Source organism: Eretmochelys imbricata, chromosome 1 (assembly GCF_965152235.1).
Source record: "Eretmochelys imbricata isolate rEreImb1 chromosome 1, rEreImb1.hap1, whole genome shotgun sequence".
In the NCBI taxonomy this organism is placed as follows: Eukaryota; Metazoa; Chordata; order Testudines; family Cheloniidae; genus Eretmochelys; species Eretmochelys imbricata.
Window position 1 is genome coordinate 297,619,275 of NC_135572.1, and position 144,179 is coordinate 297,763,453.

Sequence of the window (144,179 nt, forward strand, 5' to 3'; positions counted from 1 at the left end):
GTGGTCAAAAAATTCTTATTTGTTAGCATCCTAGATAACAGATTTAGAGCTTACACAAAGGTAACCTGGAAAGCCCTTGAAGGCACAATAGGGGGTTGCAAGTTGATGTACAAACATGCAGAATTCCTTACTTATGGGTGCAAGACACTAAGTGCCCTGATTTATGGGTCTAAATGTATAGAAAAGTACAGGTAACCCTCGCTTCACAAACCAGTCTTCTGAATAAAGAAAACTACTCTTTGCTGCTGTTCTGTACGGTTGGGTTTGGCATGCTCCAGGGCATTTTTCCTGAGTGTTCTTTGGCCCCACTTTAACCTGGTTTCCACACTCCATCAAGGGCTTCTTCAAGTTTGTCTTTGTAGGCTGCGTAACGCCTCTTTAAGATCTGTAGTTGCTCATCTTCCTCTTTGTCCAGTATACGCAAGAAGTTCTGCAGTTCAGGAAGGCTAAAGGCTTCCCACTGGGGGAAAAAAAATGGGAAAGCCTGATGTAGTGAACAGGAAATACACAAGTTACTCATATTGTATTTTTAAAGGGACACTGTCAACTCAGAATCTATTCTGCATCAAGAAAAGAGCGAAAAATAGTTTCATACTAGGCTGGAAGTCCTCCTGCTAATTTCTGTGGTTTTTGCAAACATTTTTTCTTTTTGAAACGTTTCTCTTCTCTCTTCTGTGAGAAACAATGGGGCATCTAACTACACATGAAGTGTTTGCGAATCCACAAAATAAACACAATGGGGGAAAAAAACAGAAAAACATTTCTCTACACTCTTTTACAGCATTACTAGACATTACCTGTAACAATTAGTACATTAATACAATACATTTCCAGACACAAGACTGAGTTTTAATTTGATGGTAGCCACTTAATCCTAACAAAGTCAATGAATGAAAATTGGAACTAAGTAATTTCATCTACATTCTAATAATAGTGTTACTATTTGGCAGGGGTAATCAATAGGCAGACCATGGGCCAAATCCAGATCGCCGGAGACTTCTGAATTAATCCCAGAATCTTTTTATTTACTTATTATTGTTATTTTTTTTTAATTATGTTTTCTGGAGTCTGGACCCAGACTACACCCTGCCAAGAAACGTGGACCTTGACAAAAAAATAATTGACTACTCCTACTATATGGTGTACAAAAGCCAAGTTAGCACAATTTCCACAGTTAAGGAAATATAAAGTTAAGTTTCCTACAGAAACATCAATTTGGCCACATTACACGGATGTATAAACTTCGATCCCTGTTTTTCTTGTAGCATACCATTTTGACAAATGGTAATATATTATAAACTATACAGAATGTGCAGAGTAGCAGTTAATGTTGCTGTATTTACATTAAATTTCATGGTTATTGACTATTTTAATTTACAACTTGCAACTTTAAAAATGTTGCACTGACATAGTTTTTGCACTTCATTTTCTTCTCTTTTTTTAAATGGTCTGATGCTTAATAATATTTGTATTGACATGGTCCCAAGTAGGCTTTGAACTTCACACCTGACTAAGGTAAAAGGATTGGGAGGGAAGAATTCCAACCTTTGCTGTTGCTGGAGCTGTCTGGTTAACAAGGCAGCAGCACATTGGTTTGCACTGTGGTGATTTCAGCTTGACAATGGAAAAAAAAAAGAACCATAGGGCCCAGTCCTCTGTAACTACACTCATTTGTGCAGCTCCACTAACTTCACTGGGTCTATTCATGTGATGAGAGATACACTCAACCCTAATCATTTCCAAGTATTGATTCCCAGTGGGATCTGCTTTGGGGGTGAGGGTGGAGGAGATTTTGTTCCAGTGAAATATTTACAAATCACTGTACTGCAAACTATTCCAGTAGCAGCTTAAGAGCACCAGCCAACCCCCTGGCCAGGTTAGGCAGGGAAAATGTACATTGTGATGTCACAAAGGGGGGGGAGTTGATTAAATGCTGCTAAAAATGTGAGATATCCAAATATGCTCACAAGTGATTTTTAGTGATTTACACACTAACTTCAATACTCAATCATCATAATTATATACTTTTATTATCCAACCAGTTATTTTAAAACTTGGTTGGTTCGGGATGTACTTTGAGTACTATTTAATTTCAAATTTCAGTAACTTTTTAGTATTGGGGGAGCGGGAGTGTGTGTTTTAAAAATGGGAAGTTTCTCTCACCATTGTGGAACTCAAAACATTAAGAGATGTTGCTTAACCTTCCCCCGTGTTCCCTCCAAAAGTATGTATTCAGCTTTGAACAGAGCCCAAGAATGGAAAAATTCAGCGCAAGGGAAATTGTTCAGAAAGGTGTACCCCATGTGAAAGAGGGGAGCTGGGGGGTGTGTGTGTTAAAATTAACACCTGTTTCTAGCTGCACAGCAGAACTCACTGCTTTAATATTCCATGTGTGAAATAACCTGCATAGCGACTTTTGGTCAGTATTTCACAATTTTGTGTATAGTTACATAGACACTCAAATGAATCATCATGAAAAGACACTTGGGAGACAGAGAATGAGTGTATTTAACATATCAGTGAAGCTAAACAAAAAAAACATTGATGTAACTTACCATAACCTCTCCAGTTTCATGTTCACGCAGAACAAAACTGAGTGTTTCTGTGCTGGGGCCTGCCACCAAACGCATATAGAGGGGATGTTCTCTGTCTGAGAGCTTGCATGTATAAACTGCAAAAGGAGAACGTTACAATTATTATTCACTTTTACAAATAAAAGATTTCAACTATTAATAGAAAGCGTGCTAGGGAGCAAAATCTTTAAAAAGCAAACAATCCAATCTCTACCCCAAAACATACACTTGTTGCTACAAAACCTTTGCGCTGCTGGGGTTATTTTTGTACAAACAGCCGTTGCTGGGAAGGCTGAGCAGAATGTGTTGTGCATAATAGAGTGCAATAACTGAGACTCCAAACTGAATGAGCTGGCTCTTAGCCAACGTTCATATTTATTTTAATGCATAGTCAAAAGAAACAAGAAAACAGCAAAAAAGCAGCAGCATAATGGCACATAACAAGAACTGAAACAAAAGTTTTAAACCTGGGAAATTAGCTGGTAATTTGCTGACTTCCTTCCACATCACTATTCTATGTATGGTGTCCAAGGGCACAATGTGGCTACAGGTATTTCCCACCCCCACCCATTCAGTGACAGGAGGAGAAACACAGGGCTTCAATCTTGTGAAGGGAAGCAAAGGCCTTCCCTCCACTTCCATGTCTGTATGACATGGGGGCCCTATTTACAAGCAGTAGAATTGAGCGTCTGGCATTTTGTATTTTAGGTCCCGTCCTTGCTGGGGCAAGCCACTGCCATTAGAACTTCTAAAGAAAAGGCTTCAGTGAAGGTTCCACACACACCCCTTGAGACATGCACACTGTCTACAAGACAACACTGCCTGTCTAGATGGAATGCCTGCTGGTCAGAAGTGTCATATTTCAGCTGGCTGCTGTCATTGTCAGTTCAAGCAGCTGGATTCCAAGTGTGAGAGCAAGAAGCTGACAAAATGAAAATGCTCCTTGAGTATCTATTTTTTATTTTTATTTGGCACTTCCTGATGTACATACACTCTTAGCTTTTAACAGCATTTAGTGCAAGGAGAGATTCCTCTGCGTACAGATTAACTAACCCAGGAGAAAGAAAAGGAGGACTTGTGGCACCTTAGAGACTAACCAATTTATTTGAGCATAAGCTTTCGTGAGCTACAGCTCACTTCATAAATTGGTTAGTCTCTAAGGTGCCACAAGTACTCCTTTTCTTTTTGCGAATACAGACTAACACGGCTGTTACTCTGTAACCCAGGAGAGAATCACATCAAGCACATTAACAGATTAAAAAAACACCTGTTACATTCTAGGGGAATGTTACCTTTGAAACTCTACTGCTACCTGTTTTCCAATATCACTAAGCATAAGTCAAAAAACATAAGAAATTAATATTTTCTATCTTGACATTGAGCCACATTGTAGACTGTAGGTGACAGTATATAGATGCCTATTCATTTTTGGAGCATTAGCTATTCAGCTAAAACAGTATTTTAAAAGAATAAGTTCATATAACTATCCAATTCTTCCGCTTGCTTCCTCCAATTCATTAAACATTATCTCAGTCTTGTCATAAATCTCAGCCAGCTACCAAGTACATCTTATCCAAGTCCCAATTTCTAGAAGATATTGAGTCAATCCATTCCACTCCACCACCGGGATCCATCATGATGGAAATCTACAACTGCCCGTACATTGCAGCCACCATTAACTCATGTCTCTACTACCCACCTTAGCAACCTCACGTTCGCAATGAAAAGCATCTTTGAGGAGATTAGTGGTCACCCAAAATCACTCTCTGGATCCTCCTAGATAGGAGTGAAACCACCTCAGAGTGGTTCCCAACTCCCTTCTATGAGACAAACTGCAAAGTCCTATTCCCACACATCACCTACCCAAGAGACTTACACTCCCACCATATTATCATCCGTTCCAGCAAATCCTCATTCCCCATAAGTATAATTATAAAACAACAAATACCGTTCCCTTTATATATTCTTATCCCCTTATGTCCTTATTCCCAAAACATCTTACCATCCATTGCCTAAACCAAGATGGCTCTACAAAGGAACAAACTCCAGGGCCTCACTCATCAGATAATAATGCTTTCTCATCTTACTCTCCAAATACCTGAAAAATAGCCAATCTGATCACAAGGCACTCCTGCTCCCACAACCAGAAAAGACATCGCCCACACACACTATCTCTCACAGAGTACAAAATAAGAACCTGTAACCTGCATTTATAAAATGAGATCATTACCATCACCTCTGCTGTATCTGCTCCCTCCCATCCTGCTTATCTCAGACATAGCTATAGTACACGCCTCCCAACCCTTTCCCCATTCCAACATCAAAAGACAACAAATCTAAATTATACCTTGATCTTCTTTGTGACAGCGTTTATAAAGTGCAAACTTGGCAGGGTTGTCAAACACTACAAATTTTTTGAGCAAGGCCTCAATAACTTCACGAACAGTGTTAATGCTGCTTATATGAAGCTTATTCACATAGCCTGGGGGCAAGTAAAATGAAGTCTCGTTGTTATTGTGAGCATGCTCTCCTGGATTCACAGCAGTCTGTATAGTAATAGGTCTGCATAGTTCCATCTGAACTTTGATGAAGCCAGTGTAAGTCCCATTTGAGTTCTGCAGCAGGAAGACAAGCACAACATTTTATAAAATTAATAAATAGTGACCTATTTATTATGACAGCATCAATAGCAATAAAGTACAGATTGCAGTGCACTCTTTAAAATGTGCTGTCATAATACATGAGGCAAATAATTTTTATAAGAGCCAGACACATTCCCTTATTCCTCCATGGCTGCCACAAAATTTACTTTAGTTTTTGGAATTACAGTTGAATTCTAAGAGATCTAGATAGGCATCAAGCAAATAATCGTATGAAAGCTAATGGTAAATTTTCAGTTTTGGTAGAAAAATTAAGCAGCTGCATCACCAGGCTACCAACTAATGGTGGAAATGGGGAAACACTGCCAAGAGAGAACTGGTATTCCCAACAAGCTGCCAGAGCTCTGCTTTAGCAGGTTACAAAGTGGAGATCCCACTACTGTATAAAAACAATTAATCCATGTTTTGAGCTCACACTGTGGTTAGCTGGGGAAAAAATTGAGATAAATTTGCAAGATACTGGCTTGTTATTTTATATTATAAATTTATTATTCATATTAGTCAGGAAGCATGTGAGATCTTGTAATTCAAACTGTGACTTCACAAATTAACCTTTACAGTTCATAACACAGATGTTAGAAAATTTATAAAAATTTTAAAAATAAAAACTTGTTCAATGGTTTCATTAAATTTTAAATATAAACTTTTTTTTTAAAAAGCACAAAGGAAAAAACTTAACAGTTTTGAGAAAAAATGCCACTGAAAGACTTTGTATGAAAGGAGAATAAAACCGAAGCATCTCCTTTTTACCTATCCCTCTTCCACCTATTTGACTTGTTCTATGGTATACTTCCATAAGAAACAAAATCTAAACTAGAGAGAATAAATCTTGAGATTATCAAACTAGTATAGTCATGAACTCCCCCCCAAACATATTCACACACTTTTTAAAATTTAAAATAGGCAGAGTTGGTAGCAATACCTAATATTAAGGTTACCCAACATTTCCCATTACAAGACCCTGTTTTCAGTAGCTTATAACTTGCCGAACCCACTGGGAAAGCACATCCATCTGTTCTCCCTTCCCCCCTGCTCTGCATGCTGGTCCACAGAGGATGACATCCTACTACTGCTAGCAGTTACTCCATTATCTCAAGTAGCAGGGGTGGGTGCGTGGGTGTGTGTATCTAAACGTTCCAACCATGCTAATGACCCATGTCAACATGGTGGAATTTGTTTTTTCTGTTTGCTTTTTTAAAAAAACCTAGGAACACACACACTTAATGTTGTAGTTACGTTCCTGAAAAATGCAACTTTAAGTGAAACAACGTTAAACTAATCCAATTTCTGCATAAGATTTAATGTAAGTGTGGGAAGTTAGGTTCCAAGGAAATTTTTTTGGGGCAGACAAATGGCTTTATATACTGTACAGTACTGTACTGTGGTTGGGAAGTGTCCCTGGCTTACCTCACACAGGCACAGCCCGCTGCAGGCAAGGACGCTAGGAAGCACCATTGCAGCAGCAGCGGCAGCTTCCCTGGAGAAGAACAGGCGCTGACTTTGCCGGGGGATACTCAAGACCCGCCTCTTCCCGTCCCTGCTCCACTCCAGGCCCACCTCTTCCCACGCCACCTCCTCTCCGGAGCACGCCGCATCCCCACTCCTGCCCCCACCCTGGAAAGTCCTAAGCACCGCCAAACAGCTGTTTGGCAGTGGTGGAAGCACTGGGAGGTAGCGGGAGGAGGCAGAGCAGATGAACTTGTGCAATGCTCCCTTGTAAAGTCGGTGCTCTTCCACAGAATCCTACAAGCAGTGGACAGAGCAGGCAGCCAAACAACATTATAAGGGAGCATTGCACAATTTTAAACAGGCACGTTCCCTAATTGAGTAGCGACGTAACTTTGAAACAACGTTAAGCAGGAGGACGTTAAGTGAGGAGTTACTGTATTAAGGTAGCAAAGTCAAGCACTCAAAAATTAGGAAATGCCAGAAGTAGCTGTACATCCTTAAATCAGCCCCCTTGTGCATATGCATTATGTTACAGTCTTTAATTACCTAATCATATACTGTTTTTTCCACAGGACCCCTGAAGGACTGGCTGTGGGAATAAATGTAGTAAATGAAGCAAGGGTTAAGGTAGTTGAATGCTGCCCTGGAGCATTGGATTCTCTTCCTGCTTCTGCTGCAGAGTTCCTATGGGATGCTAGCCATGTCATGTAAGCCAAAAACTTTTCACTAATTGTGTGTTCTTTATTTTCTAGGGGTCTGACTTGAGACCCTGGGGTCAGATTTGCAGAAGTGCTAAGCTCTCACAGTTGCAATGGAAGCCAGTGGAAGCTGTGCTTTGAATATGTGAAGTGCTAAATAATACTAAGTATTCTGAAAAGTCGAGTTCAAGGTGTCTCAAATGGGGCACCCAAAATTAGTAGGTACTTGTGATCTCTCTGTGCCTCAGTTCCTCATCTATAAAATGGGGTAATACTAGTCCCTCACCTCATGGGGGAGTTGTGAAAAATACCTTCATTAATATTAGTGAAACATAATACTATACTGATAAGTGCCACAGAAAAGCCTGTGAGGAAATTAATAATTCTGTTCAAACCCTGCTCTGAATATACTGTGCAGTAAATAAGGCTTGGGGGGCCAAACACTGACAAATGAGACAACAAAATATTGAATACCTGCTCATTCAAGACTGCATAATGCATATGCACAAGAGAGCTGAAATTCTGGCATTTCCTAGCTTCTGGGCGCTAGACTTTGCAACCTGAATAATGTTTTAACAGAGTTTCTGTTTGTAATATTATATATGTCAGATACATTTGCATACACTTTATATTAAAAGCACGCTCTACAATATAATTTTGCACACACACATAACACAAGGTCACACACAGCTGTGCAATGCTTAAAGCTGTGATTGTCAAAGGGGGTTAGGTGCCCAAATTCTATTGCAATTCAGTGGGAATTGGGTGCCTAACAGACTTAGTCCTTTGAATATCTCAGGCTAAATGAAAAGGAGTACTTGTGGCACCTTAGAGACTAACCTAACCTAACCAACATGGAAAGTTTCTTACTATAATTAGTTCTGAAAACAAATGATTAGTCAAATATTACTGTGTTACAGGACTTTCGGCAACATGATTTTACAAGTATTAATTCCAAACCATATGAAAATACATAACAAAAATCAGTTTAGTAGATAACGCTTGCATATCTAAAGTAATTTAGAATGTAACAGAACTTCTAAGTTTGGATGTACAGTACATCTAATGGAACATAAAAGGATCTGACAGTTTATATATAGATTGAGTTATAACATTTTAGCCAGGTAAATGTCGATTTTATTAATAGACAATCCTAGAACTACTATAGAAGATCAGTGTGCATCTTAACTTCATTATGTAAAAATTTTATTTATATTCTTATCACATTGAAAACCTACTTCTTAAAACCATCCCCAGAAATCAAACTTTCTGAAATGTAAAAAGTAATGTAAAAAGTGTCATAACTAAAAGTTATTTTTGCTTGATTTAACATATTTGGGTGCCATGGTAATGTAGTTTTATAGGAGACATACTTATAGACAGTCTGATAAAAATAAACAGCCATATTCTCCCTGTGCTGGTTGTACTGGTATAATTGAGGGTTTCTGACGGAAGGAATCCATTTATTTATTGACAGTTGAGAGTATTTTAAACCTGTTAACTTTTCACAATACCATGTATAGGTTTGTGGTTTCTACCCTTATTATCCCTTAACCCCAAACATCTGAGGGGTGAAAGTGGCTTACATACATTTCAGGGCTAAAAAACGGCCCGTCTCCTGTAGTACACTACAAAGTCATTATGCCATAGTTTCACACGAAAAATGCTAAAGACAAAGTGACAAATAATGCACTATATGAGTTACACTCAGCTATTCAATTATAAACTACAGCAGTTCTACGTGACTCTTACCAAAGTCATCTTTAATTTGTCAGTAACAGATGAATTATAGTTTTGAATCTTCTCTTTAATTTCTTCTTTACTGAGATACGTGTGGGTCTCTCTCTCTTTCTGAACATCCTAGAACAAAACAAATGCAGAAAAAACAACAACAGTTCATTTACGTTCTAGGCTATGAGCAAACAGTGCAATCAATCATTACCTTATACAGGCTCCATATACAGCAGTTATCCATGTAGTAATACAAAGTTCTAGCAATGAGGTATGTCAAAAAAGCTGCTGTGCGGATCATAAACAGTTAAACTGACACACCCAAAAACACGTGTGTCATTTTTTGCCAACTATTTTTGTTCAAATATTTATGAGTAGTATGCAAAACAGCTCAACTCATTTCATGCTTAGATTTTTTCATTTCAATGCTAGTAATATTTTCCAATCACAACATTTGTACAGTATTACATTTAAGGCATATGTAATTAAAAGAAACTCTCTGCACAAAGCAGAAAAATATATAAGAAATCCAGTACCTGATAAATAAGTAAAAGCAAGAATTTATAAGTATTAGAATATGGGCATCTCAGCATTCCAAAGGTGAAAGCATTTATCAACTTATAATAGTCTATCATCCTGCTTATATGACACATCACAAGTATGCTTCTAGGCATATATTGTTTCTCCAAATTCAAGTGGTTTTTTGTTTTTGTTTTTTTAAGAAGCCCCTATCACTTTTTCAACAGTTGTCTTTTACAAGCTATATACTGATTTTACAGGGGCATGTAAAATCAATCTTAAGCACTGGCTATTATCCAAAAAAGCATTTGTTCCCAGTCCACATTACTGCGGCAAACCAGTGTTATAAATACACTCAGATTTCTATCACTTGCACAAACACCATATATAGTATGAAACTGATTCAGCTCTCAACTTTAAAGATTTTAGACCTCTCTTAGGAGAGGAGTACATTGACTTGGAAACATCTGGGTACCTCTGAACACAGGAATACTCATGCACCATGTGCACAATGGTCCAGGGTCAGTATTTTAGACTACCCATCCAAATGGACCCTGGAGGAGTTTGGCCTAAGAAAAGGATTTTCCTGACCTCAAAAGCCACTCCTAGAACATAATCTCTTTGAGACTTCCCAGCACAGCTGGCAGGCATTTCAGTTTGCCAGAACTGAACCCTGTGACAACATTGTGTGATGCAGAGCTATACATTTTTGCCTGCCAGAAAGCTTATACAAAGCTGAGAGTTTTAGATTCTTTGATTTTTTACTATATACATGAATAAAGAGACATGCCTCCGCCATCCTCCCTACAGCTAAAAAAGAGATGTGGTCTGAGCAAAGGATTGGAAACAAGGAACTCCCAAACTCTGATCCTGGCTCAAACACTAACTTCCTTTGGGGTCTTGGATAAGACACTTTCTGCCCTAGTTTCCCCCTTTGTAAAATAAGGATACCACCTACCTTAGATATGAACATTACAGCTTTTATGAGAAGAATGCCATTAGTTCCTTAATTACAGCATTTTTATCCTGAAGTTACAATATTCTGGCACAGTGATTAACTCCACTACAAGCAGGACCAAACCACCTGGGAAGTTTTCAGAATCAAGACTCCCCCCTCTCACTAGAGAAATTAAGAATCTTGATCATCATTTTTTCCCCTCCTGTAACCTGTTCCCAGAGAGCGGTAAGTACAGTAATACTTAGCACTCTAATATAATGCTTTTTATTCCCTTACTCCTTTAGGGGCTTCTCTAGTTTTGCGAAGGGTTAAAACTTTGTGCTAAAACTAAAAAATAAGTAATTTTTTCTTTAAAATCAGAACAAATTTGTTGGAGCAATTTTAATGTTTAGAAATTATTAAATATAAAAGATTGTAGAGATATCACATGTGTAGCAAATAATAAGAATCTGAAAACACCAGCATTCCAAACATTATGTTTTTTGTTTTAAATTTAAAAACAATATTTTGAGGCAACTACTGCACCCTCAATTTTAATCCCATTACAAAAGATATGTTATAAGTAGGGAACAGTGTATTCTGTAATTATTTGGCCACAGAATTTATGGAGCAAGCACCTGCCACAGAATTGTGCTCAAGAATCTAAACTTAAATTTTAGAAGTTTTTAGCCTTTATAGTTGTGAACATGTTCTTCCAAATGGGCACTGATTCCGATCCATATTCCTGAGGGGCAGACAGCCTGAAACATTAGCTTTGAGAGGTCTGAACCGCCCCATTCATCTCGATAGTGGAAATTCTGAACCCTAATAATGCCATTTGAAAATCAAAATGTATAATTATTTTACTGCTGATTGTTTAGCAGATACTTCTACTCAGGGGTGGGCAAACTATGGCCCGGGGCCTGCATCCGGCCCTCCAGACATTTTACTCCTGCCATTGAGCTCCCCCTGGGGAGCAGGGTCTGGGGCTTGCCCCGCTCCAGCCAGGGAGCCGAGTCTGGGGCTTGCCCCGCTCTGCATGGCTCCCGGATGCAGCAGCATGTCCCCTCTCCAACTTCTACACACAGGGGCAGTCAGGGGGCTCTGGACGCTAACCCTGCCCCAAGTGCCACCCCCGCAACTCCCATTGGCCAGGAACCCCACAGCCAATGGGAGCTGCAGAGGTGGCACCTGTGGATGGAACAGCACGGAGAGCCGCCTGGCTGCGCCTCCGTTTAGGAGCTGGAGAGAGGACATGCTGCTTCTTCTAGGAATTGCTTGAGGTAAGCGCCCCCCAGAACCTGCACCTCTGACCCCCCCCCCCGCTGTCCCACCCCAATCCCTCTCCCGCCCTCCAAACTCCTCAGTCCCAGCCCGGAGCACCCTCCTGCACCCCCAACCCCTCAGTCCCACCCCAGAGCCCACGCCCACAGCTGGAGCCCTCCCCCTCCCACCCCAACCTCCTGTCCCAGCTCGGAGTCTCCTCCCACACCCTGAACTCCTCATTTCTGGCCCCATTCCAGAGCCTACACCCCCAACTGGAGCCCTCACCCACTCCCACACCCCAACCCCCAATTTTGTGTGCATTCATAGCCTGCCATACAATTTCCATATCCAGATGTGGCCCTCGGGCCAAAAAGTTTGCCCACCCCTGTTCTAGCTAATGTGTTTGCCCATTTTTGTTGCATGCAGTCATGGATGGGGAAGGAGGGAGCTGACCAGTGTCAAGGATTGCTGTGGTGGGGAAGCTTGTATCACCATCCACAACTACTGTCCGGAGGAGAAAACAACAGGGAACAGGAGGGAAAGAAAAGATTAATCTGCCTTTTCCCAGTGTCAAAAGCCTCAACCCATTTATCTGGTTCCAAAACCAGTTTCCTGTTTCCATGACAGGGCTACACAGATCATGGAGAGCATAATTTGGCCTGCAGAACGGCTATTAGTGGAGATAATGAAAAGAACCCAACCTGCCTTTAACAGCAAAGGGTAAGTCTGCAGGGCTGACAGCTGAAAAAAAATTGTCTACCTGCAATCTGAGCAAATTTGGTATGGAAATCAATGAGACAATGAATAGGAAAGCCCATTAAGCCATTTTAGATTGTGTGTTTTATTTAGAGAAGAACAAGACTTTCATATGAAAATAGCAATGAATATTGTAGTGGTGAAATTACTCACTCATATATTTAATTCAATAAGACCCTCTATTTTGAACATGCCTCAGAAATTCCAGTTTCTTTCACCAAAGTACCACAGAAAACCAGGGAGTCTTGCGCAGATTTTAGTCCAGCTTGCTGGAGAGTACGCAGGGCCTTATGGAAAGGCATAAGATGCATCATTACATAACAGTGAGAAATATAAAGTAATCATTGAGTTTGCCACCATGTGCATCTGAACTGTTAATGGAGCATATAAATAGTATGCAGATTAATCCCAAACTGCAAATTATATACAAAAAAAGTGGTGTCGGGGAAAAAACAGCAAAGCAATAAGGATCTGAACTTTGAGGTCTCTATGAGCATGATCCAACTCCCCTTAAATTCAATGGAAAGACTCCCAATTTACTTCAATCAGTGTTCTGCAGCCTATGTTAGTTTCAGGTCAGTTAACAGCAAAGAAAGTGATGAAACTGTGGAAAATATTTTATTTTCAGCCAAAAAAAGTTATGTCTCCACTTCAAGTCCATTATCCCAGGAAACCCAGGTCTGGGAACTTGAAGCATAAAAAGCATTAGATTCAAATGATAACAAATTACATAACCAGAGCTCAAACACTGCAACTGTTTGTATAGTGAGGGATGCACTTCAAACCAACAAAAAAATTCCTTTACAAGCAACCTAACACCACAAATTGTCTAATCAGCAAAGGTTATACAAGAGAGGGGGAAAATCCTGCACAACTGCAACTGAGAGGCAACAAATGAAGAAATACCACATGAAAGTTGTAAGGAATGCTAGTGCAATCAAGTCTACTGTGATCAAGGAGTCAGTCATTCTGATTAGGAATCTCCAGCTAAGTGTTAACACATCTATCTACTCCTGGATATCTGTCGCACCCGTGGATTTTGATCTTTAGTTATATTTAATTCAAACATCCAACATCTGCTGGTAAGATACCATGTCATTTCTTCCCAATACCCACAGAGCCAAATCACCTGCAGTACATAATTAATCTTTATCATGGTCTCTGATCCAAAGTTTGGCTAGACAAAGCTACAGTAGCAGAAGTCATCTTCTTTTGGCCAGTGTGCCCAGGCTAAGATCAAGGAAAAGAAGTATTTGGTGAGAGCTGCTAAACATTTTCTTCAGCTTCCCACAATCCTCTCCTTGCCTTCTGTATTCTTTACTTCAGGGGTTCTCAGCTGACCCATCTGTAAACCCTGATGGCCTGTTGCAATCCAGAGACTTCCTGAGATTGCCCCAGAGCCGATGCTCCCCCACAGGTGCTGCTCAGCTGCAAAGCGGGGGATACATCAGGGGCCAGTACTTACTGGAGAAAATGACACCCCCTCCTGGCTGCTGTCCCACGGGCTAGCTGGGCTTGGCTCCCTGATCTGGGCACTGCAACCTCTGGGATCGCAATACTGGTCCCTGAAATTTGGCCCAGATGCACCCCCCCCATCATCATGACAGAGCAGCAGTGAGGCCAAACCTGGAGCAGTGCTGTGACCCCATGCACCAGGTCATGAAGCCCAGAGCAAGGAGCTGAGTCCAGCCAGCCCCGTAACCTTTCGATGCAATTTTGGGTCACAACCCACAGGCTGAGAATCCTGCTTTACCTTACAGAAAGGGTCCTCTGCCTATTATACTTTGATTCAACGTAAGTCCGTTTTCAGTTACATCAGTACAACTCCACTGACATATAAGGAAATAAATATCCATTACAGTTTGGAAACCTGGTATGCATCCAACATAGCATGTACAGAAAATTAACAATGGAAGCAACTAAGTACCATGCTGTTCACATGGATTATGGGGGACATGATCAAGAGGCCAGTAAACTCTTCTCTGCAATGACTATGTGGCTGATACTATGACAAACATTCTTTCTGAGACTGGGAGTGCTGGCAAGGAACTCATTCCTCCTCTATTGCTTTAGCTACACTAACTGGAGGGAAAAAACTATTGCAGATTATGTGTTGCAGCTAAGCAAGTCTCACTCCATTTGTTCCTGCAACAGTTCTCGCTGGCCAGTGAGAGGACAGACCGGTTTGCGTAAACCGGTTCAGTTAATCCCCAAATAGATAAGAGTACTACTCCCAACTGTTGCTTTGTCTGTGACCTGAGCACCTGTTCTGTAAGTTCTGGCACAGCTCCTTGGAGCAGGTGCATTACAAGTGTACAAATAGTATCAGACGCATACCTCACAATACATTTCATGTATTACACAGGTACAAGTGATATATGCATACTGTGCATCTAACACAGCATACATCATGGGAACAGATCTATATAAATTTCATATTTTCATCAGTTAATACAGATTTTGCAAATAGTTGCTTCAGTAGTTAGTCCCAGTGATTGCGTCCAATGGTCTGTCCCACTCACAGTATGTGTCATGAGCGCAGAAGTGAAACACAACCATGTCAAGCCATCCTGGCAGAGGCCATAAGCTCTTCTTCACCCAATGCTAGACAGGGCCATTATGCTGAGCGGGTTAGTCTTACAGTATTTTTGTATAATTGTATTTTGACCAAAACACGGGAACTATATGAGGTGTGGCATCATACTGTCACCAACTGCATGCCAGAACATGGGAATGAAGTTCTCATTAACAGCTGCAGGCCATGTCATCATCATCTGCTGCTCCCAGGTCAACTGAGAAAATGTGTTTTGCTGCTCAGTGTTCTGGGCCTGTTTCCATTCCTGTGCCTCACATTTGTTGTTTTCTCGTCTTGAGGGCAATTATGAATGGTGATAAAAACAATATCCAGTGCAATTCTAGGGAGCCTATGTATAATTTCTTCAGATACACACCACCAGCCTCTCAGCCCAGGGCAAGCTGTTAATTTGCTATGAAATTCAAGAAATATTTTCAGTAGTCTATGAAATAAGCACACATCTCTGGTGCCCAGAACTTCCATTAAATTTGGCAACAAACCTTCAAACTAAGTATAAGAACTCCTTTGAGTCTCAAACACAAGTTTCTAAGCAATAGTAGCAGGCAGGAGATGGGGGACGAGTGTGCATTTGTTTCCATCAGGGAGAACAGCTGGGCTGTGATTAAGATACCGGAGAACTGGGTTCAGTTCCCAGCTCTCTCACAGACTTCCTGCATGACCTTTCACAAGTCACCACCTCTCCATGCTTCAGTTCCCTATCTACAAAACGGGGAAAATAACACTTCCTTTTTCCCTCTTTTATGGACACCCAGCCAGCCAGTTAGCTGTAAAGTACCTCTTGGTGGCTGCTTGCTTTACCTGCAAAGGGTTAAAAAGTCCCAAGGTAAAGAAAAACCTGACCAAAAGAGCACCTGACCAAAAGAGCCAATGGGAAGGCTAAAACTTTTTAAAATGGGAAAAAAGCTTTCTCTTTGTCTCTCCGTTGTTCTCTCTGGGCTGCAGGGACACAAAGCAGCAATGCTATAAACAGGAATGCTGTGCAAGGTTTGAACCAGTTATGAAAAATTATCTTTCATACCTAGAAGGAATCACTGGGACAGGGAATGTTTAGACAGACGCGATCAGGTTTATTTCTTTATTTTGGCTTGCGGATCTCCTCTGTGCTAACCCCAGATCCTTTTGTTTGATTGTAACCTTTAAGCTGAACCCCCCCAAAAAGCTATTTTGGGTGCTTAATTTTTGGAATTGCTCCTTTAAAAACCTAGAAAAAGCCTCAGTTCCAGATGAATTTTCTTCCTTCTTGTTTTTAATAAAAGGTACTTTTTTAAGAACAGAATTGGATTTTTGGTGTCTTAAGAGGTTTGTGCATATGTTGTTTAATTAGTTGGTGGCAACTGCTATTTTCCTTTGTTTTCTTTCTTAGCTCTTCCATGGAGGAGGGTGAAAGGGCTCAAGGGTACCCCACAGGGAGGAATTCCCAAGTGTTCCTTCCTGAGTTCAAGGGGGTCTTTGGCATTTGGGTGGTGGCAGTGTTTACCAAGCCAAGGTCAGAGAAAAACTGTAACCTTGGGAGTGCAATACAAGCCTGAAGTGGCAAGTATTAATTTTTAAAATCTTTGCAGGCCCCCACCTTCTGCACTCAAAGTGCCAGAGTGGGGATTCAGCCTCTAGATGCTAACGTGATACAAGTGCACATGAATAGTATTAACATCATGCAAGTAACTGTTCAAGTGAGCTGCAGAACAAAATGTGATTCCAACCCCCTCCCCATCTGTGTCACATGAAGTCCAAGCTTTGGTCTTAGGTGAGCATCTTGTTGCTATACCCAAACAGCTAGACACCCTCACACTAAATTTGAAAAAAAACCCAACAATTCAGGACTTGATCTAATGAGTTCTAGATCACATTCTAAACAGAATTCTACTTTTCTACTTGCATCCACAAGGGAAACCAACTTTTCCAGTGAAGCAGTGACCTTAAGTGATAGCTCTAATATAGGAAAAGCAAGCTCCACTAAACAGAACACATCACAAAGGCTTGATAGAAGAAGGGAGACATAATGGAGGGAAACTGTACTTGAGCCAAAAAGGGAATAAAGTATTTTCTTAAGAAATTCAAAGAACCAAATAGCCTTGGGAGCTAAAGCCAACTTTTAAACAATGCCAGCACTCTACCCCCTCCTGTCCTCAGACCCACGCTCACCCCAAACACAAAGCAACACTTGATCCTGTCATATCATGAAGACTCCATGATCTTGGATTACGCTATAACTGGTGACCTTGAACACGTGGTTCAAGATAGAGGGGTTAAAGTTTAACCTATGAGTATAAAATCCATCCACTCTTCCACACCAGAGACCAAGACATGTATACCTGTGAAGAATACAATGAAAAATAAACAAACTTAATACCTACTAACTACAGCACGTCTCCATTAGAAAAGGGACTTCATTAGTACCAGGTTTCAGAGTAACAGCCGTGTTAGTCTGTATTCGCAAAAAGAAAAGGAGTACTTGTGGCACCTTAGAGACTAACCAATTTATTTGAGCATAAGCTTTCGTGAGCTACAACTCACTTCATCGGATGCATACTGTGGAAAGTACAGAAGATGTTTTTATACACACAAACCATGAAAAAATGGGTATTTACCACTACAAAAGGTTTTCTTTCCCAAGGAGAGTGATCACTTTAGATAAGCTATTACCAGCAGGAGAGTTTGGGGGGGGGGGGGGAAGAAAACCTTTTGTAGTGGTAAACGCCTATTTTTTCATGGTTTGTGTGCATAAAAAGATCTTCTGTACTTTCCACAGTATGCATCCGATGAAGTGAGCTGTAGCTCACGAAAGCTTATGTTCAAATAAATTGGTTAGTCTTTAAGGTGCCAAAAGTACTCCTTTTCTTTTTATTAGTACCAGGATGAACATGGAAAAGTCAGTGTTTGTTGGGGGCTTTTTTTCTGGGGAAGGGGAAGAGGAACGAGGGGTAAAAACATATCCTGATTTCTTATGAACGGACCTCAATAAAATGAACGGCCAGCTTAAATAAAATGAATGCACATTCTACCACCACCAGAGAGATGTATAAAATTTAAAAATCACTGACTTGAATTACTTTTAAAGTAAATATGTTGTTTCCTCCATACACTAGTGTTCCTGGGAAACAAAGGAACTCAACACCACCTTTCCCCTACCCAAGAAATGCCACGCTGTCCTCAGAAAATGCCCTCAGACTTCATTTGGCAACCCATCTGTGGATCATCAGGTGGAGAGACCGGCTGTATCTATCTGTTAATTGACAGATACAACCTCCAAACCAGAGACAGGGAGGAGACAGAAGAGACTAGAGGTGTTAGCCGAAGAACTGTGAGCAAAGCAGTTCCAAGATCTACTCATGCCCAAGCCCATGATCTATCTATGATCCACAGAGGGCACTTTCTGGAGTTGGGAAGGAGACATTTCTTGGGAAGGAGAAAGATGATGGGGTGGAGGTAACTGACTCTACCGATTGAGTTTTCTTTTTGCAGTCAGTGCTGCTTGTGGTCTCTGCCTCCTATTCCATTGCCCTAGGAATAGAAAGCAGTTTATGTAAACCCATCATTTTGCTGGGCAGAGATGCCTCCTCTTATGCTGAATAGTAGTTTTAGAAGACCATATGATTTCAAAAGCATTCTACACCACAGCCTGTTAACACTGCAACACTTCAGGTGTTTGTGCTGTTTGGCCACTATGAAAGGGTTCTGAAAAAAGGTAAGAGACTCACATCATTAAATACTCAAATTCAGGATTTTGTGGGATTATATTGCTAAGCAGAGGTGTAACTTTTTTTTATTCTTTCAGAAATGCTTTAAAAAATGTACAGACATTCTAGAGAGTATTTGTTACTTTACATTATTTAAAAAGAGAAAAACCACCAGTTTGTGTGTTTACCGGCATATTGTCAAAGCCCTGTCATAGGGAAAACTAAGACATAACCTGAACTGTGACAACCTGCTAGCAGAACAAATTCCTAAAATGTTTAAATTAGTTGTATATTTTAAGAAGCACAGAACAAGCCAAAAAATCCTTACAGTTTACTCCTTTAAATATTCCTCTCCACAAACCAGAGGCAATATAAATACAGTATTCATTTCACCATATGAGTGTATTTGTTAGAAAGATTAATTGTATTTGCTAGTGACAGTACAGCAGCAGCTCAAGTTTCATTTAAGTTTATCATGACCTCACTCTGAAAACCCCTTAGCACAAATTCTGTCATACCCTATATGGCTGTACTTTAAAACTGGGTTGCGTGCCAATTGTTAAACAGCAGTTATTTGTTTAGAGTCCAAAACTAAACTGTATGAAGAATAGCATTTGAAGCCGTGGCCCTAGATTTTCTATCAAAATGCATAGCAGGTTACAGGCCATTCTGACACATTTTTAAAGTAATACATTGTATGGTTTTTGAATTAACATTTCACAGCTGTTTAGGTCTTGCACAGATTTTAATCAAACTAGATTTATAAACCTGCAAGAACAGAAAATAATCAGCCACTGTCAAATACCCTGCACAGGAAAAGTGTAAGTTAGACATTTGGCTATCCAAATACAAGTGGTTTAATGTAGTGAAATGGATTAGCACCCTCTCCTCACCCTACTCAATAGGTCTGGATTTTAACTGATAAGGTTATATGGTGTAACAGTACTTAACAAACAAGCTTATATGGGGGCTTGTCTATACTACACTACACTACTTTAAGTACCCACAAAAGACACAAGTTTTGGCGACAACTGTGCAGTGTAGACATACCCTGAGATACAGTGTAAAGCTAATCAGTGGATCTTGAAAGACGGTTAAGCACTGACAAAATTGAACTATTCAGTTATTAACAGCACTAAATAATGTCAGGGGCTCGGTTAATACCCATAAGCACAGCGGATTCAGAAGGAAAACTAAAAATCCATCCCAACACTCATAGTCTAGAATTCCCTAGGGGGTAAGGAGCCACTGGCTGAGCTGGAGTTTTACAATTTGCACCAACAGAGTATTAGGATGAGATCAAATTCCATTTCACCTGTAATCAAACCCAGAATCTGAACCTGGGTTGGAGTAGTTGAAAGATTAACTCATTAATTCTTTATTCCACCTAGATACAGACTATGTCTACAAGGACCAGGTTAAAAAAGAATTCCCTACACCTTGGCTCTAACACCAGATTTGGTATTAGAACCGGGAGAGTTAGAAGGTAGACCAGGTTCTGCCAGACAAAATGTTTTTTTTTAAAGTTACTGTTTTGATTAGACTTGTTTTAAAGCAAATTTAAAATCACACATTGAAAATGTTTCTGGTCTCTGAAGCCTTGTCTAACACTACAACTCCCATGAAATGGTATTGGACTCAGTAGGTAGTTTCCCCAGTGCAAGCAGGCCATAGCTTTAATATAAAACAGTAGCATTTAAAAGACAGAGTCCTCTGAAGCAATTACAATCCGCTAGGTAAATTCCTCAGGGGGGAAGCGTTAGCTCTCTGAATGCTTCTGAGAAATTATGGGATCTCTTTTGGTCAATGTGTGTGTGCAACTCATGTAGACCACATTCATGTGCTGAACATTTTTATGAAGTCATTGTGACGTTTCACTCCATATTTTTATGAAAATATGCTTATGATATAAATATGACATAACATATACTTTATGCAAGATACATCTTGTAAGATATCATTGGAAAGATTATAATTCACTGAATGTGATTATCCAATTTGTATGCCTGTATCATTTCTGTATCTCAAATTAAGAATATTGACTATGTATCTGTATTTCAACTATGCTACTTTGGAGTGACACCCACTGCTAACACTTCAGGTACAACAACTGAAAAGTCCGACAGAGCTGATGACCCATCAGTGAGGACAATGGACCGTGAAAAGGCTTGGCCTTCCTGCGGGTGCTCCATACTGCCGCTGACTCATGGACGCTGTGACACTACAGAGTCAGGTGGTCTTGTTACCGGATACTAAACATTACCTGAAACTTCTTGTAACTTTCCACTGGAAGGGAAAGGGAGTCAAGTTTGAGAAACAAAGGATTCCCGCCTTATGTAAATCCTATTTAAGGATGGGGAGGAAGGCAAACGGGACTCCTCCCCATGGCCTGGGTGCCCAAGAGAAAAGACTGCTAAAGCCACCTGCAGGGAAGGCAGTGGGGGGGAGGTAGGGAGTCCAGACTAAGACAAGGATCCAGTCTGAAAAGAGATATAACTGGAACTCTGAACCACAGAAACTTTGCAACCTGCCTAAAATAACATTTAGGGTAAGAAATTACATTTTGTAACCTGTTCCTTAAGTATATTGATCTTAGCTTGTGTATTTAGCTTTATTTGGTCAGTAATCTGCTTTGTTCTGTCTGTTACCTCTTATATTCATTTAAAATTCACCTTTTGTAGTTAATAAACTTATTGCTTGTTTATAATATAACCCAGTTTATGTAATTTCTAACGGGGGGGAGAAGGGGGCAAGAAGTTGTGCATATCTCCCTCCACATTGAGGGAGGGGGGTTGGATTTCATAAAACCTTTGGGTTTGTACCCCTTAAAGGGAGTGGGCACCAGAGTATTGGGGTGAGCCCCTAAGGCTCAATCTTTCTAGAGTGGATCTCTGTCTCTCTCTGCAGCTGGGTGTGGCCGTGCTTGGCTAGAAGAGGCTTGTGAGCCTAACCCAGCAAGGCCACGTAAAGGGGATCCAGGCTGACAGAATAGAATGACTTCGTGGCACCCCAGCACATCAGGTGACACCCGAAAGGGCCCAAACCCGTCACAGTCATAACTAAAAGAAAAAAGCCCCCATTCTTTTTGAACAAGTGCAGCCAGCTATCTATTTTCAAAAATAAAGTCTCAGCTTTATTTTGCCTTTTTTTTTAATAAAGGACAAGCAGTTTACATTATAAAATAATCACTCCTAAAGCATTAAACAATTTTTACAATGATGACCTCCTTAAAAAAGTATACATGTCTCTGTCCCCCCAAAACACAAAACTTTTCCTTCATATTTTTAATCTGACCACAGCAGACAGGCATGTCTAGCTTCAGTCTGGCATAAGTTTACAGCCAACTTACATACCTTCTGAGATGTCTTTTTAAGGCAGTAAAGTTAAGAACTAATCTGAACTTCAAGCTCCCTTCCTTTCTGAAGTTTTTTCTCTTTTGCAGCTATTTTTCATTAGAATAACTGTCTTTCAGAAAACAGTCTTCACAAAGTACTTTTACAGCAATGTTAATTGTCCCAATGTTAATTGTCCTGTAAAATAACTGATCTACTGAACTACTACAGAAATATTTAAAATCTTTGGACCCCGCAATGGCCACTCTCTTCAAAACAAGCACCCAAGCTTGATGCAGCAGAAACAAAAGAGAAGCCTTTGCAGTTGAGACTGTGTCTAGGAGTTACGTTTGTTTTTATGGTTTCAGAGTAGCAGCCGTGTTAGTCTGTATTCGCAAAAAGAAAGACTAACCAATTTATTTGAGCATAAGCTTTCATGAGCTACAGCTCCCTCCACTGAATGCATCCGATGAAGTGAGCTGTAGCTCACGAAAGCTTATGCTCAAATAAATTGGTTAGTCTCTAAGGTGCCACAAGTCCTCCTTTTCTATTTGTTTTTATGTTAGGTAATTCAAAGCACTTTACACCACCATTAGCTCAATGTTAGCAGTGTGCTGACTGTGTAAGAAAGCAATATAAATTCTTCACTCACTCTCTCATGAATAGTCTTAGACATCAGAACCTGTTTTATTAAGAAGATTGATATTTGTGCAATCATTAACACTGGAAAATTGACAAGACGTCCATAGGATCATTACCTTCACCTAGATAGCCCGAGATGAGCAGAAGAAAATTCAGTTTAATATTTCATGGCACCTAAACATTGCCGACTTTTTCCCCAAGTACTGCATTTTTCTCTTTAATGAAGGAAGGCCAAAAGACTGCTGCTAAAATTACAGAGGATGAAAAGAGTAGCTTACTCACAACCTGATTCAATGGCTAGAGTCCAAAAGCAATTTATTCTGCTGGGCTGGAGAAAGGCCACCAGGAAACAAAAGATTAGTTGCTTTGTTCTTAAACTGGCACATGGAAGAATGTGTTGATTTAATAACAAAGTTCAAAAAGTTATTCTCTCTTCATTCCAAACAGCAATTTCCCCATTTGTATGCACAGGAAACTAAAGTCACAAGGAAGTGTTGCTGCTACTCCACCTTTCCTTAAACCCAACTTATGTTTAAGGTAATTCAATTATGAAGCCCATCAAGACATGAGAAACCCATAATGGTTCCTACAGTTTGTATGTGAAGAGAAGCGAGTCTATGCAAAATGCAAACTTTCTCACATTTTGAAAGTGACTAGAACTAGACCGACCAATATTAAAGGGGTAAGGTAGTCCAATCTAGAATCAGATTCTAGCCTAGACTTATGATAGGCAATCGCAGAAGTTACAATACTAAAGGCTGTGTAGGCTTGGACTGTGACTAGCATGGGATAGCACCTTTAAAAAGCTTAAAGGCTGCAAATTAACAAAAAAGCAGAAACATAGTCAATTACTTTTAAAAGCCTCACAAATATTGTCTGACACTTTACTTTCTGCTATTTTGTCAGATATCCTAAGATCTATGCCCGTGTGAAGCAATTTCACAAAAGAAGCATTTTGATATTTAGCCAACATACTTAGAGAGAAAAGGAATGTGCTTGATACAAATAGCTACCTAATTTTAATACAAGAGCAATCATTTTACAGACACAATAAAACTGCATAGGTGCACACATGCACCCCAGTTTAACACCTAATTGAAAAACTTTGTTTACTTATTTAAAAACAGGGTAACTTCCTGAAAAAAAATCCCCCCAATGCTATATAAAGTCCTGAGTAAAAATAAAATAAAAAAAAAATAAAAAAAACCAACCCCACACAACCCACAACTACCATCATGATTTACAGAAAAAAAGAAAAATGGAGCCACATTAAAGAGTTAGAGAGAAGATGGAAGAGTTCAAATTTCTAAACCACTGAACTCCCGTAATTCAAGTTGTGTGTTTGGTTTTGTACACAAAACATTGTGACTGGTCTATCTACAGGGCTAGAATTAATTTATATGTAATGTTCTTGGTGGAAGAGGAGGAAGTTACTCACCTGTAACTGGAGGTTCTTCGAGATGTGTGGTCCCTCTCTGTATTCCACATGTGGGTACGCATGCGCACCTTGTACCTGAGTCCAGAGGTGTTTCCAGTCAGTATCTCTTGACCTGCACATGTGTAGTGCATCTCCTCGTTCTCCTGGCCGATGGTATAAAGGGCAGTCTGGGTTGACACCACTCCAGTTTCCCCTCTTACCACTGTAGAATAGAGTCTGAAGCAGCAGGGAAGGAGGGTGGGTAGTAGAACACTGAGAAAGACCATACATCTCCAAGAACCTCAAGTTACAGGTGAGTATCCTCCTCTTCTTCAAGTGATGGTCCCTATGTGTATTCCCCACAGGTGGGTGACTTACAAGTCATAACCAGTGAAGAGGTGGGTGGGAGGATGCTAATGACATAGCCGTCTAATACAGCGTGGCCCACATCCGTGTCCACTGCTGCTGTGTGTGTTATGGTGTAGTGCATCATAAACGCGTGGATAGAATGCCACATCACAGCCTTGCAGATGTCCTGCCATGGGACATCAGCTAGAGAGGCTGAGGAGGCAGCTTGCACTTCTGTAAAAAGTGCTGTCATAGCCCTGGGAGGGAGTAGATTGGAGCGTTTATGCCAGCATGCACCCTGAGACCCATTTAGAGATCTTTGGGAACAGATGGCTAGTCCCTTTAATCTCTCTGCAATGGTGACGAAGAGTCTCGGCGAACTCCTAAAGGGTCTAGTCCTGTACAAGTAGAACACCAGGGCACAGTGAATGTTGAGAGAGTACAGGGCTCTGTCAGTAGGGGAGGCATGTGGCTTCAGATGGAACACAGTAAGTGGATGGATTGATTGAGTTGGAATTCGGACACCACCTTAGGAATGAATTTGGGGTGTAGTCTTAAGGAGACCTTCTCCTTGTGAAATACCATGAAGGGAGGATCTGTCATCATGGCAGCGAGCTCACTGACTCATCTGGCCAAGGTGATGGCAACCAGGAATGTCCCTTCCAGAGGGAGGTGGGTCTAGATAATACTTAGTCCTGCCTTGGGTGCATGGGACTGGACTAGATGACCTCTTGAGATCCCTTTCAGTTCTGTTATTCTATGGAGCATGTTGTCATGAGTTCGAAGGGTGGTCTCGTGAGGGCAGAGACAATGAAGTTAAGGTCCCATGGAGATGTCGGCTTCACAACTGGTGGAAAAAAGTGTTGAGCAGGCCTTTCATGAAGCGCAGTCATGGGGTGCGTAAAGACAGGTGCCCTCCACTGGTGGGAGGAAGGCACTAAGTGCTGCCAAGTGTACCCAAATAGACTTGAGAGCTAAGTCCGATGTATTGAGAGTGAGGAGATAGTCCAGGACAAGTGAGATGCTCACTGTGTCCACAGAGTTGTGGTGGTGGGCCTGTTCTAAGAAGTGCTGTCAATTAGTGCGGTAGCACATTCTGGTGGACTCTTTCCTGCCCTGGGTGAGGATTTGCCGATCCAGGGTGGAGCATGCATGGTCTAGCATCCATACCATGTTTACTATAGTTTCTGTTTCATTACTCAGCATGTAATTACATTACAATTATAAAGATAAAAATCTCAGGTCTGTTCACAATAAGGAAGGCAAGTTTTGGTTTAAAACAAATAGCTGCTCTTAGAACAGTGGTTCTCAAACTTTTGTATTGGTGACCCCTTTCACACAGCAAACTTATGAGTGCGAGGCCCCCCCCCCCAAATATAAAAAATGTGTTTTTAATTTATAACACTATTATAAATGCTGGAGACAAAGCAGGGTTTAGGGTGGAAGCTGACAGCTTGCAACCCCCACGTAATAACCTTGTGACCCTCCAAAGGGTCATGACCCCCAGTTTGAGATCCCCTGTCTTAGAAGGTGGCAGAAATCGGGCCTTCACTTATGTTTAGTTAGTCCCCTTGAAATCAACAGAACTATTCATGTGGTAAAGCAGGGATCAGCAACCTTTGGCACACAGCCCGCCAGGGTAAGCTCCCTGGCGGGCCGGGCTGGTTTGTTTACCTGAGGCATCCGCAGGTTCAGCCAATCGCAGGTCCCACTGGCCACAGTTCACCATTCCAGGACAGTGGGGGCTGCGGGAAGCGGCGTGGGCCGAGGGATGTGCTGGCCGCCGCTTCCTGCGGCCCCCATTAGCCTGGAGCTGCAAACTGCAGCCCGTGGGAGCTGCTATTGGCCAAACCTGCGGACGCAGCAGGTAAACAAACTGGCCTGGCCCGCTAGGGGGCTTACCCTGGCGGGTAGTGTGCCAAAGGTTGGCGATCCCTGCGATAAAGGGACTACTCAATGTGAGTAAGGAGGCAGAATCTGGCCCACAGTCAGGTACAGGAAAAGGGTATAGCTTTTAGCCAAGAGAATGTACAAATACCACAGATGTGCAGATATAGGAGGATTTAAAGGAGTTCCTCACTAGTTACATGTTCTCAAATCAAATGTATGTTATGATGTGAAGCTGGGAACAAGCCAGCTGCAGCTGGCTGTGGTATCTAATTATTTTCAGAAGAACAAGGCTAGTCTAACCAAGCTAATTACACAGAGTAAGTCATTTTAAAAAGAGATAGTGCTGTAGGTAATATATTTTTAAGATGCAAACTATGCCAGCTTTTGCTTCAGTAAAATATTATATACATCTCTCACGCTCAAGCTATAAAGTGATTTACTAACAAATCACTAATTATATTTTACATTCGCAGTATAATTAACAAGTCTAAAGGCAACCAAACAGTACTTTTCTAGCCAAGCATACATACTACAGCATCAGCAGGACTGGAAAATATCACAGTACTACCAAACTGCAGCAAGATTCATCGTATCCAATCAGAACACATTAGTCAAAAAGGGCCACGTCTTGAGATTAATGGCAACATACTGAGAAGGTAAAGTAAGACTAATTTTTTCTTAAGTAGCTTCATACTATTTGCCTACCAGTTCTATTAGATATGAAGTGCATCAGCTATTTTTCCCACCACAGATGCAATCTTGTTAAGATAATGAACTAATCATAGTCACAACTGGATAATAATACTGTCACTTTTCTAATGCGGGAACTTGGGGATGATTAGTAATCACTATTTGTTCTTCTTTCCCAGTCCTGTCCATTCAAACCATCTGCATCTGATTTCATTTTAGAAGTCTGCTTGAAATATCTTCTCTAAAACTTCATCTTTGTACAAATAGATAGGTGCACCACTGTCCAAAGAATCATACTACAATTTTAATTCGTTCAGGTTTCCTAGGATAACTGTCACCGAGTTTGCTAACTACTGTGATGGTAAAAATGGAGAAAGAGCTGATTCAGCAACAGTGCAAAGTTTCACAGAGCAACTGTAACAGTAGTCATCTTGTGAGTATGGGATTACTTGTTCCACAAAGGCAGAGGCGTTTTAGGCATTTGTGGTGTCATGGGATTAGCCCATCTGCTCTGGTTATCAAATGCGCTTCTTTTAGCCAGTAGTTATTCATATACAGGGCTCCTATTCCTTCAGGAATTGGAAACATCCTTGCAAACTACTCCTGAAGATTACAGGGAATATTTTGAAAATCCACTGGCCCCTCTAAATTTAACGAGCTATTTTAAAATCAATCACACAACTTAGTTGCATTATCTCTAACCCATAAAGTCTCGAGAACTTGTTTTGTTTTATCACTACAAAAGTTCTTTTCTCCTGCTGATAGTAGCTCATCTTAACTAATTAGCCTCTCACAGTTTGTATGGTAACTTCCAACTTATCTGTATGTGTATCTCTCTCTCTCTTCTTACTATATGTTCCATTCTATGCATCTGATGAAGTGGGCTGTAGCTCACGAAAGCTTATGCTCAAATAAATTGGTTCGTCTCTAAGGTGCCACAAGTCTTCCTGTTCTTTCTGCGGATAGAGACTAACACGGCTGCTACTCTGAAACTTGTTTTGTTTTGCAATTTAAGACTGTGCTTAAGAGCTTACATTTGTCTGCTTAAGGGAATGTTACTGAACAAGATTATCCAAACCACAATAAGTAGCAGTGTAACTCACCTTTTTACATTGGTTTTCCTAGCACTAGTTAGGACCACTGATGTTTACCGCTTAACTAGATAGATCTGTCTTTGCCTCTGGAATACAAAAATGTCAGACAAATCCAGTCTAACAAGATTAAAAACTAGTAACTGATGGTAGTGAAGGGAGCCAGGAGGTGACAGCCTTCTTCATTTGGATTTAGGAGTAACATAGAACACAGAGCTACCTCTGAAACTAAGCAAACCTATAAAGTCTTAATACTAAGCCTCCTTTTTAGAAACAAGAACAATCTAATTGCTTAAGAGACCCTCCTCCATTTTTCTCTCTTCACAGCTGAATAAGGGGGACTCAACATTTGCATTTCCCCACTTTAACCAAGAACAAAAGCCCATTAGGATTTTACTCTGAGTATACTTGGGATCTTAAAGAATGATGATTTTAATCTAGCAATCATCAATTAAATCTTTTAAGGGGGAGAGAGATAATGTATGGGGTAGCATGTGTTATTGTAAGGCACAAGTTTCCACACTACTTAAACTACTGGCAATAGTTTTACTAGAAACGAGCATGTGGGGAGACGACTGTTGGTTAAGCATGTTTCTAGAGAAAAGTATAGCATACCCCAAAGTCTGAAGTTAACTTACAAAATTTTAAGGTAGAAACTGACACAGGAAATTGAAAACAGTCTATTTAAGAACAACATAAATTTAGCTGTCACTTTTTTCTCACTTTCCTCATTGTCAAATACATGTGCATGAAAATCCAATCTTTGTCTCTTAAGAACTCATCCACTTAAGAACTCATCCACGTTTATTGGCTTTGCTATGTGACAGCACAATGGAGTCTGTGTTATGTTCTCAACCAGGAACTGTGCCTACAAAGTTCACGTATGCATTTGATACCAGTATGGCTTACCCAAGGACTGTTCTTCCACCATCCCTGCCAAATTAAAAAATAGAATAGCTGTAATATCTAAAATAATTCAAAACTTTGACTTTGCACACAGTTGGTTTCTTTATTAACTACATAAAATACTGTTAAGTTCACTTGAATTCTGTACAAAACAAGGCTCAGTGAATACAAGCCAGACCTATGCAGCAGAAGATAGGAAGGGAGACTGGGACTGGCAGCCAGTGGGGACAGGGAAAACGGATGAGATGTTGTCCATAGGACCCTTGCCTCATTTGTGGCAGACGTTGGCTGGGGTGTAGTGGATGAGGCAGAGGATTACAGAAAGAGAAACACTGGTCTCCTGGTTAAGGCAGCTGAATTCTGCCCTTGAAAACTGGATTCTATCCCTGCCTCTTCCATAGAGTTTCTCTGTGATGCTGGGCAAGACACTTAAACCAGAGCTTTTCACCTGTGATCACTAATTGGGTGTTCCTCATTTTCTATGTGCCTAACTTGGGACACTACAGTCTGATTTGCTGAAGTTCTGAGCAACTCACAGCTACAACCAAAATCAATGGGAGCGGTGCTTTGAACAGATGAAATACTATATCATGCTAAGTACTCTGAAAATATCAGATTCTAGGTGTCTCAAACTGGGCACCATTAATTTTTGGATTCTTCTGACTTTTCTTCTCTCTGTACCTCAGTCTTCTATCTGTAAAATCAGGACAACGCCCTCTGTGACTGACATGGAGCTGCTATGTAATAATTTTAGAATATGGAGACGTAATAATTTTATACATGATGTATATGACCAGCAAGATGAAGCTGTTGTACAATGGGTTATAAGATTTTCCTGTACAAATATATTCATCTGGCTTAACAGAGAGCTCTTGGAAAAACATCGTAATAGCTACAGATAAGAAAATCTCCCAGCAAACATTGAGGGAGAGGGCAATTACAGGACAATGGTATACTTCCAGGCTCTAGCCTGAAGTGACACAGCTGTTTTGCCATGCTGGGAACAAGATCAAAGGGAACTAAACAGTTAAAAAGCCCTACTCAGAAGGAGGGGTGGGGGTAGGTTAATTATCAGGAGCTGTCCAGAGGGACAGTCTGAGGAGGGTTGCCAACTTTCTATTTGCAGAAAACTGAATATCCTTGCCCCACCTGAGGCCACACCCCACCCCTGCCCCTTCTCAAAGGCCCCGTCCCACGCTCACTCTATCCCCCTTCCCTCTGTTGCTCACTCTCCCCTCACCCTTGCTCATTTTCACTGGGCTGGGGGCAGGGGGCTGGGGTATGGGAGGAGGTGAGGGGTACGGGAGGAGGTGCAGGCTCTGGGATAGGGCTGAGGGACTTGAGGTGTGGGAGGGGGCTCCAGATGGGAGGTGGGGGTGAGGCCGGGGCTGGGGATTAGGGTACAGGCTCCAGGTGGCACTCACCTCAGGCAACTCCCAGAAGTGGCGACATGTCCCTCCGTCTCCTAGGCACAGGGGTGGCCAGGGAGGCTCCACGCGCTGCCCCCATCCACAGGCACCGCCCCCGCAGCTCCCATTGGTCATGGTTCCCCACCAATGGAAGGTACAGAACCAGTGCTCAAGGCAGGGATGCATGCGGCGCTTCCCTGGCCGCCCCTGCCCTAGGAGCTGGTGGGACATGTTGCCGATTCCAGGAGCTGCCTGAGGTGAGTGCCACCTGGAACCCACACCCCAACCCTCCCTACCACGCCCCAACCCCTGCCCCAGCTTGGCCGCCCAGAGCCTGCCCCCCGAACCCCTTCTTGCACCTCAGCCTGTCAGCCCCGCTGCGGCCAACCAGACTTTTAACGGCTTGGTAAGCGGTGCTGACCAGCATCGCCAGGGTCCCTTTTCAACCGGGCGTGCCAGCTGAAAACCGGATGCCTGGCATCCCTGAGTCTGACACAAAGGGTACATGTATACTGTAATAAAAAACCCATAGCAACAAATTTCAGAGCCCAGGTCAACTGACTCAGCCATATGGTCCTAAAAATTGAAGTGTAGATGTTTGGGCTAGAGCTGGAGCTGGGCTCTGCAACCCATCCCCCTCGTGATGTCTCAGAACCTGGGCTCCAGCCCTAGCCCAAACATTTACACTGCTGTTTTTAGCCCCGCAGCCGGTGTCCCATGAGCCCAAGTCTGCTGACCTAAGCTAGTCATGGGTCTTTTATTGACATGTACCCAAAGAGATGCTTGGTGGAGGGAGTCTGAAGCAAGATCCACACAATGGTAAGCCTATGGGAGAGGCAGATATGAGTATGGACTTTATTGGTTTTAAGATCTATTTTTTTAAAAATACATTTGTTCTAAATAAATACCACTGTGCTTTAAGAAGTCTCTTTGATCACTGGACACCACTGTCATAGTTCCCGGAAGGACACAAACAGCAGGTACTGAACCCAAGTCAGGCTTGCTGAGTTAAATCACAGTTGATAACAGGGGACTGAAGCCAAGGGTGCAGTCAGAGTGGGATAATTGCATAATTCCACCCCAAGAGAGAGATGAATGCTTGAGGCCCAAGAGCTGTTTGGGGTTGTGTTTGAAAAGACCAAGAGGGGTCAGAGGTGCAGTTGGCCTGGAAAACATGACACTTATCTCATGAGAGTGTTTCTTTGCTCTATTTCCACCACTGCAAGTGGATAATGAGTGCCTCCTTATCCATTCAATCAGAAAGAACAGAAACTAACAAAATCCTTCTAGATTTTAACATCTTCTGTTTAGCTAGGCTCTGTTCCCTTTTCTGCCTCTGCAAATTGAGTTTCTAGAGCAATACTTTAAATTCTGCACTCATCATTACAACTACAGTCTTACTTACAAAACAGGACTCTGAACTAAACAGAGGGTACCTGTGATGCTTTTCAGGGTGCCTAAGGTTGTGGGGCACCTCACCACCAACTGTCCTTAGTGTGAGGAAGTTATGTCTGTGCCTGCCATGGAACAGCTCCCTGAAACCATAAGCCTGTGGAAACACAAACCCAGCCTTCCAGGCCTTGCTCTCTCTGTGCAGGTTAACAATAGGCACACACCAACTCTTGAATCCTCCAACCCTCTGAAGTGCTCTGACTCTGTTCCACTGAACGCTCACAGATTAAGCAGGACCACTGTTCCCAAGTGGGGAGGGGAAAATGGTTATATATAAAACAAAATCATAACATGCTTTCTAGAGACTAAATTTAACTAACAAGTTATCTTCCTGGCTAAAGAACCTTCTCTCATTCAAAGTTCTTTCCAACGTTTTCAACTAAGCCTGGCTGAGATCCCTCTTTCGTGAAGCAAACTCACTGTCCGTTTACTTCCTAGGTGAAGGATGACAGGGTGTCTCCTTTGTTCCTTAACATATACTAGAACAAACCTTTGATGTGCACCTCAAGATAGGGTGTCCCTGCTCCCCGTTGTTTACTTCTTCCTGGTACTTCTCTCTCTCTGTGAAAACTTCAATCCTTCATTAGCATTTGGTTCAGACTGGTGAGTAGACACTCATTTTGAACCATAGATTCATAGATACTATGGCCAGAAGAGACCAAGAGATCATCTAATCTGACTTCCTGAATAACACAGGCCATAGAACTTCCCCAAAATAATTCTTACAGCATATTTTTTAGAAAAACAACCAATCTTGATTCAAAAATGGTCAGCAATGGAGAATCCACCACAAGCCTTGATAAATTATTCCAATCGTTAATTACTCTCACCATTAAAAATTTATACCCTATTTCCAGTCTGATTTGTCTAGCATCAACTTCCAGCCATTGGATCATGTTATACCTTTCTCTGCTAGACTGAAGAGCCAATGATTAAATATTTGTTCCCCTTATAGATACTTCTGTACTGTAATCAAGTCAGCCCTTAACCTTCTCTTTGATAAGCTAAATAGACTGTGCTCCTTGGGTTTATCATGGTAAGGCACGTTTTCTAATCCTTTAACAATTCTTGTGGCTCTTCTCGGAACGCTCTCTAAATGATCAAGATCCTTCTTGAATTGTGGGCACCAGAACTAGACACAGTCTTCCAGCAGTGGTCCCACCAGTGCCAAAATACAGAGGTAAAATAACTCTACTCCTACTCAAGATTTCCTGTTTATGCGTCCCTGGATCACATTACCTCTTTTGGCCATAGCATTGCATTGGGAGCTAATGTTCCGTTGATTATCCACGACGATCTTCAAATCTTTTTCAGAGTCACTGCTTCTCAGGATATAGTCTCCTTTTCTGTAAGTAGAGCCTAAATTCTTTGTTCATAGATGTACACATTTACATTTAGCCGTATTAAAACATATTGTTTGCTTGTGCCCAGTTTACCAAGCGATCTAGATCACTCTGAATCAGTGGCCTGTCCTCTTCATAAGGCCAAGATCCCTGTGAGACTGCACTGGAAATAGACAAGACAGTGACTGCTCATGTCCATTCAGCTTAGGTTTGTGCGCTTACCACATGCACCTGTGCCGAAAGTTTTTCCCTCAGCAATATCCGTAGGGGACCAGCTCCAGCTCCCCCTGCAGTGGCACGCATATGCCACAGTATATACAGCGCCACCAGTTCCCCCACCCTCAGTTCCTTCTTGCCGGAAACTCCAACAGTAGGGAAGGAAGGCGGGTTGTGGAATGGACATGAGCAACACATCTTGAGGAACACCAGTTACGTAAAAGGTAACTGTCTTTTCTTCTTCGAGTGATTGCTCATGTCCATTCAACTTAGGTGACTTAGGTCCATTCAACAGCAGTACCCCTTGGAGGTGGGTAGGAGTTTACGGATGTGTAAATTGCAACACAGCTCTGCTGAACCCAGCATCGTCCCTGGCCTGTTGACTGACGGCATAGTGAGCCATGAATGTGTGCACCGAGGACCACATTGCAGCTCGACAGATGTCCTGGATCAGGAAGGGTGCCAGGAAGGCCACCGAAGATGCCTGCGGTCTGGTCAAGTGGGCTCTGACAATTGGCGGTGGAGAGACTCCCACCAACTCGTAGCAGATCCGAAAGCAAGAGGTGATCCACTTAGAAATCCTCTGCATGGACACTGGGAGGCCCTTCATCCTATCAGCTGTAGAGATGAAAAGCTGAGTTGACTTACAGAAAGGCTTTGTCTAATATAGGTAGAAAGCCAGAGCCCTTCTTATGTCCAAAGCTTGAAGGCACCTCTCTTCACTAGTCTCATGGGGCTTAGGGCAGAAGACTGGAAGGAAGATGTCCTGGCTCATATGGAAAATGGCACCACTTTGGGAAGGAAGGCCGGGTGGGGCCAGAGCTGGACCATGTCCTCATAGAAGACCAAGTACGGTGGTTCTGAGGTCAGGACTTGCAGCTCAGAGATTCGCCTTGCCGATGTCACCTCCACCAGGAAAGCTACCTTCCATGATAAGTGAGACAGGGAGCACGAGGCCAAAGGCTTAAAGGGTGGGCCCATGAGCCTGGACAGAACCAAGTTGAGATCCCACTAAGGGGCCAGGCACGGGACTTGAGGAAAGAGTCTCTCGAGGCTTCTAAGGAACCTGAATATCGTGTCATGGGAGAACACCATCTTCCCCTGGATTGGTGAATGAAAGGCCAAAATGACTGCCAGATGCACCCTGATAGAGGAGTGCGCCAGGCCCTGGCTCCTTAAATGAAGCAGGTAGTCCAAGATCAATTGCACCAAAGAATGCAAAGGGAAGATGCCCCGTTTGGCCGCCTAGTGGGAGAACCTTGTCCACTTTGGCAGGTAGGTCTGCCTAGTCGAGGGCTTTCTACTCTTGAGGAGGACCTTCTGGACCCTTTCCGAACAGACCCATTCATCTGGGTTCAGCCACACAACATTAATGCGTCGGAGAGGGAGCCCTTACCCAGATCCCTTCTGGAGCAAAATCTGTGGCACCTCCTGTTCTGCCTGGTGGTGAACAAATCCACATGGAGAGTTCCCCACCTCTGGAAGATCATGCCGGCTACCTCCGGGTGGACCACCCACTCATGGTGAGAGAAGTCCCTGCTTAGGTGATCTGCTAATTTGTTCCTGAAAGTGACATGCTTCTAGATGGATTCTATGGTCGATGCAGAAGTCCCAAAGACGGAGTGCCTCTTGGCAGAGGGCTGAGGATCGTGCTCTGCCTGGCCTGATGATGTAGAACATCGAGGCTGTGCTGTCTGTGAGGACCCTGACCGCTCTGCCCAACAGGTGAGGTAGACTGTGCATGCTCTGCGCATCTCCCTGAGCTCTTTGACGTTTATGTGTAGCATCGATTCCCCTGGGAGCCACATACCTTGGGTCTGGAGGGTGCTGAGGCGTGCCCCCCAGCCAAGGTCCGAGGTGTCCAAAACCAACTCAACTGAGTGAGGAGTACTGACGAAGGGAACTCCTTCCAGGACTTTTCTGGGGTCGGTCCACCATCGCAGCGAGGTAAGTACCGTCGCGGGGATGGTGACAACATTATCCAGGTGGTCCCTGGACTGGGAGTAGACCGTTGCCAGCCGTTGCTGCATTTGGAGCCTGGTGTGGAGCACCCAATATGAACATGGTGCCATGTGACCGAGTAGGCGCAGACAAACCCTGGCTGTGGTCAGGGGAAATGTGGAGACTTCTGCAATGAGGTCCATCAATGCCCTGAATCTCTCCAGCGGCAAGAATGCCCTGGTGCTGGTCGAGTCAAGCACTGCTCCGATGAACTTGATCCTCTGTACCAGAATGAATGTGGATTTTTTGTCATTCACCAACAGGCCAAGGCGATGGCAGGTGGCTAACAGCATTGCGACATCCCTTTCGACCTGGGACTTGGCTCTGTCTTTGACTAGCCAGTCGTCGAGGTATGGATAGATCTCGACACCCCAATGTCTGAGGTAGGCAGCCACCACCACCATGTGCTTGGTAAATACCCGCAGTGCTGTCGCTAGGCCAAAAGGGAGGATTGCAAACTGATAGTGATTGGGAGCTACTGTAAACCGGAGGAAGTGTCTGTGTCCCTCAAAGCTAGAGACGTGCAAGTACGCATCTTTCAGATCGAGGGCAGCATACAAGTCTCCTGGATCCAGAGAGGGGATGATGGAGGCCAGGGAGACCATGCAGAACTTCAGCTTTGCTAGGATGCGGTTCAAGTCTCGCAGGTCCAGGATACATCATAGACTGCCCTTGGCCTTTGGGATTAAAAAGTAGTGGGAACAGAACCCCTTGTTCCTGAACTCTGGAGGAACAATCTCCACCATACCTAGCTGCAGTAACCCCTCTACCTCCTGTGCGAGGAGACTCTTGTGAAAGGGTCCCTGAAGAGGGACGGGGAGAGGAGGTGGGGAGGGGTAGAAAGCAACTGAAGGTTGTAACCCCGCGCCACCATTCTGAGGACCCATCGGTCCGATGTTATAGATGCCCACACAGGGAGGAAAGGAGAAAGGTGGTTGGCAAAAATAAGGGAGAGAGGGATCCTGGGAACAGTTTGGTATGTCGCCCTTGGGTGTACCCTCAAAACGGGTGCTTGCCTGCCTGCTTATTGAGGGTCAAGCTTGACTGAGAGGCCTGCAAAGGCTGTTGGCTAGGACGCCACTTGTAGCCTCTGGATTTCTTATGGGGAGGCTCCTGGCGAGGATGGCTCCCCTGCCTTGAGGCTACTGTGGCTTAAACCGCTTGCGGGCAGGGCCGGGAACATACAGGGCCAGCGTTTTAAGGGTCATGCGGGAGTCCTTTAGACCATGGAGCTTATTGTCCATCTGCTCCGCAAGCAGGGCTTGCCCATCGAAGGGAAGGTCTTGCATCAACTGCTGAGCCTCTGTGGAGAAGCCAGAGAGGAGCAGCCAGGACGCATGGCACATGGTGATAGCCAAGGCCATGGTTCAGGTGGCAGTGTCCACCGCATCTGACGACGTCTGGAGTGTTGCCCTGGCCACAGTCGTGCCCTCCTCCATGACAGCCTGGAACTCTTTCCTAGAAGCCTCAGGAAGAAAGCCCTCAAACTTGGCCCTGGCTTGCCACATGTTAAAATCATAGCGTCCTAGGAGGGCCTGATGATTGACCACCCTCAACTGGAGGCTAGAGGACGAACAAACCTTAAGCCCAAACAAGTCTAGTCTCTTGGAGTCTTTGTTCTCAGGGTTAGCCCTGGGCTGACTGTCACTCTCTGTGATTAACCACTTCCACCACTAGGGAGTTGGGAGCAGGGTGGGTGTACAGATATTCGTGACCTTTGGATGGCACAAAGTACTTGCGCTCAGCCCTTGGAGATGGGTGGCAGGGAGGAGAGGGCTTGCTATAGGGCATTAGTGATCTTAGAGACCCCATCATGAAAGGGCAGAGCCACCCTGGCCAGTGCTGTGGAACAGAGGACATCGAAGAAAGAGTCTGAGGGCTCCTCCACCTGAAGACCCAGGTTGGCAGCGACCCTCTTCAGTAGTTCCTGGTGCACATTAGCGTCATCTGAAGGAACCAGGGGAGGGGGCCCCGTGATTTCCTCGTTGTCACCAAACGAGGCTGATGCTGGTGCCATAGGGTCCTCCACAACCATTGATGGCCCAGTGGCTTGCTCCCCTGCTCCTTCTCGGACTTGTAGGGCCCTTGCGCCTGAGGCTTCGTGCGCTGGAGGAGGGCAGGAGAGAAAGGCAGCTAGTCTCTCCGAGGCTCCGGACACCGAGCAGGCAGCCTGGGAGGACTGGGTGAACTCCCATGGGTTCCATGGTACCACAGCGCCAGCCACCGTGCCCGAGGCCATGGGGCCGGCTTTGGTGCCGACAATGTAACCAGCACCGCCAATACCGGAGCTTGTCCTGCCATCAAGGAGCTTTGCTCCAAACCAGGGCTGGATCCCGAGCGGTCACTTCCAGGTGACCAGGACGGAGCGGAATGGTGGCTCTGTCCTGACCGGTGCCGGTCACTCTGCCTGGAGTCCGATCTGGAGCAGGGTCTTAGGGACTGGTGGCGCTCGATGGATCCATGACAGCTTGGGATTAAAAAGCAATACCAGGATGAGGAGTGGGACCGGGAGTCGGAGCGGGCTTAGTGCCAGGAAGCGCCTGCATGCGGTGATGCCTTCCTAGTGAATCAGTGACGGTCTGAGGAATGGTACAGTCGATCACTCAAAATGGGTCCCTGAAGCGGTACCACAGTCTTGGAGATACCAGGTGCCGGGACCGGTACTCCTGCAGGTGGGCGCATGCCTCCAAAGGTCTGCGCCCGGTGGCCGGTGAGCAGCGCCTCGAGCCTCTCTGCCTGTGCCCAAGGTCCGGGAACCAAATAGGGCTGTGCTGCATCTGCCTATTGCAGTCAGATGTGTGGCGGCTACAGGAGAGTGAGTGCTGGAGGGACATCCCCTGCGACGGGGAACGGTGCCACTGAGGTGGGAACCAAAGCGGTCTGAACGTGGGCTTACCCCGTGACCAGGGAACTGTGGGAGCCGGTGTGGGTGGCACCACGAGGGACATGATCTCCTGTGCTGCCTGCAGGGCCTCTGGCATGAACGGCACCCAGAGCTGATGCAGGCCTCTGCTGCTATCTGGGGTAGCTGGTGGGGAGTAGGTTGGGCTACATCGCTCCCCTGGAGCTTGGGCCCAAGATCCCGACGTGGGTGAAGAGTTGCCCGGCATGGGACCTTGCTCACACTCAGTCTTATCCTTTCCCTTGTGGGAGGCTGGAGACCAGCCTTGTCTCACCTTCTTGGGCGGAGCCACAGATGGGGACCGGTGGCGATCAGTGGACAGTCCCCATGGGTTGCTGCGCACAGAGGTCACGATACTCTGTGCCGAATCGGAGCATTGCTCCAGTGCCGAGGGCAGGGCTGATTCCATAAGGAGTGCTCTTAAACTAACATCAAGCTCCTTCTTCGTCTTTGGCCTGAAGGACTTGCAAATTTGCACTTCTCACTAATATGTCCTTCGCCCAAGCAACACAGACAACTGCCGTGTGGATCGCCTAATGGGCATGGGCCTCTTGCAGCAATCACAGGGCATGCCCCGTCCAGAGGCAAAGTCCTGTTCAGGACCTATGAAGTCTCTAACTATAGCTAAGGGATTTATAAACACTAATAAAAACTATATACACCGTATAATACAAAAGATAACTAGTTCATATGAACAAGCAGCTACAGCACTAACTGAAGCAGCAACAGTTCCAGCACCATCACTGGCGGCAAGAAGGAACTGAGGTGGGCAGAACTGGTGGCACCCTATATACTGCGGCATGTGTGTGCCACTCCAGGGGGCGCCAGAGGCGGTCCTCTACGGATACTGCTGAGGGAAAACTTCCAGCACCGGTGCATGTGGCGAGCACACACACCTAAATTAAATGGACATGAGCAATCACTCAAAGAAGAACCTCTTGATTCTTTTTGCTGTTTATGATTACATTTTGAGACTTATCAGCCAGTTTTTAATCCATTTAATGTGCACCATGTTAATTTTATATCATTCTAGTTTTTTTAATCAAAATATCCTGCAGCACCAAGTCAAATACCTTACAGAAGTCTAAATATATTACATCAACACTATTACTTTTATCAAACTTGTAATCTCACCAAAAAAATAAAATAAAATCACAGTTTGACACAATCTATTTTCCATAAACCCACGCTGATTTGCATTAATTACTGTACCCTCCTTTAGTTCTTTATTAATCAAGTCCTGTATCAGCGACTCCATTATCTTGCCCGGGATTAATGACAAACTGACAGGCCTGTAATTACCTGAGTCATCCTGTTTATCCTTTTTAAAAACTGGCACAACATTAACTAACTGCCAGCTTCTGGAACTTCCCCAGTGCTCTAAGACTTATTGAAAAATCAACATTAATGGTCCAGCAAGCTCCTCAGCCAGATCTTTTAAAATTCCTGGAAGCAAGTTATTTAGACCTGATAATTTAAAAATGTCTGTCTTTAGTAGCTTCTGTAAATCCTCCAGAAACATTGGTGGAACGGAAAGAGTGTTATCACCATATGATGAGATTGCATCGTCTGTTTTTTCCACCAAATACAGAACAGAAATATTTACTGAACACTTCTGCCTTTTCTGCATTATTACTGATAATTCTACCATTTCCATCAAGTAATAGACCAATACCAGTCTTAGAGTTCTTTTTGTTCCTAATATATGTTAAAAACTCCTCCCTATTGTCCTTACCTCTGCTGGTCATAGACTTCTCCTGGTGTCCTTTGGCTTCCCTTATCAATTTTAGAATTCTTAACTTCTGATTTATATTCATTACTATCAAATTCCACTTTCTTTCTTTATATATTATATATATATATATATATATATATACACACACATATACATACACACACACACACACACACACATACACACACACATTTTACAGTTGCCTTCACTTCCCTTTTAAACCAACACAATCTTCTGCCTTGATTGTGGCTTTTGGGGCATCTAATGAGGTGTTCTTAAGTGAGTCACAATCATCTTTCATATTTTTCTGATTAAGTTCTTCCTCCAGCTGATTTGGCTCATAATTGTTTTCAGCTTTTTCATATTGACCCTGTTAAAGTACTAAGTCTGGACTTTATTCTGCTTGCACATTATAAATGTGATCAAGTCATGATCACTTATACCTAAACTAGCTACCAACAACTTTTTTAGTAGTGATCAGTTCCTCTGATCTGTTAGAACAAGTTCTTAGACACAATTCTCATGTTTGCTGCAACACTTTTGGGAGTTAGGAAATTGTCACCTATAATGTTTAGAAGTTCCAAGGGAGTTTTAGTACTGGCAGCATGAGACCTTCAAAGTATCCTACTTTAAAAGAAGTCCCCCACAATCACACAGTTCTTTTTCCATACACATTGTACATAGGTGGGTAAAGATGTGGTCATCCCATTCCCCAGTGTGATTTGATAGTGTGTAGCAGATACCATCTTGTGCTTTATCTGTTAGGACACTGGCCAATGTGTATTCAAGATCACTTTCATCCTGGTTATCAGAGACTTGGAAACAGGTAATGCCACTTTTGACAGAGTGCCACTCCCCCTCCTCCCCTTTTGCACACTTGATCCTTCCTAAATAGATTATAACCATTAATTTTAACATGCCAGTTGTGCAGATCATCCCACCAGTTTTCGATAATACACAGAGATTGAATTTATGCTCATAAATAAGCAATTCCAGTCGGCACTAAGCAATTGCTAGGTCACAGTATCTGAATTAACAGAAATGGGGCACAGAAAGAAATTAGCATGTAAAAATTCTCCCCTTTTGCCACCACTGGAGACAGATGCGATCAGCATATTATAAATAGGGCCCTACCAAATTCACGGTCCATTTTGGTCAATTTCAGTGTCATAGGATTTTAAAAATCATAAATTTCTGATTTCAGCTATTTAAAGCTGAAATGTCACGGTGTTGTAATTTTAGGGGTCCTGGCCCGTAAAGGAGCTATGGGGGGGGGGATCACAAGGTTATTGTAGGGGAGGGGTTACGGTACTGCTACCCTTACTTCTGTGCTGCTGCTGGCAGGGGCGCTGCGTTCAGAGCCCAGCTCTGAAGGCAGAGCTGCCGCCAGCAGCATCACAGAACTCAGCGTGGCATGGTATGGTATTGCCACCTTACTTCTGCACTGCCTTCAGAGCTGGGTAGCTGGAGAGCGGCAGCTGTTGGCTGGGTACCGAGCTCTGAAGGCAGCACCCCGCCAGCAGCAGTGCAGAAGTAAGGATGGTAATACTGCAACCCCTCCTAAAATAACTGTGACCCCCGCAACCCACTTTTGGAGTCAGGACCCCAATTTAAGAAATGCTGGTCTCCTCCATGAAATCTGCATAGTATAGGGTAAAAGCACACAAGACTTGATTTCATGGGGAGAGACCAGATTTCATGGGCCAGGATGCTTTTATCATAGCCATGAATTTGGTAGGGCCCTAACTATATACATAAAAAAAAGAGGAAAGAGTCCAGGTTAACAGATTACTTTCAAGTGAAGATTCCCCTGCAAAATATGCAACATATTCAGTGGAAAGGGAGCCCACAGAAGGACAAAGATGCCACAAAACAACCAACATTAATGTTAGCATCTTCGTGGATAATTGCCAGGACAATTCAAAGAAGTTTCTGGGGAAGAGAGATTGTCAAGTTCTCAAAGAAAGCCTACATGTTCAAAATGACAGCCCAGCACACATCTTCACTTAAGGCATCTCCCCTTTCAATCTCAGAGCCAGATGTGAAAGTAATACATTTGGCTTTAATTATGACAGGGCAATAGAAATCTGAAATCCTGTAAGCCTCTGCAACATGAGAATGAATTTATTTCACCAGGACAAAATGAGAAGAAGCTTGTTTGCAGTCTTCAAAGAGCACAAAGATTCAAATTTCCTAAAATCTGCCATTAAAAACAGGCAAATGTCAGTAACTCTCCAATACAGACTAAATAGTCTCTCTTTCTACAGGAACATTGGAAAAGAAGCTAGGTAATGTTATCTTCTGATTTAAACAAAATGGGGAAATTCTGCACAAAAGTTAAGCCAGGGGCATAAAATGACCTTATCCCAATGGAAAAAAAAAAAAAAAAAAAATCAAAGAAGAGGAAATTTCAGAAAAGAAAAAAACCAAATGCTGTCACCTTCCTAGCTACAGCGATGGCTAAAAGAAAGGCCACTTTCAGGGGCGGGGGGGGGGGGGGGGGGAGAAGAGAGAGCGTGTATAGACAGGTCACCTAGTCAAGAGTTCAACACTGCAGTCAGGTCTCAGGGAGGCACTAGTGATCTATGTGGAAGCTTAACAACAGAGTAGGACACCATCCTAAACAAATGAAAAATTATTGCATGGAAACCAACAGGTAGTTCCCAATGGTGGTGTGATGACTGTACAACTTATGAATTCTGATTGATATAATGAAGTTGTTATGAAATTGCTGGATCATGGAATCTGACAGTGCTGATAAGGCTGTAAGCATGATCCTCCCAGAGGAAGTACAAAGGAGGGGTTCGCAGAACTCATCCATCACCTATTCACGTAGAAGCACCTGGGGATAATGGATTAACACATGCCTGGGAGAAGCTACTTCCTCCTATTTGTCTGCAGGGAGCTGCCTTTCAGACAGTTGAAAATTCTCAAAACACCACACAATGAAACCAAGCTGTTGATGCTAGCCTTTACAAATCACAGAGACCGGGTGCACTGAGGAGAAGCCTCAGAGTTTTGGGCAGGATGGAAAGAGCCAGGCATGCTTTCATAACTGGGGGTGGGGGAGAAGGAGTTTAGCTGCAGGACCAACCAAGATCAGAATAAGCAAGCTGCCCTAGGGAGAGAGGCTTCATTGTTCAGAAGTCAAGCTATTAGCAGCAGCAGGAGGTTCCTGACACACACAGAGAACCCTGACCCCAGTACAAGAATGTTCAAAGTGATGAGGAAACCAAAGCAGGGAAGTGTGTGTAGGGGGGTTTTTTATTTGTTTTTTTTTTTTTTTTTTTTAAACTAGATCTGTATATTTCTCATTTCATAAAAGGCAAGAAGTGGTTGTTTTTAGACTCCTATGTAAGGTCTCTCTGCATACATTTTATGTGTTTCACCTATCACACGCTCCTAAAGAGGTAAACTGTGGACCCACAGCCTGCACATGGCCAGTGTTTTGTGAGAGGGTGCGCTTAAGCTACAGGGAACTCTGGGATGTCAGTAGTTGTCTAGGGGTGGGACAGCTGGATCACAAGGTTTCAGCTCTCAGGAGACAGGGCTAGATTGAGGATCAGCACCCTGAGAGTGTGCCTGGTGTCCCTCAGAAAGGGACACTGCCTGCATTCTGTTCATATTGTGGAGTCTTAAAGCAGATGGTTCCCTCACCGCAGTCTGGTGAGTGCCCAAGAGGGGTCGGGCGTTTGATGAGATCCTTGAGAAATGTTCCTTATGGAAGTGAGGACCAAACCTGGCTTCTGAGGTAACTAGAGGCTAATCCCTCATTAGACACACATTGCAGGATGCGAAATGCTGATGGAGGTCAGGTTTTTTTTAGCGGCAATCCTTATAGTAACACCAGTGAGAGAAAATAGTCCAGATTCTATAATCAACTATTGCATTTTCTTCTTTTTTGGATAAAATAAATAGAACTTTGTCCAAAAACCCTTATTACACGTGTGCACAACAGCCAGAACAATAGATAAAGCTGTTCTGGATGTTGGTAGAGGCAAACAACTAACTTGTACAATGGACAAATTAATTTGATGGTGCTAAGACTTTTCCATTAGGCCTGCAAAAATAAAAATCAAGCCAACCTTCACTTGGTCCTTTTAACCTTTTTGCAATGCCTTCCCCAGTAGAGGGAGTAAGGGAGAAATCTGCTTGAAGTACCCTGGGAATGAGAATTCAGCTTGGGTGAAAGCCAGAGGGCCCCACCACCTGTTGCATCTTGCAGCAAAGATCTATTTTAAAACAGACTATTCCGGAGACAGAATAGGACACATCATTCCTCTGACAGTGCTCTCACGGAAGATACAGAGAATTCTGCTTTGAGTTGTAGGGAATACATTTCCTCATCCTCTTAGCCAGTGGATTGGACTGAGGTGGAAATGTGACTTACAGGTCTGGTAGCCAAAGGCAAACAAATCTGTAGAAATGAAAACTGCACATCTCTAACCTGCCTTGTTTGCTCTAACATTGAACTCTGTCCACACAGGCAGCAATGCAGCTGAGCTGCCATGAGTCAGCCTCACTCAAGGTGAGCCCTAGGAAAAAGGTTGGGGTATCTGGCACAGTTGTCAGCATGACCGAGAAATAGCGTATTTAGACTCAGGCACTACTGGAGTCGTACTAGCTAGAGCATGGGTTCTCAAACTGGGGGTTGTGACCCCTCAGAGGATCACGACCCCACTTTGCCTCCAGCATTTATAATAGTGTTAAATGTAAAAAATATGTGGTTTTTAATTTATGGGGAGGTGCGGGGTTGCACTCAGAGGCTTGGTGTGTGAAAGGGGTCACCAATACAAAAGTTTGAGAACCACTGAATTAGAGAGAACTGCAGTATCAGCAACCCCAAGACTTCAGAAACCAAGAGTCAGACACACACACCCCCAAAATCACAAAATTAGCCTAAAAATCATTATTCTTTAAAAAGTTAAATGATGATCTTTAGTCCGAGTTTTGAACTCCCCGGCCTACTCCAATCGTATGTGTGTGACAAGTACAGTATTGATAGCTCTTGCTTATTTATTGCAGGTCTAAGAAGATCTTGGCCCCTCTCAAAATAATGCAAAGAGCTCTGGCCTTTCCAAAACCTGCCTGCAGGTCCCACTCCCTAGTTCTCACTCTCCAAGGCTGTGGCAGCCACCTGTCCCCATAGCTGCCAAAGTCTGTGCAGCTCCACATATGACATTTCTTAACAGCGTGAAAAAGTCACTAATCTCACCACCACTGCTTGAGTGGGACATTAGAGACTCTCACGGATGAGGAAAATCATACATGGAGCTGCACAAAACTTCTCTGCCCTCAAAGTCAGTTGTTACTGCCACCTCCTTCCCCCCAAACACTCAATTAGTGCCCCCTAGATTTTTGTGGACCCTACTACTGCCCCAGATCTTGCTGCTTGTCTGCAGGAAGCCCTCAGTCAGGAGTGGAGGGATGCAGAGGAAAACAATGGAATACCAACTCCCACCCCCATCCCTTTGATGGACAGGGCCCTGGGAAAGCCTTTTTTTCGGTATCAGGGGATTCACACACACATATACAGGCTATCCCAGAGAGAATCCCCAGCCTTTAGAGCTCAGCTGGTTAAGTATGGAAACTGGCTGTGCCAGCCCAGCGAGAGAGAAGGGGTCCTTCCTCTGATGCTGATGACAGCAGAACCCCACTGGATGCGTGGACTGTGGGGGCAGGACAGTAATCTCCTTGGACCTGAGCCAGACACTCGCCCTCAGAAGCCTGCAGAGGGGAGAGGGGACTCAAGACCAGACCCCCATCACACAGACTTCCAAGGCAAGGTGGGGAGCAGAAGCAGGTTGGGAGATGGGGCAGTGTGGAGCTGATGGAATTGAGGGGCGGGGGAGGGGGGAGAGAAGCTCTAGCTGGTTGGGGAAGCAAGTGGCTGCAAAGGCTCAGGCTCAGGGCAGCAGGTTCCTGCCGGGGAGCCCAGACTGTGGGGGGAAAGAGCCAGGAAGCAGGTACCTGTCAGGGCCAAGGAGTGGCCAAGACTGACAGGAGGGATCAGGGAAGCAGAAACTCTGAAGCAGGGAGTAGGTATGGCTGAGGTGGCGGGAGGGGGTGGAATTAAGGATCTGAGTTGTAGGTACTTGCCCAGGCCAGGTCTGTGGAAGGAAAAGGAAAGGATCAGGGAAGCATAGCTCTAAGGGGAAGATAACAGAGTGGGATGGGGAAGGGACTTTGTAGTAAGTACCTGCTGGATAGTAGCGAGAGCTGCAACTAGGTGGGAAGGGGTGGGAAAAGTGGGTGGAGGAGCACGAGGAGTTCAAGAGATCTGAGACCAATCATAGGGGAGGTTAGGTGGCAGGGAATCAGATACCTGGTGGAGCCAGAGACAGGGACAGTAGGTGGCTGCTGGAACAGGAAGAGAGAAATCAGGTAGCTACTGTAAGTGGGAGGGAAGGGAGGGCAGCCACCTGCTGCCTTATCAAGTAAGGCCAGGAGCTCTTCAAGCCATCGCACAAGAGCGTGGGGAATCATGTGATGGCGATACATTTCTAAGAACTGACAATACTGCAATTATGTCAAACAAAACTGTTTTCAAGTAAAGTAACGCCATAAGAAAAGGGGGCCCCATGGACTCCAGATCCAGGCGAGGGAGCTTTCTGGAGGAGAGGAATCTTAAAAAGATTCCCATTGGACTGTGCTGTAAATTTGGATAATCCAAGATATTATCCCAGGAGCAAGTGTTTTTCTTTAGCCCAGCCTCTTGGTTTGCTGTGCAGAGTAGGAGAAGTCCTGGAAACCCACTTCACAACCTCCAGCTGTTTGGAATTCAAAAGATTTCTCAATAGAAGGCTCTGCCCTTGCTTGGAGGCTTTCCTAGTGTTGTGCAGTCTGGATTAGCTGAAGCTTGTCCTTTGATTTCCCACCAATAGCCATGCCTCTTTGGACAGGCCTGAGGCATTCTCAGATTGCACAGAAGGAGCTGGCTATAGTGGCTGCAAAACACTGCAACTTCTTTTCTTTGGGGTTCCTGCTTATGCTGTGAAAAGAGTACCAGCAGGGTGGGGAAAGAGACACATCTGACTAAACCTAGACAGATTACCAAAAGGGCAGAAGCTTCCTCTGCTGCTTTGCTCTAGCGAGAGGTAGGAAGAAAACTGGAGGCAGAAAAAGCAAGAGAGCTTTGTTTGATCAGGGGGAGCCAAGACTTGAAAGAATATTGGTTCTCACTTGGCCTGACTAATAAAGGAGGCGCTACCCATCTATCTGGATTGGTGGGCACCAGGGCACAGAAATTAAGCTCTTATTCATATATAGTTATCATAGAGTTAAGGGATCTGGAATTGCACATTAAAGGGGAAATGAAAAGTAGATCTCCTCCAATGTTTGCACACATTAACTGAATTCTAATGTTCTCTAAAACCTGCATCAGGGAGAAGCCATCACTCAGACATCACACCCAACCAAACAAACCATTTGGAATGCATATAGCCATTCATATTCTCCAACTGGAGGTTGCCAAGTGTCACCGACTTGAACTCTAGGTGTGTAAATTAAAGGTCAAAAGCAAGATTGCTCCTACTGTCATATTCAAGCAGCACTTCCATTATTAAACTTGTTTTGACTTCATTGTTTTAAAAAGTGCCTAATAGCTAGAGACTTCTTAGCACTGTAAATATGTTTGTTAAAAAACAAGTTACACAGAGTTTTAAATTAGACGTCTACAGGCCTCAAATATTGTTTGTTACACTCAAATTACCTTTAATTTAAATACAAAATTTATCAGCTCACTAGGTCAGAATGTAGAGAAGGCTTTTTTGGAATTTGAACAAGCAACCTGGGACCTAATTTTCAAGGGTGCCACGCACATGAGCTCTCACGGACTTCTGCTGAACTTGTGGTGCTCATAAATGATCAGGTTCATTTAAACACCAAAAATCTTTCACCTTTTCCCACAGGAAGAAAAATAACAAAAATATAGTATCTGCTTAAACAATTGTAATATGATTACAAGTGTCAAGAATTTTAAAGCTAAGACTTAAAGTCTTTTCTTTAACATTTAAAATCACAGAATGCTTGTGACAGGGTGCCCACAAAATTGAAAACAAAGCCTCAGCCTTGTTTAGACCTTTATTATGGTCTTAACATTACACTCTTTCATGCAGCATATTAAGCCAAGGGGTATTTCATGCAATTGATCAGCTTTGGTAATAAGACTATGTTCCCCATGTAAAACGAAGATTGGGGTTTGTGGGTGAGAAAAAGGAAATAGAAATTTAGTTAGATCAGAGACTTTCTTAGTCTTATTTAAATACTATATTGCTGCTTTATGGTGTATTAACTACAAAAAGAAAAAAACATATATACAGTATTTGAAACCTGGGAACGAGAAATACTCATGCTTCCCTTCACAGCTCCTTAAGGTTGTTACGTTCCTCACGGGAAGAGCAAATGAAAATGTGTATTAAACATGTGAAATTCATATAATCAATTTGATACTGGGAACATATGTAGTGTCATGTGCACGGTCAGGCTCAGATGGAAAATCATCATTTTGCAATGGGTTGCAGGATATCCAGCAGTTACGAAGGATTCCCAGTAGCCCCGCGTTCATGTTGAAAATGGTAAGAGTAGCATGGGAAGAAAGAAATATCACATCCCCTGCTCTGGATACTGATAAGTAATCCCTGCCATGTGACTTCTGTCCATGGCTCAGAAATACACTTTTAAAGAACAAATTTTGTTGATTTTTTGTAACACCAGATTGCACCAAATGGCGAGTTTTCAGGTTAGTTGTGTTTTTTAAAAGAGTTCTCAAGAACGATATCCTAGTCCCCTACAGAGACTTCATCCCTTCTCTCTCTGCAAGTAGCAAAAACATTCTGTTCCCTTCCCTTTTCACAGCAAACATGTTAACGAGATAAGAGGAAGAAGAGGTCAAATCTATTCTCATAACAAAGAAATGCCAAGGTGTGCTTCACATAGAAGTACTTTGCCTGGTAAAAAGCCCTCTAGGTTCCTGCCAGAAGTTCCATTTTTCCCCTACACACAGATTTTAACAAACTATTGTCATTCTTTTTTAATATTAAAGGTCAGTAACTTTTGAAGCTGCTCCAGAAAATTCGTTAGAAGCCTGCCACACTGTTTGCAGCTGGGAGCCATTACTATGCTACAGTGTCCATCAGGAAACATCTCCAATATTGTACAAAACATTTATCATGGGGGAAGAGGAAGAGAGAAGACATAGAACAATACTGAGGAATGGGTGCAACAGTCAGTTCCAAGAGGGAGAAGACAAGTTTAATATTGGGATGCCTGCTTTAAAATGAAAACTATGTCCTTCAGAGTTTGTAACTCTTAGATGCACATTTTGTCTTCCCCTTTACTTCACTAACTATTCCTTCCTATGGCAGGACATCCTGAAGGCTCTCCATCTGCTCAGTCTTTGGGTGAAGAATAATGCTTCATACTCTAAAGCCTAAAAAGGCTAAACAGAAAGCTTTCTGGCCAAATAAAGAGTAGCACTTGAGAGGGAGTCCTGTACAGCCTCTGTCTGGAAAAGCAGATATTGAAATTCAAGATCTTTTTAGGGGGGAAAAGAAGACCAAGTATGTGGCATTGGAAAGTGATCCTCTGCACTCCAATAAACTTATGGAATTTTAGGGAGGGTGGGGAATTGTCAGACCATTCCTCACTTTTCAAAGACATTTACAGACTTCACCTCATATTTTTATGAGTTGTAAAGTGGAATGACTGCTCCTAATAAGAATAAAATAATTGAAAAGGCTATTAGGTCTGTCTACAATAAGAATTGCCAATACAGCAGTTAACTGTGTGAATATGCAAAACAAGAAGCTTACTGTGCACTAGACCAGTGGTTTTCAAACTGCAGGTCGTGACCCAGTACTGGGTCACGGAATGTAAGGCACTGGGTTGCAGCGGCTCTGGTCAGCATTGCCAACTAGGCCGTTAAAAGTCCCATCAGTGGTGCTGCCTGGCTAAGGCAGGCTAGTCCCTACCTCTTCCGACACCGCGCTGTGCCCCGGAAGCGGCCAGCAGCAGGTCTGGCTCCTAGGCTGGGGGGCCACGGGGCTCCACGCACTGCCCCTGCCCCGAGCACCAGCTCTGCACTCCCATTGGCCAGAAACCAGCCAATGGGAGCCGGGGAGAGGGAGGAGAGAGCGGTGCCTTCGGGTGAGAGCCGTGCAGAGCTGCTTGCAACCCTTCACCTAGGAGCTGGACCTTCTGCTGGCTGCTTCCAGGACACAGCACGGTCCATGTTGCCAGGACAGGCAGGAAGCCTGCCTTAGCACCCCCGCTGCACCACTGACCGGAAGCCACCCGAGGTAATCCTGTGCTCCAATCCCCTGCCCAAGCCCTGAGCCCCTTCCCTGCACCCCAAACCCCTCATTCCCAGTCCCGCCCCAGAGCCTGCACCCAGAGCCCTATCCCCTCCTGTACCCCCACTCCGTGCCCCAGCCCTGAGCCCCCGCAACCCAGAGCCCCCTCCTGCACCCCAACCCTTCATACCCAGCCCAGAGCCTGCGCCCCCAGCCCAGAGCCCTGACCTCCTCCTGCACCCCAACCCCTTGCCCCAGCCCAGAGCCCCCCCCCCCGACACCCAGAACCCCTCATTCCCAGTCCCATCCCGCAGCCCTCACCCCAACCCTCTGCCCCAGACCTGAGCCCCTCCCACACTCCAAACCCTCATCCGCAGCTCTGTTGGGTCATGGGCATCAACAATTTTCTTCAACTGGGTCATTCATCAGAAAAAAAGTTTGAAAACCACTGCACGAGACTTCCAGTATCAGTGAGAGTGCACTGATATAGCACAGTTTGTCCTAAAGAACTGAATGGTGTTTGCATTCTGCAGACAGAGAGAGCGCGAGCTTGGGACTTTCAAGACAAATATTTTTTAAACATTATTTTAATTGACTACATTTAGTATAGATTATGTTTATTCTTGATACTATTTTACTAAAATAAAAATATTTGTGAAGTCTTATCACTCGCAGCCCCTCAAATTATAATTTAAAGGGTAAGTGCACAGCAAAACACAAACACAAAAATAGCAGTTCCTTTTGCTCATTGGCTATATCATTTTTTTCCTCCAGAGACAATATAAAAGGACAGAGTTCACCTGAATTGTGAGTAATGCACAGTCAACACACAACACTACTAAATGAAAAAACAGAAACAGCTTCTCCACAAAAGGAAAAAAGAGCAATAACTGAAAAACCAAAGGCTTCCAGAAGGAGAAAAAGCAAGGAGAATTGTAACTGCACACCCTCTGTAGCGGGGGAGAGACAGATTACTTAGACATATAACTGTGATAGTGTGGGCATTTTCTAAGTAGATCTGTGTATTCTCTTGCACAGAATAAAAATCTCAGGAGATAAGCACTTCAGACTGCGTAAAAGACTTGGACGCTTTCCCAGAATTCAGAAGGTCATTAGCAGAGAATCTAAAAAGGGTGGCAGAATGGACCAGCTTCCACTCAGTGCTCCACGACTGTTTGCCTGGCCCAAAATAAAATGATGCACTTTTCTACATCAACGCAGCGACAAAGAAAAGTGCGCATGTGTCTGTTAAAAGCGGCAATATATCAGACTTCAATCACCTGCTCACTTCCACACTATTTCCTGGCTTATATGTTTGGTCTCAAACAAGATATTTGTAGGAGTACAGCCTGAGCATGCCGAAGACTTCGTCTTTCTCAAGCAGCTTGGCTCCAGCTTTAACCAATCATTGTCTGATAAAAGGAGCAACTACAATTACCCAAATACTCACGTTTACCAATACAATTGCTTAACAAAGGTCTGTTGTAAAGTGGAATTAATGTTTTCTAAAAAGCAATTACACTGTAATGTTTTATGACCTCTTAAGGAAGCACAGCCATGAAAGAGGCCTAAAAAGATATGCACAAATATCGAAGGTGGAAGTGATGGCACCAACTTCAAAGCCAGTCCAACAGATATCTCAACAAGTACAATCTCCCACACACACCCCCAAAACATGTGCAGGGAAAAGATGACAAAAAGTAATACACTGACCTGCTCTTCCCTGACTTGTCTGCACAGCACAGAGCCAATCTCTCAGCAAGGCGAAGACACAAGGCTTTAAGCATTCAAATAAGCAGAACCACACTGCATTTTATAAACATCAAGACATTTAAACCCATTTCACAGATCCACCTTCTCTGCATACCTTATCTATCCCAAGTAAGGTGTTGCTAACAACGAATCTCATCCTGCAAGTTGTTGAGACCACTTATGTCAGTACAGACTTATATCAGTAAAACTATGTTGGATTTTCCACATCCCTGAGCGATGGCGTTATACCAACCTAACCCCTGGTGTAGACAGCGCTATATTAACGGGAGGGCTTCTCCGGTTGACACAGCTACTGCTTCTCAGGGAAGTAGAGTACGTATGCCAATGGGAGAAGCCCTCCCATCAGTGTTCATAGCATCTTCACTAATGCTACAGTGGTGCAGCACTGCAAGTGTAGACAAGCCCTTGGTGAAGTCAATTAAGAGATGAAGGCTCTAAGCCTCTCATCATTATTGGGTCCCTTGTTACCAACCTGCAGGTTTGAGGTATTTTTACATAGGCCTACTAGAGTCAGTTTCAGAGACTTGTCAGGGCAAAAAGGGAAGTGGGGGAGGGAGGCAAACACAAAACAAAAAACTTTTCTCCTCCGCAGTTGCTGTTTAAATGTTATCAAGGTAGAAACTAGCTTTAATCCTCATAAAAGAGCAGATCATTTTACACTTTATAAAATTAAGCTATTCCAGATATGGTATTGGTTCAAACTAAACCATTCTCCACAATCCTGGTCATGAGCAGTGCCTTACTCAACTGAGTCTTGTCCTACTTTTTGTCTTCTCCCTTTCAAGAGAAGGGCTGATATTAATAGTTCTGACCTTGATAAAAAATAATAATAAAAAAAACCACATAGACAAATTGGTCAGTATTTTCCCTGAAATATACTGGGCAAAAAACAAAACAAAAATTGTTTCACTCCAACATATAGAAATTTTTGATTTTACAATTAAATAATAATGTTCAATGCAATACAAAATGAAAATATTTTGGTTTTCTCCAACATTTGCTTCCCTGGTCCGATGGAGGGAAAAAAGGGGAAGAGAGAGATGGTGGGGAACAAGGGAAGAGATACCAAAAAAGAAAACTAAACAGCTTTTTTTCCCCATTAATTTGTTTGAAACCTTTAAAAAACTCAAAGGAAATGAACATTTTTTCCACAAGTTTTAATTTCCTTCCATAAATAAATAAATAAATAAATAAATAAAATATTATTTTTTTGGTCAAAATATTTTCTTATGGGTCTGAAGCAGGATTAATGTGTTTGACTTCCATTGTGCTTTGAAAGTAGTAAAAGAGTACACGGTTAGATCTAGTTAATGCAAATCACTTGACAGTCAATTTTTATGCAGATTAACAAATAAAGAGGACAAAACAAATTACACTGGCGGCACACTAACATCTTTGGATACAAATCTAAATTAATCAGTTGTGACTGTAGTAACTTCTACATCAGCCTATTAGCAACTAATGTACTGTACCAATTAATCCAATACTCTCTTACAGGGCTTGAAAAAAATGTAACCAACACCAGCTACCAATGAAGATTAAGCCTATTGGCCATAGTGAAAGATACTTCTGCTCTATATCCTTACAGAGCAACAGCAGAATGAAACTGAACTGAGAATTTTGTCGGTTTAATTGTTGAATTCACAGAATTCTAAAAAAACAGCAGTAAACATTGAGACCACTTAGGTCAGTAGTCTCTACAGTAGGGTAGGTGGCAGAGTTATCCATCTTCACCCTTGGGAAGACAGCACTGTTTTTCAAGCCTTACTTTATCATTTTATAACTTGACTAAGGCACAAATCTATGAATGCAATAATAATTACAGACAGATGGCTTCAGATGTTAACATTTTGTTATGTGAAACTACAATGATGTAATATGCAGTCCTTTCAACACGTATGCAACATATTTTCTCCACCCATCTCCCGCTACCTCCCGTCCCCCGAAAAAACCCACCACCACCTGCAGGGTTTTAAAAGTAAATCAAAGACTTTAGTACTAAATGTTTATTAGCAAATACATTACTGAAATAGAAATTTTGAAATACTTTTGAATAACTATAGTATCCAAGTCAGGCAAAGAGTGCAAGATGTAGTTTCTGATTTGGCAGGACTTTTTTTTTTTTTTTTTTTAAACAAAGTGTTACTAAGTTTAAGTGAAGTTGAAGCCACTCTTTCATTGTTCCCTAAATGAAAAACCAAAATGGCTTCTAAAATCTTGCATCTAACATATATTTAAGGACTACAATTAGATTGCAATTTTGAAGCCACAGAAGAAAGACTTATAAAAGATAAATATAGAATAAAGCAATTTTTTTATATCATGAAGTAGCAAGTATAAGTTAGATTTAGGTTATTATGGTCCTGCTCAGCATATAACTAGTATTCTTGTCTTATATGTATATAATTTTTTCCAGTTTAGTGAATCCTAATGTCTAATCAATGAAATACAGGAAGAAGAGCAAAAATAAATTAATAATATTCATGGGACAAGTGACAATGCCACCTTATGGTTATCTGTAACATTACTGCAAAACATTAAGTGAAGAAGCTTGTCTAAGTGCATGTCTTGACTGCAGAGTTTACTGGAGTTACCTGCACCCAAGTTACTCTTCTCAAACTAGCCTAGTTTGAGTGAGAGCAGTCACACTGCAAAGTAACATAAGCTACTGTGTCCACACTGGGGCTGTACTCACTCACTGCACAATTAAGTCAAAGCCTTAAAACAATTAAGAGATCAGTTATAATTAACATTAACATTACATTTCCAAACTAAGAAAATACTCTTGAATGCACCAAAGCTTTGTACTTACCAGATTTCTGATGCTGCAATATCACCATCCATCACTCATCTTCATCTCTCCCCCCATCTCCTAGTACACACTGTAGCATGGATCTCTGTTCCATCCTCATTATCCTTTATCTGTCTGCTGCTTTTGACATTGTTGATCATCTCCTTTGTTGACATCTTCACTGAGTTTTTTCTCTTGCCTCTCTCACTCTGCCTTCAGCATCTCTCTTGGTGGTTCCTCCTTTCTCACAGTATCTGGGGGCAACCCTTAGGCTCGGTCCTTGGCCTTTTCCCCTTTTCACTTTACAGTCTCTCTTTGGACAACGTTAATCACACACAGCTTCAACTATTGTCTCCACAACCCTCTGTCTGGTTTTAGATTGTGAGCTGCTTCGGGCAGAGACCACTCCTCCCTTTCTGTTTGGAAAGCATCCAGCACATCATCATCATCTAGTATGTGTGAGCACTACCAGAAATGATGACTGCAAGGAAATACAGCTATGTCTTGTCTTTTGTTTGCTTCACACAACTCAACATTCCATTACTGGGCCAATTGTGAGAAAGGACAACTTCTATTCCATTTTGTGATAGTGCTTTGATGTTGATAAGTGAGACAAGGCTAAAACTAAACACTCTACTAGAGCCCCCAATTTAAATTTGAAACCAAGGATAGAGTATAAGCGCATTAAACATAGCTCCTATGGAGCTATTTTGAGCTGTAATTACAAAGAGAAAAAAAGTCTTTCCAGGTCTCCCATCAACTTTGTTTAAGAAAAACCACTAGGCTCTCTGTTGCACTTCTGGTAACTAGATACCATGCTATTTTCATGGAACGTGTTATTTTATCATCTTATTCTTGAGCCACACACCTGTCTAGCTGTGGATTTATTATTTTCACAATTCAAAAGCTAGGTCTTCATATCCTAGTGACAATTAGAACTTTATGAGCTCAGCTCTAAGAGTGGGGAGCATATATTTATTTCTTCATTAAAAACAAATATGCTTTGAAGAATTTTTTTAACCAGTTGTGAGTTTTAAAGTTCAGAACTTGATACTACATTTGGAAACCACTTTGATGTTTCACTTCATACAACAATCAGCCTTTCAACACAGTATAAACAATCATGTTTCCCCATCTTGAGATAAGACTCGTATCATGTGAGCTTGTAACTGCATCAAAAGCAGCTGCCAACTTAGGCAGAATATATCAACCCTACACTTAACACAAAACACCAGCCACCAAATTCCTCTGGTATTCCTACTGTAAAAAACTGCATCATTCAATGGACTAGACAGATGTGTGCTGAAAACAGAAGAAGCTACTAAAAAGATGCTAACAAAGGCATTTCATAATCTTCATTCCACTAGAACACTTTATATCATAGTTAGCCCTCTAATGTTTATTTTAAGACATGGCATGCTGCTTTCTATGCTTGTGAGCAGCAATGGAACAACAACATCAGAGACACCTGACCAACTAAAACTCCTCTTCCAATCATTTAATTAAAGCTCTTAGATAAACCTGTCATTATAGTTGTAGAAGTGGCAGAACAATTTGCAAGATGGCACACGGAAAGATGATGTAAGTGCTTTCCTAGAACTCAACTCAATAGATGCTGCAGTGTTGAACAGGAGAATTTTGTGCTCACTTTTTGCAATTAAGTCATGCAGTAATAGCAGTTAAGAATAAACCAAATGTTTTCCCGTGGGAACAAGCCAGCAAAAAGCACTGCCAATAGATTTCACTGCTATTGAACATTATTATAAACGGCTCACAAATTCACCCATTGATTTTGGAGAAAGCTATCCAGGAAGTATTGTGACAAAACACAGGACTAATATCTTATGATTCTTATGTGTTTTTGGAAGGAAAGTATTCACAGGCAGTATTGTATTACCAGATCTGCTGTGTGGTCAATTGGATCTCTTACAGCTGGGCTGTAATGGAGTTTCCAAACAGTAACAGTTTCATAGTCAAGCTCTTTCTAGCCCACATTTTTGAGAGGCTGAGAATCAATAACTCTTTCTCTCAGTATTTATAATATGTCCATCATTTCGTCTATGTTGCTATTAATGCACATTTTATCATGGCTTATTGGTTTATTAAGCTCTAGGGAAATTCCTTGTAGGGTATGCTGCATTAGCAGCTACCTGGGTCATGTCACATCTAATTACTACCTACATACAAGTATTGTTTTCCCCAAATATTTAACCATTTGTCCAGATGATCTCTTGCACCTTGTGACCAAGCTCAAGAGTGTGCTAGCCCAGTCTGGGAGCCAGTTTGCCTGGATTTAAAATGCTATTGAACAACCATCATATTAAATAAAAAAATAACTTTAAATATATTAGCTGTCTGAATTTAAGTCACAAGAGCCAGAGAATTCAGAATTAAGACAAATAAGTCCAGGGTGAGGTCCTAGACCCATATCTAACTCATGCCACCACAGCAAAATCAAAATGCACAATGCCATGAACTAGCATGGGAGCATTCATACTGTGTTTTTACCTTTGATAACATTCTTTACTGAGATTGGTCTGTAGAACAATGCTGTAGTTACAGCCATATAAAACTATGGGTACTGTAAAAATGAGCTATTTTTCTACTTTCTTTACTTCTTTATATTTGAATTAGGACCTGAACATTAGATAGTTTTAACTCCCACAGACCTTTATTTATTTATTTTTAATGGTAAAATACCTCTTTCATAATAACGGATGAAAGAACATTCAGCCAATCAGATCACACGATTGGCTGAACATCCTAATACTGTTTTTCAAATTTTATAAAAACAAATTTCCCAAGCTGAGAACATGTCAGACAAGTTAAAGCCCAGAGCAAATCTTTACAGCAGAGATACAGAATCTCTAAAGAAGGTGTTTATAACAGAATTGCAGATAAACCTGACATGTAGCAACACAAACTGGGCTCAGACTGAAATCAGAAGTGGATAGTGATTTTGCTCCCACACCTTAATGAGCATATCAGAAGTTCTCCATCCTGCATCTCGAAAACAGAGGCCTTGAGGAAGGAGCAGACAGTGGAGAGAAACAGCACATTGCATCATGACACTTGTGGAGCCTCTGTCAGGCACCAACATGAGATAAACACAACGTAAAGAGCAAAAAAAGGAATTTAAGAAGGGCAAGGCCATTAAATAGAACCTGAGTTTAAATGAGGACAGCAGAATAATGTAGTGATGAAATACTGTATTTAACTCAGACTGTTGTCCTTCGAGCACTTACTGGTGCTTTAAGAGCTGGCTAGATATATGGTACTAGCCCTTCATGGTTCTGGCTACTAAATTGCACTGAAAGACAGCTAAAAATACATTAATTCAACAAAGCTTTCATAATGTTACTTTTCCATGTAAGCAATTGCTGTACATGCAAATGCAATCATGAATGGGTGGAATGCCAATGATAAATGGGAAGAATAGGTTACAGCTGAGAAACCTTTCATTTTTAAAAAAGGCCTTATGTTCTGCTTCACAAATCATGTGGCAAAAGGATAAATTCTGTGCAGTACAATACATGGGGCCCTGATTACTTGCAGTGTAAGATTATTTGTACTGATAACGCCCCCTACGACTGAACTCCTGGAATATTTCCAATGCCAATAACTGTGTATAGGGATCGGAGGCTGTAGTTGCTGCAAGTGTGGAACTCCCCTCCTTTTGTGCTGTGTGTACACATCACCTAGCAGAATAGGGTCCTGGCCCATGACTCGGCTCGTAGGCACTACAGTAACACAAATAATAAATGATAAGAACTTCCCTTTTAAAGTCAGTCATTGTAGCAAGAGGGCTGTAGTCCCCTTTCCTTCTTTTTTTCAGTCTGTCTTTCTTAAGGTAGTAAAGAGACTTCAATCACAAACTCCCTCCCAGTCTCCAGAGTGACCCTTATTGGGCCCCTCATGTCATCCTGGCATTTTGTTCTCAAGGGCTGACACAATGTCCTATTGGCCACTTTGAAACAAGGATCCTGTTACAGAATATACCTTGGTCCTCACACCCTACACACTATTGTAATGATGTCTGCACAAGGTATGCCTTGTGAAGTATCATTTAAATACTCAACTTGCTGAGAAATAATGTGATGGCAAAATGCACATAGCAACATTATATGTAAAGTTATGAATATAAGGTGAAATCATGACTGAAGTATGTTCCCCCCACATTTATTTGGGTATGGCTAAACTAGTTCCTCAGAGACAAAGGGCAAACCGATGCCTCAGCCAGGTGTCAACAAGGCTGATGCACCATTACCTGCTAAATGGCCATTCTTTGGCAAGGAAGTGGGCAGGGACAAAAATCTACATCTTAGCAAAGAAAAACAGTAGAGAGTTTCCTTTCTTCATCAGACTGCCTGTCACTTTGCTGCCAGCTGAAAATAATTCTCAAAAGGGGGAACAAGACCATAAAAAAAAAAGGGGCAGATACCCCAAGACACCCTTCTCTCTCCCTGTCTGCATCTGGCAATACACCTAAGATGATACAGGACCCGGGGGGAGGGTACGGTAGTCCTGACCTGTAAGACTGATCAGTAATCTGCTGGAGCATGTGGTGAAAAAAACTTTCTTTGAATCTAATATAGTTTGTTAAGTTAGGCACTAGTAAATGTTTTATCTTTATTTTTCTTGTAATCATTTCTGACTTTGATGCCTCATTACTTATACTCACTTAAAATCTCTTTCTCTCTGTAGTTAATAAACTTGTTTTACTGTTTTATCTAATCCAGTGCATTCAGGCTGAAGTGTCTGGTTTTAAAATAATAAACTGGCATATTATTCCCTTAAATGAATAATGGACTTAATGTGTACTGTCCTGGGCAGTAGAGCACATAAATTTCCAGAAGATCCAGGACTGGGGAGGCGGGTGTTGGGGTCACTGTGCAGTATAACCAAGGTTGGTGAGAGCCAATGTGTAGCTGGCTGCAGCATACATAGACATATCTGAGAGTGACTTATAAACTGGAGGCTCTTGTGAGCAGTCCAGGTTGGAAGCTATAGCACCAAGGCAATGTAAAGGGCACCCCAGGTTACAATGTAGGGGTGACACAGCCCACAACTAGTCTGGATTGTGATCCAGAATGTCACACCTCCCACACTCCAAAAATATAGAGTGCAATACCCCTTTTTAAGCTTTATATTTCAATTGAGGCACCCTCTGTGGCTGGTATATATCTAAGATGGACTCTGCCATTCCCCATACTTTTTCTTCCTGTTCCTAACTTACCAGGTCAATAAGGGAGCTGTTACAAGTTAACTCTGCTCCTGCTGCTAACCAGGGTTGCAATCAAATTAATCACCTGCTTCAGAAATGGTAAAAGTCAGCATTCACATATTCTTATTTATGTGCACAAAAATTCAACAATGTAAAATCTCATTGTCATCAGTGGCCCAAGTAACATCTATTTCAAGTAAGTCTTGCATCAACACTTATACTAAGTCACTCTATAGTATTATACCACGCACAATCCCATTCACTGCAATCACTGTGCGTGCAGTTAATGACCCAATACAGGTCACGTAATACACACCATATTTTTACTCTTATATTGCACCGCAGAATACATAGGTTGCATGATCACGTCATGTTGAAATCATTAACACAGCCACTTACTATTAATTTACATAGAATTTGCCAGATATGCCACAGAAAGAATTTGAAGGTTGATGTTTGCAATTAGATGGGATTAGTTCAACAAGCAGAGAGCTTTCCATTTTCTTAACTTCTTTATACGTGAGTATATGAAAGTAATAAATAATCCCACCAAGTCTGTATGGGTTTTAGATAAATTCTGCTCTCTGATTAACATCATCCTTCAGAATGTAGTTAAACAGTATGAAAAATACTACTGTTTTCCTTGAAATGCTTTTCTAAAGTGGTGAGCTGTAGTCCAGTGCACGTGTTACGAAAAAAGGTAGTAAGAGGACATGCGCTGTAATAAAGGTTACTACCTAACAACTTGGTATGAATATTGCAAAGACAGCTTAACATAACATAAAAAACTTAAAGCCCCCACTTTTTCCACTAAAAACAAAAAACTAAATCCTGAAGTTTTTAACTCAATGCCTAATCCTGTTGCCATGTAAGTCTATAGCCAATTTATCATTAACTTACATGGGAGCAGGATCTGGTCATCAGTTTTCACTAGCACTTTAGTAGAATCAATCCACCAAGGAGGTGGGCCAGGGGCATCCCAGGATTTTGCCTGATATTTGGAGTGACATGGCCACTAAAATACCCCAGTGAGGGTCATGACTTAAGAACCTAGATGGCAAGGGGAGAGTGTACACACACACAGAAATACAGTACACCTACAATTAGATCAATACAAAGCCTTAATAAACAGCAGTAACCACAGTAGTTGTGGACAACAGAGAGTAATTATTAGTACTGTATTGAAACAAGCAGTAAATAAAAAAAAATTTAGTCACGAAAATTCAGACAAAAATGAAAAAAAGATCATTTTCATATAAAATTTCCACAGAAAATATTTGACTTTTTCCTTTTTTGGGACAAAGTGTCAAAAACTCTGAGTTTTTGAATGAAAACCAAGAATTTCTATTTGGAATTGCTGCCACAGTGCCTCATGCCCCCATTCTCCTGTATGGGCTGAGCTCCCTGGCCAGGCTACATCTCTCATGATGCACCACCATCTCCCTGCTTGCTGTTCCATCATGGGAGATGTACTCCAGGTGGGGAATCTGACCCATAAAATAGAATGAGGGCATGAGTCACCCAAACCACAACTCCATTGCGGTACCACAGCGCTATTTCTGAATACAAATTTTTTGATTTACAGACAAAATTGTTTATTTTCATGTTTGTTTGTTTTTTTTAAAAAAAGTCAAAATTTTTTCTGGAAAGCAGAAATTTTTTTGAGAAGTTTCATTTGGTGAAAGCCTAATTTCCTGTTGGGAAAGAGTTTCAATGGAAAACTTTCAGCCAGCACTACTTAAAGCTTAGTAACTAATGAGGAGGACCAAAAAACAAAACAAAACAAAAAAAACCCACAGAAAAACATTATGGAAAAGCAGTTATTACACATGCTCTGTACCTCATAAAAACATACATCCAATTGGTTTTAGAACATTTACTTTTATTGTTATACACCTTTTTGAAGGGGAATTACTTCATTTTAAGAAAGGCTAATGTGTTACCAAATGTCATTTTCAACAGTTACACAGAGTGGAATTTTCAAAGCTGTCTAGGAAACAGGGGAAAAGAGAGCAAGACCAGTCTTTGAAATCCTCAGACTTCCCCTTTCCCCAGCTTTAAGTTAAAAATGGCCAAATTACTTTTTCAGAAAATTTTGATCAAACTACACCAAGCCTAACAATGTCTGTTAATAAAACCCCAATAAATATGAAACAGATAACATGCTAACACACCATAAGTACATCAACCTTATTGTAAGTGCAACCTTGAAGCAAAGGGCAATGACCTTGATTTAAAAAACAAAAACAACCCCTCCCCTCCCCCCGCCACCGCGGTAACTGTAAAATACTCCCACATGGGTGGGGATATTTGACACTTGCCATTTCTTCTGAACTAGACATGGAGGAACTCTTACTGCTTTTACTCTGACTGCAGCAAACTGTTTATATGCAGGCTCCCAGATTCCTCTCCTGCACACTACGTGAGGTTTGCTACAAAAAGCACATGACTGTTTAACTTATCCAAATACAAGGTTGTACAGGTTTCAGAGTAACAGCCGTGTTAGTCTGTATTCGCAAAAAGAAAAGGAGGACTTGTGGCACCTTAGAGACTAACTAATTTATTTGAGCATGAGCTTTCGTGAGCTACAGCTCACTTCATCGGATGTACAGGACACTCAATCTTCAAAACCGTCTGCTGTATTTTGTCAACCTTACAAAAAAGCAATTCTCGACTCTTCCCAGGGGGAAAAAAAAGAAAACACATGCGATGTCACTTGTCCCAAAGCAACTAAAACCTACCATGTAGTAGGAAATTTGTGCGTGCATCTATATGTATGTATGCCTCTTGACAACATTGCACTAACTACAACAGCAACAGAACAGTGCTTTGCTGAATTTAGGCCTGAGTGAAGTACATGCTTAACTTGAAGCGTGTGCTTATAGTTCCATTCAAGTCAACTGGACTTAAGCAAGGGCTTATGCTCTTTGCTGAACTGGAGCCTTAAAGGAGGAAAATTATAGCTACATGGATATTGCTCTGCAAATGTTCTTATTTCAAATTTGCTGCACAAATTCTACCATTTTTACCCTCAAATAGAAATTGAGCATATAAAATGAGGGACAAATTCTGCCCTTACTTACACCCTATGCAATCCCACGGATGTCATTCCAGATTTACTTTTCTATATATGAAACTAGAATTTAGTCCAGATTCTTGGATATAAGGCAAGGGGATTTGTCCACCTCAATTATACCTTTATGACACTTAAATTGCTTAGATTTGCTCCTAAGGATATTGCTACGAGTCTGTGCTGCATTACACATCTATTGCCTCACTTCAAATCCTCTTCTAATAGGTTTACCCAGAACTGTTAATCCATACCGGCGTTAATGGTTTTTGCACATTGTGACAAGATACTTTTCCAAGTAGTATCCGTTTCAACTTTCCTTTCTCATACACACACACACACACACACACAGAATATTGTGTACATCTCTGTGTCTCTCTGCATCTGTGTGTGTGTCAAACTCCAGCCATCAGTGAGCATCTGCATCTCTTCCTACCTCTGGCTGCCCTGATACTATTTATACAGAGAGGTGTACAGCAGAAAAGAAGATTAGGAGGACAGGGTTCCCCTCTTCCCCATTAAGCAGTTATTAGTGGTTACTATTTACTTTGTTTTCACTAATTCAGATGCCCCTGTGGCCTACTCATTCCATCTACAATAGGTGTACTCAGAGGGACACACCCAACACTCCTGCTGATGGCTGGACACTTGGAGTCTTTTAGACTAGAAAACAAAGTCTAGAGGACATCTCTGAACCTTAACCATATGTTACCACCTGGCAAAATTATAGTGGAATACTGAAATCTATATGTCTAACCATAGAGATATACTGTACACTTCCGACGACTTATGAACTCTTCAGCACAACGAGTCTAGTTACTGTACTTTAACACTTAGATCTATTAAATCAAAGGTCTTCTGTAACTGAACAAGACGTGTCAGTGCATGTTTGGCGTACATGACTATCACCAGCCTGAAATTTCTAACAAATCCTATAGCACATGAGTGAGGCTCTGCAAGGGTTTGCTCAAACAGATCAGATTTCAGGAGAAGGGCCTACGTGCATTGATATGGTAGAAGGAAAACAAAGTAAAGGGATAACATTTTAGTCACCCCGTTTGCACGCTATCCTTTCTCCGTGCCCTGTTCTTCTATCTACAATGTCACTGCACGTAAGCTAGGACACCTTTAATTTGATTTGCCGAGTGTAACAGCACAGGTTAGATGTTCCAGTAACTCAAACCACCTTAGGGACATTACACTCATCTCCTACCAGCAAGCAAAATATTTAGGACACAAGTTAGGAACTTCTACCTCATTTCTGGAATTCAGGTACTGACATGAGATAAGCCCCCAAAATACAATCCCATGAATATCAGACCCCAACTGTGATCATGCTCAGTTTATAGTAAGCCACTTGCAATAATTCTGCTATGTACAAAAAAAGAACACCTAATGTACATGTTAAGACATTTTGATTGAAAAGTACTCTGTGAGCTTCTGAGATTGTTAAAAATGCATGGGTGGGTAAAGATTTAATGCTAAAAGCACATCAACCTTGCTCTAAGGCCAGGGCCGGCTCTAGGATTTTTGCAGCCACAAGCAAAAAAATTTTTGGCTGCCCCTGCTTTTTTTCGTGCCCCCCCACCCCTGGCTCCTCCCCAACTCCGCCCCTTCCCAACCCCTTCCCCAAATCCCCAGCCCCACCTCCTCTCCCGGGCATGCCGCATTGCCTCCCCCACATTGCTTCCTGCGGCTCCCCCCCACAACCTGCCACCCTAGCTCACCTCTGCTCCACCTGCTCCCCTGAACACACCGCCGCTCCGCTTCTCCCCCCTCCCTCTCAGGCGAGGGAGAGGCAGCGCGTTCAGAGCTGGTGAGCGAGGGGGGAGGGCCCTGCAGGAAGTAATGGGGGGGGGGTAGAGGAACTGCTCCCATCCCCAGCTCACCTCCGCCTCCCCCGAGCACGCTGCCGCTCCACTTCTCCTCCCTCCCTCCCAGGCTTGCCGTGCGGAACACCTGTTTCGCGTGCGATAAGCCGGGGAGGAGGGCGGGGGGAGAAGCAGAGCAGCGGCGGCTCGCTCAGGGGAGCAGGCGGAGGCGAGCTGGGGCACATTTCTAGGGGCGGCAGGGCTGGCACCAGAACGCCGCCCCTAGAAATGTGCTGCCCCAAGCACCTGCTGGTTTTGCTGGTGGCTCTGTCTAAGGCAAGCAACACGCACCTAAACTCCACACCAGTCTGCCCAATGACAGTAACAAAAAAAGATACAAACAAGAGATACAAACATGAACCTCAAAAAGGTTTGCTCCATTAGTGATGTTGGCAGTCAGAGTCAATTTTCACCTATATGCATAAAAAAAGCTCTCAGACCTTTTAGCATCTCCTTTCCCAGCATGGGTATGGAGAGAGAGTATGTGGATGGAGCACACGGTCTCCTCTCGGCTAAAACAAGAGCAGTATGGACAGCAACTGATTTTTGTCCTGGGTTTTGTACTATGTTCATCACTACAGAGTCTCTCTTGACTTTCAGTTTTTTTAGCTGTAAGAAAGAATGTTTATAGCATAATATCCACTGACTGCCAAAGGAATTATAAAGAGAATAAGCCACATTACTGGATATTTTTAGTTTTACTTTTAATAAACTTCATGACTGCTTGTCAAAAAAGTCTAACCTTTCTGGGTAAAAAGAAAATCTAAAAATAGAATCCTCATTTGTTCTTATCATCAGGGGAGATGTTTTCTCCACTGAATGTTACTGAGAGGAAACTCCATGGGATTCTGTAGAAAGGGTCACAATGGCCAACTGATGTGAAATTCAGACTAATTGTGGACATTAAAGTATAAAGCCAGCATCAGATTCATAATGTAGACAATGCAGAGGAAGAAACCACAATTTGACTCTTGGGAAGGGCAAGAGAGGCCATGAAGGACCTGTACCTGTAAGAGGAAAAGGGAGGGAGGGAACCAAGATCTAGAATGGAGAAGTAGGACAAGAAAGACTAAGACAGGACGTAGGGAATGAGGATTCGCGGGGGAGGAATATCTAAGACTGACGGAAAGAAATGGAAAACACCCACGTGCACACTTCACGAGGCCCTATGAAGTGGGTGAAAAGTGCAATGAGAAAACCTTCAAAATGTCAAGCAAGTTGTAACCAAATGCATGGCTGTCTGCATTAGTATGGAGAAAGCCTGAAACAATAGCTCGGAGATATGAACTGTCCGAGGCATTTCAATGTAGTGCTAAATTGGATTCCAGTGAGGATACTTTAAATACCAACACTTAACTATTTCCCCAGTTATCAAAGCCTGGAAGAAAAGCAAGGAAGTCTAATGAAGAGCTACATCAGCATTTCCCAAAATGGGGGAATGCACAGGACTAGCTGGGAAGGCATAGAAAGATATATAAATGAAGATCTGTAGGCCTCTAACACCACCTGATAGGTTTACAGACATGATTGTGGTTTCCTGAAGAAGGGGCTCAACTTTCAAAAGTTTGAGAAACATTGCACAGGGAATGGAAGACCCACACAGACTAGATCATATAAAGTTACAAGACCTGATATTGCGGAGACTTGCACACCTGAATAACTTCACATACTAATAGTCTCAATGGCTGAACCCAACTTTCTACAGTTCTTCCCATTTCATCTAGAAAACATATAACAGTGATACAAGGAGCTACAGTAGTCCAGGCCCTCCTCGATATTTATGTAGTCTAGTCCCTCCACAGTTCCTTCTGTCTCTGTGTTACTGGTACCACAGACGATATGAGAAAGTACAGAAAAAAGTACCGTAATATCCCCTTCCATGGGCCACAATGTGGCACAAAGCAAGCTGCATTTTGAGTACCCTACCCTAACCATGAAAACATATTTTCTTCCCAGCTTAATTTCCCTTTTGATAAGATGACTGATTTAATTTGAAAAATTGAGATAATTAGTTTGACTATTAAATACTTTAATTTACTTAGAAATCCTGTAAAAGCTACTATGTTTGCATAACAACTCCTTGGAAGCTTAGTAGTGATTTCATTTGACTTTATATCAAAACTTTGTGTTCTTCCAGCATGCAGTTTTACAATGGTAGGCTGACGGAATTTGGAAAAAATATTTATTCTAAAAGAAAAGCATTAAAGCTTTAGTTTTGGGAAGGAAAAAAAGCCATACATGTGAATAATGACATGGACATGGCATTCAAGTTGGGATCTACCACCTCCAAGAGTGCCCCTTTAATTGCTTCGTGTCATATAGTAGGACCATTAATTGCAATCTGTACTACATGAAAGGGAAAATGCTTCTTATTTATAGAGTACCAACAGCACAATAGACACTTGACAGACAGCTATGAAGACAAGATCCCTGCCCTGAAGAGACAGTGCTCAAACTCAGCGACAGCAATGTGATGCAACAAATAGGGTTTCATCTCACATTATTTCAATTTCAGTAGTTCCATTTAGATTTTTTTTTAAGGTGGGAAAAGGAAAAAAAAAGGAGACATAATAACCTGTTACGTTGTTTTTAAAGAACTCCACTGAAGACACTGCACTTTATAAAGATATAAAGAGAGGCCATTATGAGATTTTTAAACTTCTATCCCAGAAGTGGTTTCATTTAATTCCTCTTGTTATGCAACTTAATTCCTGTTGTTATGGTGGGCAGCCTATTAACTGCAGGACAAAAATTCAATAGTCCACTAATTATACAGATTAACTGATCTTTGCTTCCAATTCCTTTCTCCCTGCCCCCTTAGCAATTTAAACATGACCTAAAGATCCAACGTGAGTGCTGATTTCTTTAGACAGTTAGACAAAAGAAGCCTGCAAGCCAGTACAATATGTCTCTCTGCATGCAAAGCTGTAAGCTAAAAGTTTTCACTCTTTCTTTTGGGTGGGTGTGTACAGAGAGGTGTAAAACAAAGTTAAGATGGAGCATTTAAATTGGTTACATTTAAATATGAGTACCACTGGTTAGTCTTATGCGGGGGTGGGGTGGGGGGAGAAAGAACTGCAAAATTACAGTCTGTGCATTTGAAAAGAGACACAGGAACAGCAACTTGTAGCTGCCCGCTAGCTATCAGGGGATTTACCATGCCTTTTTGACTAAGCCTCAAACCCAAACCAAAGTAACATCCTCATATATACACAAAGAGCCTTATTATGACAGCTTCCCTTCCAGGGAAAAGAATCTTTCAGTAGTCACATGACCATTGAAATCTATGTTCGGTTAAACAAAAAAGGAGGACCAATGCAATTGATAATAAGCATAAGCTTTGTGAGTAGAAATATTTAGCTGAGTATTTCTGGGACTGCAGAGTCACGGATATAGCTGAATTCTATTTCAGGCTGCCCAATATCAAAGTCTCACTGTTTGTACTCTGTGACAACGTGTTGTTTCACTATCAAGCATCATTTCTGGATTAGACACTAGAAGTGCTACGAGGTGAAACATTTATTGCTGGTAAGAGCTTTAATGTTAGACACAAGGGCAAACACTGTCTAGCCTTACTCACGTGAATAGTCTTCAATGGGAAGACTCATATGAGCAGAGTTTTGCCTGGACATAGCTTGCAGGCACAAGGCCTACAACTGCTAACAACACAGGAGAGGAAGATGAACAGTGGTAAGAAGGAGTAGTAAGAAAGTGAAAAGGAATAAAAACAAAAGCCAAAACTACACTACAAAATTAAGTTGACCTAAATTATATCAACATACAGCCAACGCAGTAATTAAACCACTTTTGCATGTCCACACTCTGCTCCTCGTGTGGATGGTGCACGCCCGCACCAGGAGTGCCTCCACTGATTTAATTGTCAGTGTGGGGCATTGTGGGATGGCTTTGGAAAAGCCACAACATTTGATATAAGCAATGCAGTATCTACATTCAGACTGCATCGACTTAACTACTTCGACCTAACTCTCATGGAGCTAGAGTTATTAAGATGGTGCAGTGGGTGAATTACATTGGTGGGAGCTATATTTTAGTGTAGACACCTACAGAGTTACGTCAATGTAAGTTGCCTTACGTCAACCTAACTCTGTAGTGGGTGTAGCCCAGGCTTAAAAGGGAACATTTAAAAAAAAAAAAGAAAAGGGGGAGGGGGGATGGAAGCAGAGCTCCACTAAGAAAAGACACACAAAGAAACAATGGCTCATCAGTTTCCAGAGACAAGAAGAACCATCTCTTTGTTAGTCTCTAAGGTGCCACGAGTACTCCTTTTCTTTCTGCATCTCTAGAAAAGCCAACTCAGGCTTCCGGAAGCAGAAAGACTAATGAGGGAGGGCTGAATCCCCTGATTAAAGACAATCAAAAAAAGAGGAACAAAGTTTACTATGGAATGCTGGACTCCTATTTTGCATCTTTTGTGGGACACTGCATCTATTGAACATTTTTTAATTGAATCCTGATACTGGTAGAGGTGGGTTGCTGCTGCTTCATTTTCAAACCTCCAAACTTGCAGTATTTTGAACTCATAAGACTAGGGTACACCTAGTTAATGAAATATCTATTTGATAATACGCCAGTACTGACCCTTTAGGAGAGTTTAAAAAAAAATAAGAATCTGTTTCAGTTCTGAGTTTATCTTGTATTACTGAACAAGACATGTTACATTTCTCATATCCCTCTCTCCCTGTCAAAAGGCTGAAATGGTCCTTACCTCAATTCAACTCATGCTTGCCGGGCTCAAAACAAATAAAAGTACAGAGCCACACTACAACTAAAAGGAAAGCTGTAAACAGAAAACTGAGAGCATGATTACTCACTACCAGGAAATTGTGATTTTTATCTCAACACCCAGGCTCCATAACTTTGTTTTCACACTGAAGAATTTTGAGTTTATCTAAGTTTGTATAAGATTGTCCATTAGCCTGGTATCTGGTTGCCTGTCACAAAAAGTAAAACACAAAAGTATCCAAAAAAAAAATTTAAACTCCTAATCAAAATATTTGTTAAATTAAATTAATTATTAAGCTAGTGTCAGTGTGCTCCCTCTCGGTAGCACTCTTACTTCTAAACCAGACCAGACAGCTCAAGTCCCAGTTTTAACAAACATATCCAGCGTTATACTTGTTGAGCACTATTAGGGACTGCGGCACTATTAAAACTTGTGTCCTTTCCCTACATGTATTGGATATTAAAGATTCCAAGACATTTCCCCAAGTGGAGTAAGGGAATGTTGGCCAGATCCTCTCTCAGTAAGCATTATTTCATATCCAGGCTGTGTGAATTATTGCAGAGTACTTAATGATGCCACATTGCTATCCCAGCATCAGTATCTGAAGTGTCTGTAATGCACTTTGGAACATCTAAAGCATTGAAGTAAGTAAACAAAATCTATTTTTATTTCATTTCAATTCAATATACAGAAGAAAAATCTCCCATACTGCCATTTATAGAACATGCCTCCAGCACTAACACTAAAGAAAACAAGTTGTCAAGTCACACCTTAGTCTAACAGATCAGATTAAAAAGAGAACTGCAACACATTTAATAAATTAACCGTTGAGATCCCAAGTCACTAAACAGAATGTGCATACTGTTTTAAATTACTGATCATGGCTTATCTGTAACAGAATATTTCAAAACCTTTATTTCAGTATTTTATATCCATCTTAATCCAGAGGGGTACAGGGTTTACTGGGAGGGAAGGGGTTGGGTTTGGAAGGGTGCAGAGGAGGTATCAGTGTTACCTCGAGAGAGGAGGATGGCTCATTACCACCTAAGGCAGAATAAGGAGACAGATGCTCCTGATTTCGGTGCCTGGAATATGTCACCCACTCTTGTTGGCTACCAGGCAATCCTGGAGCTGGGTTAACGCCTATTCAGATTTATTTGAGCATAAGCTTTTGTGAGCTACAGCTCACTTCATCGGATGCAGTCAGCTGTACCTCAGGAAAGCTTATGCTCAAATAAATTGGTTAGTCTCTAAGGTGCCACAAGTACTCCTTTTCTTTTTGCGAATACAGACTAACATGGCTGCTACTCTGAAACCTATTCAGGTTTACTGGCTGTTCCACTGCATCCATGCAACAGTTACTAACAGGGCAGGACCGGACAGCGGGGTCGGACCCTGGCCCTGACCGGGGCGATGCGGATCAGGCTGTGCATGCAATATCCCAGCCTTTACACGGAGGAGCTTATTCCACAGCTCCCCTACAGAGCATTTTCTAAATCAGGGGGGTCCCAGTGAGGACCGAGGGCAAATATTCCCTGTCCCCACAGGGGGAAGGAGCTCCGCTGGGGTGGAAAAGACATCGGCAACTTCTGCGGCTGCCTCACAGCCGGGCCCGGGACACGTGGAGGCCTGAAATCAGGCAGCCGGGTGGGATCAGTGCCTGGCGAGCGGCTGGCCGGAGGCGGGCGGCAGCCGGGAGCGGGACGAGCCAGGGCACAGCCCGAGGATCTGGTCCCGACTCGGGCCAGCCCGGCAGCACACGCTGCCCGCCCGCCGGGGGGAGCGGCCGGGGCTGCCCCGGCCCGGGGACGTTGCACTCACTTGCAGATCGGGCCTGGCTTTGGCCGGGGGCCTCCCGAAGAAGGAGGTGCGGGCGGTGAAGAACTCCTCGGACTCCTCCTCCTCCAGGCTGCTGTAGCCGCTGCTCATGCTGCTAGCCCAGGGCAGCGTCAGCGGCCGCCGCTGCTGTGGCAGGGGCCCGCAGGCGGAGACCCCCTTCCCTGCCGCCGCATGGGGGCCCGCTGCTCTCCCTCCCGAGGCCTCCGGGACGCGGGCGCAACAGCTGATGCGGCTGCCGCAGCCGGCACCCGCCTGCCCAGCCTCCCTGCAACACAAGTTCACACGGGGCAGCGCAGCCCAAAGGGGAGCTCCGGCTACGGCGCCGCCCTCGCCCCTGCCTCCTCCCCCGGCAGCAGGGACTGGCCTGGCGGCCGGCAGCGCCCCCGCCTCGCAGGAGGGGGCGGGTGGTGCAATGCAAACAGCCCGGAACCCCCCCGGCGCCTCTTCCGGCTCACCTTGGGCTGGGATGGACTTTAGTCCCCGAACAGCAGGTGAGCTGGGCGGAGGCACCGTCTCCTGCAGAGCCTGCCCTGAGCAGTTCGTTTCTCTGCGACTAACTCCACATCCAGCGCCCGCGCAAGCCTTTGTTATGGACACCTGGCCGCCTGGGGTGAGAGTGGGAGCGGTAACGCGGAAGGAAGAAGCCAGCGCAGTGGGAGGGCCAGTTTGATGGCTCAAAACCCCACAACTTCAGAGCGTTGATTACTTACGCTGTGCCAATAAGCTGCCAGCCAGGCACTTGAGCAGGAAAAGCGAAGACAGAGACCCTGCCCCTGTCTAAGAGCTGCTCTGCTCTCAAACTAGCACCAGGGCAACAAAAACCATTTTAACTCCCACTTCTTATTTCGGGCGAAGTCTGGGTGTACATATACTCTTCTTGGGAAACAGAAGTGGCTTATGTTTCTGTCTCTCTAATAGCCAGGGACCAACAGGGTTACAACAAAACTGCAAACCCAAAGCCTCTGACTACCAGATGCTGTGGGACTAGATGATGGGATGGCTCCCTCGATTATTGCCCGGTTCTGTTTATTCCCTTTGAAGCATCTGGCATTGACCACTGTTCTTTTTGCGGATACAGACTTACACAGCTGCTACTCTGAAACCTGTCTAAAGCCAGCATATTGGGCGAGATAGGCCATTGGTCTGAGGCAGTATGGCCGTTCTTATGTAGCTTGTCCATTTTACATCAATTTAGTTTAAAGCAATTTTCCAATTTAAGCAAAATCAAACACTGTTATTGCCCAAGAAGAATGTCCACCCCCAGACTGACACTGTGGTAACAAAAGGTGTGAATTAAAACTGATTTAGCTATTTTGGGGCAAGTCTATGCATACATCAATGCTCAGATGGGGGTAGGGTGTCTGTCTTCACACATCTTTAAAGTGTCTGGCATGCTATTGGCACAATATAAATGTCAATTAACTTAGAGTTTTGGGATCTTTGCATGAACAAACTGTCCATCCACGCACATTGGTGGCTTCTTTCCCCATTACTGACTAGCCCTAGAGTATTCTACTCCAGGCTAGACTAGTCTTAAAGCAAGATGCACCTAAAGAATAGAGATCAGGAAACCCACAACCAACAAAGCAATTAGGCATAAGAATTAGTAACTGTCTTGCTGGGTCTACAACTTTTGTTTAGTTGTTTTTAAAAGTTCTCTCTTTAAAGGGATGATTAGGAAAAACGGGCCTTTGGAAGGAGTGGTATTTAAGGACAGACCTAAAGGAGCGGATGAAGGGATGGCAATCAAGCTGGGAATTTCAACTACTGCATTGGCAAAGGGGTGGAGGCAGGAGTGGGAGGCCCAAAGGGGGCAGTTATTTGTATGGCTTAGTTGGGAGCAAGAGTGAAAAGAGATTGGTGCAGAGAAGTAGGATGATGGGTACTAGATTTTAAGTTTTCCATTTCCATCATTCTCCACTCTCTTTGAAAATGGCCTCATCCATTTCATGTAGCTCTCAATTCCCCCCCGCCCCCAAGCAGAGTCATTTAAGTGGGACTCCAGAAAACTCTGGAAAAGAAACAAGAGATCCCAGATCTTCCCCAAACTATACTATATATTTGATCTTTAAAAAAAAAAAAAAAAGGATTTGAAGACATATAAGCCTCATACTTCAGGGCATAAGCTCACCTCAACTCCTGGGAGGAAATTTCTCTGGGGGCTGGTTGTCCCATAACTACCTGCTGCAGGGTTTCCTCACACCTTCTTCTGAAGCACCTGGTATAGGCCACTCTAAGAGACGGGATATTGGACTAGATGGATTGCTATTCTGATCCAGTGTATGGCAATTCCTATGTTCCTAATGCTAGTACTGATGTGACTTGTGTGCTATACCTCCCACACTTACTATAGTATTCATACTATCTAACCTAAATATTGAAAAGGCACTTATGACCTTGACCAATGGTGCTTCTCACACCAAATTCTAAGGAGCAGCAAATCACTATTTCTGAAAATCTTTTCTAAAAGAATGTTTAATCCTAGTTCTGTTTGAGTCTTGTACCAAAATTAAAGCACATGCACTTTAGCCATTAAGAACAACTTCTGAAACTTGAAAATGCAGGACTAAGATAGGTGTAAATGTGTTGGATCTCATGCCTACTTGTTGATAGTGTAAAGTTTCATTGTATGCAAGAGAATTATAAACTGAATGTCGAGTGAGTGGGGAGAGGAAGAATTACAATAATTGCTCTGGACAAATGGTCACTGTGTTATCTGATTTGCCCAGACCGTCCCCAACCCAAGAGGCCTGAGAAGATACTGATAGTGGACCTACTCCCTGCACCAACTGAAGTTGATGGAAAACTCCCAATGGACATCAACAAGAGCATAAACACAGCCAGTAAAATGTATAAGTCACTTAGTCAAAATCCCATTAAAAGTGGGCTTGAGTCAATGGGACAGTCTCTTAGTATCCTAAGGGGCTTTTGAAAATTTTATCCAGCAGCACAGTGCATGCATGGGGCTCCCCATGACATCAGGGAGATAGCATGGTTTGGTTGCTTTACTTAGGCTCCAAACCTGTACCTGATATGATGCAGGTAGACTGCACTGAGACTCACTGAAGTTAAAAGGAGTACTTGTGGCACCTTAGAGACTAACAAATTAATTTGAGCATAAGCTTTCATGAGCTACAGCTGTAGCTCACGAAAGCTTATGTTTATGCTCAAATTAATTTGTTAGTCTCTAAGGTGCCACAAGTACTCCTTTTCTTTTTGCAGACACAGACTAACACGGCTGCTACTCTGAAACCTGAAGTTAAAAGGGCTCTGCAAGCATGCAGCAATCCACCTGTGCAATTTAAATCAGTCACTATCTCTCTGTCACAGAGGCCATACACCAGTGGTGGGCAACCTGCGGCCCGAGGGCTACATGCAGCCCATCAGGGTAATCCGCTGGCGGACTTCCAGACAGTATGTTTACATTTGCACAGCCGCCCATAGCTCCCAGTGGCCCGGGTTCGCTGTTCCCGGCTAATGGGAGCTGCGGGAAGGGGCAGCCCACTACTGCCATATACTATAATTGTCTGCAAAGAACCAGGCATATGCATGGCACTATATGAATAATACCAAAAAAGGCTCAAAGTATTTTTTTCCTGCTGCAATAAAGACTGGTTGGAGAGGGGGTGGTGAGAATATATATGAATATATCTGAGTTCCTTATGAGATGTCCTTGAATGCAAAGTAACTGTTTAGATGTATGTCAGTGTCATTTTACTAATCTTGACAGTGTCCTCAGTGTCTGTATTCAGGTGTAACATTGGATTTTCTATTATTTGCAATTACGTCTATCAATCTGAAATCTTATCAGATTTATGAAGTGTTTGATATTTAAAAATTTATCTCAACCGTATCAGTGCCTCCATAATAATAATAATAATAATAAATAAATAAATATAAATAATAAGTGGGTTCATTTTTATTATTGTTAAAATAATCCAGATTCTCACTGGTTGCTTTAAGCATGTACATTCCACTCCCCTAAATTGTAGAGGCTTCTGCTTTACCAGAACAGTAATTTATCTTTATAAGGATCAGTTAGGCTGGGTAAGTAAGTGGACCTTATATATTACACTTAAGATACCAGCAGCAAGTGAAGATTTTCCTTCTGGTGCACAACAGTGCATTGTCACTTGAGAACTGTGTTAGAAGGGCCAATCTATGGAGAATGTGAATTCAGATGAATTGCCCATATCCACTGACATTTATGGGACTTATTTAAAATATAAAAAAATATAAAGATAAAGCCATCACCTCCCTCTTAGACATTTCCTTCCAGCTTCCACACTTCTGTGATGGCTGCCATGTTGGCTTACATAAGTCAGTCACCAGTGTACCACCTTAGTTGAGAAAGCACAAGTCTCGACAGTTTGACCTAAACAGCCAGGCTCTGTAGGTTGGAGCTGTAACAGACTCATATCCTCTGTGGATCAGGCATAGAAGGGGAGGTGTAACACACGCTGTGAGTTACATTTGCACCAACACTTTGATCTTCCTCCCCCACCCACCACAAGTGCACTTTTCCTCCAAGTCCTTCTGCCCCCTTCCAAATGGATTTCATTTTACCTCCAGGTAGGCTTTTCATTTTCTGGAGGATATCTTCCTCCAGGTAGGCTTTTCATTTTCTGATTGGGCATTGGATTGGGTCCTGCACAGACTACCAGGCACAGATTTTTTTCTTGCTCCACCCTGAGAAGCTTTACCAATTAGTTAACCACAAAAAGGAATAGTGCATACTGAAAACAAAGATCCACAACTGAAGATATGCTTACTGATAACTCTGCTGAAGGCAGGTTTGGTTTTGTGCAGAATTAATGAAGTGTTATCTGAACATAACGACAGAAGTCAAGGAACGTGGCAAAGATTTACACAACACTTACAAGCGCTATGCAGAATGAAGTTAGTGTTTGTGAAACAGATGTATAGAGCTGTATAAATGCTGCAATAAGTGGCAAAGAAAGAGGCAAAGGGGGTGAATATCTATCTTGGAAAGGTTTCAGAGTAACAGCCGTGTTAGTCTGTATTCGCAAAAAGAAAAGGAGTACTTGTGGCACCTTAGAGACTAACCAATTTATTTGAGCATGAGCTTTCGTGAGCTACAGCTCACTTCATCGGATGCATACCGTGGAAACTGCAGAAGACATTATATACACACAGAGACCATGAAACAATACCTCCTCCCACCCCACTGTCCTGCTGGTAATAGCTTATCTAAAGTGATCATCAAGTTGGGCCATTTCCAGCACAAATCCAGGTTTTCTCACCCTCCGCCCCCCTCCACACACACACACAAACTCACTCTCCTGCTGGTAATAGCCCATCCAAAGTGACCACTCTGTTCACAATGTGTATGATAATCAAGGTGGGCCATTTCCAGCACAAATCCAGGTTTTCTCACCCCCCCACCCACATACACACACAAACTCACTCTCCTGCTGGTAATAGCTCATCCAAAGTGACCACTCTCCCTACAATGTGCATGGTAATCAAGGTGGGCCATTTCCAGCACAAATCCAGGTTCTCTCACCCTCCCACCCCCATACACACACAAACTCACTCTCCTACTGGCAATAGCTCATCCAAACTGACCACTCTCCAAGTTTAAATCCAAGTTTAACCAGAACGTCTGGGGGGGGGGAGGGGGGTAGGAAAAAACAAGGGGAAATAGGCTACCTTGCATAATGACTTAGCCACTCCCAGTCTCTATTTAAGCCTAAATTAGTAGTATCCAATTTGCAAATGAATTCCAATTCAGCAGTTTCTCGCTGGAGTCTGGATTTGAAGTTTTTTTGTTGTAAGATAGTGACCTTCATGTCTGTGATTGCGTGACCAGAGAGATTGAAGTGTTCTCCGACTGGTTTATGAACGTTATAATTCTTGGCATCTGATTTGTGTCCATTTATTCTTTTACGTAGAGACTGTCCAGTTTGACCAATGTAAATGGCAGAGGGGCATTGCTGGCACATGATGGCATATATCACATTGGTGGATGTGCAGGTGAACGAGCCTCTGATAGTGTGGCTGATGTTATTAGGCCCTGTGATGGTGTCCCCTGAACAGATATGTGGGCACAGTTGGCAACGGGCTTTGTTGCAAGGATAGGTTCCTGGGTTAGTGGTTCTGTTGTGTGGTATGTGGTTGTTGGTGAGTATTTGCTTCAGGTTGCGGGGCTGTCTGTAGGCAAGGATTGGCCTGTCTCCCAAGATTTGTGAGAGTGTTCAGTCATCCTTCAGGATAGGTTGTAGATCCTTAATAATGCGTTGGAGGGGTTTTAGTTGGGGGCTGAAGGTGACGGCTAGTGGCGTTCTGTTATTTTCTTTGTTAGGCCTGTCCTGTAGTAGGTGACTTCTGGGAACTCTTCTGGCTCTATCAATCTGTTTCTTCACTTCCGCAGGTGGGTATTGTAGTTGTAAGAAAGCTTGACAGAAATCTTGTAGGTGTTTGTCTCTGTCTGAGGGATTGGAGCAAATGCGGTTGTATCGCAGAGCTTGGCTGTAGACGATGGATCGTGTGGTGTGGTCAGGGTGAAAGCTGGAGGCATGTAGGTAGGAATAGCGGTCAGTAGGTTTCCGGTATAGGGTGGTGTTTATGTGACCATTGTTTATTAGCACTGTAGTGTCCAGGAAGTGGATCTCTTGTGTGGACTGGACCAGGCTGAGGTTGATGGTGGGATGGAAATTGTTGAAATCATGGTGGAATTCCTCAAGGGCTTCTTTTCCATGGGTCCAGAGGATGAAGATGTCATCAATATAGCACAAGTAGAGTAGGGGCTTTAGGGGACAAGAGCTGAGGAAGCGTTGTTCTAAATCAGCCATAAAAATGTTGGCATACTGTAGGGCCATGCGGGTACCCATAGCAGTGCCGCTGATCTGAAGGTATACATTGTCCCCAAATGTAAAATAGTTATACATGCTACAAGGGGCCACGGCAATGGTTCCCTCAACCCACCCAGCAATATTGTTAACCTATCCAACTATACTCTCAGCCCAGCAGAAGCAGCTATCCTATCTCGGGGCCTCTCCTTCTGCCCCTCCACCCCCACGAACATGATACAGTTCTGTGGTGACCTAGAATCCTATTTTCGACGTCTCCGACTCAAGGAATATTTCCAAAATACCTCTGAACAACATACTAATCCACAGAGGCCTCCTTACCAACACTACAAAAAGAAGGATTCTAGGTGGACTCCTCCTGAAGGTCGAAACAGCAGACTGGACTTCTACATGGAGTGCTTCCGCCGACGTGCACGGGCTGAAATTGTGGAAAAGCAGCATCACTTGCCCCATAACCTCAGCCGTGCGGAACACAATGCCATCCACAGCCTCAGAAACAACTCTGACATCATAATCAAAAAGGCTGACAAAGGAGGTGCTATTGTCATCATGAATAGGTCGGAATATGAACAAGAGGCTGCTCGGCAGCTCTCCAACACCACTTTCTACAAGCCATTACCCTATGATCCCACTGAGAGTTACCAAAAGCAACTACAGCATTTGCTCAAGAAACTTCCTGAAAAAGCACAAGATCAAATCTGCACAGACACATCCCTGGAACCCCGACCTGGGATATTCTATCTACTACCCAAGATCCATAAACCTGGAAATCCTGGACGCCCCATCATCCCAGGCATTGGCACCCTGACAGCAGGATTGTCTGGCTATGTAGACTCCCTCCTCAGGCCCTACGCTACCAGCACTCCCAGCTACCTTCGAGACACCACTGACTTCCTGAGGAAACTTCAATCCATCGGTGATCTTCCTGATAACACCATCCTGGCCACTATGGATGTAGAAGCCCTCTACACCAACATTCCACACAAAGATGGACTACAAGCTGTCAAGAACACTATCCCCGATAATGTCACAGCTAACCTGGTGGCTGAACTTTGTGACTTTGTCCTTACCCATAACTATTTTACATTTGGGGACAATGTATACCTTCAGATCAGCGGCACTGCTATGGGTACCCACATGGCCCCACAGTATGCCAACATTTTTATGGCTGATTTAGAACAACGCTTCCTCAGCTCTTGTCCCCTAAAGCCCCTACTCTACTTGTGCTATATTGATGACATCTTCATCCTCTGGACCCATGGAAAAGAAGCCCTTGAGGAATTCCACCATGATTTCAACAATTTCCATCCCACCATCAACCTCAGCCTGGTCCAGTCCACACAAGAGATCCACTTCCTGGACACTACAGTGCTAATAAACAATGGTCACATAAACACCACCCTATACCGGAAACCTACTGACCGCTATTCCTACCTACATGCCTCCAGCTTTCACCCTGACCACACCACACGATCCATCGTCTACAGCCAAGCTCTGCGATACAACCGCATTTGCTCCAATCCCTCAGACAGAGACAAACACCTACAAGATTTCTGTCAAGCTTTCTTACAACTACAATACCCACCTGCGGAAGTGAAGAAACAGATTGATAGAGCCAGAAGAGTTCCCAGAAGTCACCTACTACAGGACAGGCCTAACAAAGAAAATAACAGAACGCCACTAGCCGTCACCTTCAGCCCCCAACTAAAACCCCTCCAACGCATTATTAAGGATCTACAACCTATCCTGAAGGATGACCGAACACTCTCACAAATCTTGGGAGACAGGCCAATCCTTGCCTACAGACAGCCCCGCAACCTGAAGCAAATACTCACCAACAACCACATACCACACAACAGAACCACTAACCCAGGAACCTATCCTTGCAACAAAGCCCGTTGCCAACTGTGCCCACATATCTGTTCAGGGGACACCATCACAGGGCCTAATAACATCAGCCACACTATCAGAGGCTCGTTCACCTGCACATCCACCAATGTGATATATGCCATCATGTGCCAGCAATGCCCCTCTGCCATTTACATTGGTCAAACTGGACAGTCTCTACGTAAAAGAATAAATGGACACAAATCAGATGCCAAGAATTATAACGTTCATAAACCAGTCGGAGAACACTTCAATCTCTCTGGTCACGCAATCACAGACATGAAGGTCACTATCTTACAACAAAAAAACTTCAAATCCAGACTCCAGCGAGAAACTGCTGAATTGGAATTCATTTGCAAATTGGATACTACTAATTTAGGCTTAAATAGAGACTGGGAGTGGCTAAGTCATTATGCAAGGTAGCCTATTTCCCCTTGTTTTTTCCTACCCCCCTCCCCCCCCCAGACGTTCTGGTTAAACTTGGATTTAAACTTGGAGAGTGGTCAGTTTGGATGAGCTATTGCCAGTAGGAGAGTGAGTTTGTGTGTGTGTTCTGGGGGGGGGGGGGGGGGAGAAAGCCTGGATTTGTGCTGGAAATGGCCCACCTTGATTACCGTGCACATTGTAGGGAGAGTGGTCACTTTGGATGAGCTATTACTAGCAGGAGAGTGAGTTTGTGTGTATGGTTTTTGGAGGGGGGGGGTGAGAGAACCTGGATTTGTGCAGGAAATGGCCCACCTTGATTATCATACACATTGTGAAGAGAGTGGTCACTTTGGATGGGCTATTACCAGCAGGAGAGTGAGTTTGTGTGTGTGTGTGGAGGGGGGCGGAGGGTGAGAAAACCTGGATTTGTGCTGGAAATGGCCCAACTTGATGATCACTTTAGATAAGCTATTACCAGCAGGACAGTGGGGTGGGAGGAGGTATTGTTTCATGGTCTCTGTGTGTATATAATGTCTTCTGCAGTTTCCACGGTATGCATCCGATGAAGTGAGCTGTAGCTCACGAAAGCTCATGCTCAAATAAATTGGTTAGTCTCTAAGGTGCCACAAGTACTCCTTTTCTTTTTATCTTGGAAAGCTCAGTTCAAACATAGCATATTTTTCTATGGCAGAAGTGCTAGATGGTCAAGTGATTCCCAAGGTCAGATGGAATAAGTGTCACAGCCCATGTAATCAAACAGAACTCCTGCTAGTTTCTAACTGTTTGCTTAATGAACTGTCTTTACTAACCATATATTTTCTCCTGAACAATAGCAAATCATAATGTAATTATTGGGTCATGTTCTATAGTGCATTGGCTGTCAATTAGTCATAGAAAGAAAGAAACTAAATCTGCTGAGAAATAAGTCTGGCAATCCATTGTTGTGATCATTTGAGCAACCGGCAAGAGGACAATAGAGAACACATTTAAAAAAATTAAAACAGAATTTAATCCAAATAATACTACAGATGCCCACGTAAGATGACTAGTGAACAACATTATTTAAAAAAGCATAGTGTCTATAGAAATCTAATTTTAAAATAGGTTTTTAAACTACTGACTTTCTAGGGTCAAAATAAGTTAAAAAGTTTGAGAACCGAATAATACACCTATGACCAGAAACAGTAACAAGCATACAGTGTTCTGAAACAATGTTCTCATGAATAATCATTAACATAAAGCAACTGTAGGAAAAGATGAACTTCGTATAATATAGCTGCATGTATCTTATACAAAGAAAAAGATGCATATTTTCCATTATAGCTAGAGCTAACCTGCAGTCTTATACTTTCATCAAGGATTTTAAAGTTCACTTTATTGAAATGCAACACCAGGTTCAGCTTCATAAGAGCTGCACAGGTAAAGCTGAGGTTTTCCTTAAAACAGGAAAACAAAGGTGAACATTTTGACTAACCTGGCAAGGACTCTGAATTGTCAAACATCAATTCATGAAGTCAGATATCTAATTTAATAAAGGTGAACTGTTCTTAGAGTCTAGTGACTTCATTATGTAAACATTTTTTGTTTGCTTGTATTAAAGTATTTTATTCATCACTGATAAACTGTGGCGTTTACATCAGTTCCAGTAATAACTGTGTTGTGTTTGCTCTTGCTTTCTGTGTCATAAACAAGCGCCAGTCCTTTCTCTTGCTCAAAGCTGGAGTATGGGAAAGGTACTGGGCCCCTGAAAGCAAGGAAGTAAAAGATGGGGTGAGAAGTGGGCTTAGAGGGTCCTACAGCGTTTAAGAATGACTGAGCCTCTAGCTAAACAAAACAATCGGAAGGACAGCAGAGTTTTAAGCATGTACATGACTTTGACATTGAAGATAATAGGTCTGCTCTTGTGCTGCATCCTTAGATTCTGGGCTGCTCAAAGGTCCAAAACATCCCCTGGCAATCTCCCGAAAGCTATGTCACAGCCCATAATCTCCATATTGCAATGTCCTATAGGCCCACTCCCTCCCCAACTCTCCTGCACAATATCTATTCCAGGGCCTGTGAGGGGGAGTAGCATTGGACCACTTCTGGTGGCCCTAGAGCATGCCTGTGTCAGCCTCAGTTCAGTCCCCAGCAAAATCATGGAGCAAGTCCTCAAGGAATCCATTTTGAAGCACTTGGAGGAGAGGAAGGTGATCAGGAACAGTCAACATGGATTCACCAAGGGTATGTCATGCCTGACCAACCTGATTGCCTTCTATGATGAGATAGCTGGCTCTCTGGATATGGGGAAAGTGGTGGATGTGATATATCTTGACTTTAGCAAAGCTTTTGATACGGTCTCCCACAGTATTCTTGCTAGCAAGTTAAAGAAGTATGGATTGGACGAATGGACTGTAAAGTAGATAGAAAGCTGGCTAGACTGTTGGGCTCAACGGGTAGTGATCAACAGCTCGATGTCTAGTTGGTAGCTGGTATCAAGCGGAGTGCCCCAGGGGTCAGTCCTGGGGCCGGTTTTGTTCAACATCTTCATTAATGATCTGGATGATGGGATGAATTGCATCCTCAGCAAGTTCGCAGATGACACTAAACTGGGGGGAGAGGTAGATATGCTGGAGGGTAGGGATAGGGTCCAGAGTGACCTAGACAAATTGGAGGATTGGGCCAAAAGAAATCTGATGAGGTTCAACAAGGACAAATGCAGAGTCCTGCACTTAGGAAGGACCTGGGGATTACAGTGGACGAGAAGCTGGATATGAGTCAGCAATGTGCCTTTGTTGCCAAGAAGGCCAACGGCATATTGGGCTGTATTAGTAGGAGCATTGCCTGCAGATCGAGGGAAGTGATTATTCCCCTCTATTCGGCACTGGTGAGGCCACACCTAGAGTATTGTGCCCAGTTTTAGTCCCCCCACTATAGAAGGGATGTGGACAAATTGGAGAGAGTCCAGCAGAGGATAACAAAAATGATTAATGGGCTGGGGCACATGACTTACGAGGAGAGGCTGAGGGAACTGGGGTTATTTAGTCTGCAGAAGAGAAGAGTGAGGGGGGGATTTGATAGCAGCCTTCAACTACCTGAAGGGGGGTTCCAAAGAGGCTAGAGCTAGGCTGTTCTCAGTGGTGGCAGATGACAGAACAAGAAGCAATGGTCTCAAGTTGCAGTGGGGGAGGTCTAGGTTGAATATTAGGAAAAACTATTTCACTAGTAGGCTGGTGAAGCACTGGAATGGGTTACCTAGGGAGGTGGCGGAATCTCCGTCCTTAGAGGCTTTTAAGGCCCAGCTTGACAAAGCCCTGGCTGGGATTATTTAGTTGGTGTTGGTCCTGCTTTAAGCAGGGGATTGGACTAGATCTCCGAGGTCTCTTCCAACCCTAATATTCTATGATTAAACTATAACAATGGTAGAGATTGTAACAATGTATGAGAAAATACAACTTTAAGGAAATTTATTCTATAATAATGTGTACTTAAAAACAAACAAAAGTTATTCTGCTTTTTACACTTTTCCTAATTGCTAACAGTAGGCAAGAGTATTTGGAGCAATAAAAATGAACCAGACCTTCTGTTTTAAGTATAGACACCACAACTGTAGAAGCTTGCATGCTTATGAATACCAGGAAAATGCCACTCCTAATATACTATAATTACAATTTGATTCCCAGAATCTCTCCTGAAGCCAGTAAATAAATAAATAAATGAGAGGTGGGACCTTCCAGTCAGGCAATCAAATCAGCAGTGTAATCTCTAAGGCAAAGAAAAAGAGATTCTCTTGTTACACTTTAGATGTGTCATTTTTTCTATTTTATTACAAACTTGCTTAGCAGTGCAGTGGAAACTTTCTAGGGGTCATCCACACTGCAGCTTGGAACTTAGAGTATTATTTTAATAAACAGTATTGGAAACTGTTGATTAACACAGTGACAAGAGAAGGGTGTATAACTTTTGATTGGACCTAACTTCCCACTCATCCTTTACCACCATCTTTAAAAAAAAAAAAAAGTTTGAGGTCATCCTCTCAACCAATTCATGAAATAGAATCGCATCCTCAGAAGGAAATGATACTGTCACTATCCTGACATTGTCATCAACAACTCTGTATCTCTGTAATGTTGTGTTGAAAGTTATCCTGTGGAGGTCCTCCTGATAATCCTCTACTGAGAATACCTCCTGTACCTAGGTGGAGTAGGATATTCCTTATGATGCATTTTTTATGTTTGTTCATTTACAAAATTCAGTTTCCTAGTTGCTAACACAAATTAATGATAGTTTGCTGTACTTCTACAGCACAGCTATAAGGGCAGAATGTTCAGGACTTTCACTGAGACTTGGGTACCTTTGAAAATTGTACCCTAATTCTAATTTTGCTTTAGCCAGGGCTCACCAACTCACGGCATATTTGGAAGCCAACATCTACAAATTTATTCCATCTCCTGTTCACCATACAAAAGTGTTCTCATCCCACCACATTTGGATGGTGAGTGCTACTGCCTCTATCCAAAGAAGATGAGGGTAGAAGTGGAGTGGACTAAGGAGGGTCAAAATGGTGTAAATACAATGAACAAAATACACAAAGGAAGTATTAGGCCAAAGAAAAACCATATCAGATAGGTAACATGTTAAACAGAAAGTTTTAGGAAGAAAGAAAGTGCTGACAAAAGATGTATCAAGACATAGAAGGAAACATGGACATAGGAAAAAGCAAAGAAAGAAAATGGAAATATATTAAAATAAAGAGTGATGCATACAGTGTCTTGAACCCACATTTTAATGGATTTAAGATCAATTTCCTGGCTTTGAACTGATGGCAGGGGGCATACCCAAATCCCAAGTTTTGACCTACTCATACATTACTGATGATGTTCATCTTTTTAAAAAGCTGACAGGAATGTCTGAGATTGCTGTAAGAGTTCCCTTGTACTAGATTACCCGTTCACTCCTGAGTCTTGTCTACAGTATTCATTGGTGGAGCTCCATTGGTGGGGAATTATGAACTCCAATTTTCTTAGCCTAGACTCATCCCTAGACAGCAGAAAAGAGCAGGGAAGAAAGGAGGGAAAATGTCTTTACATTAATGAGTTGTCCATCAGTGTAATGGCTTTAGCTCTGGTCAGGCACTGATGTAAGGAGGCTTCCTGCTTTTGTACAGCTCTGATTCTCCTTTACTTTCCACCACTCAGCCCTAGCAATAGGCACTGCAGCAAGAACAGAGAACAAGAAAAACTCAACATTTTCACAAATTACATAGGTCAAGAGCCCGCCCCACTATCGGGGGGTGGAGGGGCTAGGATGAGTTACTCTGGACTACCTCCTAGACAGAGCACATGGTGCTAGCAGCTTCTCCCCCACACCGGGATAACAGCCTTCTCCTACTGCTACCTACAGTGGTGTAGCTGTGCTGAAGTTTCAAGAGTTCAGACCTTGATGATGATGCAACAGAATTCACCTTTCCCTGAAAAGGCACACCTCCCCTCTCCTGGAAATTATGTACAAAAGCTTACATCAAAAAAGAATACAGATTTCAATGACAATCAGTCAAAAACTAGGAAATGCTAGATTTCCAGTTGCTTGTGCGTCTTTAATTCAGAATCAGCCCCATCATGATTTAGTTTTTAATTACATGATCACATTCTGTTTTCCACAGGGCCCCGCCTCATTCAGTCTATAGGTACAGCCAAGGGGTCAATTTAAGGTTAGACTGGCATATGTAAATCTGGTGTTTCCTAATTTTTGACTGCATGTCTTTGCAACCTAAACATCATTGTTTTCACATATGCTTTTTCAAAGGAATTACTAATTGTTTAATTGTTAGCTCTATACTGTTAGATTTACAGAATTTGCAACATGTCTGAGTTAGGTGCCTTGTATTGCATTCCCTGCCTATAATTTTAAAATTGAAAAAAACACCTTAAAGTTTGATTTGTTTCACATATAATTCCCATGTTTTAAAACAGAAGAGGAAAGCATGGTCTTATTAATGTTAATATTTATATGATCCATATCTGTATTATGCTTTGAAGGTCACACCTCATTGATGGGAATGGGTTGGAGTACAGAGAATGTATAACTTTACTCTGGTTATAGTTGGCTGGAGACTAATTTTTCCCACCCATGTGTGGAATGAATTTTGTTGTGTCACACATCACATCACCTCCATATTGGTGCACATAACAAAATCCATGTGGTGGGGATGGGGCCTAGGGGTTCAGAGTGTGGGAGGGGGCTCCGGGCTGGGGCAGAAGGTTGGAGTGCAGGGGTGTGAGGGCTCTGGGTGGGGCCAGGGATGAGGGGCTCAAAACTGGGGTAGAGGGTGAGGGATGGGGGGGGTTGTAGTACAGGAGGGGGCTCTGGGGCTATGGCAGGGAGAGAGGACTCCCCTGCAGCTCTCCCCCACAGTAGCACCTGGGCTCGGGGTAGAAAAGGCACCTCTCCCCGCCATGGCAGCTCCAGGGCTGGGTTGTCAGGATAGGCCCTCCTCCCCCAGCGTCCAGGCCAGGGCTGGCTTCGGGCCGGGGAAGGGGTATCCTGGCCATGGCAGGTCCAGGCGCCCCGGCAGATTCAGGGTCAGGCTAGTTTGGGGCTAGGTGTGTAGCGCCCCTCCCTGGGCCACAGCAGGTCCCCAGGCGGGTTCTCTGAGCGCCTGCATGGCGCTAAATAGGCTGCTGTGGGGCGGTGCAGCTTTCAGGGAACTTAGGTGGAGACAGGGGTTTTTTTGTTTTTGTTTTTTTAAGGCTGGGGTCCAGAACAGTACCATATATGTTTACATTGTGATGTGCATGTACGTTGGCAATTAAGATAAATAGTATTTAAAGTAAAAGCTCAGAATTTGCAGCTTATGGGAAGATCTGTGGAGAGGTCCCAATGTTTTCACACCACAATAGTTTCTAGTTCTGGATGTCCAGGCAGTGGGGGTTTTTTTTGTTTTGATTGATTTGAAGCTTGAGATGTGTGTAGACATCTCACCGAAACAATTTCAGCTGCAGCCTGGAAGCAGTTGGTGAGGAAGTGAGAATGTTCATTGGATATCCCAAAGGAGGCTAGGACTTAGGCTCTGCTAACAATAAAAACCTTAGTTGCAAGATGAGCACACTCAGAAGGGAATTTTCAAATTGCTTGTAAGAATCTTTATCCAAATGTGTTCATGGAGAAACTCCAAAAGAAGTACTATTTACATTCACGAGTTTCAGAATTCAAATGTTTGAGTTCTGTGTCAAAAAAAAAAAAAAAAAAAAGCGGGGGGGGTGGTGCTTTTTCTCTTTTAAACATACAATGGACAGTTTCTATTTCAGCACTGCATATCCAAAATGGCTGGATAGATTTTCCTCAAACTTTTTTTAAAAATTCACTGTTCAGCTAAGATCAAGTGTGGAAAATATTATACCCCAAAGGACAATTTTTTTTTGAAGTCTGAATGAGTGAGAGCAGGCACTTCTAACTCAAATTGTTTCAAAGCCGTATAAACTAACATTTCAGTATTAAAAAAAAAAAAGTTATGTTTTCCAGATGAAAGCTAACTGCCTTTAAAGGGGGAATTGTTGTATGTGAATTGCACTATAAAATTAAATAGGCACAAAAGTCTGCACTAACTAGCTGTTTACCTCTGTGTTTTACTACACCACATAAGTTATAATCAGAGGAAGGAAACTCATAGGAGGTCTGAAGGTTTTTAATTGTTCTAGAGTGCAGATGGTTTGAATCACTGTGAATTTACATAGCTCAAGATCAAAATGTAGAGTGCTAATAAATGCTTGAGTAAGTGATTTTAGCTTGTTTATACCTCTTCTGGGAAAGAGCTTTTCCAACCATTTTTAAGGGCTTTGTTAGTTACTTTGAAGAGCTCTGTGAAGTTTGAAAGCTTGTCTTTCACCAACATAAATTGGTCCAATAAGAGAGATGACCTCATCCACCTTGTCACTGTGAAAGTAGACATCGCCATAGCACAAAATGAAATTTAATGAGCAAAGATGCCAAAGACATTTTCTTTACTACTTGTACCACTGCAGTAGCAAGATTTGCAGTGGTAAATCTTGCTACTATATTTCCACACTGTTTGATTTAACGTACTTTCTTCTCCAGTTCCTGGCACTCTCATTGCCAGTATAAAACCAGGCTTTCTGCTGACATCTCTGCATCCATCACACTTGGTTCACAGTTTAAAAGTTTTCTTTACAACCACAGAGCTAAAGGCTTAATTTTAAAAAAGTAAGTGAGATTCAAGCAAACAAGATAGCAACTTGAGAGGTACCAGTACCATGTACCAGCTGAATGGAGCCCTACCCTGCTGGCTACCATCATGTGTTAATGATAGCAGTATTACCAATCCCAAACATTCAAAAAATCATGAGTCAGTCCTCAGAAAAAACAAAACCCACCCATCCCCACCTCCATGATTTTGGCTTAAAAGTTTTTTTCTTCTTTTGTGGTTGGACTTAAGTTCCAACTCTCCTAGAATGTTATTGGGGCAAGTTGTATGTCCCGGATATTAAGCAATCAATAAATGATTATCATGTGCATGTCCATTTGAGACCTTCAGAGTATTTCATGAAACATTCATTTGGCCTTGCAATACTGCTGTGAAGTATCTAAAGAAAAAAGAATACTGCGTGCTCAGCTATTTGCACAAAGCCATCTTGTTTGTGTTTGGACTTGAGTCCTCTAAAAATAATTTGTCACCCCTTGAGAGCTCAGTTTTTACATGAAAACTGAATTTCTTAACAAACCCTACACAATTTTAATGAAAATATTTAGACCTTGTTGCAGCTTTAGTAGGGCTGTAGGTCTTACACAGAGTCTTACTTCCATCCTCATCACAAAGCGTCCCTCTGTGTGCATTCTGTATGGACAAGTTCCTGATGTGGCCTTCTCTCTTGCCCGAGTACCTGTTCTTAGGGCAGCCTCTGGCTACAACATGGTTTAGAAGAGCTGCCTTCACTTGCATGGAGTCCTGATGAACTGCATCCAGGGCCCAGTAGGTGGAGGGGAGCTTCCTTACTTACGTATGGCCCCAGCTTTTGAAGTCATCGAACACCCTTTTGAAGGTGACCAGAAAAAGTCTCCAGCTCATTCTCAGGCCGTTTTCTTCAGTGGTCCTGTCACTAAAGATGGTCTTGAGCCTGCATTAGCTAATCTCTTCATAGGCCTGCTTTTCCAAAGATGCTCAGCGGCTAGCTCCTCCTCTCCAGGACCAACAGCATATACAATCCATGTGGCTGGTACTTTTCCTTCGTGGGAAATTTATTCACTCCATCTTCTTGTTGGGAGTGTGGTGCATTTACAATATCATCTGCCTAGAAACCATCTTTACAGGGTCCTTTTAAAATAGCTTCAGGGGCCAATGGCTGTGTATTCTTTGGTTCTAATTCTTCACGTGTAACATTCTAAGAGCCACATCCTCTTGTCAGTGTAACACTGACAAGAGACTGCAAATGCCTGAGCCACCAGGTATCAGACTCTGCCAAAGTGAAACAGACAGATGGGAGTGGAGCAAATATTGAACTGTCTATAGCATCCTTGACAGCAGATTCTGCAGGGCACTTATCAAATTTATTTTCAGCACACTTCGCATTTTTTGGATGCAGCCATCTCCGACCATGGTGAAAATATGGGAGAGCGAGGGAGGGGAATGCTTTTGAAAAGAATCCATTTCCTAATCAAAACAAGAAGGAGGGTTTTCCCAAATCTGGCACTGACAGCCTATCTGTGACAGGGACATAATTCCTGGAAGTAACTAGAGTGAAACTGCCAAAACTAGAAGGGAGTTGGCAAAATTTAGCTTCCCCCCTGCTTATTGTAGCCAAAAAACACAGGTGCCTTAAAAGAAATGAAAGTGCACGGAAGAGTGTAGAATGACCAGGAAATATTACTCTTGTAGCTTTTGCTATAACATAGCCTAATGGACCTCTCTGTGAAATGCTGCTCTAGCACATAGTGTAACGGGTAGATGTCAGTTATTCTTAAAGTTACAAAGGTTTTGGGACGGGTGGGGTGCAGGCTTACATTCCTGACATAAGAGGTCTTGTGTCAACCAAGCCAACCTTCTGGCTGAGGAGGGAGGGGACAGGTTCCTTCCCCTCAGCCCATCAGTGCTCTGGGACTAAAGTATTCTAATCTGCAGCAGGCAAGCACAGTTTAAAGAGGAAATGAAGTTATTAACAGAGGAGCATTAAAAGTCAAATTATAATTAATAAATGCTTACCGTCTCCAGGTGAAATGCTGAACCTACTGACATCAATGGGAGTTTTGCCACAGGCATCAATGGAGTCAGGATTTCAACCTCATTAAGTGACATGTACAAAGTCTAGTGTAACTATATGCTCAGTTTGAAGCGTGAGTTTCAGGTGCTTCTAATTCACTTGTGTCTTCCAGAGACACTAGGGATTATTTCTGTCAGTTATTTCTGCTGATCCTAACCTCAGACATAATTAGCTATTGCAATATCACCACTCACAAAGGACAGGGTCAAAGACACCCCAGAATTGATACTCACTGGAAATTGCCCTATTTGTAATACCTTACGCTCAAGAATTTCCTCCCCCAAAATAAAATGTTTCTTTAACAGATACAATCAAAGCCTCTTCCAAGAAAAATCATTCTACAGCAGTTCTTGAGTGAATCTTACGCATATCTAGATTTCCAATACAGTAAAAGCATACTTATGGCATAGATTAAGAAATAAATTTCAGAATATACCACTAACCATTTTTATAGTATTGTGTATCTTCAGTATTAAACATACTATGAAAATTGTACCAAATGCTTTATAAAGAATAGTTAATCTTCACAATACTACTGTGAGGTAGGTAGATAGTAAGTATTGCTATCCCCACTTTCTATATAGGAAACAAACAGAGGTAATTACCACCATTTTTGAAATGTCTGCTAATTTTGTGTGCCTAACCCGAGACATGTTGAAGCAGGACTTGGGGAGGAGGAAGGGGAATCAGACCCAAGCTGTCTCAGGTTGAGCACCCAAAAAATGGAGGCACTCAAAATTAATGGGTGCTTCAGAAAATTGTGGCCTAAGTGACTTCTGAAGGCCACACAGTAAATCAGTGGTAGAACTAGGCCTACAAGCCTGGTCTCTCAACTCCTAGTATCATGCTCTAATCCAGGGGTCTCAAACACACGGCCCACGGGGTTATTTTCTGCAGCCCGCCAACTCCCCGCAACCCCCCTGCCCCCCGAGCATTTACCGAGAGCAGCTCTGGCCCGGTGCACACCAGGGGAAGGGCAAGCTCTGGCGGTTCCCCATTCCCGGCCAATGGGAGCTTCGGGGGAACGTACCTGGAGGAGTGGCCAGGGCAATACACAGACCGCTGTTCCTCCCACCCCTCCCCCAGGTCCCGGCTGCTGTCCAGAGCCACGCAGGGGCTTATAGGGCTACTACTGATGTTCTGGAAGGGTTCGTGGGGTCCTCTCGTTAAAGTTCTCCCAACAAACTGAAGGGAGGGTTAGGCTGTTTTTGCCTCCTGTCATGCAGCCCCCTGCAGTATCCACAGGAGGGAGACACACAAAGGTCCAGTACTTCTGCACTCTTCCCAGAGCACTTTCTGGCTGCCAAGCAGCATGGCTTCAGGGACTCCCAAGCCAGCAGCTTCCCCAGAACTCACCCAAGAGAGATTTACAGATGCAGAGGAGGTTCACAGAGAAGCTGATACAGACTTACGATGCACACACTTTCCTCCAGATTCTCCATAAGTCTTAAGGACAGAGCAATGTGCATCCCCATTCCGATACCTCCTCCCTTCATGACCCCACCTTACTCCATCCCTCTAACTAACTCTAACTATCTACTCCATCCCTCTAACTAACTCCTGGCCCTATGGAGGGCCTGTCCATGTCAGAACAGGATAGTTCTGTAGAGGCAGTTGCACCCCACCATACATGCACACAATATGAAGATAAAGTCTGCACAGTTGGTCTTTTCCATGATGGCCTAGTTGAAGAATGTCTGGGGATTATATATGAAATGTTTGTAGTGATACCTATGGGAAATACCTTTAATAAGAGGGAGATTTCAAGCCAATTAATTTCATTTGCTTGGTGGATGTGTCACATTGAGTACAAGCTCCCAGCAGGGCAATTTGCCCCTTTTGTTCTGGCCGACTATGCCTGAATTCATTTTCTAATCAGCATACCAAACAAGATGTAAATATCGTGGCTTAATAAATAGAAGGACTACTGTGAAAAAGTCATCCAAACCCAGAACGCAGAACCCAGAAGATCTGATTAAAGATATCACAGCCATAATACGAATATGTAGATCATGAAGAAGGTTAGGTGACAATGCTGGATTTTGTTTGATGGAATGGATACAACATTCACATGATAAATGAAAACTAGAGAACCCAAGTAATGGCATCTGTGAATCAGCATATCAGTTTTTAAATACTGGCTGGCATTAAAAACAAAAAAATTCAGAACAGTGATGCTTGCAGGAAAATATTCCTTAGAATTGCTGTCACACTGCTTTTGAAAGCTGCAGCCTTTTGTCTTATGACAGGTTCTGTAGCCCCAAGTGCTCCAAGGAACTTGCAGGGTAGTGGAAGATCATAGTCACAAGAATTAGGAGATGAAAAGTCTCTACTTGAACCTACATCAAGCAATGGAGGTATACAAGAGACTGAATGAATACAGTACTTGTGGCACCTTAGATACTAACCAATTTATTTGAGCATAAGCTTTCGTGAGCTATCCAATGAAGTGAGCTGTAGCTCACGAAAGCTTATGCTCAAATAAATTGGTTAGTCTTTAAGGTGCCACAAGTACTCCTTTTCTTTTTGCGAATACAGACTAACACGGCTGTTACTCTGGAAAGAGACTGAATGACAATCAAGACCAAAACATTACACCACATAAGGTAATTATGACTCCCAAGCCCATGAGGAGCTGAGCTTCTTCCTGATGAGCTCAAGACTCCCAGAATCTGGTTTTATGTTTTCTCCAGGGAGAGTCTGCAACTTATTTATCTTGGGTAAACACAGTGGCTTCACCCAAAAACTTCAAACAACATGACATCATTGCCATTGCTTTTAAAAGACGGTGACAGTACAGCTTCCAATAGATGTGTCATTAATAGCTAGGGCATTAATACTACCTAATATAATTTTACAGAAATTTTACTAATACACATTTTTATTACACAAATACATGCGTTTATATCCATATGTGGTTATTTGTTTTTCCATAACTTTGGTAGGCTAAGATATAAAAAGCTATTCCTCACCTTTCTTATAACCAGAGTGGCATTACTGGGCCACATCAAGGGCTTGATCCAAAGCCCACAGAAGTCAATAGGAAGAATCCGATTGACTTTGAAGGACTTTAGATATGGCCACTGCTGCACTGAGTCAATAGTCAGCAGTGACTATCTCTTTCTGCAGGTTCCAACAGCTGCAAATAGATCAACAGATGAACACTGACATTAGAACTGGCAAAAAATAAATGAATAAAGTTTCAAGTACATTCCATTTAAATTTTAAAAAAAAGATGAAATTTTCACTAAAAATCTTGATAATTCTTTTGACCAATTCTACTTGCTACTTTTTTAATACTTCAGGGCTTGTCTTCATAGGGAGATTGTCTGACATAGCTGTTCCAGAATAGCTCTGGAATATTCTCCCTAGATGGATACACACTACTCCAGAATAAAAGTCACTTTTATTCCAGAGTAATTAGCGCACTTCCAAAGTAGAGTAATTATTCTAGAATTTAAAAAAAAATATCACTCATTTTGGAACAGTGTGTTCATCTGGGAAGCTCGCAGTTTGGTGTGCCCATGTCCCTTTTGCAGCACTTGTGCCCCCCCCCCCTTTTAAATGGTTTATCCTGATCACTGCACCTCCCCTGATGCAATTGTAGTCCTTCCCCGTCTGAGTGCAGCCGGAGAAGCCAGCGCCCCGCCCTGCGCCCATGATTGTTCCCCTCTCCTTTGTTGTCCCCGTGTCCTTCTGTTGTTAGCACCCTCCTCCCCTGCCTGCAGCCTAGCGGGGAGGAGTGGTTGCTTCTTCCCTTCCACTGGTGCCCCTCTACAGTTCCCCCCCCCCCAGCTCACGCTGGTATCCTCCTTCCTGCATACAGTCTAGCAGGGAGGAGTGGTTAGCCCTGTCCCACCTATTCCCAATACCCTGTTTCCTGGACCTTCCTCCCCTGCCTGTCGTCTAGTGGGGAAGAGCAGTTGTCCATTGTCCCACCCCCGATTTGGGGCCTCCTCCTGCCTCTTTCCACTATGGAGGAGGACCCTACCCCTGCCCCTGCCCCTACTGCTCCCGTAGTTTCTCCCTTGCCCACCCCAGCGGCTACCCTCTCAGCCACCACTAGCCTAGACTCCGCCGCTGCCATGGCTGCCCCTTCCACCGGCAAAAAGGGCCAGGGGAATAAAAAGGGCAAAGGCCCCGCCTGGAAAACAAAACCTCCCATTGGCGGGGCTGCTCTCCCTGCCACGGCCCCGACATCTGCCATGGCCCCTTCCTCCCCAGCCGTTCCCTCCACCAGCTCTGGGGGCGCTTCATCCCAAGCCCCCAGAGCGTATGCCCAGGTGGCCACCGCCCCCCCGTATGCCGCCGCGCCATCTGCCCCGACTGCCGTCTCTGGTACCATTCCTGGTGGCTGGGGCCCATTCCCCTCGCTGACCAGGAGGCATGACGTTCGCTGCCTCCTGGTATCCGCGTCACCCCACGTTGAAACGTAGGTGCAGGCATTGGTGAGGGTGGTAGGGCCCACGGCCATCGTGGCAGCCTCCAAGATGTATGGTAAGGTTGTGTTCTTCCTAGCATCAGAGGCCGCCACTCAAGAGGAGGTAGAGAAGGGCATGGCGGTGGGGGGCATGTTCGTTGCCCTAGAACCCCTGGAGGACTTGGGCGTACGGGTGGTATTGACCTCCATCCCGCCCTTCCTGCGCAACGTTGCCTGCCCTCTCCACCCTGGGGAAACCCATCTCAATCATCAGCCCACTCCCACTGCGCTGCAAGGACCCTGCCCTCCGCCACGTTCTGTCCTTCCGCCGGCAGGCACAGATTCAAGTGCCACCGGTGACGTGTGGCGGGGTGGCGCTCGAGGGGTCCTTCTTGGTGCCCTATCAGGGGGCCCATTACTGGGTCCATTATTCAACAGGGGAGGCCCAGTGCTTTCTCCGCCGGGCGAGGGGGCACGTCCGGAGGGACTGCCCCCTGGCCCGGCCCGGAGGAGCGTCCAGGACCCCCGACACCCGGGAGAGCACCGGCCCTGTCACCACTGGTGACCCTGGCAGCCCGGCTGCCACTGCCGCTGCCCCTTCTCCCGTAGAGGAGAGGGCGGCAAGACCTCTGTCGGCAGAGGGAGAGGGCCCGCCCCAGGGGGAGGTTTCCTTTCCTCCCATTGTCCCGCCATTGCTGCCCCGAGCCCCAAAACAATCACCCTTGCCCCCTGGCCCTGCCCCTGCTGACTGGCCCTCCACCTCCACTTGGGAGGGCTGGGTGCTCGTCTGGGAGAAGCGCGGCACCCGTAAATCGTGGGGTCGATCCCTCCCCTCCGACGAGGAGGGAGAGGAGGCCCTGCAAAAAATGCTGCGGGGGGCTGACGCTGTTACATCTTCTGCTGCACCTCCGGATGGAGCTCAGCAGGAGACGCTGGCTATAGCGGCCATGGCAGCAGACAGAGGTGTCACCGCCCCCCCTTGTTGAGTCCCCTCCCGAGGAGGCCTCTGTAGGAGTTCCCCTGGCCCCTTTGCCACCTGTGCCCCCTGCTGTTGTCGATAGCAGGGCTATTACTGCCCCGGCTCCTGACGGGGAGGACTCTGGGGCCGCGGGGACTGGATTTACCTCCATATTAGAGGAGATTGAGGCCCTGGGTCTGACCCCAGTCACCCAGGGGGAGGACGACCCCCAGTCAGCGGGCCTCGATCTGGGAGGCGGCTCTGTTCCACTGCCCCCTCCTCCTTCTCCCTGCCCCTCACTCCCAGCTGTAGCCTCCTGGCTCTCCCTATTTGTCCGGCCGCGGATGGCACCTCATCTGAGGCCGTTGAGCCCCTTTAGGTGACGGCCGATGCCAAGCGGTCGGGCCCCGAGCCTGTGGGCGTGCCCTCTACCACCTGGATGGAGCGGTTGGCTTCCCCTCTGGAGGGGGGCCCCACTGAAGTTTCCGACGCCGTGGCTGTGGGTGACGTGTTTCTCACAGCTCCCGTGCCCAGCGTCAGTGCAGGCCCCTCTCTGACCTCGGTCCCGTTGTCCCCCACTCCCGGCCGAGAGGAGCCGCACCCCGATAGCCCGGTTGCTGGGGACCGTGAACCCATCAGTGTCCCTGCTCCTGTTCCTACTCCTGTTCCTACTGCTGCTCCCGGTCCCTTTCCTGCCCCGGTCCCAATATTAGCTCTTGTCCCTGCTCCTGCCCCTTCTTCTGTCCTTGCCCCTGGCCCAGTCCCCACCCCGCCCCCGATCCTATTTCCGTCCCCAATGAGTCGCTCGCCCCCTTCCCCGCCACCGCCCATGTTATTGCCGCCCCCAAGGTTGTCTCGTTTCCTCTGTCTACGGACAATTCTCAGGGGGCGGTTTTCGTGTCCCCTCTTCCTAACATCATGGGGGCTGCACTATTCCCTCCGCCACCCCCTCCTGTGCCAGGGATGGGGACGGGCTGCCCGGCGCAACTGCACCGGGGTTCCGCTCCATGCTTGCCCGTCTCTGCAGGCCGCGAAGATCTTTTAGGGGCCTTACCGGAGGACGGCAGTGGGTTGGCTGCCGCGTCCCCCTCTGCGCTGAGGGAAGAGCTGCGCCATTTCCTGCTAGACACCCGTGGCTCAAAGGGCAAGGTGCAGCTCGCCCTCCAGCGCTGGGGGGACCTCCATCGCATCCTGCGGGCCGTGAAGGGCCTTTTTGGGGAGGGGAGAGAGACTGGGAGGCAAGGCCTCGTGGCCTACTGGCGGGCCCGTAAGTTCCACAACTCCCTGATGACCTTTGGGGTTGAACATGGGTTGTTGCGGGGCCCGCTGGAAGCCGTCGATTCCCCTGCCCGTGAGGATTCACCCCAGCCCTCCCTATGAAAGATACCATCTTTGCCACGCTGAACACCAGGGGCTGTAGCGTGGGTCTCCGCAGGAGCCAGGCGCTCTCCTTCCTTCGGGGGGTGGGGGGTACTCTGTGATCTTCCTGCAGGAGACCCACACGGCTCCAGCTGTCGAGGCTAGCTGGCGGCTGGAGTGGGGGGACGAAGTTTGCTTTAGCCACCTCGACGCCTGTTCGGCTGGGGTGGCCACCCTGTTCTCCCCCGAGCTACGGCCTGAGGTGCTAGGGGTAGCTGAGGTCGTTCCGGGTCACCTGTTGCACGTCCGAACCTGCGTGGAGGGGCTGAGATTAAACCTGGTCAATGTTTACGCCCCAAACGCGGGCCCAGAACGACTGCGCTTCTATCAGCAGGCGTCAGCTTTCCTCGGCACCCTGGATCCTCACGAGTGCCTGGTCCTGGCCGGGGACTTCAACACCACCCTCGAGGACCAGGACTGCTCAGGAGTCGAGACATCCCAGGCAGCCGCGGGCGTCCTCAGGGAGATCGTGGATCATCACTCCCTGGTGGACCTCTGGCGTGACCACCTCCAGGGCGATATTACCTTTACTTATGTCCGGGTGGAGGGGGATCAATTGCGCCACTCCCAGTTGGACCGCATTTATATCTCGCGTCTCCATCTGGCACGAGCCTACGCCTCCAGCATCCGGCCGGCTCCGTTCTCGGATCACCACTTGGTGACCGTGACAGCCTCTCTCAGTCTGGAGAGGCCGGGGCCGGCCTATTGGTATTTTATTAACAGCTTGCTGGAGGACGTGGGCTTCGTGGCGTCCTTCCGGGAGTTGGCTGGCCTGGAGGGGGCAGTGGCATGACTTTCCCTCGGCGAGGCGGTGGTGGGATGTGGGGAAGGCGCGCGCATGGCTCTTCTGCCGCGACTACACTCGGGGCGCCACCTGGGGGAGGGATGCGGTGATAGGGCAGTTGGAGTGGGAGGTTTTAGAGCTAGAGAGGTGTCTCGCCTCCAGCCCCGAGGATCCACCTCTCTGCACAGCATACCGGGAGAAGCGGGAGGAGCTCCGGGCCCTGGAGGACCATCGAGCCCGGGGCGCTTTTGTTCAATCCCGCATCCGCCTCCTTCGGAAGATGGATCATGGCTCCCACTTCTTCTACGCCCTGGAGAAAAGGAGGGGGGCCAAAAAGCACGTCACCTGCCTCCTGGTGGAGGACGGGACCCCCCTCACGGATCCGGAAGAGATGTGTGGAAGGGCCAGGGCCTTCTACACTAATCTTTTCTCCCCGGATCCGACCGATGCCGATGCCCATGCCCGCAGGGTACTCTGGACTGAACTCCTGACAGTCAGCGCGGGTGACCTGGACCGGCTGGAGCTACCTCTCTCTTTGGCCGAGCTCTCGGAAGCCCTCCGTTGCATGCCCTCTAATAAATCTCCGGGCATGGACGGGCTGACCGGGGAGTTCTACCGCGTGTTCTGGGACATCCCAGTTTGTGGGCTTTCTCCAGGTGCTGTACACCGACATGGAGTGTCTGGTTAGGCTCAACTGGACCCTGACTGAGCCGGTCAGCATCGGGCGGGGAGTATGGCACGGGTGCTCCCTCTCGGGCCAGCTGTATACTCTGGCGATCGAGCCCTTCCTCTGTCTCCTCCACAGGAGGTTGATGGGGTTGGCGCTTTGGGAGCTGGAGCTGCGGCTGGTCCTGTCAGCGTACGCCGACGACATGCTCCTCGTGGTCCAGGACCCGCACGACCTGGTGCGGGTGGAGGCCTGCCAGGCCATTTACTCGGCGGCCTCCTCCGCCCGGGTCAACTGGGTCAAGAGCTCTGGCCTGGTGGTTGGGGACGGGTGGCAGGCGAGCTCCCTCCCACCCGCGCTTCAAGCCATCCGGTGGAGCGTGGGTCCGCTGCTCTATCTTGGTGTTTATCTATCCGCCACGCATCCTTCTCCGCTGGAGAACTGGCAGGATTTGGAGGCCAGGGTGGGTGAGCGGTTGCGGAGATGGACAGGACTGTTCCGGTGTCTCTCCCTGCGAGGGAGGGCGCTGGTGCTGAACCAACCGGTCCTGTCTATGCTCTGGCACCGACTCAACACCCTGAGCCCGGCCCCGAGGATCCTGGCCAGGCTCCAGAGGATGGCTCTGGAGTTCTTCTGGCTGGGGCTGCACTGGGTCTCTGCAGGGGCTCTGAGTCTTCCCCTGGAGGAGGGAGGACAGGGCCTGGTTTGCTTGCGCAGCCAGATCCATGTCTTCCGCCTCCAGGCCCTGCAGAGGCTCCTTTACAGTGCAGGTAGTCCGGCATGGAGCACGTTGGTGCACGCCTTCCTCCGCTGCCTCCGAGGGCTCTGATATGACTGGCAGCTCTTTTTTCTCCACCCGAGAGGCCTTCTGCAAGACCTCTCCGAGCTGCCGGTCTTCTACCAGGACCTCCTCCGGACCTGGAAGCTTTTTTTGGCGACAAGGTCATTTGTGGCCACCGAGGGAGAGGACCTCCTGACGGAGCCCCTGCTACACAATCTCCATGTGCAGGTGGCGGAGTCTCCCTCGGTGTGTCGGAGGGTGGTCCTGGCAGAAACCACCAGAGTCGGAGACCTCCTGGACTACGACGCATGGGGCTTTCCACCCTTCCGACCCCTAGGCGTGTACTCCAGGGGGTGAAGGCCGCCTTGTCACCCGATTCTCTCGCTTTACTGCGGCGAGCCCTGCGAGAGGGCATTCCCTGCTCACCTCTGGCCCTCTGGACATTTTTCTTGGCCCCCTGTTCCGCCTGGCCCCCCAGCCTCCCCGCTCCCACACTCCGAGCCAGCTGTGTACCCTGCAGCCAGTCCGGTTTTGAACCGCGCCCAGACACCATCTGTACACGCTCGTGCTCCATATGTTACATTTCCTCACCCTCGTGTCCCGCCCCGACACCAAATGGCGGGACTGTCTTCCACCTAGAGAGGGTGAGGAGCTCCGGCGGGCCAGCCTTTATTCCATTTTGGTCCCATGGCCCGCCGGGGACATTAGTTGGTGGCTCCTTCATGGAGCCGTGAGCACGGGCACGCACCTGGCGCGGTTCACCCCTACACCTGAGGCCTGCCCCTTTTGCGGCGTGAGGGAGAACCTGGCGCATGCCTATCTCAAATGTGCCAGGTTGCAGCCCCTATTCCGGCTCCTCCAGAACCTCTTGTTGAGGTTCTGGCTGCACTTTTCCCCACACTTGTTCCTCTTTGCACACCCTATCCGTGGCCCCACAAAGTCGTGAGACCTCCTCGTCAACCTCCTCCTGGCTCTGGCCAAAGTTTCCATCTATAATACCAGGAGGAGGATGTTAGATGAGGGGGTGCTCTGTGACTGCGGGGCCTATTTCCGTTCCTCCCTAGTTTCACGCATCCGGGCAGAGTTCCACTGGGCAGCGTCCGCTAGCTCCCTTGACAGCTTTAAGGAGCAGTGGGCACTGTCCGGGGTTCTCTGCTTGGTGACCCCATCCGGTCTCCTCATTTTGAACCTTTGACCCTCACTTCAGTACCTGTTTTTCATTAGTTGTCCCCCGTAATCAGTTGGTCCCTGGGTCCAGTGGTCCCTCCCGCTAGGCTGGGGGAGGGGCCTTTAGCAGTGGGAGGGCTTGCGCCCGCCCACTTCCCGGGTTTTCCAATACGACCCCGCTACAGATGCCTATCCCCAAACAACTGGGCATCTGACACATTTAAAAAGACATTTAATCATATAACAGCAAAATATCAGCCTTCCAGCTTTCACCACAACTCTTTTTCCAGGCAACTAAAACCCACTTGTCTGAACACATCCCAACAAAAAATTGTCTCCAGTGTTGCCCCAACCATTGCTGTCCTTGTTTGCACTTTGAAAACGCATATTAAAGACAAGAAATAATAATAAAACTGCAATCTAATCCACACAATGCAAATTATCATAACTGCATCTCTTTGCACCCTAGCAAGTTGCAGTGTTCCCCCTCCTCAGGCAAAGTATGGCTACCCCGGTCATGTGTGCATGTACACTATTATATAATTTGCACAAACATAGACAGCAAAGATTTAAAGAATCATTTCTGCTTAAACTCTTCACTGCAGCAAGTCCAGCAATAGTTTTTTCAAATTACAAGGCACCACCTCCCACTTATAGAATTTCACAAACCTATATTACTTGCATAAGAGGGGTTTAAATATGATGTAGGTGCTGTTAGCTCTACAGTTGCATTTTGCAGGCAAATTAACAACTTTGAGTTAGCAAAAAAACTTATGCCACAGAAGCATAGATGGCATTTTACATTAAATATTTATTGTGTTCAAATTACCCCTGGCCCGCACTGCCTTCTCTGACCACGGGCTGACACCTCCCTCCCATAGTCCCTGACCGCCGCTATCTCTTCCAGCACCGGGCTTCAGCCGTGATTTGGCCCGGGATTTGGCCATAGGGCTTTGGGCTCAGAGTCCAGGATCTGGCCACAGGGCTTCAGGCTCAGGCCCTGGAATCCAGCCACAGGGCTTCGGGCTCGGGCCCCCATGCCGTGTGGCAGCAGGTGTTGGCCCTGAGTTCACACTCCCTTCCTCCAATTGTCCCGGCGCTCCTTGCTACCCCAGGCTTTGGCCGCGTGGTGGCGGGCTCTGTCCCCCAGCCCCAGGGCCCCAAGCTCACAATCCCTCCTCCCCATCACTCCTGGCCCCCACCGCCATCTCTGGCCATCTCTTCATCCCCAGCCCACGGGGCTTCAGGCTTGGGCCCTGCGATGTGGCTGCAGGACTTTGGCCTCTGGCCCCCAGTCTAATTCCACTGCTAGTCAAAAGGAGTTACACTGATATAAAAGGTTTCAGAGTAGCAGCCGTGTTAGTCTGTATTTGCAAAAAGAAAAGGAGTACTTGTGGCACCTTAGAGACTAACAAATTTATCTGAGCATAAGCTTTCGTGAGCTACAGCTCACTTCATCGGATCCGATGTAGCTCACAAAAGCTTATGCTCAGATAAATTTGTTGGTCTCTAAGGTGCCACAAGTACTCCCTTTCTTTTTACTGGTATGAAAGTGGTGCAAGAGGATAAGACAACTGGAGATGCCCTTTGATGGAGAGGTTAGATCATCAATTTATTAAGCGACAGCCTATGGAAGAGCCTATGGTCTTGATTTGTCTATCTCATGTTTCTTTGAATATTTGCCTAACTGTAACCCTTGGCCTTGCAGTAACCCTAACCCTGCATGTGTTGCCTTGTCAATATATTGCTGTTTTTGATTAATTCTTTGATGGCATTAAATGTAAGGCAATATAATAATCGTGGGGTCTGTCTACATGTAAAAGTTGCCCTGGTTTAACTGAAGGGGTGAATTTAAACTGATTTAGTTAAACCAGTGCAAACTCCTGCGTGGCTGCTCTTATTTCAGTTTAAGGCTATGTGTTTACTGCAAAAATGATATGTTTTGATATCAGGATCACTAACTCAATATAAAATTGAATGGAGAGAAGGCACAAGTAGTTCTGACCTTGATGTAGCTAGTAGGGCTAAACCCCAGTTGGGGGATATTGAGTGACCTCATCTAACTACACTGAGGTGTAAACTACAGTGCCTTGTTCCCACTAGGATTTTACATCGAGATAGAAATCTCGAATTCACCACGTCTGTGTAAAGCCACAATTTCTTTGCAATAAAAACACAATCTGAAGTGGCTTTTTCAGTTTAGTTTAAGTTGCCTGGGAACAAGTTGAAATTAAACCAAAATAGGGTGCTCAAACTAAAATCAGACTGTCCACAGAGAAGTTTGCACCAGTTTAACTAAACTGGTTTAACATTCGATTTAAGTTAAAGTGATGCAACTTTCCTCTGTACACAAAAAGTAGCAGTGTCTCCCAGAGAGACAGCACCCAAAAGACAGTCCTTGTCATAAGCTAGGTCTTCAATGGCAAAGAGTTGTTTTTACTGCTTTTGTGCTCTTCTCTCCATCTGTATCTATCTGTTGTCTCTTGTCTTATACTTAGATTGTAAGCTCATGGGGGCAGGAACTATCTTTTTGTTCTGTTTGTACAGTGCCAAGCATGACAGAATCTTGATCCATGACTAGGGCTCCTGGGTGCTATGAGAATACATACAATAAATAATAATAAATATATTGATATCTCTATCTTGATGTGATATCGCAGTGGAGACAAGGCACAGGTAGTTTCTACCTTGATGTAGCTAGTCAAAGTCAACACAAAGCCTCACACCTAGTGGGCTGACCTCTACTAGCTACAGAGACATGGAGGTAAAATCTACAGTGCTTTGTCTCCACTAGGATTTTATTGCAAGAACGCTATCTCAGGTTAGTTATCTCAATGTAAAAATACATTTTTTCGCAATGAAGATATTGCCGGAGTGATTTTACCCCACTAGCTGGGCAGACTGAAGAGCTGGTCAGAAAATGGTAAGTATTTTCCAGACATTTTTTTTTTTGAAAGAAATGAAAAAAAAATTGCAAAATCTTTCCAGGTTTCGTTTGAAAAAGTGAAAACATTTTGGTCTGCAGGAACATTTTTTGATTTTTGAAAACTGAAAAAAATTACCGAAAATGGAACACTTTTCAGTTTTAGGTTAAAAAAAAAAAAAAAGATTCTGTTTAAAAAAACCTTCCAAACCCCAGAACATTAAAATGGCCATTTTTTGTCTAAAAAAAAGTTTTGATAGAATAATTGTGACTAGCTGTAATGCAATGCGGCCCATTGCCCAGAGCAAATCCCTTTGCTTATTCCAAGACAAGCTGAGGAGATTGTAATGGAGAGGGGTATAACCCAGCAATCAAGCAAAGGCCAGTACTGGTCAGACAATGTCAAGAGGCTTAGGAGGAGGAATCTCCCAAGATTCAGCTGGTGAAGTCTGAGAAGAGGGTATCATCCCAGCGGTCAGGTCTGAACAAAGGCACACAAGCAGTGTCAAATCCTGGTCCCTTTGAACTTCACAGGGGCTTTGCCATTGCTTTTAACAGGACTGAGATTTTGACCTTTCGGGCCTGACCCAAAATGAAGCGTAACCAACATCAGACCCCGACCCCAGACCAGGAGCTGGACTTGGCAGGCCCATCTCTGCATAAAGAGGGAAGAAAGGGTGACTGGAATGTTCAACTTAAAATACCGTGCGGGAAGGAGCTGCTGTGAGCTCTGGGGGAATGTCAGGTGCTGAATATTTCATGGGCCTTCCTATCCCTGCATTATTTATCTGGCTAGAATGGAGCAGGCACCCAGCTGTTCTATAACATACATCAGAAAGGAAAACATTAAGGTAAGTGAGTGGCATGTGACTCACCAACAAGCCAAAAGGAAATGATCCCAGCCCCGCCACTTTGGACCGACAGTTCTGCCTCTGTCTTTGTTCATGTGTATTACATAAAAACTTCAAAATAAACCCCACAAACCACAGTCACAATGGGGACAATACACAGCTACAAAAGAAAACACTGGAACCCTCCCCATGCCAGACACTTTGTCCTTAAAATGAAAAGGTCATTTTGATGCCACAAGGTTTTGTGCCAGCTGCCATTTTGCCAAATTCATCTGTTTTCTCTCCGCCATTGCTAGCAACTGAATGACTGTAAGAATAGTCTGAACTAGAATTTCAGGTGAGTCATCCTGTGCCTGAAAACTGGCTGAACAGCTTTGTTATAGGTAACACAAAACTACTGTGTTAGCAACTGCCTGGGGCTCAAAGAAACTACATGGCAAAAGTCTGTTCTGCCTTCCTTTGCAAGGTAGATGCTGAATCCTCTGGTGTCTGAAAAAGTCCAAAAGCCAATTGTCCATCAGCCTGCCCACGCAACAGTGAAACTCTCAGTGTTGAGGCCAACAGATTCCAAATGTTGACATTAAAGGAGCAGCAAAGTATAAAACATTCCATCATCTCCTGCCCAGGGGCCAGTGGTAGATTAACACAAGCCCAGCCAATTTGGGGGCTTCCATAGGAGCGCCAGAACCTGTGTAGAAGTAGCGGAGGCCACCAGTGCTGAAATTGTGGCCCCACCCCTTACCCCTCCTCTTCCCCCTCAGCGGCCTGCCCCCTGCTCCTCCTCTTCTCCCTGAGGCCTGGCCCCCAGGCCAGGTCAGAAGCCAGAGCCGGACAGTAGTAGGAGCCACCCAAGGAGGCTGGGTTGCTGTGGGGAGCCCTAGACCCTCCACCTGCCCTGGGCAGGGGGCTGGGGTGCCTGAGAGCAGCCCCTACCTTATGTCCCCGCCTCCTGGGGTGCACTGCCCACAGCAGGTGGAATGTCCAAGATGACCCACAGCAACGCAGGCTCCCTGAGTGGCTCTTACCACTGCTCAGCTCCGGCTTCTGGCCTGGCCAGAGGGTGGGACTTGGGAACATAATATAAGAACATAAGAATGGCCCTACTGGGTCGGACCAAAGGTCCATCTAGCCCAGTATCCTGTCTTCCGACAGTGGCCAGTGCCAAGTGCCCCAGAGGGAATGAACAGAACAAATAATCATCAAGTGATCCATCCTCTGTCGCTCATTCCCAGCTTCTGGCAAACAGAGGCTAGGGACACCATTCCTGCCCATCCTGGCCATTGATGGACCTATCCTCCATGAATTTATCTAGTTCTTTTTTGAACCCTGTTATGGTCTTGGCCTTCACAACATACTCTGGCAAGGAGTTCCACAGGTTGACTGTGCATTGTGTGAAGAAATATTTCCTTTTATTTGTTTTAAACCTGCTGCCTATTAATTTCATTTGGTGACCCCTAGTTCTTGTGTTATGAGAAGTAGCAAACAACACTTCCTTATCTACTATCTCTACACCAGTCATGATTTTATAGACCTCAATCATATCTCCCCTTAGCCATCTCTTTTCCAAGCTGAAAAGTCCCAGTCTTATTAATCTCTCCTCTTATGGAAGCCATTCCATACCCCTAATAATTTTTGTTGCCCTTTTCTGAGCCTTTGCCAATTCCAATATATCTTTTTTGAGATGGGACAACCACATCTGCACACAGTATTCAAGATGTGGGCGTACCATGGATTTATATAGAGGCAACATGATATCTTCTGTCCTATTTTCTATCCCCTTCTTAATTATTCCCAGTATTCTGTCTGCTTTTTTGACTGCCGCTGTACATTGAGTGGATGTTTTCAGAGAACTATCCACAATGATTCCAAGATCTCTTTCTTGAGTGGTAACAGCTAATTTAGACCCCATCATTTTATATGTATATTTGGGATTATGCTTTCCAATGTGCATTACTTTGCATTTATCAACATTAAATTTCATCTGCCATTTTGCTGCCCAGTCACCCAGTTTTGAGAGATCCTTTTGTAGCTCTTCGCAGTCTGTCTGGGTTTTAACTATCTTTAGTAATTTTGTATTATCTGCAAATTTTGCCACCTCACTGTTTACCCCTTTTTCCAGATCATTTATGAATATGTTGACTAGGACTGGTCCCAGAACAGACCCCTGGGAGACACCACTATTTACCTCTCTCCATTCTGAAAACTGAGGAAGAGGAGTATGGGGCACGGCCCCATTGCAAGGGGGGTCCAAATGTTCTTTGTGCTCAGGGCCCCAATAAATCTTAATCCGCCTCTGAGCTTGGCTTCTGACTGGTTTTGTATGTACCCTGTGTTTTGAATGGTGTCTCCTACGGTTTCAGGTATCTTACTCCAAAAAGGCGCTTACCTGCTTCTTATATTTATGCTGAATGAAGGGTGGCCATCGCACCAAACAGCTTCAATGAGATTTCACCCAACCCCCAGCACAACATCTCCCCACCTGTCTCAATTCCACCCATTGTGCCAATTGAGTCCAAAATGGTGATGCCTTGTATGACCCAATTGTGGTCAGGTGTTCACCCCATGCTTGCCCTGAAGAGGTTAATGTAAGCTAAGAAGGGGGTAAGTTAACCAGACAGGCCATAGCTAAGGGGAATCAGGTGCCTTATGTAATCTCCAGAGTGACCAGGAGGAGGTGCACGAGCGGTGAGCTGGAACCAGGAGTAGAGGATGGGCCCAGGTTCCCCTGCCAGCCACTGGGGAAGTGGCACCAGCTATGCAGCAAATAGGAAGACTGCCTGAGCCTGTTTGGAAGAGACTTTGATACCCTGGAAGGGGAGGACACGTGACTTGCCTCACTGAAAGCTAGGAAGAGAAGGCAGGACATGTGGCAAGAGGTGGAAAGGAGGTGTAAGACTTAGCATCAGCTAATCACCAGAGCAACTAGGAGGAAGTGCACTAGTGGTGAGCAGACCCCGTGACTTCAGTCCAAACAGAAAGAAAAGAAATAATTTACAAATTACAAATGACACAAGCATGTCTATTTACATAGTGTTTTTCTGCCAGGACTTCTTCAAATCACCAACCCTGACTGAGTTACTCCCATCCAAATCTCCTTGGGGTGTTCTCTCTCCCTGCCCAATTTTCTTTCAGCTATCCAAGGGAGGCCTCTTTCAGTGAGCCCCTGGGGATTGTCTCTTGTTTCTGTGAAATCTGTTGTTTGGGACAGACCCTGCCTATGTTGTTCTAATGGGGAATTCATTGTCATAATAACTGTTTCACCTCCCATTTTAAATCGCACTCTATGTATTCTCTTGAATTTGACTGCTTTCCATTTCTTAGGGCTGCAAGTGCAAATGTTTTAATTTTCTCATCAGACTGTGGTTTCTTACCACAGCAGCCATTTCCCCAACTGTAAGACACTTTAGGCATATGTTCTCCTAGTCACATAATTTCTATTAAGAAGGAGCGTAACATACAAGCATCAAATATATCCCTTAGTTAGTTTTTGTGTGTGTGTATATATATGTATTACACACAGAGAACAAAACTATGTTGAAAGAACATTATTTCAATCCAATGTCAATCACTGAAAAAGTTAAAAATTCCCGGAATTAAGGTTGCCTCTATAACCTTAATTTGGCCCCCTTATACATACACATTATGATGCATTAATTATATAATCACTTGCTATTTTTTACACGGGACTCATTTCATTACCGAAAGGACAGTACTCACTCAATGAGCAGCTATTCAATATCTTGTTTTCACCTTGTTCAACAGGTGATTCCAGGCCTTATTTACAGCACACTATTCACACACTGCTGTGAAAACAAAATTATTCATTTCCTAATGGGCTTTTCCATGGTGCTCATCACCATAGTATCTGTGTGCTTCACACACATTAATGAATTTATTTTCACAACACACCTCTGAGGTTAAGGGGTGTTATCTCATTTTACAGATGAGGGAACTAAGGCACAGAGATATTAAGGTCAAAGGTGTCCAAATTGAGGCACCTAGGACCTGATTTTTTAGAGTACTTAGCATTATATAGCAGTTTATATGTTCAAACACTTTATATGTACAGCTGCTATTAACTTCAGTTGTAGCTCTGAGTTTTCAGTAGCTCTGCAAATCAGACCCCAAGGTCTAGAGTCTGGCATCCAGAAAATTAGGTATTAGTGACCACTTATGAAAATTCTGGCTTAAAGTACTTGACTCACATCACATAAGAAATCCATGGAAAAAGCAGCCATAGAATCTAATTTTCCAGGGCAGCATTCAGCTACCTTAACCCTGAGGCCACCCTTTTTCTTCCTGTAGTCTCCTGCCTCATTCAGTACATACCTGCCAACTTCTGAAACAAATGAAGCCGGGGTCCTACAGACAAAAGCCTTCTTCATTACACAACCTGGTTTACCCCCAGAGCTCGGTCCACCCTGTACAGTGAATGAGCCAGGGTTCTCTGGAAAAATGTGATCATGTAATTAAAGATATCATAATGCATACACCCAAGGGGGTGGAATTAAGGATGCAAAAGCAAGCATTTCTTAACTTTTGCATGCTTGACTTAGCAATCTAAGTAATGTTCTCTTAGTATAATTTTGTGTGTGTAATTTCCTTAGTTTCTAAAAAAGGAATCTGAAAAAACTAGAAGTTCCATCTTGTGGCATCATATAGACACCAGCATGGGTCATCAACAGGGTTGGAACCTTTTCATCCATTACAGACCTCTGTCACTTGGCCTAAGAGAGTGATAGATAACAGTAGTAGGTTGTCATCCTCTATGGGTATGTGTACACTGCAAAAAAAGACTTGAAACAGTAAATCTCAGAGCTCGGGTCGACTGACTGGAGCTCATGAGGCTCATACTATGAGGCTAAAAATAGCAGTGCAGATGTTTGGGCTTAGGCTGGAGCCTGGGCTCTGAAATATGGTGAGGGGGGTGGGTCTCAGATCCCAGGCTGCAGCCCGAACATCTACATGGCTGCTTTTAGTCCTTTTTGTAGTGCAAGCCCCATGAGCCTAAGTCAGTCAGAAACTTGCTGTCCTGTATCTCTTCCTGCACTGTAGACATACCTTATGTGTACCAGCACTAGAAAGGGATGGGACCCTTTGCCAGTGGGTTTCACAGATATTTGCTTACAACAGAGGCATGGTGAGACTCAGGAATCTTGGATTCTGGATATGAGTGTTATAGTGGGAACAGACTTTTCTGCCTGTTCCTCCCAGTTTGGCCCTTCTATCCTCTCCCCTCTGCGATCCTAAGAGCCCCTTTATGCCAACTAGCAAAGGACGCACCCAACACATTGTTGTCAGAATACTTAGCCAAACAGCGTCTTGTAAGATATCATATGAAAAAACAATGACATGCTGGTAATGAAGATCATTGCATGATGTATGTATGGTTTGTGTATAAGAGTTATGTATGTATGCTGGAAATACGGTCTTAAAAATGTTGTGGAGACAGCTAATAAGCAAGTCTGCCCTATACAAAGGAATGTGCATTCACCTATCTGCATGGATCAAGCTAGCAGGCAGATAAGAAAAACAGCATGGTTTGATCACAAGCAAAAGAAAACAAAAGTATATTTGCATCTAAGGTAAACAAAGTAACCAAGCCAATCGAGAAAGCAAATTAACCTGAGGAAGAAGCAATCCCAGTCTCTTCCTGACTTCCAATCCCAGTCCAAGTCTCCTGACGCAACTAGACCAATCTCCCCCCAACTCCCAGTCCCAGTTTTCCTCTCTCTCTCCAGCCCCAGGCTCCAGGCCTAGCCCCCTGCCCCAAGGTTCCTTGTCCCGATCTACTCCCTTGATCACTCATAAGTCCTAGTCCCCTCTGCATTTGACTTATCTGATTCCTCCTCCACCAGCAGGAAGTCCTTGAGAACACAAGAGAGACAGGCTCCTTGCGCTCAGGTCAGATGCCTGGACCTAGCATGGCCTGCAGTAGCCCAGAGCTACAATTGTAGGAGTCCTGCTCAGCTCCTGGCTGGAGCATGCCCAGTGAGGATGGACTATTTAGGGCATCTAGCTGCCAAAATCTAAGAAGTCTCTGCTAAGCATGTACGAAATGCCATTTTTCAAAGCTTATGCCACTTGGCTTTTAACTTGGCCAAATTTGGGTCGATTTTCATGGGGATGGTAAAAAGCACATCCCTGACACAAAGACTACTCCCTGCCAAATTTCAAGTCCCTTTCCCAAAGCTTGGGGGCACTAGACCTTTAAAAAAAAGTCACCAGAATGTAATAAGGGCAAAACAATGTATTTTCCCCTAGCCTTGTTTTTGGAAACAGCTGAACTGTTTTGGCTGAAATAAAAAAAAATATTAAAATAATAATTTAAACTGAGGCAATGACCTGGCATGGAAAATTTCAGCCTGAACACTTAAAGTTTGGGAAAGCTATAAACAATTGAAAATAGGGTCTTACCATGGGAAGTGTCGGGTAACCTTAATAATAGGTGGTGCTATCTGCCCTACCTATAGAGCAGACTGACAGGGAGGGTGTGCATGCATGCACTAATGCATTAGTCATAGGGTGTAAACTCCTTGCCTTTTCAGGTGAGGAGAAAAACTCTGTTGGTACTATTTTGAAGTACACCACAAGTAAAAAGAAAAACATTGATATAAGGCCATCCTCGGGGTGGAAAGCAAGCAGTAACGTAACACAATAGTTATGGAAAAGAAAGGAAAAAGCACATTGTGTCTATTTAAAACTTGAGAAGAATCTACGTAAGCAAATATGAAATTACCCAAACTGGAATTTGATCACAACAGAAGGATTAAAACCCTTACTCTCTTGCAACAAAACTTGAGTAGGATCTTTATCACAAATGGTCACGCCCTTGGCCTTATTTCTTATCCAAAATATAATACCTCCAGCAGCACAGAACTTCTGGTACATTTATTCTGTATTGACTTAGCAGGAAAGTGTCAGCTACTGAATTACCAACAGAAGTACATTTTGATCTTGAATAGGTGGGTGGAACAGGAAGAAGGTTCTTTATTATGTAACTGACAGATGGAAAGTAGCAATTCTGCAAATGCAAAACATATTACCTGACCATTGTTGGTTTGATCTAACTTGTCATATATGGAGACATATTCCATTAATTTTCCATTCTGCTGACAGTCCAGATGCACCAGATCTCGACAGTGAGAGTGACATGTATATCTGCAATCTGAAACATATATATAAAGAAGAGATATTTAGAGAAGAACCTCCTGTTGCTTTGAGTAACATAAATCATTTTAATGCAAATTAGAGTCTGAATGCAAATGGATCTCTTTCCAAAATGGCACATCTTTAATGTAACGTATGCTACAATTTTTTTTAAATCCCTCCCACAAAGTAAGCTACAAAGTGAAATTCCTAAGCTGTTTAAACAGTTTATGTTTAGACAACTTATGAATTTCATGATCTATCTAGTATACCTGTGAGAGGCAGTGTGGTCTTGTGGACAGGAGATGAGACTGGGGGTTAGAATCAGCAACAGAAACCAGATCTCGACACTGATTTCCTGTGTGACGTCAGGCAAATTAATTAATTCTCTGAATTTCAGTTTCCCCATCTGTAAAACGTGGCTAATAATAGTAATCCACCTTTTTAAAGAGAACTGAGGTCTACAAATGGTATGTGCTAGGTATTATTAACTATTATCATTTAAATACCAGAGAGGAAATATTGTCCAAAGCAGAACAGGGGATTTTGTCAAGTTTCCTGCATGATTTTCCTAGCATTGCCACTGACTTGCTGTATGATCTTGGGCAAGTCATTTAAACTCAAATTTACCAGTCTGTTAAATGGACATAACAACACTTAGCATTTTTCAGATCAAAAGTTCAGATAAAAGGTGGTAGATGACCCCAGCTTCAGTGCCCTTTAGGAATAAATTAATGCACACTGACAGCTGGATAACAAACACACATCAAGTCAAAGGTACTCTGGTAAAGTATTACCATCAGAAACCTGCATTCAGGAGTGATGTATAAACCTCACTTCCCGGCTCACAAAGATCAGCTGTGATGACCACTGGATATTTAAATCAATAACAATAGGTATGTAGAACATAATTCTATTTTGACAAAAGGCTCATCAGGTTTCAATTTTCTACCCTCAAACCTATAAATATTTATTTTTATGCCATTTTTAAAGCAACTGCTGGCTTGCTCAGAAACATTGCTAGATTTGCTGTTTTCATATCTATCAAAAACCTGCAGCGCTGGTAGTGCCAACTATAGTTAAGTTTTCACAACACTTTCCATTTTAAGACCTTGTTTTAAATTGCTTATAGTTTTCCCAAACTTTAACCATTCAGACAAATTTTTCATGCTGGGTTGTCTACTTTAAGTTGAGTTTTTTCAAAAAATTTCAGCTAAAATGGTTCAGCCATTTCTGAGCATGAGGTTAGGAATGTTAAAAAACAAAAACTTATAACCATTTAGTTGAAAACTTTAGTATCTCTATCCTTTGGAGCAAAGGTTTGAAATTTGGTAGGGGCTTTGCTCTGGTAACAGGGTTGTGCCTTTTCCTGTTCATGTGAATACAAATCCAGATTTGGCAAAGTTATACGACTTTGAATCTTAGTACATGTGTTTAGTAAAGACTTGTTAGAGTTAGGCAGCCAAATTCTCCAAAGAGTCCATCTGCAATGAGCATGATCCAGCTTAGGGCTACAGGGACCAAGCAGGACTTTCCCTGAAACTGCCCATTTGTTGTGGGCCGTATCATCATTAAATAAGGAGTTAGGTGGGGGCACAGAGACTGGGACCAGATTAGCAAGGACACTGGAACAGGGAGCTGTGGGGTAGGGAAGACTGGCATGAGGAGCCTAAGCAAGTTTTTTTGGGGAGATGGAGAGACTGAGATGATAACCTAGTGGGGAGATACTGGGGCAAGGAGTCTGGGGGCAAGACTGGGAGCCAAGGTGGTAGTGATGGAAGACTGGTTGGGAAAAGAGACTGGGATCAGGGAAGGACATTCCTGAGTCTCATCATTCCTCAGCTGTCAGCAAATATTTGTGAAGCCCACTAGCAAAGTGTGTGTGTCTTATCCCTTTCTATTGCTGTCAGTTTCTCCATTAGCTCAATTAGCAGGAGGTCTATGTAGTGGATCTAAAAGTTCAAACCCTGCTGATGACCCATGTGGGTGTCTACATAATGGAATTTGTGTTTTCATTTGGCCGGGTGTGTAATCAATAAGGCAAGAGACTAAAGGAAGAGAAAGGATAGTTCATGGTTAGGGCGGCCGAATGATGCCCTGGAGAATTAGATTCTATCCATACCTCTGCCACAGAGTTCCTGTGTGATGCTGGGCAAGGCACTTCAACCAAACATCAACTAATTGTGTGTTCCTCATTTTCTGGATGTACAACTTGAAAACCTGGATCTGTGCTAGACATTCAAAGCTGCATCTGAAATCAATAGATGTGCTTTGAACATATAAAGTTCTATATAATGCTAAGTCCTCTGAAAAATCAAGTCCCATGTGTCTCAAGTTGGGCAACCAAAATATATGGACGCTTTTGACCTTGAACACTTTGTGCTTCAGTTCCCCATCTGTAATATTAGATACTACCCCTCACTGCACAGGTGCATTGTGAAAACAAAATCATTAATGTCGATGAAGACCTCAGATACTACAGTGATGAGCACCATAAAAAAGCCCATGAGGAAGTTAATAATTCTATATTCAGAGTAGGGTCTAAGTACCATTCAGTCAATCAGTCCTAAAGCACACACTCATGAATAACAAGAATAAAATAATACATTAAATAGATGCTCAGTTAGTGAGTATGGTCCATTCAGTACACTGACTGAGGCAGGGATCCTATGATGGAAAAACAGTATGTGATCATGTTATTAAAGACTGTCTCATAATGCATATACACAAGGTGTGAGAGGGGGTCAAATTAAGGTAGCATTGGCATTCCTAACTTTTGAGTACTTGACTTTGCAACCTTAATAATATTTTTATGTCGTCTGTGTGTGTGTATGGAGCATGTTCCCATTATATACACAATCATTTTGACAAATCATATTAAGGAACAGTGTGTTGGTTAAATAGTATTCTAAGACAGGATTAACTAATGAAATTAGGAAACATTCTCTTTCAATGCTATTTTGGTTCTTATTTATAATTCATTTCAATCTGTGTATCTTTAATGTCATTTATAAGACAGGCCCATAACTTCCTCCTGCCTCCTAGAGACATAATTGCAGAAAACATAAAAGCTTCATCTCTGTAAATCCAATTAAAGCTTTCTGTCATAAACTAGATTTTAACAGACTGAATGTAAGTTTAATGAGTGAGACTGGAAAAGAAAAGATTATCTCTACTATAACATTTTACCCATGCAGTTCAGTTTTTTTTAAAACTATTCCACAAATAAGAGTACAATGTACAACAGAGGTACAGGTATTGTCAAACAAAAGGGAATTTACTTATTGGGTGATCTTTTACTGAAAGTTACTACTCCCACTCCCAAAATATCTGAACTTCAGAAAAAATTATCTGTGCTTCTAAGATCAGTATTTTGCTAGATTATCAATGGATTTCTGCTTGGAAATTTATCAGAATCTGGTACTCTTTTCTGATGGCATCTGAAATGTCTGTTGTCCTGGAAGAAATCAAAACCTTTAACAAGTACTGCTAACAAAAACATTCACTGACTTTTTTTAAAAAAAGAACCTGCTCAAATGAATCAGTAAGGATATTAAGTCTGTCTTCTGAAATAAACCTATTGTAAAAGTGAGGTATACGTATACTGAAAACTGTTAGCTATACTTATCTCACTGGTGTTATAAATTAAAAATGCAAATGTAAATGTGTAAATATTTATTAAATATACAAATATCTTTCAAAAATTGTGTTGTCAATTGCTGAGGCAAAATCTAACATTTTTTGTTACTTAGAATTTCACTACAGCATTAGATTCAAGTTGCCTTATTCAGCAGCCTAAAGTTGAAGAAAAAAGCAATTCAATAAATTCTAAAATTATGTGAAATTGAGACCACTTGTATTTTGCTTTTGTGGTAAACTGTGAGAGTCCCAAGCAGTCATTTAGGTGCATAGTCCCTACCTGATGCTTGTGTTTTCTTCACTTGAAACTTGATTTTGCTTGATAGCTTGTAAATAGCAGTTCCCATAACTGATTCTCTGCAGCGTTGTGCAGAAATAGACAAGCAACTGAACAAGCAGGCAGCTGAGCAGATGCTACAACAAACAGACCTTGGTAATTGAGCTTCATTGACTCAGACAGGAGCAAGGAAGAAATATGGTGCTCAAGAGTACAAGTCCCTACATTCTGATGTGGTCTTTTTTCTGGCCCTTGTAAATTAGAACACTAATTCCTATGATGACCTGGGCAAATTTGACTTTCAAATGAATATGCATACTATAGATTGTGTGCAACCAAAACAAAGAGTACAGAGAAAACAGACGTATGCTTGTATCTTTTTTAACTGAAATAAATCCTTCAGAATAAGTCTTTATTTCAAGGAAGCTATGCTGTGTAGTTCTACTACTCCATAAGATTAGGAAGTTAGCCAGTACAACCTATGTTACTTGATTGATTGTGGTTTGCTTCCCAGCATCACGAGAAAGATGACTACTACAGTTGCTGCAAGAGAAGTATACTTTTAGAGCGTCCTGGAAAATACTTCATATTTTTATTCAAAAGTCTATTTTCAGGCAACAGGTCACAGAAGGAAGGAGAAACCAATGTAATTTCCATGTGGCAATGACTCTTTTTGATTTAGACTGTATTTATATAGTGCCTTTACTATTAATGTCCTACATTTGAATTTGTACTTAACGTATACTTGACTTAAGAGTTTGGATTTGTTTTGGTTATGTTTACATTACTGAATAAGTCTCAGATGCTTACATTCTATTTTTGTTTCCAAACTGGGGCTGGTGCCATGTTATATTCACCAGGTTCATTAGAAGTCACGGGAAAATTAGAAAACAAATTGGATTACTTGGGTTTCAAGTAATTGCTAAATATAGGTTGTTTACAGCCCAGTTCTGCTGTTATGCTGGTTCTACTTCTCTATAATTTCCTTTGCTCAATGGATTTATTCCTGATGTGCAGTATCTTTATGCTCCCAGCCTAAATATCCTGTAAGTAGTGGCAGTGCACCTAAAAATTTATTCAAGTCAAAGAGACACTCAGACAATGAGCAAAAGTTTCTAGCCTAAAGAGAACTGCATCACAATTAACTGTATTTCTTCCAGGATCTATCTACTTATATATTCAATTAAAGAGAACTTCTGAGATTATCTGTAATAGCACCATCTGGTGACTCCCAAAGTCTCAGTAGGGAGGCCAGCCTTCCTGCTTGTCTAAGGTGGGAGAAGAAGCCACAGAGGAGAAGTTACATATGTGGGAGTAACATTAATTTCTATGTGGACTTAAACCTAGAAATCTATAGTGAAGACGATGGAGCCTCCCTGGCTTTACCCACCACCCGTATCTGCTCCCAAAACTCCCAGATGCCCTGCAGTATTCATAGACGCATTTCCATAAGCTTGAAAATTTTTAGGTGCACTGCCACTACCTACACTACCAACTCTGGAGCTGGCCCAGGGTTAGCTCAATCTGTAGCAGAACATAGAACATTCTCCCAACTGCTGCAAATTGTGCCCATCTACAATAGCCCTCAAAGGTCATTCTGCCAGCCAAGGATTGTCTGCAGTAATATGGCCACTCCCTTCTGTCTTCAAGCTCACTTCAAAGGCCATGAGGCCTTTGTCATCTGGAGAGAGATCCCACATAGCCATTCCAGAGGCATAAAGGGAGTATGAAGTTGGCTTAGCTAGGTTCTAAGGGAAATTTGCCAGGAAACTAGCTAAGACAACTGGAAGAATCTCCAGGAAGGCTGTTAAGCCAGCTTCACAGCACCTTTGTGCCACTGAATGGCACAAAGGGGATGTACCAGATCAGAGGATCTGGCAGTGGGGGTATCTTTACACTGCAGTTAAAAACCCACAGCTGGTCTGTGCCAGCTGATTCGGGCTTGCTGGGCTCAGGATAAGGGAATGTTTAATTGTGGTGTACACATTAGGGCTCAACTTGGAGCCCAGGCTCTAGGACCCTGCGAGGTGGGAGGGTCCCAGAGCTTGGACTGCAGCCCGATCCAGATAGTCTATACTGCAATTAAACAGCCCCTTAGCCTGAGCCCTGCGAGCCCAAGTCAACTGGCATGGGCCAGCCGCGGGTGTCTAATTGCAGTGTAGACATACCCTAGGTTTCTTATCTTTCAAGCAACTAATGCTCTGCTGGAAAGTACACAGCTCTTCTCTCTTTCTATAACTGTTCCAATCCACTTAAAAATACTAGTGGAAATATATATATAAGCAATAAATAAGTAACAGTTTACTATCTGGATACATAAAGTTAGTCAACAAAATCCGTATTTAGACACCTAGAAATGGGCAGGTTTTCAGAGGTGTTGAACATTCAGAATCCATATTGACTTCAAGTGATGTTTAGGCTGTTCAGCACCTCTGAGAAATCAAGTGATTATTTAGATGCCTAGGTCTGAAAACTTTGGCCAACATGCCAGGCATATCATCTGCTTTTCCTCATTTGCAATGCAGATCAGAGCATGGGATGCCACACAACTGACCTTCGTCTCTTTCCTGTCTGGCACGCAAATAAATAAGCTCCAGTGGCCAAAACAAAAAAGATGCAATAAGCTTATTCATTATTGTAGAATAAGAATAAAAAAATGGAACAGCTGATCTATTGTATTTAAAAAATATAATCTTTGCTCTGTAGCAGATAAAAAAAGTTGATCAAGAAAGTATGTAGTTATGATATAGGTCTCATAAAAGGACACTGTGGGCTTATAAGTAATAAGAAAATATATATAAATCCACTGAGCTTCAAACAGAAAAGTGAAGGATGTAACTGCAAATGAAAAAATTGCTATTTGATAGTACATATTAATAGTATAAAAGGACAAAGCGCAGTTTTTAATAATTTTTGATAAAATAATGATCTTTTTCTTTTATACAGCTGCCAAATATAATTTTGATCATTACTATTTTTAATTAATGTAAAACTAAAACACTAATCCATCATTATGCCTGTCTCCTGCAAAAGCTTTTTACTGGTTACACTATAGACTGACAAGCCGTGTATTTGCTGTATAAAACTAAATTTCAAGCTAAAAAATCAAAGGGGTACAACTGCAGATAAATGGTTTAGCAACAAGAGCTAAACTATAATCAACTTAAAGAGTTGTAACCTTGTTGACATTCATAGGAGCCAGGATGTAATATGTTACACCTCATGTTGAATTCTGATTGGCTTCTCAGATATGGTCCAGTTTACTAAAATCAAGTGTAGTACTGAAAAACTACAGTGAGCCAAATTATCCATTCTAACAATATTGTTCATGATAGAAGTGGGGGGATAGGACAATGTGGAAGTGTTTGCATTTGAAAATAACATGAACACAGACGTGTGATGTTTAAAATTTTTTGCCTTAATCTGTACTTATGAGGGGAAAGGGATATATATATAATAATGTTTTATTCCTTCTTATATTTTTCTCCTTAATAGAAATTAGAAAATAAAGATTTTTCTATAAATCTATGACTTAGGCCTGGTCTAGGCTACAAAGCTGGGTCAACATAAGTCACCTAGCATTACCCTAGTTGTATGTGAATCTACACTCACATTTGTCTCTGGTTGATGTAAAGGCTCCATTATGGCGATACAGTAACATCACCTCTGTGATGGGCTGGGTCACAGAAACCCGCTTGGGACTTCCACCTGATGTGCTGGGACTAACTCTGAGCCTGTTTTCCCTGGCAGGTTGGGACTTCAGTACCTTGCCTTGTTCAAGCCAGACACGCTAGCCTGCTGCAAACACAGACCCAGGTCTGAACCACGTCCCCCGCAAGCTGCAGGCTTAACTGAAAACAGATTAAGAAGTGCTCCTGTCTCCACATCCCAGATACCCAGCTCCACATGGGGTCCAAACCCCAAATAAATCTGTTTTACTCTGTATAAAGCTTATACAAGGTAAACTCATAAATTATTTGCCCTCTATAACAGTGGTCTCCAAACTTTTTGGCTCGCACACCCCCAGGGTGAAGACCTGCCGCAGACACGCCGCCAACGGAAGAAGACCGGAAGACCTGCTACAAGCGACGTAAGAAGACCGGAAAACCTGCCGCCGACACGCCACCAACAGAAGAAGAACGGAAGACTTACCGCAGGTGGGGCGCCGGAGGGGAACACCAGCCGTGGATGTGCAGAGCTGCCGCTGAAGAAAAAACAACGGTGGAGTGCTGTCTGGTGGCGCTCCTGCTGCCGCGCACCTCCTAGGATCATCTTGCGCACCCCTTGGGGTGCACGTATCCCAGTTTGGAGACCACTGCTCTATAACACTGACGGAGAGATATGCACAGCTGTTTGCCCCCCACCCCTCAGGTATTAATATATACTCTGGGTTAATTAATAAGTAAAAAGCGATTTTATTAAATATAAAAAGTAGGATTTAAGTGGTTCCAAGTAAAGACAGACAGAACAAAGTAAATTACCAAACAAAATAAAATAAAACATGCAAGTCTAAGCCTAATACAGTAAGAAACTAAATGCAGGTAAATCTCACCCTCAGAGATGTTCCAATAAGCTTCTTTGACAGACTAGCCTCTTTCTAGTCTGGGTCCAGCAATCACTCACACCCCTGTAGTTACTGTCCTTTGTTCCAGTTTCTTTCAGGCTTCTCTTTGGGATTGAGAGGCTACTCTTGAGCCAGCTGAAGACACAATGGAGGGGTTTCCAGGGGCTTAAATAGACTCTCTCTTGTGGGTGGAAACCCCTTCTGCTCTCCTTTGCAGAATCCAGCTACAAGATGAAGTCTTGCAGTCATATGGGCAAGTCACATGTCCATGCATGACTCAGTTCTCTACAGGACTTCCCAGGAAAGCTCAGATGTGGATCGGCATCTATCAAGGTCCATTGTTAGCCAAGTACTCCCAATTACTTGAATAATCCCCTCACACTATGTTGACCAAATCTGCCTTAGGTGCTTTCTACAGCAAACACTTTAAATACAGGCATAGAACCAACACTCATAACTTCAGATGTAAAAATGATACATGCATACAAATAGGATGAATACATGCAGAAGAACATAACCTTTGCAAAGATATGTTACATGGCATATCTAGCATAAAACATATTCCAGTTATGTCATATTTACACTCATAAGTATATTTCTATAAAGCATTATGAGGTGCAACGTCACAACCTCCCTGAATTGTGTTGAGCCTTGGTCAACCGACAGTGTGAGTATACGCATTGCGTTACCTATGTCAACCCTAACAGTTCTCCAGCAGCTGTGCCACAATCCCTAACAATGACCATTCTAGTCACAATTGTCAACTCCACTGGCCAGGGGTCAGAGACTGGAAGCCATTTAGCCAACCCCACCCCGCCTTTAAAAACCTGCATGTTTTTAAAATGCATTTTCCTGACTGCCCAGCTTGGTAAGTACACACAGAAGCGTTCCCTTGCGTGCAGCTACCCAACCGATCATGCTGGCTACATGCTTCCGACATGCTCCTGCCTATAGCAGACAAGAGGTATTTGATGTCTTGGGCCTGCAGGGAAAAGAGGCCGTGCAGATAGCGCTATAGCACAGATGTAGAAATGTGGACAATCGATGAGCAGAGTGCATGGGGATGCAGGCGAAGGGGTACAACAGGGATCAGCAGCAATACTGCATGAAAGCAAAGGAACTGCAGCAGGCACGCCACAAGGCAAGGGACGCCAACAGTCGATCTGGTACTAAACTGCAGCTCTGCCAATTTTACAATGATCATTTCTCCAGCTTTTCCAGATCATTATGAATTTTAATCCTATCCTCCAAAGGACTAGCCGCCCCTCCCAGCTTGGTATCGTCTGCAAACTTTATAAGTGTACTCTCTGTGCCATTATCTAAATCACGGATGAAGATATTGAATAGAACCAGACCCAGAACTGGTCCCTGTGGGACCCTACTTGATATGCCCTTCCAGCTTGACTGTGAACCACTGATAACTATTCTCTGGGAATGGTTTTCCAACCACTTATGCCCCCACCTTATAGTAGCTCCATCTAGGTTGTATTTTCCTAGTTTATGAAGTCATGCGAGACAGTATCAAAAGCTTAGTTAAATCAAGATATAACACATCTACCATTTCCCCCCATCCCCAAGGCTTGTTACCCTGTCAAAGAAAACTATAAGGTTGGTTTGACGTGATTTGTTCTTGACAAATCCTTGCTTACTGTTACTTATCACCTTATTATCTTCTAGGTGTTTGCAACTTGATTGCTTAATTAATTATTTGCACCATTATCTTTCCAGGTACCAAAATAAAGATGACTGGTCTGTAATTCCCCAGGTTGTCCTTATTCCCCTTTTCATAGATTGGCACTATCTTTGCCCTGTTCCAGTCCTCTGGAATTTCTCCCATCTTCCATGACATTTTGAAAATAATCACAAATGGCTCAGCTAGCTCCTCAGTCAGCTCCTTGAATATTCTATGGAGTATTTCATTAGGCACTGGTGACTTGAAGACATCTAAGTAATTTTTAACTTGTTCTTTCCCTATTTTAGCCTCTGATCCTACCTCATTTTCACCAGTATTCACTTTGTTAGATGTCCAATCACTACTCAGCATCTATGCTTTGTTTTTGTTCAGAGGATGCTTTCATAATGCAGGAGCACTTGCCTACTATACACAGGTGGAACACACAGAAATGTAATGATATTTTTAAGAATCTGTGGCGCAATATATTTTGTATAGCCACTGTACTAATAATTGGTTTTGCCTACATATTGGCTGGTACATCACTACTATTTCAGATGGAATGACAGACTGGCTCAAGCTTGTGACCATCTTGTAGCAGGAAGACTAAGATTTTACATTTCAGCTGCTACTACTAATGACAGCATATTTCTTCATTACTTCAATTGGTAAAGGCCTATATTTCTGAAGTAGGAAACTGTAAGATTTATTCTCTGTTCTACAGGTTGGCACAACTGGAGCAGAGATCCACCACAAAAGAACCAAAATAATAGACCTAAAGTTAGACTATTAAGTTCAATCTCACCTGAATAACAGTTTCTAGGATTTTTTTTTATCGTCTGATTTACCGTAATATGAGTAATATCTCTTCCTTATGCTCATTTATTTGCATAGGATTCTAGGAATTATTAGGCAGCTCTAAACATTGCGATATTATATTGTAACTAAATGAACTACAAATGCAGTCTAGTGATCAGTCTTAAATATGTTGCAGAATGGGAATTGCGCCTGAGAAAGAACTGAGCCCTGATTCAGCAAGGTATTTAAGTACATGCACAACACCTTTAGGCACGTGTTTCAGTAGACCTGCTCATGCACTTAAAAGTTGTGCGTGGATTTAAGAACCTTGCTGAATTGAGGCCTGAAGGATTTGACCCTGTATGTTTAAAAATTGCTTTCCCTTTACAAGAACACACTTATTTTGCATAATTGTAAGAACAATTTTTACCCATTGTTTATTACAGTTCCTAAAGCTTAAAACAAACCCCCAATATCTATGGCAACCTACAGCTCAACTTAAAAAAAAATTAACACACACAAAAAGTAATTACTTTTTTTTAAAAAAAAGCATTGTGATAAGACAGGGCTTCTCTCCAGATGACTCTCTGCCATTCCCACAGTCTTTTAGGCAGTTTCATTGTCCAACATAAGAAAACAGGTCCTCAACTCACTCATCTGGGGCTCTCCCTGCCTCCTCTCACAGGGGATTTTGGCAGTTCTGCTTCCTGCAGCTTCCCGCCTCACTCTCTTTCTCACATCCAACTCTGTTCCCTTCCAGCTCTTAGACTCCCTCAGATCCTTTATAGACCAGGTGCAGCCCGACTGGGAGCACCTGCTCTGGCACAGGGACCTACTTCAGTTACAGCAGCCAGCCACCCTGTGACCAGTATTTATATTTTCACACTGTTTATGAAGTATTGCTAGAGCTGAGCATTTTCTAGCAGCTAATGAGTGGCTGAGTTACAATCCTAAGGTAAAACTCAAGGGTCCACAACTCCAACCAAACTGATCATTAACTGCAAGGAAATGCTTGACCTAGAGGTTATTATTGCTAAAATTTGCATACTCCTGCTGCTTGATTCAGGAAAAGCTTAGATCTTCATAAATATTATTTAAGAGATGGGATCTACAGACAATGGGAAAGCTCATGGCCATGTAAGACCATTACACAAATTATTATAATACATGGACTTGTTTTAGTGAAAACCGAATGACAATGAAGTCAGCATCTCTGTAATCTTTTTTTTCTCAACTAGTAGTTATTTGTGGCAAGGATACAAAAGACTACATATATTTTATCTTAGACTTCCATATTGCCAACCCTAAGAATTAAAAAATCATAAGTCAGACCTCAAAATATCATGAAATTGGTTTTAAAATCATAAGATTAAAAAAAAATGGGGTTCATTTTATTTCTCTTCTGACTTCTAACCCTTTAGGGTGCACTTGGGTCAAGTTTTCAAGCTACCACAAAGGCTTTCAACTTACTTTTTTTAAAAAATGAAAGCTAAATTTCAGCACTTGAATCCCAGAGCTGGGCCTTTGACAGAAACACAAGATTTGAAATTAAATTGAGAGATGACAACATTAATATTTGCATTTTTAATCTATTAAAAATGTATGAATAATTAATAACAAATAATGTATTACACAAATTTTGCCTCTTGTAATGTTTGTGATACCTTTGTGAACAGATCATGGTTTTCTCAAATTTTTTTATTATTTAAAATTATTTGGTAAAATCCTTTATAGAAGTAATTTATTCTATAGGTTGCTTTTTGAAATTCAATCTCTGTGTTCGTAGTTGTGATTGACTCCTTAAATCCTATAGTAATTTTTCCTGTTTCCTTATTGGATAAGTTTTGTACTGATAACAAGGGTATTTTTGTGTGGGTACTTTCAGAAAATGCATTTAAATGCATACTTCTAAGAGTAGTAGAGTCAACAAGCTTTACATTCACTTTCAGCAAACATCTGTGTTAATAAAACATAGTTGAATAAATTTCTGCAGAGGTAAACACAAAATATGGTGGAAGATAGCTGAAGCAAATTTGTTTAAAAATTAAAAATAAAACCAGAGAAAATGGTTTGCAATATTTGCCTAGATCTACTGTCTCTAATAATTGTCTTTCTGGAATTACCTGTGCACTAATATTTTCTCTTTGTTACATTTAAAAATAATAAAGTGGAAAAAATTGACACTCTAAGCAAATTTCTTCCAGCAGTTAATTGTTGCGTGTGAAAATTACAGCAGTGCAAATTAAACTGGTTTCAAAAATTATTTACTCTAGTGCCCTCTAGTGCTGAGTACCAAAATGGCAGGCATAAAGTTAACAAATTTGTACTCTTCTTTCATTTGTTCTTTAATTTAAAACAAAATTATCCAAAATGAAATGACATGAAAGGGGAAGCTGAGTTTTAGTTATTTGTAATTCAAAGGAAACTTGAGTTAATTCCCAGTAGAGTCTGTTGTTTCTTACTTGAATTAATAACATTGCAGAGGCAACATTTTCAATTCACTGAGTTATAGAAGTGATTATGCCCTTTCTAGATGATTTATAGAACAGTGCTTAACATAGCTTTGAATAGAACTATGATACAGCTATCCTGTACAGCCAGGAAATTCAGTTTGAACATAAGAAAGGATAGTTTCTACTGGGGGATCAATGAATACCCCTTAAGGTGATGGATTTAAATGCTAAAATAGGACTTACGTTCTAATAGGCGCAGAATAAACCACTTAACTGGAAGACTAGTCTTCATGAAAGCTAAATCCTGGGACTTCCCTGCTAAATAAATCCTGGATCCTGTTACCTCTTAGGATTCAAATGTGGGTGGGGGCCAAGAGTTGAGTCAAGCCAAAGGAGGTGAAGTGCCAAATGATCCACATAGGAAAGTAAACATGCATGTAAAATAGGTGATGAAATATGTATGTTATATTTAAAATATGATGGTGAAGGAGCTAGAAGTACAGATCCCATTAGTGATCACTCACTAGACTCCTCATGTAATGCACCGGGAATCTAATCAGATCAGGCCCCTTATTAAGGTATGTCTACATTGCAATTAGACACCCACAGCTGGCCCGTGCCTGCTGACTCATGATTGCAGGGCTTGGGCTAAGGGGCTGTTTAATTGTGGTGTAGACGTTTCGGGCTTGGGCTGCAGCCCCAGCTCTGGGACCCTCCACCCTCTCAGGGTCCTAAAGCCTGGGATCCAGGCTGAAAGTCTACACCGCATTTAAACAGCCCATTAGCACAAGCCCCTTTGCCCAAGTTAGCTGGCATGGGCCAAGAACGGATTTTTAATTGCAATGCAGACATACCCTAAAGTTTCACTGTGAACTTCCACTATGCAGGCAGCAGAGTCGGGTGGGTGGTTGAGGAACAGAGGGGGCAACAGAAGGGAATAGACAGACTAGAAAGACCAGGTCCCCACACCCCACCCCACCCCACCCCACCCCAACCTGACCAGCATTGCGATAGTGCTCCATACTGTAATGTTTTATATGCCCTCAGGCCTCTAGTTTCTCAGGAGAGAAGGTGCAGCACTACGTATTAATTGCATAAGCAAGTAGCTCAGTCTGAGTCTGCACACACTACTAGAAATGTGAATTCACACTGGGCTTGGAGGCTTAACATATTTATCGGCATAATCATTCTCACACTAACACTCCATCAGTTTATTTGGTAAGTCATGCCTATCTAGTAAACTAATAACTACTACTTTACATACACCACTGCTCCACAGCTGCTTCTCCAGATAACTTGTGATGGCCACTCCTCATTTTGCACCCTGAAGCACATGGCCAAACTGAGCGTTGATGAGGGAAGTGCTTTGTTTAATACTACAGCTGCACCTTTCTTGGCTTCCTATTCCATCCAAATTGTTACAAGACATATAAGGAATAAATCTTGCCAAAAAATCGGAGGTTTTTTTATTTAGTGGGGAAAGGGAAAAAAGATATCTACAAGTATACCATGGGGACTGGTGTTGTCTAGTCTTATTAAACATCTTATTTAAATTATCTGAAAGCAGGAGTAAAAAAAACCCATTAATGAAATTTGCTGATGGTATTAAACTGGGAGAAGTTATGAATACTAATCAGTCCAGAGAAATTATGCAAAGTAATTTAAAAAGATTAGAAGTGTGGGCACAAAACAAAATAACTTTTCCCTAGAAAATATAGCAGGAGAAAACTAACCCAGTACAGAGATAGCAAAGGGAAGAGGAAATAAAAGGAAAGCAGTGACACTGAAAGAGGATTGTATTTCTCTCTCCCCTTTGATATTGTACTTTGGGAGTCAAATAATGCAGTCTCACTCAAAGGATTTGTACCACAATATAACAAATTACAGACATGCTCTGAATAAAAAGAAACATGTAAAACAAATGCAGAATATATTTTTAAAGGAAACTGAACCTTAAAGAATACACTTACTGTAATCAGAGTCTTAAAATGGTATGTTTTCACTAACAGTCTATGTATACTTATCTGATCATTAGATGTGGAAGTTACTCAATGAACATTAAGAGCATTCAGATCAGTAGGGCTGAATTTTCAAAATCAGACAAATAAGTGTACCTGAAAAGATTGCACATGGACATATTTCATACATTTGCAATTAGACTGTAAAGTCCTAAGGGAATGGCCACTGTTTTTTACTTGTCTGTAATCTGTTGAAGTACCATTTACATCTATAGCATTGCATAATAATAAATAATAATATTAATAATAATTAATAAATAACTACTACAACAAAATGGAAATTATATGTGCATCTCAACACTAGGTAAGAAAATTAAATAAGTGTACCATAGCCTATCACTTTTTAAAAATTATTAACTATAGAAAGTAATTACAATAGAACCTAAGCATTATGAAGACCAGAGTTATGAACTGACCGGTCAACCACACACCTCATTTGAAACTGGAAGTACGCAGCAGGCAGCAGCAGAGACAAAAATATACAGTACAGTACTGTGTTAAACATAAACTACTAAAACAATAAAGGAAAAGTTAAAAAAAAGATTTGACAGCTTCAGGAAACCATTTTTGTGCTTGTTTCATTTAAATTAAGATAGTTAAAAGACGCATTTTTCTTCTACCTAATAAAGTTTCAAAGCTGTATTAAGTCAGTGTTCAGCTGTAAACTTTTGGAAGAACCATGTTCAGAATTATGAATATTTCAGAGTTATGAACAACTCCATTCCTGAGGTGTTTGTACTTCTCTGAGGTTCTACTGTATTCTAAATTTGTTCCCTACAAGGGAAAACAATTTGAATGCAACACTTTGTTTTGATAAGAATAGAGTAATCTAGTGACACCATTTATTTCTTTGTTTCCCAGCTATGTATTCTTACAAACAGTAGGTCAGATTCTGCTACCTTTACTCAAATGGGGTAGCCCAGTTTAAGTCAATAGGACTATTTGTGGAGGCAGTGCTACTCAATATAAGCACGGGTGCTACTCCATATAATCTGGTGCAGTATTAGGATAAAAGCTTTAATTCACAAATAACTATAAAGTAAACACAGAAAAAATGCATATTCTTATCACACCAAAATTATATTCTTTTAGTAGCTCTGTGCACTCATTAGGTATCAGGGCTCTGTTGGTCAATTAAACATTTTGGATAGGTAGTTAAAAACAGGCTTTCCTTTTATCTGGTCAGTTTTCATATTATTTTAACTTTAGTTTGTATAGAAGTTTAAACCTTCATAAATGTATTTTTATGGTATATTCATTTAAAAGGATGTCATAATGTTTCTATACTTGTTTCAGTTTATTGTGCAGAACATGTATTCTTACATGTCTGTACCTTTAACACAGATTTATTTGATTGGGTTCCAGTGACCTGACCCAAAATCTATTGAAATCAATGAAAATACTCTCACTGATTTCAATGTGCTTTTGAGGAGGCCTCAAAATTGCAACACATAGGCCAAAAAAATCATACGCAAATTCCTGCTGGAGGTAAAGTGTAACATTTTGCTGCTGACTGTGAGAAAGATCTGGCTAGTTTAGAGATCTGCTAATGACTTCTCATTTTCTTCTCACTGCAAACTTTTTCAGATGTACACAGAACTGCTAATCTTTAAGCATTCCCTTTAGTTGAAAGCTTAGAATAAAATTCTTACAAGACTCAATTTGGGTTAGAAACAGAGCTGTATAAATCTCACTGATATGTGTGCCCCTGTTTGAACATTTTATAATAGTTTCAGTACAAGTGGGATTCAATTCCCACCCACCCCCACCACATAAACTGTTGTGTTTTATACTTCTGGGGGAATTCTGCGCCACCATGTGGGCACAGAATTCATGTTGTCTGCAGATTTCTTTGCTTCCCTGCAGAAAAATGACTTCTATGGAGAAGAAAAGGGAAGATGCAAGAGTGGTCTCTCCTCCCCAGCAGCTTGGAGCGGCTGGCAGAGACATAAATCCGCATGGGAGTGGGGGAGAGTGCATGCGTATGTGGGGAGACATCAGTTGCTGTAGGAGGAGGAAGCAGGGCTGGGCATGCATACGAGTTTAGCGAATGAGAGAGATTCTGTCCCTCTGGCTTGCTATTGCGGTGCACCCGGTATGGAGAGGCAGGACTTCAGGGTATTTGGAGGTAGGCATGAGGTGTGCAAAGGAGCCTTACTGTAAATGACAGTATGGCCTTATAAATGCTTATAGTATTTAGTGATTAGAACTGGTCTAAATTTTTGGACTAAAAAAAGTTCCTATCAAAATGTGCTCTGTGACGTGGAGATGGTCAGTAGCCAGTATAAATAGTAAGTTTGAGTCCCCAACCCTTATTTGCTCTTCAGTTGCCTATGATGTAATACTGAGCATACGGCTGCATATATTTGTTGACTAATAACTATAAATAAAGGGTCAACCTAGCTACATTATTATCAGAAAAAGGGGATTTGGGAATTTCCTCCAATGCTCCCCACCTCCATTCATTGTACTGTAGTTTAAATAAATTATCAAAAGAATTGAAAATGATTATATTGCATTATTTTGACCAATAAAAATGTGCAGAATTTTGCACAATTTTAAAATATTGTGTGCAGAATTTTAAAAATTTTGGCATAGAATTTTTAATTTTTTGGCCAAAATTCCCCTAGGAGTAATTTTATGTGTTTTCCAGATGAAGCCATGCACTGGGGCCCCTGTTCCTATAAACAGGCCTAAACTTTGTTTCCCTTCCGTAGCGCCAGAGGAACTGCCATACAAGATCAGAAATATGTAGACCCTAATCCACTATCCTGTCTCTGACAGTGGCCAGCATTCAGGGGCACAATTTTCCTAAGGAGGGGCCCAGACCTCTCCTTCATCTCACCTGCACCCAACTTCTCCACAAGCTCCCTTTGCACTCAGCAAAATTAGTATGATAGCTATAGAGAATTTTCACTGATCAATAGGTAGTAGATTTGAAATCTCCAAAATGTTTTTACAGTTGATTTTTTTAAACAAAATGACTTCATATAGTACTCCTCTCCCTCTCTCTCTTCAAGGTCAGCAGCTGAGGGCAGGTTGATCTACAGGGCCTCTGAATCAGGAGCAGACGCCTAATTATACCCTGATATATCTTTTTACATGTGACACTATCAAATTTCTGCCTTTTGAATATCAAGGCCGACCGTAATCATGTGACACAATTAACTTGTTAATAGCTATAGAGAATTTTCACTGATCAATAGGTAGTAGATTTGAAATCTCCAAAATGTTTTTACAGTTGATTTTTTTAAACAAAATGACTTCATATAGTACTCCTCTCCCTCTCTCTCTTCAAGGTCAGCAGCTGAGGGCAGGTTGATCTACAGGGCCTCTGAATCAGGAGCAGACGCCTAATTATACCCTGATATATCTTTTTACATGTGACACTATCAAATTTCTGCCTTTTGAATATCAAGGCCGACCGTAATCATGTGACACAATTAACTTGTTTCTTCTTGCTTAAGTTAACAATAAAGGCAAACCCAAGGGAACTATTGGAACTGGAAATAAATGGGATTTGGAGCAGGCCCAAGTGTGAGTGTACCATATTAGAAGCAGGGTGGAAATGCCACTAGCTTAGATTGGGCTGGGGGTGGGGGAGGGGGAGGAACTGGTTGGTCTGTTAAATATGTATATATGGAGATTGTATAATGTCTCTTTAAAGAAAAACTAACTGTAGTAATGATTGTTTTGATTCTGATATTTACATGGCAAGGATCTGTAAACTTGTTAAAACTTCCTAAATAAAGAGGTTTTTGTTATTGTTTTTTTTTTAAAAGTGTTTGGGGATCATCAAAGGCTAGTTTGATGATCATGGGTGGAGGAAGGAACCCTGAATGAAATTCTGGCCCCATTGAAGTCAACAGCAAAATGCTCAGACTTCAGTGGAGCCCACATTTCCCTTCTCTTGTGAAACAGGAATTCTAGTACAACTCTTATTACATTTCTAATGTCCAGATAGGGTTATGAATTGTATCAGTGCCTTTGCAACAAAAACTGATAGGTTCTCCTTAAAAGTTTTTTCAACCTCTGGTGTGTTAAAATGTGCCTGAGTCCTACAAAATGGATCAGGGAATACCACTTATAAAAACATTGTGTTGATTTTAGTGTTTATTCTTTTGTGTTAGGGTACAACTTTCTCCAATATTTCTTCATGCGCCATCTTTCCAGTAACACCACAGGCCTTGTGATCATCAGCACAAGGAACTGATGGAGAATGATACCCAGGGCATTTCTGTCAGCATATGCACCTTTAATGCCAAAGTAATAAAAATACATATAAAAATTAATGCAGAAAATTAAGTCTTATTCCAATAAAACTACTGGATGTAGGGGGGAAGGGAGAGAAAAAAATACACTGGAGTTTATTGTTTTAGGTGCCTGGCCCTCAGAATCCTCCTCCTTCCTCCTCACAAACTGTAGACAATGTTACATTTCGGTGGCACTGAGAAAAAAAGACCTGCATAATCATTTTGACATATACATGACCTGACTGAATTAAAGTTTTCAGTAATGTATCTATTGTTACCGTCTTACTTGGTTTGTAGATGTACACAAGAGTAATATTTAACATAAAAAAGCATCATGGGTAAAGTTTAAACTTATCTTCCGGGAGTAATATTATTATTCTGGGAGTGACATTATTATTATTTAGTACTACTGTATACTTTAAGAGGAAGGGAAGACTAGGGTTGAAATTCTGGCCTCAGTGAAGTCAGTGGGAATTTTGCCATTAACTTCGATAGAGTCAGGATTTCACCCTGGATGTTTAAGGGGTGTGGATTCTTTCACAGAGGAGGATGTCAATCTGCCATTTAGTCATGTTCCACAACAGTGTTTCAGTGGTAAATTTCAGATGGTCCAACTTGTTCAGATTCACAAATACATCACTTGAATTAAAACACTGCATTTTTCAGCTATAATGTTGATCAAAGAGACCATCCCATACAAGTTAAAATTTGGTTTTCAGACTAGAAGACCTTCAAAACTAACTGGCTCACCATTTTACATCAACTTAGTGCCTGTCAAAAGTGCTTGTGCTTTGTAGAATGAAGTCTACTATTATTAACAGAACAAGTGCAGCAGCTAAAGCAACAAAAGTGTCTGCTTCTGCAAACTGCCCAAGCAACATGCCTCGACCCTGACCTTAAGGGACCATCTCTATGGGACAGGGCAGTCCTTGGCCTTTAAAGCTAAAGATTCTATTTATTGCTGAATGGGGTGTTGAGAGTCATGGATTTTTTTCCACTAGTAAGTGGATTGAAACCACTGACTCATTTGACATAGAGCACTAAACAGTCTTCAGATGCAATGACATTCAGTCACTGCTGAGCTGGGCTGGATTACAAGCGGTAAACAGAAATTAAAGACTGTATCTCATTACCAAACCCAAGTCCTCTTCTAACTTGCTTCCCATTTTGTAAGACCAGCTAGTTTGACATAGTAGTTCAAGGTCCTCAGCAAATTCTCTCTTCATCTAGCATTCTGACATTTTAGCACTAAATGAATGGATGTTAAAATTTAAAAGAACTGATTGATCGATCTTTGAGACAGAAGTTCCCGACTCAGAGCGCATAAGTACACATATGTGAGAGAGACAAAGAATTAAACCTAACCCCATAAAAAGGAAAACCAAATATTATAGAAAAGAAAGTTAATAAGATTGAATGATAAAGCTGTAGTAGTATCCTGCATCTGAGCAATCCTGACCAATACACTATATGTACCTCCAAATAATTTCAACAGTTGTGTCCATATGGACCTTGTACGGGATGCCAAAGAGCAAAGAATACTATTTTGGAAAAGTTTTCTCAATAAAGTAAACATACTTTCATCTTTAGTTTCTCTTCTTAGCAGAGAAAAAGAAAGAAAAGATAATTGTCTTAATCACAGCAGCACTTACCAGCAGACTTCCAGAGAAGCTTGAATTTCCTTCTTCTTGAGCTGCTCAGTGATTTTGGGAACCAGTAAAAAAACTGTGCTATCCTTCTGATGGTTTTGCTAAAATCATTTCTTATCGCCATAGCTAAAGTACTCTGTAGTTACATCAAGAACAACGGAAATATGCAGACAGGATGAGAAACGAAAGCCCATGAATACCCACACATAATATGTTAGATGTGAACTGAGGCTCAGCCAGTATGTCTCGAGACCACCTGTTAGTCCTAAATCCCCTCCCTCTCAGTCATTCAGTTGGATTTCCTTTAGACCTTCCTCTTTAAAACAAGAAGCAGCAGCTATATTAATAGATGCTTTGGCTAAAGAAAGAATAATGCTTCAGGGCTGATGAAGAATCCTAACCTAGTGCTGTCTTTTCAATAATTTCAAAAAAATAAAATGTATTCCATGGAAAGGCTTTTTAAAATCCCTTGTTGCCCTTTAGCTGCCTTGTCTAGCTTGCAAACTGAAACTAATGTCAGACAACTGTATAATAATTATCATTGCAAGAGCTCTTTTTGAGACAAAAGGATTTTCCTCTAAACAGTGTCATATGGATGGTTTCTTGTAAAATTATTTTATGAAGCTTCTCTGCATTTAAAAAGAGATTTCTATAGAAGAACACTAGTTTTTAAAAAAACCAACAGTATAAAGGCATTATAAAGCAAAGTCAAAGTTATTTAAGAGTCTATTTGTTTACTACTATCTAGTTTTCTAAGGTTTTTATGTGGCATCTCACTGCTATGTGCTTTCAAACAAGACATGAATTTAAATATAGCCAGAGATACAATATATTAATATATGCACCCATGCACTAATATACAAACACACAGCATGTGTTCTCGCATGTATTTTTTAAACTGTATGAACATTTACATTTCCAAATTTTGGTATGTTTTCCTCCAGTTATGTTACATCTTCCAATTCAGCTCCTCATATCCTATTTGATTTTTTTCTGCTAAGCCCGAATGTTACAGCATATTGAAAATCAACACTAACTAAATTATTGAACACAGATCCTTTCACATAAAATTTTAAAATACAGTAAGCAAGTGTTTTAAGTTCACAAAACTTCAGTAAATAGAGCTCATGTTGTACTCCTATAGGCTAAAATATGTCAAATATTTAACCCCATTTTATACATCAGGCATTTTAACATACTGCTCTTTCTCAGACACAAGCTAGATAGATTGCATTTCCTTTGGTCAATATGACTCTGAAAACAAAACAAACATTTCCATTTATACCAGATCTGTCACAATTCTTCAGTCAGTGTCAATTAAAGTGGAGGAGCCAGGACTCCAGCTGAGAGAGCTGTCTATTGTTCTAGTTACACACATGCGTGCCATCAGGCATCTAGTAACAAAGTGACAGTTTTAGCACAAATGGGTCACCAGTTCAGAAAATGCAAGGACCAGAGTTAAAGACCCATTAGATAACTTGTTTCTCGCATCAGATGAAATAATTTTGAGTTAAATAAACAGGATTTGCCAATTACTGGATAAATGAATAATCAATAATTATGTCACTGAAAATTGAATCTAAAAACCATATGAAAAGATGGGAGCATATGAAAAGATGGGAGTTGTCTTACCAAGTGGGGTGTGTATTTATTTCTCCCTACAGTATGTTCCACTCCATGCATCTGATGAAGTAGGTTTTAGCCCACGAAAGCTTATGCCCAAATAAATTTGTTAGCCTCTAAGGTGCCACGAGGACTCCTCATTGTTTTTTTTAGAAATCAGTGTTTTAAAACTAATACTTCAACGTAAGGGCTTTACTGTTAGTGCTAGCAGGGGGCTCAGAAGACAGGAATATTTGTTCATATAAAAAAATTAAAACATTAATATTATTTTTGTTAGTATGTGTTCCTTTTAAGATAGAGTCTCTGAGCTGCTGATGGCTTTAAATCGAAAAGCAGGAAGTGTCTGTGAAAATGCAAATTACTTAAATGATAAAGGAAGGAAAGAACTAGCAGCACAAAGGAGCTGCAGATAAAGGACACACCTTATCAGCAAACAAATTGTCTAAATAAAAGGCATGGGATAACAAGATAATTTTAATAAATTTAATGATAAGTACCCCTGTAACAACGTATAGTGTGTATGATTTTTGGAAAAACCCTTTAAAGTCGTACGGTAATAATGCTTCTCAGCTATTACCGGTAAATAAACTTAAAGCTTAACACAGCAGGAAAAACATTATAAACTTGGTCTGCTGAATAAGAAAAGAAACTGAGGTACCCCACCTCAGGGATTTAATGACTAAACAGTGGGATAATTTCCCCATAACCCTTAATAGATAAAAGCCATTGAAACCTGGCCTGCCTATAGAAAAAAACAGGAAAATATGGGGGTAATTCCTCTGTTTTGCCTGCAATCAGCAAGGGTATTTGTAAAAGAAATATTTTAAGCAATAATCTGCCACCCCAAAAGGGGTAGAAACATGTTCTTTTGTCTTTCAGAAAATCAGGAAAAGCTGATGCCAGTTGAAGAGCAACCCAATATCATGAATCTACTGTCGCAATAGAAATTGTGTTTTGTGTTCTATGTTTTGTCTTGTCTTGTTGCTAGCACTGTTGAGTTCAGGTAAATAAATGCCTCTGTGACCGGGGTCCTCGTGGGGAGCCAGCTGTGGTCACTCAATTAGGGTGAACTACAAAGAATGTGGCAGGCAATCCCCATAAAGCTGGTGGATATTCCAATACTTAGATTTACCAAGCCAGCATAAAACAACTTCTTTATTACCTTACTGGTTACTCAGAAGTCCAAACAACACAGTTCCCTTAAAGGTTTCAGAGTGGTAGCCGTGTTAGTCTGTATCAGCAAAAACAACGAGGAGTCCTTGTGGCACCTTAGAAACTAAAAAATTTACTTGGGCATAAGCTTTCATGGGCTAGAACCCACTTCATCAGATGCATGGAGTGGAAATTACAGGAGCAGATATAAACACATGAAAAGATGGGAGTTGCCTTACCAAGTGTGAGGTCAGTCTAATGAGACAATTCAATTAACAGTAGGATACCAAGGGAGGAAAAATAACTTTTGTAGTGGTAATGAGAGTGGCCCATTTCAAACAGTTGACAAGAAGGTGTGAGTAACAGTAGGGGAAAATTAGTATGGGGGAAATTAGGTTTAGGTTTTGCAATGATCCAACCCTTAAAGTGATCCAGCCTCAGGCCTCCATCCAGGTACCCACGTCAAATATGCTGAAATTTTCTGTAAATCTTATTTCATCATATAAAAGAAAATATTCTACCAATGTCAAAGGATCAGACATATTACTTCCCAGGTTAATGAATGTTTCAGATCTTACCCAAATACACGCCACAGCCAATTCTTATTAACTAAACAAAAATTTATTAAAAAACAAGAGAGAGAGAGTATGGTTAAAAGATCATTATACATATAGACAACTAATTGAGGTTCAGATTCATAGCATAGATGGTGAGCTTTGTAGTTGCAAAGAGTTCCTTTAGAATTCAGTTCATAGGTCATAGTCCAGTGTCCAAATCTCATATTCAGGGCGAACCAGCATAACTGGGACCTCTGTCTTGAGACTCAAACTTCCCCTGACAAGGTCTAAGCAGATCTGAGATTACAGAATTAGGACCCAAGGATCTTTTATACAATTTCATGTCCTCTTTGACAAGCTGAGAGTTCCTTGGGGAACAAAAGGTAATTAGGATTACTTTGAAGGAGGTCCACCACCAGTACTTAGCTATACTAATTTACATAAGGCCATTTGCTGGTTCTTCCCCCATTCACTGATTTATGAATGTTATAATTCTTGACTTCTGATTTGTGTCCATTTATTCTTTTACGTAGAGACTGTCCAGTTTGACCAATGTACATGGCAGAGGGGCATTGCTGGCACATGATGGCATATATCACATTGGTGGATGTGCAGGTGAACGAGCCTCTGATAGTGTGGCTGATGTTATTAGGCCCTGTGATGGTGTCCCCTGAATAGATATGTGGGCACAGTTGGCAACGGGCTTTGTTGCAAGGATAGATTCCTGGGTTAGTGGTTCTGTTGTGTGGTATGTGGTTGCTGGTGAGTATTTGCTTTAGGTTGGGGGGTTGTCTGTAGGCAAGGACTGGCCCGTCTCCCAAGATTTGTGAGAGTGTTGGGTCATCCTTCAGGATAGGTTGTAGATCCTTGATAATGCGTTGGAGGGGTTTTAGTTGGGGGCTGAAGGTGACAGCTAGTGGCGTTCTGTTATTTTCTTTGTTAGGCCTGTCCTGTAGTAGGTGACTTCTGGGAACTCTTCTGGCTCTATCAATCTGTTTCTTCATTTCCGCAGGTGGGCACTGTAGTTGTAAGAAGGCTTGATAGAGCTCTTGGAGGTGTTTGTCTCTGTCTGAGGGGTTGGAGTAAATGCGGTTGTATCGCAGAGTTTGGCTGTAGACAATGGATCGTGTGGTGTGGTCAGGGTGAAAGCTGGAGGCATGTAGGTAGGAATAGCGGTCAATAGGTTTCCGGTATAGGGTGGTGTTTGTGACCATCGTTCGTTAACACTGTAGTGTCCAGGAAGTGGATCTCTTGTGTGGACTGGACCAGGCTGAGGTTGATGGTGGGATGGAAATTGTTGAAATCACGGTGGAATTCCTCAAGTGCTTCTTTTCCATGGGTCCAGAGGATGAAGATGTCATCAATATAGCGCAAGTAGAGTAGGGGCGTTAGGGACAAGAGCTGAGGAAGCGTTGTTCTAAGTCAGCCATAAAAATGTTGGCATACTGTGGGGCCATGCGGGTATCCATGGCAGTGCCGCTGATTTGAAGGTATACATTGTCCCCAAATGTAAAATAGTTATGGGTAAGGACAAAGTCACAAAGTTCAGCCACCAGGTTAGCCGTGACATAATCGGGGATACTGTTCTTGATGGCTTGTAGTCCATCTTTGTGTGGAATGTTGGTGTAGAGGGCTTCTACATCCATCATGGCCAGGATGGTGTTATCAGGAAGATCACTGATGGATTGTAGTTTCCTCAGAAAGTCAGTGGTGTCTTGAAGATAGCTGGGAGTGCTGGTAGCGTAGGGCCTGAGGAGGGAGTCTACATAGCCAGACAATCCTGCTGTCAGGGTGCCAATGCCTGAGATGATGGGGCGCCCAGGATTTCCAGGTTTACGGATCTTGGGTAGTAGATAGAATATCCCAGGTCGGGATTCCAGGGGTGTGTCTGTGCGGATTTGATCTTGTGCTTTTTCAGGGAGTTACTTGAGCAAATGCTGTAGATTCTTTTGGTAACTCTCAGTGGGATCATAGGCTTGTAGAAAGTGGTGTTGGAGAGCTGCCGAGCAGCCTCTTGTTCATATTCCGACCTATTCATGATGACAACAGCACCTCCTTTGTCAGCCTTTTTGATTATGATGTCAGAGTTGTTTCTGAGGCTGTGGATGGCATTATGTTCTGCACGGCTGAGGTTGTGGGGCAAGCGATGCTGCTTTTCCATAATTTCAGCCTGTGCACGTCGGCAGAAGCACTCTATGTAGAAGTCCAGTCTGCTGTCTCGACCTTCAGGAGGAGTCCACCTAGAATCCTTCTTTTTGTAGTGTTGGTAGGGAGGTCTCTGTGGATTAGTATGTTGTTCAGAGGTGTGTTGGAAATATTCCTTGAGTCGGAGATGTTGAAAATAGGATTCTAGGTCACCACAGAACTGTATCATGTTCGTGGAGGTGGAAGGGCAGAAGGAGAGGCCCCGAGATAGGACAGCTGCTTCTGCCTGGCTAAGAGTATAGTTGGATAGGTTAACAATATTGCTGGGTGGGTTGAGGGAACCAGGGCCTAATAACATCAGCCACACTATCAGAGGCTCGTTCACCTGCACATCCACCAATGTGATATATGCCATCATGTGACAGCAATGCCCCTCTGCCATTTACATTGGTCAAACTGGACAGTCTCTACGTAAAAGAATAAATGGACACAAATCAGAAGTCAAGAATTATAACATTCATAAATCAGTCGGAGAACACTTCAATCTCTCTGGTCACGCGATTACAGACATGAAAGTTGCGATATTACAACAGAAAAACTTCAAATCCAGACTCCAGCAAGAGACTGTTGAATTGGAATTCATTTGCAAATTGGATACAATTAACTTAGGCTTGAATAGAGACTGGGAGTGGCTAATTCATTATGCAAGGTAACCTATTTCCTCTTGTTTTTTCCTACCTCCCCCACCCCCCCCGACGTTCTTGTTAAACCCTGGATTTGTGCTGGAAATGGCCCACCTTGATTATCATACACATTGTAAGGAGAGTGATCACTTTAGATAAGCTATTACCAGCAGGAGAGTGGGGTGGAGGGAGAGAAAACCTTTTGTAGTGGTAAACACCCATTTTTTCATGGTTTGTGTGTATAAACAGATCTTCTGTACTTTCCACAGTATGCATCCGATGAAGTGAGCTGTAGCTCATGAAAGCTTATGCTCAAATAAATTGGTTAGTCTCTAAGGTGCCACAAGTACTCCTTTGCTTCTCTGTATGTATATATGTATCTTCTTACTGTATGTTCCATTCTATGCATCCGATGAAGTGGGCTATAGCCCACAAAAGCTTATGCTCTAAAAAATTTGTTAGTTTCTAAGGTGCCACAAGTACTCTTGTTCTTTTTGCGGATACAGACTAACACCTGCTACTCTGAAACATTTCAAAGAGAGATGAATACCTAGATATCCCATGTTTACAATTCATTTAAATGATATCAGAATACTGAATAGACAGGGTCTGTTGATTACATTATCGACCGTACTCATACGTATGTAAAAATACAAAAACATAAACATTATCTCCCTACAAGTCTTTTGAGGGTTATTTATTTTGCAGGAAGTTTAACCCTTTCTAGCCATGCATCACAGCCTCCATTTAGCTAGATAGCACTTTCTGGTGGCGACTTTTCTGCTCTGATTGAAGATAGTGTGGAGAGCCTCTCAACATGAACATTTAAGGTCTGGGCCTATAAGTTTGCTTGTGGTGTTTTATCTTCAGGGCTCAGGTATAAATGACCAGGGAGCTGAGGGTAGTCTCTGAGTCCTTGAGAGAGTGAAGTGACAGAAGAGATTAGACTCATCAAAAGGCAGGTCCTTGATGGCATTCTGGATCTCCCTGGGGAACCCCAAGAGTGAAGCTATGATTTGTGCTTCATGACTATGGCTGTGGCTATGGCTTTAGATGCAGTATCAGCTGCATCTACTGCCACCTGGAGTGATGTTTTAGGCATCAACCAGCCCTTGTTGATGAGAACCCTGTCTTCCTGGAGAACTTTGTCTCTGAATTCCAGAAATTGGAATAATGTGTGAAAGCATATTTTGCTAACAGTGCCTGAATTGGAAGCTGGTTGATGACAATACTTTTCTCCCCACAAGATCAAGGTATTTAGTGCCCTTATCATTTGGAGTCATCTTGGGTTGTTGTTACCTGGACCTCTCTGAAGCTGCCTGCACTACCAAAGAGTTGGGTATAGGGTGGGTAAATAGGAATGCCCCTTTAAATGGCACAAAATAGCATTTTTCAGTCTTTATCAAGGTAGGGGCACAAGGAGGCAGGGGTATGCCATACATTCCTAACAGGTTAAAAATGGCCTCCGTCACTGTGAGGAACACCCTACAAGGACCAGCGTGTCACAGGATGTCCAAGAGACTATGCTGGGTGTCACAGGCCTCCTTGAGAGGGATCAGGAGCTCAGCTGCCACCCTCTGCAAAAGCTCCTGGTATTGCCATTGGTAATCAGGCAGAGAAGGGGATTTTGGATTAATTGCCTCATCTAGTGATGGGGATGAAAATCATCATAACCATGGGATCTAGTTCGACTTCCTCCTCCATGGACTCTAATGGAGCTGGATGGTATTTCATGGGAGAAGAGAACCAGTGCAATTCTTGTATGGCTCTGGGGCATCTAATGTTTGGATCCCAAGGACCCCAGGAAAGGCCAGAATGAAGGACTGACTGGTCGTAACCAGGAGGGGTTCATTCCAAGACCTCCAATAGTTCTGCCTGGGCTTGTCTCCCTCAGAGGGAAAAGCTTGTCAGGAATATTGGAGTCATCCAATGGAAAGGTAGGTTCCTAGTCTAATAGCGGTGCCAGCGGTACTGGAGGGAGAATGCTCTGGCTAGTGGATGTGTAAGGGAGAATCCTCTTCTCCTCAAGATGGTTTCTGCTGGTGCTGAAATACCTCTGAGGAAGACCAGTCCTGATAGAAGAGAAGATTGCCAGTAGGGTAAAGCAAAAATATACTCCAGGGAGGTAAAGGTTTCAGTCCTTCCCAGAGTTCAAGGAGACTTGGAGGTTGGAGGCAGCAGATCCGGTGCTTCCAATGTTCTGGCACTTATAGGATCCCAAATGGAATATACCAGAGGTGTAGAATGGGAATCTCCCAGTGGAGCTCCCAGTTTGAACAAGCATGTGCTGATCTTTCGGTCTATGAGGCGAAGCTGGAGCTGGTACCAATAACTTCCCTTCTTGGATGGAAGATTTATGTGGACCTAAATCTTTAGAACCCATTCGCAAGTACTCACCCGGCTTGGAGCAAGACAGGGAGGGATCCTTTTTCTTAGAGGCAGATCTGGACAGGGATCTGTCTTGGTGCCTATGTTCATTTTCCCTCCTCTCGAGAGAGGGTTTATTAGGCTTAACAGTTTTGGCCTCTGCTCTGGAACTGATGCTTGGAAGGGTGCTGCTAACCATCTGAGGCTATTGTACAGGAGGGTCTCCCTGGCCTGGATCTGATAAGGGTCTCATGGCCTTCTCCGGGAGGTGGTTCTGCACATGGCGCTCTCATCGTCCCTGGGTTCAGGAAGGGAAGGAGCAGCAGATGTTGCATTTGACAGAGATGTGAGCCTCCCCAAGGAAGTAACAGCAGCACTGGTGTTTGTAACTCATGGAGAAGGAGCAAGGGCAGAAGATACAGTTCTTAAACCTTGGGACTCTGGGCATAGTCCTACTCTATGGGGAGAAGCTCCCCAAGAAGGGAAGGAACTATACAACTATACTAGCTATAAAAAATACTAAACGTACTAAAATTATAAATAGTAGGTCTAATCTTACTAAAAACTACTTACACTATATATTTACAAATTCAGAAGCAGAGTAGGATAGTAATGGACACAGAGGATTCCCAGGCCATGTGGAGGTAAGAAGGAACTGGAGAAGCATTGGCCTGCACAGCCATTTATGCCCTAATTTCAGAGCATGAGCAGGACAACTGCACAGGTGCAGACCAATGGACACTACTTGCTACATATCTCCAGTCTCAGACACATGGAAGGCATGTGTACCCATGTGGGGAATACACATAGGGACTAGTACTCAAAGAAGAACAAACAGGTTAACCTGCAAAATTCAACCTGAAATAAGGTTCAGTTTTTTAACCGTCAGTATTTAACCATTGGAACAAGTAATGTGGTAGACTCTCCATTACTTGAAGACTTTAAATCAAGATTGGATCTCTGTTTCTATAAGATATGCTCTATTTTGGCCATAAGTTTTGGGCACTATGAAGGAACTAGCGGGCAACACTCCAGAGCCTGTATTACACAGAAGTCAGACTAGATAATGATTCCTTCTGGCTTCAGAATCAGAAGGTGGAATCCACAAAGGAATTTAGGCATATCAACGCAGAGCATCATGGCACCTAACTTTTAGGTATCTTGGAAATCACAGGAACAATATTGTGTTCCAAGAAGCCAAGTTAGCATGTAGGCGCCCTATATAATGAATGTGCAGAGACAGGCACCAAAGAAAGTGATCCACAAAAGCTGGCATGCTAGGTGATTCCCTGTCTAAGCTACCCAATGGGAGACAGTGTTTGCTAAGCCCCACCCCTTTCTCCGTGACAGGTGCCTAAATCCAAGCTGTAGGGTGCTGCCTAGTTCTGTCACCAATCCACAAATGGGAACCCCTCTCCTGGTTTAACACCTGCACAGTTTCTCATGGGAATGAGTTAGGTGCTTGCCTTGTTCCAAAAGGAGGAAGTGATGGTGGAGTCCCAGCTTCAATTCCCTCTTCCCTGGAAGACGGGGAGAAAGGATTGGAATTGGAGTCTCCCACTCTAAGAGAGTTCTAACCACTGACCTATGAGATATTCGGATGTGGGGCTCCCTCGGTCTCTCCTGTTGAAACTATTCTATTCTGGATAACTAAGAAAGAGTGATTGGGCCAGAGAGCCAGAGAGAGAGCTACAATGGAACGTCACCCATTAGTTGGGGCATCCATCTGGGGAGCAGAAGATCTTGGGTCCAGCCCCCTTTCTCCAATCACTCTTTCATAAGGCCCTACTTAATTCGTGATATTGCGGATCACGCAATATTACGCTTCCACCGCAATTTTGATGCTGAATTCAGATGCAAGTATGTTACATTTTAACAGTCAGCCCCACGTGTGGCCGGGGCTCCTGCTGTCAGCCCCAGATGCAGCCTGGGCTCCCATTGTCAGCCCCACACACAGCTAGCTTTTCCAGATTA

At 43.1% G+C, this 144,179-nt stretch overlaps 1 protein-coding gene across 1 annotated transcript; it reads right to left on the minus strand.

Moving 5' to 3' along the window:
• Positions 1–310: 310 nt before the first annotated feature.
• Positions 311–71,930, minus strand: RASSF3 (Ras association domain family member 3). The gene is made up of 5 exons (XM_077807754.1): positions 71,823–71,930; positions 9,133–9,240; positions 4,921–5,188; positions 2,556–2,671; positions 311–460 (listed from the first exon to the last, which is right to left on the minus strand). Exons 1-5 carry the CDS (start codon positions 71,928–71,930, stop codon positions 311–313), a joined length of 750 nt encoding a protein of 249 aa, XP_077663880.1.
• Between the last annotated feature and the right edge of the window lie 72,249 nt (positions 71,931–144,179).

Bases quoted from the DNA above. Each gene is read 5' to 3' on its own strand.
- RASSF3 (XM_077807754.1), bottom strand. From the start codon at position 71,930: ATGAGCAGCGGCTACAGCAGCCTGGAGGAGGAGGAGTCCGAGGAGTTC. The intron at 2,672-4,920 runs GTATAATTTAGA...CTCCTTTTGCAG, and splicing joins CTGTCACAAAGAAGATCAAG to TTTATACATGCAAGCTCTCA. The intron at 461-2,555 runs GTAAGTTACATC...TTTTTCCCCCAG, and splicing joins ATGAAACTGGAGAGGTTATG to TGGGAAGCCTTTAGCCTTCC.